General features: G+C 39.2%; 5 protein-coding genes across 5 annotated transcripts; 4 read left to right on the top strand and 1 right to left on the bottom strand.

Annotated features, from left to right (window-relative positions):
- The first annotated feature begins 26,694 nt into the window (after positions 1-26,694).
- On the top strand, positions 26,695-41,202 carry LOC118809429 (adhesion G protein-coupled receptor A1-like). The gene is made up of 3 exons (XM_036572759.1): positions 26,695-26,741; positions 38,395-38,522; positions 41,024-41,202. Exons 1-3 carry the CDS (start codon positions 26,739-26,741, stop codon positions 41,166-41,168), a joined length of 276 nt encoding a protein of 91 aa, XP_036428652.1. The 5' UTR covers positions 26,695-26,738; the 3' UTR covers positions 41,169-41,202.
- Positions 41,203-42,455: 1,253 nt separating this feature from the next.
- adgra1a (adhesion G protein-coupled receptor A1a) lies at positions 42,456-48,345 on the top strand. Its single transcript, XM_036572760.1, has 3 exons — positions 42,456-42,607; positions 45,426-45,521; positions 46,872-48,345. Exons 1-3 carry the CDS (start codon positions 42,492-42,494, stop codon positions 48,343-48,345), a joined length of 1,686 nt encoding a protein of 561 aa, XP_036428653.1. The 5' UTR covers positions 42,456-42,491.
- An 8,102-nt stretch (positions 48,346-56,447) lies between these two features.
- si:ch211-214e3.5 (zinc finger protein 518A) lies at positions 56,448-67,321 on the bottom strand. The gene is made up of 2 exons (XM_036572758.1): positions 67,068-67,321; positions 56,448-63,432 (listed from the first exon to the last, which is right to left on the bottom strand). The coding sequence occupies exon 2, from the start codon at positions 63,412-63,414 to the stop codon at positions 58,843-58,845; it is 4,572 nt and encodes a 1,523-aa protein (XP_036428651.1). The 5' UTR covers positions 63,415-63,432; positions 67,068-67,321; the 3' UTR covers positions 56,448-58,842.
- Positions 67,322-72,027: 4,706 nt separating this feature from the next.
- On the top strand, positions 72,028-73,402 carry mxtx2 (mix-type homeobox gene 2). Its single transcript, XM_036571834.1, has 3 exons — positions 72,028-72,049; positions 72,385-72,557; positions 72,674-73,402. The coding sequence occupies exons 1-3, from the start codon at positions 72,028-72,030 to the stop codon at positions 73,400-73,402; spliced, it is 924 nt and encodes a 307-aa protein (XP_036427727.1).
- Positions 73,403-74,554: 1,152 nt separating this feature from the next.
- bms1 (BMS1 ribosome biogenesis factor) lies at positions 74,555-98,956 on the top strand. Its single transcript, XM_036572757.1, has 23 exons — positions 74,555-74,701; positions 75,854-76,046; positions 78,633-78,823; positions 78,946-79,025; positions 79,131-79,319; positions 79,406-79,548; positions 80,682-80,803; positions 80,922-81,115; positions 82,234-82,373; positions 84,844-85,550; positions 85,710-85,811; positions 86,440-86,594; positions 86,724-86,805; positions 86,894-86,964; positions 87,096-87,290; positions 90,985-91,173; positions 91,389-91,569; positions 93,138-93,196; positions 93,358-93,480; positions 96,118-96,265; positions 96,994-97,169; positions 97,320-97,481; positions 98,375-98,956. The coding sequence occupies exons 2-23, from the start codon at positions 75,871-75,873 to the stop codon at positions 98,600-98,602; spliced, it is 3,813 nt and encodes a 1,270-aa protein (XP_036428650.1). The 5' UTR covers positions 74,555-74,701; positions 75,854-75,870; the 3' UTR covers positions 98,603-98,956.
- The last annotated feature ends 6,549 nt before the right edge of the window (positions 98,957-105,505 follow it).

The raw sequence follows: 105,505 nt of genomic DNA, 5'->3' as shown, positions 1-105,505 counted from the left end.
TTGCATTAGAGAAAACCCACTGTAAATGAATAATCAGTTACAAAAAAACACAACTTTCCAAAACTGGACTCCAAAAAATTGTTCAAAGATTTAGAGAAAATAGGACTCTGAACAACCATGCAAGATCAAGTAGACCACCAAACCTGTCTCCATCAGATACACAGTACTGTCTATCCTTCCACTGTGAAAAGACAACTCAACACTAGTCAGAAAAGATGTGTAGATGTTAAAATTTACTTACTTACTGAGGAATTATATGAAAAATAAGATAAATCAGACAGTGTTCAAAGTGTTCTCAGAACAATGGACTGGCTCCAGAGTCCAGACCTCAGCATCACTGGGTGTTTTCGATTACTTGAATTGTGAGCAGCAGAAAAAGCAACCAACTTCTGAGACTGAACTTTGGAGGTGTGAAAAAATATCCCTGCAGATTTCCTCAGAAAACTGAAAGCAAGGCTACTGAAAATGACTGAAAGCTGTAATAAAAGTGAAGAGGTGAAAACAATTGCTGTGGTTTCTGTGCAGTTTGTGTTAAATATGTATTTTCAGCTTTTCACCAGAATAATTTGTCCTTATTGGCTGTTTTGACTGGAAATCTCTGGTCTCTGATTTTGCACAGTCCTGTATCTTCAACCTGTTGGTTTTGTATTGATGACAATACTGATTCCAAACGTTTGAACGGTAGGGTATGGTGGGAAAGAGGTGTGTATATGTGTGTATGGTGGGTGAGTGCACTGTGTGAGCAGAGAGACAGAGGGGTAGTATGATTCATACAGTGTTGTGTCAAGAGCCATGACGCACAGATCGCTCGATGTTTCTTTTGCAAGGAGAGTTAAAGCTGCACTTCATTCCTCTCTGTTCAGACACCACACACACACACATACACACACGCACACACACACAAGGGCTGCAGAATTTAAACAAAAGCGCCTCGAGCACAACTCGTTTTGCATTCTCTTTTCATCCGTCTACTTACAGATGCACAGAGCTGTGTGCATTAGACGCACTTTCTCTGCACTAGTATGAGAAAGTTAAGTGGTTGTGTATGCAGGGATGTTTGCTTTGCATGTGCATGTGTGCACATATGCATGCATGGGAGCATCTGATATTTAGACAGTACAACAGAGATCTGAAATATTGATGTGGTCACTCTCTTTGCTGTGTTTATACATATAGAGTGATATATTATTGATTTTGCCGCAATGAACTTTCGCTTTAATAGTCGATGTCTGGGAGTGGATTGACGGGGAAGCAAACAGTCAGTTGCTCTTTTCACATTTAGTAGCTGTACGCATGTATGCCCTTCATCATAGGATGAAATCATTCAACTGCAAAGAGGGCAAACAGTTGCAATGAACTTCATCAACTTTGCTGGCTTACACAGCTTACTAACACAGTTATAAACAACTTTGTCCTGATTTCTTTTGCCCACACAGTGCAGGTCACAAATGAAAGGGCCCATTTCCTATGTTCTTCTTGTATTTTATTTTTTGACTGTGGTCCCTTTTATGGCAGTTGTGTGGTCCCAAGGACAATCATCATTCATTTTCAAACCTCTCTTTTTCTAGGCTGTTAAGTTGGCACAAAAAACCAAGACCGTTGTTTGACTTACAACCTGAAAATATGTGGACAATACATACATTTATTGTGTCGTCTCTAAGCAACTGGTTTATGTAAAATGGACATGGAACATTTATGAAAGCACATTTCAAACTCTGTTTGTTCCGACCGTGCTTAATTTGATTGGACAGAAATGTGTGGCACATTTGAAATATGTTCTTATAACCATTTATTTTTTGAGTATACTTCAAACACAAAGGACACTTAGAAGCAAAACAACATCTTTTTGGCCAATAAAATGCAGCGATTTAAGTTGTATGCTGGCTTCTAGACAGAACTTCTCATTTGTCATTTGTTCAGAGACCTCCCCCTGACTGTGACTGCGTTTTGCAAGCTCATGCGCAAAATCACTACTCAAACCAGTTCTGAAGGCAGCGCTACCCTTGAGGCAGAATGAACGTAATTGGTTCAGAACAACAAATTAAAATAACCAATAGGCGGGGCTTATCTTTAGAAACGTCTCTCTGTTGCTCAGTGCTGCTAATGTGGATGCAGTGCCTTAAAAGCTATGGAATTTAGCCTCTGGTGTTGTTTGTTTTTCAGGAAATTCTTTTTACATGTTGTTGGTTTCTCAGAAACCGGCCTGGAAAACTAGCGAGCGTCTAAAGCAGCAACTGCTTGCTTGTTAGCTAGCAAAGTAATGTCAGTAGACTAGTAAGAATGCTAGCTATTTAACATGAGTGACAGCAGCTTCTTTACTAACACTGCGTTTACATGTTGGAACTGAAGACGTACCTCTAGCAATGATGGCGGCATGCGGCCACCAAACCTTGCTGTGGTCAAGCTATCCGTGCCTACATCAAAACTGCTTAAATTTTAAGCATATTACGGAAGTACATGCACATTATGCGTTCGTGGCACCAGCTTATATCCAATGTTTTTGTGACAAACAAGTAATAGAAGTAATAGTAATAATATGCTTTCAGTGTGACATGAATTATGAACACATCAAAGTACACATGGGCCTCTATATTTGACAAACCCTATAGTATATCTCTCATTCCAACTTGCTCTGTTTAACCGATCACAGTCATCTCTGCCTGTTGGCTGGTAACCAATTACGTTCGTTCTACCTCAAAGGCAGCACTGCCTTCAGAACCGTTTTGAGTAGCGATTTCGCACATGAGCGTGTTGCAACACTATGGTTATCAGATTTGTATTCTTCTACTTCTTCTTCTTCTTCTTCTTCTTCTTCTTCTTCTTCTTCTTCCTCTTTTCCTTCTTCTACCCGCTCTTATTTTTCTGCTGGATTTTTGTCCACTAACTCATCCTGCAGTTTTAGAGATATCAATACCACTCCATCTCCAGAAAGTTTGGTATTTTCAGAAATGGAGTGCTTGTATGCAGCGATTTGATCATTCATTGTTAAATGATATTTTTCCCATGGGAATGAATAGGGGTGCAAAGTTTGTCTCAGCTTACATTGCAATGTTGGAAATCATTAGTAACACCCTATCAACCTTGTGGGGTACCATAGCAACCATCAGCAACCACCTAGTAACCCCCTAGCACCCACCTGGGATTCCATAGCAATCACCTAGCAACCCCATAGCAACCACCTAGGATACCATAGCAACCACCTAGCAAAACCCTAGCAACCACCTGGGATACCATAGCAACCACTTAGCAACACCCTAGCAACAATTTGGGATGCCATACGAACTGCATAGTAACATCTTAGTTAGCAATCACTCTGCATTTTCTTCAGCCACGGCACTTTTCTAGTTTATTCTGAGACCTTCTCCAATTTGTCCTAATCATGGTGACATTTGTTCAGAGACCTCACCTCCTACTTTGAACTCCTTCATAAGGTGCTGGATTGGTTTAGAAATTTCACATTTGGTTTGTTCCCACCATAATAAGTCTATATTCACATCAACATTTAGCCATAAATTGCTCATGGTTATCCCCAGACATTCTTGTAATGAGATCACATCTGGCCCCACAAGACAAGTCATGTGGTCGCCTGCATCACTGAGAGGAGTTGAGTGTTAGAAAGACATACACTAGTTCATTTTAAGTACACTTGCAACAATGTGTTAAAATGTAGTTTGACTTTGTTCAGTTCCTTCATCGTTTGAAGTATACTATCTGCTTTACTGTGCCTTTAAGATGATATATGTAAATCATCGCTGTTCTGATTGGCTGCCCTGTATTGTACCATATTCAAAAAGCAGTCCATATATAGATTGTATGAAATATGGACAGTACAGAAAGTTTTGAAACCTTGACGGTGTTTAGATACTAGATAATAAGAAAAAGGAAGCAAAATTTAGTTCCCATGATATGGGTCCTTTAACACAAGAATGGTTGAGATGCTGATTTGGACTAGTTCTCTTCCAATTTTACTAAATTGATGCATATTTAAGTCTGACATTGTTATCAGATAATATCTACCCATAACACTCAATATCACCTGATACTACTCAATATTACATATGGTATCATAATTTCATGCAGTGCTGGTGACATTTTAAAAAGGCAGTCTAATGGAGCCGGTATATTCAGATCAGCTGATGATTTGTATTGCTTCTCTGATGCTCAGGTGCAGATGTGGAAGAGTGGGCATGTGGGACGTGATTCCACATGTCAGTGTGTGTTCAGACTCTGCCGTGGCTAGCAGAGAGTTCATACGGGGTGTAGGACTGAGTCCCACCACATTTTTGTCTTTTTTTTTCGGCTTTTATTTTTAGTTTTCAGACACGCAGCAGTGAGGCAGAGATCCACCCCTAAGGGTCCTCATGAATATTCATCTCCTGCCTTTCATGGGACCAGATTCTCAAAAGCAAAAAAAAAGAATAGCTATTCTTCACATTCTCTCTGTGAGCCATACATCATGAAAGCCTTTATTTCTGAGTGCAGAATACAGCAACGGTAAATGTCTTACTACAGTGCTTTTAAACATAAAGCACATCATATAACCTTGCCATAGCTGCCTCAAATGCAGTGCATTCACATGACTGAAAAAGAGAGAGATGGTGGTGATGAAGGCAGTGAAGAGCGAGGGGGAAGGAGAGAGAGAGAGAGAGAGAGAGAGAGAGAGAGAGAGAGATGTGAGTGAGATGAAGGACGTGTAGAAGTTCTGAGGGAATGTATGGTTCAGAGCACACTGCTCACACACACTGGGAGTGGCGTTGTTTGGCACGCTATAAATCTAGGGCAACTCATCTCTATGCCCAGCTGTCCAAGCACATACACCCACACACACACACATAACACACACAGAGATACACACTTGTGTTTTTATACAATGTCAGGCATTATATGTATTATTCATGCATTATATGTATATATTGAGAAAACACAGAGAAAAGAATATAGCCAAAAAAAAGATGAAAATTTGCAGTAGAACTTCTAAACTGGACATCTGAGACGTGGAGTAAAGTTTTATGGACTGTTGACTCTAAATTTGTAATTGGAATTACTTGGAAAATATATATTTTGTGCTTTTTTTCCTGATATTGAAATTAATATCATGTACTTAATGACCATTTTGATGGAAATTAAACACATGAAGGGTGGTCTCTGACTTTTATACAGTACATATATATATATATAATATATATATATATATATGTGTACAACTTTAATGTCAACTAATCTTAACTACAGTAACTAAATTGAATAGTTTTGCCCTGTCAGGCTTAACAAAACAAAACATGGAGCTTTTGTAAAAAGCACTTTAAAACATTTTATTGGTGCTGATATCATTAATGCTCCTTTTCTTTGGTTTCCTGGCCTAGTCAAAACATTTGTGTCCTAAAAATATAAGAAAACAAGCATACACACACACACACACACACCCCACCCCCATAGCTCAGGCAGGAGGTCATACAGGAAGTGTATATGTGAAGGGCTCACGGCCTCAAACACTGAGTGTCTTTTCTCCACAAACCCATTTTACCCAACCTGAGTAACTCCACCCAGAGTGTATACAGGAATATCCCAAACACCAGCAGAGGGGGGGAGAGGGCCTGGGTGGGCCAGGCTGTTCATCAGCAGGACATCTAACACAGTGAGACACTCCACATGAGGCAAAGGATGAAGTCAGACTAACCAAAATAGCTTATTTCAGGGGTAGCAGCAGAGGAGAAGTAGAGGAGAACATACAGTAGACTCAGACCAAATAAAAATACTTAGATGTTTGTGTTGTCTTTCAAAATACAGCTCTATGTGTGTGTAAGGCAACAATAAACATTAAATAATGGCATAACCAATAAACTGGAGGACAAGACAAAAGGTGCAAAAAAGAAATACGTATAAGTAATGACATGTGACAGAGATGTGTAACAAAATGACTGTAAGCCACTGCTAAGTTTTATGTATATGTACTTGTGCATATGTGTATACATATTCATATGCATACACACACATATTAATTACATTTTCTCATTTTCTCTTTCTCAGTGTTGTTTCTGTCTATCTCTTCTCTCTATCTCTCCCTTTATTTCTTTCTGTATTCTCTCCTCTCTCTCAAACTCCCTTTATCTTTCTCTTTCTGTACAGTTTACTCAAAATGGGGCAATGAAGAAAAAACATCCAGTGAGTGGCAGTTCTGTGGATGGAAACACCTTGTTGATGAGAGAGGTCAACAAAGAATGGACAGACTGGGTCAAGCTGATAGAAAGGATATGGTAACTCAGATAACCACTCTGTACAACTGTGAGGAGCAGAAAAGCATATCAGAACCTAGAGGTGGATGGGCTACAACAGCAGAAGACCATTTCTGTCAGCCAAGAACAGAAAGCTGAGGCTGCAGTGGGCACAGGCTCACCAAAACTGGACAATTGAACATGGACCAGAAACTCGATGGAATGTTTCCAGCAGCTTGTGGAATCTATGTTACAAAAAACTGAGGCTGTTTTGAGAGCAAGAGGAGGACCTACCCAATATTAGTATAGTGGTAAGTGTACATTTCCATAGTGCAAATACAGCAGAGTGATAAAATAAAGAATGTGTAAAGATTTCAATCAGATCAGAGCTCAGAAACAGAGTAAAAATCTGTTCCGCTCTGATCAGAATTATTTTATTTTATTGTTTCCGTTCTTGCCTTCCAATTTTCGTAAAATGGTCAGAACAAAAGAAAAAAAGAAACATAAATAAAACATTCATTCCAATCCTTTTATATATGCTTTAAGCATAATATAATAAAACAGTATGTTTTGAAAGCTACTAGACCCAGTAGTTGAATTATACTGTATTGTTTTTTTTTCTCTTTTCTCCTCCCTGTATCTCTCACTCTTTTATCTTTCTGCTGTCTATGTTATTTACATGCAACATTTCACTAGTGCAAACAGTTGCAAATGGTGTAGTGGTTTGAAATATTTCAAAATTACAAATACAACAGACTGATGCTGATTTTACAGTAAACGTAAAAACATTTTTTACAGTGTTATTACAATCCAATCCTTTTATATATGCTTTAAGGCTAATCTAAAAAAACAGTAGGTTTGGAAAGCTATTAGATTCAGCAGTTTGTATTGTATCGTATTGTATTTTATTGTTTTGTTTGTATTGCATTGTATCGATAAAGACATATCCCCATTCACACAGCCATGTGAACATGTCCCCACACACATATAGCTATGAAAAAGTCCATAATAATTTATTGGAGGTTGTTATGATCAAAGGTAAGTTCAAATGTAATGTCACACGTTTTCACTGGAGCTAGCAAATAAACCATTTAAAAATGCAAAGATAAGTTAGCTGGCTAAATGGTTTCTCACACTATGACACACAATATAAACAAAATCATATAGTATACAAGGACATTTTGAACTATTGTCTATTTACAGATTGTGATTACCAAATGAGGCTGTAGCCAAGGCACAAAAATACCTCATACATACACTATATAGACAAAAATGGTGTAAAGCATGCCGCCACTGGACTTTGGAGCAATGGAAATGCATTCTGTGGAGTGATGCATCACGCTTCTCTATCTGGTAGTCTAATGGACGAGTCTGGGTTTGGCGAATGCTAGGAGAACATTACCTTCCTGACTGCATTGTGCCAACTATAATGTTTGGGTGGAGGAGGGATAATGCTATGGGATTGTTTTTCAGTGGTTGGCCTAGGCCGCTTAGTTCCAGTGAAGGGAAATCTTATGCTTTAACAAACAATAGACATTTTGGACAATTGTATGCTTCTAACTTTGTGGGAACAGTTTTGGGGAATGTTCCAGCATGACTGAGGCCCAGTGTACAAAGCAAGTTCCATACAGGCATGGCTGGGTGAGTTCGGTGTGGAAGAACATTACTGGCCCACACAGAGCCCTGACCTCAACCGCATCGAACACCTATGGGATGAACTGGAATGGAGATGGAGCCAGGCCCTCTCACCCATGGGCAAAAATTCCTACTGACATTCAAATCTTAAATGATACACTGAAATTAGTAAATTTGGTCTAAAAATATTTGAGAGTCTGGAGGTAAGACACTGATAATAAGCTTGTGGGTTAGCGTAAATACAGCACATATGAGACTCTCCATATGAGGATAGTAGTTAAAGGGCAGAGCAGTGGGCACCAGAAAAGCTGTAAAGATGGCAAAGGTAATTACCTCATTAGCATTCTGAACATTTCTGTTGAGGTGATGTGTTAATCACATTGATGTTTTGACCTCTTGCTACTGTTTCTGCCCTCTAAGAAATCGAGTTATTTTAGAGTCCAGACACCTTCAGTGTGCTGGGTTACACATATCCTCAGGGTTTAGATTTGCGGTGCCTAAAAATGTTTTCATGTGTATGGGAAGTGTCAGCAGGAATGCCTTTAAAGCGAGCTGAGTTAAAGTGAGCTGTGAACAGCGCTTATTGTGCCTCAGAGCAGCACCAACGGTCAACTCTGACCTCCGAGGAGAAGGACGATGAGGCTTTTTTTGGCTTAGTGAATGCAGCCCCCGTCCTTCTATTACTTGCTCTCTTTCTCTCCTCCATCTATCACTTTCTGCTCTTTTTCTCTCTCCTCTCTTTTTCTCCTTCACGCTCACTCTCTTCTTCTGTTCTTCTATCTCTCTCTATCTCGCTCTTCTCCTTCTGTCTCTCTTTCCTCTCTCTATCTCTCCATTTATTTTTGTTCTCTATTCCCTAACCTATCGTTCTTTCTCCCTGCCTGCTTCTGTCTTTCTATTCTCTCTTTTTGTATCATCTCTCTCTCTCTTCTATCTGTCCTATTATTTCTCTCACCCTCTCTCTTTCTCTCTCTCTCTGCTCTCCCCTTCTGTCCTTTATTTCTCTCTCTCCTCCCTTTATCTTTATTACCTCTCTATATGTCCCATTATTTTTCTCTGTTCCTCCCATTCTCTCTCTCTTTCTCACTCTCTCTCTCCCTCTCTCTCTCTCTCTCTCTCTCTCTCTCTCTCTCTCTCTCTCTCTCTCTCTCTCTCATTCTCGCTCTTTCTCTGACTTGATCTCTAATGTGCTCAAGCGAGTCAGATGTTCCCTCATGCATAGTAAAAAAATGCATACATGGTCACTGACAAACTGATGCTTATACGCTTATACAATCCAATGAAACAGCTATTGTTATTGTTTTTGGAGAAACACAGCTGGCATCTTGTTAATGTGCATGTTAATTTCTGCACGCTTGCAGTGCACAAATGGGGTGGAATTGTTTTTCAGCAGCATATTGATGCAGATAGGGTGAGTGGATGCAAATAGAGTGAGATGGCGGGACCTATGCAGCTGATCTCTTATGGCATGCATAATGATAGATGTTGACAGTGGGCTCCCTTTAACTGCATACTGATCTCACTGAGGTAACTCACGCAGACAGGTTTTCTTGCATAGCATAAACTAGGCTGGGCTTTCATGTTTGGTCGGCTGCATGCGGCTGACCATTGGAGTGTGCTTGCAGTGCGCAGCGGTTCAGCACTGCAGCTGGTACATGGACCCTTCACGAGTCACGCTGTATGTACGTACTCTAGATATGTAAATTGCATGATACCTTTTGCGCATTTGCACCTGATATAATCATATTTCACCTGATCTATATTGCTGTAGAGGAAAGTGGGGCACAAATATATACATCAAAATAAATATGCAGAAAAGACCAAATACGTTTGACAGGAAAAGAGTCTGTCAAACGGATTTTTAACCACAAAGTAGAACAGCATCTATTAGCATGATAAAACTAAAAGATATTTGATTTACATGACATCCATAGTATGCTGTTGATGAAGCTGACTTCCCCAAAAAATTACTGTTTTAAATTTATATGAAGAGCATGGATTTTGGGAGGCCTAGTTATAACACTGTTTTAAAACTAACCCTGCTTTGTGGAGTCTATACTTCAGCTTGACTAGCTCTCAATGTGAATTGTTTATGTGCTTTATGGTGCCATATTACAGTCACCAAGAGTGTGATTAAAATCACACATACACACACACACACCCACACATAAATAACAGAAAAAAATATATGTGATGAAAAAAGTTATCTTTAGGGTGAATCTCAAGAAATGTAAACGTTATGGCAGATGCTGTCATGAGTTTTGTTCAGTAATTTAACAGTGAAATGTCAGCATTACAGTAATTCTGATGACAGAAATCATAATGTTTAATGACATAACAGCTTATGACACATGCTTATTTTTCTGTGTACTCTAATTAGCAGTCATGACACTAAATGTCATGAAAATGACCTGGAACGGTAACATGACACTGTTATAATTCTGGGCATAATCTGTCCTGACAACTATGTTTATGGCATGGTTATGTTAATGTTATGAAGCAGGGTAAACCAGGGTACTGACATGTCTATCCAAAAGGGTTTCTGCCGAACAAACTGTCAAACAATGTTACGACAGAAGCAACATTAAGAAAATAGAAGGAAAAATACTACACTGCCTTGACATATCCTGATGTTTTTTTTAATATAGATTCATTGGTTTTTAAAAATATATATATGTGTAACTTAAATTGTAAAATGATACGAAATATACAAATTTGTATATAATATTCTTTGTACAAATGTAAATGTTTTTGATCTGTGTTACATTTTACATTGCATTAAGTTGTGACCAGCACTCACCTTATTGTACATTTTGTACTTTCACAGAAGGGCACTTAACTGTACTTTTCAGGTTACAAACACATGTGATTGTGATGACACTCTCAAAAATACATTGTCAGCATCTTTAGTTAGGAAACATTATTGTACCATATTCTGTTGCAGTCTGCATTGACTTCATGAAGAGACATGAATCTGCACTTTCCCACTGGGAAAGTATATGTAGTGCACCTTTGAAGCTAATTGACGGCACACAGTTGGACCCTAAGGACCACTGATGTACCTTTGGGGGTACATTTACACTGTACCTTTGGGGACCATCTGTACAGCAGTACCTTTTGCACAGTATATAATGTGTATATGTGTATTTTGTGCTACCATGTGTGGCTGTGTTTCAGGCTATATTTGTATTGTTTGATTACTTTCTGTATTCTGCACTGTCCATTTATGTATGCACCAGATAAACCTCTAGTGCATACAAGAGTATGTAGCCAATAAAGTGCTTCTGATTCTGATTCCAGTGCTGCATGTAATGTCACTAATTGGTCTATATGTGCTCCACTCATGAATGTTCATAGTGAGTGTTGTCAGGTTGGACAAGCTTTATAGAATGATGATAAAATCCCATTTAACCTAATGATAAATTGTGATTTTTCTTTAGAGCTGGAACATAACTTTGAGTTTCCTGTCTAAAATTTAATATCATTAGGCTATGTTGTTGCTGACTCAGTTACATGGCAAAGAAATGTAATTTAAGAAAAACACAAAACAAATATTACCTTAAATTAATTATGCATTCAAATATAGGCTACAAACTACAGTTTCTCATTAATGTGATTATGTAGCAACAATTGCTATGAAAGAACACATTTGTGAGTGGAGTATGGATAAGGGGAACCTAAGCAAAGCTGAATTTGCTTTGGTTCATAATGAACACTAAGCAAATTTTTCCTTGCTTCACTGTTTTACCTAATGACTGGCTTTCCAGCTCTAAAATCTGTGCATGCGGGCCTCATCTCTGGCATTGGAGATGGGCTACTCCCCAGCTGAAGAGGCCATTGAGTAGTATTTTGCCCCTTGTGGTGGAGCTAGTCCCTCCTACTGTCTGCCATGGAGCTGCGTTACAAATCATAACAGTCCTGCTTCACTTTCCCCCCCCTTTTCCAATTAAAAGCACTGAGAGGGAGGGGGAGGAAAGCATCAAGATATAATAACAAATGTTCCCTCTTTGCCTCTCTCCATGCTTTGAGGTTGAGACTAATTTAATTAACAGCGCTGAGCCGCAGGCTACCGGCACTGCCTCTGAACTGCAGGCACTGCCGTTTGGGTTATAATGATCACTTTTGACCGACAAGATCCCATCACAAGACAGACAGAAAATCTATCTGGGGTTCTATCTGGGGTGTGTGTGTGTACTTTGTGTTAACTTGTACAATTGTGTACAAGTGTAAATGCTCAAAAGCATGCTGTTATTGTGCAATGTCATTTCCAGGTCAGTCTAAACACTGCTATTTAACATGTCTATGAAAGTGTACACCATAAAACAGTGATGAACTGTGACTAACAGAGCTTTATTTTAGGTCATTACTGCCAGAACTTGGTCAAAAAAAACAAAACAAAAAAAAACATACACTTCTACAACAATGCTAAATCTCTTATGGATTTTTTAATAGAATGTTAATGGTAAGCTAACAATGGTGCACATCAACATTTTTGGCAGTTCTAGATTGAACAGTAGGTTTAAGCTTGTAAAAGATGTATATTTGTTGCTGTTTTACAGGGACTCTTTCAGTGAAAAAACCCCGGCATAGAGCTGCTGCTGATGTTTTCCAGTTCTAACAACTGACTGGAACCTGGTTAGTGTCACAGTCAGTTATGTATTTAGGACTAGAACATCTAGGCTGATGTTTCTTCTCATGAAATTGGTCCCATTGAAAAGCAAAACGTAATTAGTTGATTCCACTGTCACATCCTAATTATGCTGGTAGCTAATCTAATTTGTAAGGCCTTCTTTCCAACTCCTGAAGGCCTAACCAATGGGAGAGTTAACATGCCTACATAGATACCATGTGAGGAAAAAAAAAAACCCTGACTGGACATTTTTCTATTGATATCGATTTTAATCCAAGTCTTAACAATAAAATAAGAGTATCACTGTAATACTTGCAGAATCTAAATATAACAAGTAACATGATCCTATTTTGAAAAAAAAAAAAGAATGAAAACTACAGACATATATTGTTTTAGTTCCCAGAAATATCTAATCTTCTGTGAAGGCCTAGGAGTCCCGAGGGTTCTTCACTGCAATCCAGAAAAAGCAAAGCAATCAAACGTAGTGTTTCTGCTCATTATTTTAATAAATATATAGACGGATCAGTGTTAAACATTTTCATATATCTCTTGAACAGATAAAACTGCAATATTAATGTTGGTTTAGTGAATTCATCAATCATATGCTCCTTTATATCTGTTTGTAAGCAAACATAGATTAAAAATGCTTTTAAAGGTAAATTTACTACTTTGGTTACCAAATAGTCACCTAATGATCATATCCCTCTGCATTTTTATGAGTTTGCACTAGTGGATAATGAACTAGTAACAACAGATGCCGCTCTTTAATTACTCAGCCATTGCCAATCCAGCTGTAGCATTTTATTCAAAGAGAATACAAATAACTTTATTTGATAGGTAAATTAACTCATGGAGCAGCTCATAATATAAAGAAATTAAGAAAAACATGCTGTTGAGCTCTCATTCACACACATAAATAGACTCTTCACTCTTACAAACACATGTTGAGGCAGCGCTCATAAATATGCAAATACTGGGAATTTCCCCAGTATTTAGCTAATAATGAATTCAGTTCGAAAACTCATGCATTTTATTGGTTCATATCCATACATTTTCTCACTTTTATTTAGCAATATTTTAGGCTGGAGAGTGGTAAAGACAGCTCTGGGGCAGGAGAATCCCCATTGAAACTGGGGTTAATTGGTTAACAAGCAAATCAATAGATTGAATTTGACTCTGCTCTCGTCTGAGAAGTGCAGAGGGTGTTTAAAAAGAGGCTAATGGTACATGAAATGTTCGTCTCAGATGCACTTTATCTTCACCAAATAGAGGATTTTCTAACCTTCTCCCATCTGTAGTCCCATTCTGTTTAGCCTTCAGCTCTTCACTCAACCGTAACAATGACACTCAAACACCTTCAGCTTGATTTGACCATTGGTTAACACCAATGAATTGAAGTCAGTGATCACCGCTGCGAGGTTGGAAAGAGATCTCTAAAGAGGACATTTGAGATTAGTCAAGACATACTGCGCTCCTAAATGCCCAATTTAATCTGCAGACACATAAATGACTGTATTAGCTGCAGTATTTCTGCACTGCTCTTCATTCGTGTTCATTTATGATGCTCCTCCATGTTACCCTTTAGCTCTCTCTCCATCATGCTCATTACATCATTCAATTAAACTGTTTATGGCTATCTGTGCACTTAGCTGCCATCAGCACCAACACATACATGGAGATGTATGTCTTGTGCTCCACCTCCTCTCTCTCTCTCTCTCTCTCTCTCTCTCTCGCTCTCTCTCTCTCTCTCTCTCTCTCTCTCTTTCTCTCTCTCTCTCTCTCTCTCTCTCTCTCTCTCTCTCTCTCTCCCCCTCTCTCTATTAAAATGGGGAAAATTGAGAACCTTTATCTTGACCACTGTTAAAATGGAGGATATAAAACTATCTGCTTCTGAATAAATATTCCAGAAAATTCTCTCACACATTATGCTCAACAGTAAGATTAAACTTTCACAATGAAAACAGTGTGAACATTCTCCTGCTTAAAAATGCAGGGGTGTGGCTAAAATAAGGCTCCACCTAGGGACTAAAACTCTTTATTTGTGTTTGAAATAGCCTAATACATACTGCTTGTACATTGATTTTGCCCAAAGTAGCATAGCATGTTTATGAAGTTAAGCAGGTATCAGCAAACCATAGCTAGGCCTAGAGCGAATTGTTAGCCAAAATTCTCTCTTGTGAAAGGCATGGCTGTGGCCAAACTACAGCCTTTCATAACCCATGCATAAACTGGCTCTCTTCCTTAGTAGCATATCTACAGCAGTAAGTAGTATGCAGTATATGACCAACAAAATTTTTCCCAGTGTGCCAAAGGTACCCAGAGAAAGTACTATTCCTGCGAAATATTCCAGAATGCAGCCAGACCTTCCCTTGTGATATACTGCATTGTGTTCATTTCAAGAGGACATAACCTCTACCTAGTAACTACCTGGATATTTTTAATAGCCTCGGATTTGGTTTTTCAATATATTCATAACATCATCAGCTTTCTCTACTAGTCTTGAGAGACTTCATCTATTTAATTAGGTTAACTATAGATAACATGGTTAAAACAGTAACTTAATACAGTTAATCTCAGCCAAACAAGCTGCACAGCATCGGCTTTTCAGGTTCATGTGTGGACTAGCTCATGTTACCAACAACTGTAATTAAACTGTAATTCAAATGAATAGGGTCGGGATGTAACAGAGTACATGTATTGGAAATACATATTCAGAATACAAAAATTACCTATGTGCGTTCAGTCCAAGTTACATTTTGTAAAGGCAGTATTGAGAATAGTTTTTTTTTAATTTACAGTTAAAAGGTAGACTGAAAGAAACAAAGATTTTAATGCAAGTGAGTCAGAACAGAATTCCTTAAGTTAAAAAATGCATTCCATTGTAAAAAGAATCACTGAAATGGCATGCCTTTTGATTTATTTTGATGACTAATATCAAAAGCAGAGGCCATTACTTACATTTGTGAGGAAGAGATCGCTCTGAGCAAGACAGTAAGCCAAAATGAGATCTGGTTTAAAAGAAGAGGGAAAAGAGGAAAAGAAAGTGGGTTAGGTGTGTTTTTATTCCAACAAGACTGCCTCTGGCTTTGAACAGGTTTTAGTTGTTATTGTTGTCCTTGTTGTAGACAGGGGAACTTTAGTGAGCTGGCTGGGAATGAAATCATACAATAGAGTGAGCTTAGTCAGAAATGAGTCTTTTGTTTATATGTGTTTTTTTTTTGGGTTCGGAATGACCTTTAAGCTTAGATCATTTTCTAACCCTGCTGGTTTTGTTGAGCAAACTGCAATGCTTGGTCTTGTAAGCTTTATTTATATCTTAAAAGGTTAGAGAGGTTCCTTTTGTGTGCTGGTGGCAAGGGGTATGTTTATTTATGTACATTTGTAAGACAAATATGTCCTGAAAAAGGTCTTTTTTACAAAAGTATTTTTTTACAAAAGCTTCATGTTAGGTTTAGGCTTAGGCTTAGAAACATATTATCTCATCTATATAGAAGCTATGACATACTAATTTTGGGTAGGACTGTGAAAATGTGGGTAGGCCAGTTTGGTAGATGCTATGTCCCACAGTGTCAGAACATCAGGCTATGGCCTACTAAGAGCAATGCAGCAAACTTAAAACCTAAACCTAAGCATCCTAGGCTATAACTCGCTGCCACAGTAGGCATATAAAGTGTTTATAGATCATATATCTTACTTTTGTTGACTCAATGCTTTGAAGTAGATGAATATTTTCCCCAATGAGGGTAGGCCTGTGATTAATGTACAATGTGATCAAGACCTACCCTACTCGATAGACAAACACTGGCAGTAGAATATACTGATGATTTTAAATATGGCACTGTCATAGGATGCCACCTCTGCCAAGTTAGTTTGTGAAATTTCTGTCCTGCTAGATCTGCCCCTGTCTACCGTAAGTGAGATTATTATGAAATGGGAGAACCTAGGAACAACAGCAGCTTAGCCACGAAGAGGAAGACTGCGCAAACTCACAGAGCGGGCTGACTAGTGCTGAAGTGCACAGTGCCTATCCTCTGTTGAATCACTCACTAATGAGTTCAAAATTTCCTCTTGAAGCAACATCAGCAAAAGAATGGCACATTAGGCGCTTTATGAAATAGGTTTTCGTGGCCAAGCAGCTACACACAAGCCTATGATCAAAATGCACAATGCCAAGCGTAGCCGGGGTAGTGGTGCAAAGCACACTACCACTGGACTCATTGGAAACATATTCTGTGGAATGATGAATCACGCTTCTCTGGCAGCCTGATGGACGAGTCTGGCTTTGGTGAATGCCAGGAGAACGTTACCTGCCTGACTACATTGTGCCAACTGTAAAGTATGGCGGAGGAGGGATAACGCTAGGAAGCTGTTTTTCAGGGTTTGGCCTAGTCCCCTTAGTTCCAGTGAAGACAAATTTTAATGCTTCAGTAAACCAAGACATTTTAGACAATTGTATACTTCCAACTTTGTGGGAACAGTTTGGGGAAGACCCTTTTCTGTGCCAGCATGATATTGAACACCTTTGGGATGAACTATAACAGAGATTGCAATATATATATATATATATATATATATATATATATCCAGACATTCTATCATATGTGTTTTTACAGCAGATGTGCTTCTGTCAGCATGTCACTGCATCTCTCATACACATTTAATGACTGTCTAGAGCCTGGAGATGAAGCTTTATGTAGAGAGAAAACATTTCTCTGGTCCTTCTTTCTGGTTTCTAAGGGCATTTGAAACAGTTCCCTTTTATCTAGACATGATAAACCATGGCATTCAACATTCATGATGTTATCAAGGACACTTTGAAATACTGTCACTGTATTTTAGTCAAACCAGACATTTGTGGAAACAAAGCATAGCTCTGGTTTCACAAGGTTCCGCTACACTGTCACATTGTGACACCATGTCTTAGTTGGTGTTAATACAGCTATTTCAGTGTTTTAGTGGCAACTTCATTGCTCATGATAAAGACCACAGTGCCATCCTTTCATACTTGATATACTATCTCAACCAAGGGTCTACAACCCAGCCTGAGAGAAAAAAAGATCTAGTGGAAACCGAAGACATGATACTCATTAAGACCATAAAAAAAAAATCTGAAATGAATGAGGACTGCTGTTACACCAAGAGCCATAAGGGAAGTCTTTTCAAATACAGTAATCCCCTGAATGTGTAACCACCAGCACATAACTGCATTACTGCTATCTTATACATGCAGTGTTTGTTTTCTTAATACAATACGGTGATAATATCATAAACTGTCATTTAAGATTAGGTCATTATCATGATATTACATATTTATATCACTACACGTCTGCTTCTAACCGCAATACCTGCTGAAACTTGGATTGACCTGTAACCTTATTTGAACTAGTGCTTTTTTGTGTGGGCGAGGTGGTTGGTTTCCATGGTGACAGAGGCGTAGAGCTGGTCCACAGGGCCCGAGTGACACGACAACTCAGTAGAGAGAGCGTAATCAGAGCTGTGACTCACTCCCCTGAGTGACATCACCTGTCACTCATCCTGCTACTGCATGTGACATCACTGATTCACTCCGTTGCTTTGCTTCGCCACTGGGATACAGGACACACTCCCTGGCTGACGGGGATATGAATCTGCTGTGTGTGTGTGTGTGTGTGTGTGTGTGTGTGTGTGTTTCTATTTATTCTTATGTTTGAAAACATCTTTTGATCCTTACAAGCTTTAATCTGCATCACATCATCCTTAAAGGGCCCATTTAATAGAAAACTGAATTTTCCTTGCTTTCTTGCTTTTTGTAAAAGATTTTGCGGCTTATGTGAACATTACTAAAGTCAATATGTACCATTCACTCCCCAGTCCATACAGTCCAAATATGGCAATTAGGCTGCAAAACAACTATCTGTGTTTATAGTTTTTGTGATGTCATAAAAAGTAACACCTTTACATATGTCAACCTATTCATCCTACAGCAATATAACTCTGCCTATTCACACTGAAGTGTTTCAGCCCAGACTGCTTATTTGAATGAGGCGCACCACTGAGCAGCCAATCAGAGCAGAGGTCAATTACATATATTGCCTTATACTGTGTCTTAAAGGCACAGCACCAAAAAGAGCCTCTTTAATGTGAAGTGATTAAGCCTTGTAAAATGTATCTTGAATGTTTCTGATACATTAAAACAATTTGGGCCTTTTGAGCCTGAGAGCATTTCCTAAACACCACTGAACTAAATTTTCATTTACTTGGCCAATCCTGCAGTACATGCAATCCTACAGTGTTTGGGTGAGCAGTCAGTGGCATTAACGAGGCAACCTGTTATGCTGCTTCAGCGAACTTTTTGCCAATTATTCTTCCATTGTCCAATGGCCATGTGAGCCAGTCCTTCTGTCACTGGCTATTGACTGTGTTAGCAGTACTCTGGCCAGCCAAAACATGCATATGCTCAAAATGGACACACCACCATTCAAGGTGCTACTTTTGTATATTCCATGTATCAAGCCTACTAGATTAACGCTTTACATGGCCATGGGCCTGCCGATGTGCCCAGTTTTATGACACTTCTATAATCTAAGAATAGCTCAACGTGTTTGCATTGAAGCTCCTGTAGTTACTGAATAATAGGCCTTAGTATGTAATAAGCCTGGGATTTTAGAAGGTTAAATTTGTTTATTCTTTGGTAAATAGATTTATTATTTTATATAATAAGCCAACAATGTTCATAACACCAATTTGACTCATACAGCAATGCAATGATTATGAGATTAAATGCAAAAATATCAACTTTGATTCAAGGGTAATTCATGTATACTGAGTGAACAGAAATCCCCAGAATTAACTATTGCAACTAATACAATCTTTTTAAACAAAGTTCCTCCTCAATTTAGTGAGGTGGTTGGTTTCCATGGGGACCATAAGTAATTGGATAAATTAGCAAAATCATAAATATAGTCATCATGTTTGGTTCTTCTTTGCAAATCACTTGCAGGGGATGAACGCCTGAATCTCTCTATGACAGACGGACATCACCACACTCTGAGTACCTTTTTTGCTGATGCTCAGGCAGATCTCTAATGCATCCATTTTTAGTTCCTGCTTGTATCAGGGGCTTTTTTCCTCGTGTTGTCTTCAGTTAGTGAAATGCTCAGTGGGGTTCAAATTGAGTGATTGACTTAGCCAGTCAAGAACATTCCACTTTTTGGCCTTGAAAAACCTCATAGTTGCTTTAGCAGTATGTTTCGGGTCACTGCAAGGTGAAGCACCATCCACTGAATTTTCTGGTAAAAAGTTAGATCTGAGCAGGTAAGACATTTCTGTATACGTCAGAATCCATGCTGCTGCTGCTATTAGTCAAAAAAAAAGTGAGTCAGTTCCACTGACATTTATCCAGGCCAATTCCACCATGTTTCACAGATGTGGTGGTATCTGTTTGAACATGAGCAGTTTGTCATTTTTATGTGCTTGTTCATAATTTGTAACCTGACCTTCTCATTCTTTTTACCAGAGGTTTGCATCTTGTGGTAAAACATTTTTTGAGGTGGTGCTGGTTTATTTTATTTATCTTTTTTTTATATAGTATTCTTTGCTACATATGCCTACATCTTAGACAGTGCTTGTGATGTGTTCTTTGGTTACTACAATTACTTTTTTGAAAATGAGAAATTCTTGTCACTTTTTACTGCATTAATGCTTGTTGATATTTAGTCTAATCTTAAATGGTGTTTCACTGCCAAAAACAAACTTACTGCACAGATAAGTGGCTTTAAATAATTTATTTTTGTGCCTAAGACATTAAAACAGTACAAGGCATATATACTGATGTAATATATATATTATACATTGTACTAAATTTCATGATGAATGGAGCCATAGAAATGGCTTTATATGAAATGGTGCAGATATGAAATGGTGCAGATATAAATTGGTGCATTGTATAGAAACTTACTGAGTCAGATGTCTTTACAGTGGTGGTGATAGGCACCATGGGTTGCCATGTCTACAACACAAGTGCAGCCATTTTATTAACTATTTAAAATGACCACCTACATACGTCTTATGAGTTTTGTGTAATGTCGATAATGGAAAATAGTGATAAATCTAAAAAAAACCCCTTTTCTTTGGGGACTATCTTTCCTGACAACGCCCTGCATGTATCTCTCTACCATAAATAGATAAAAAAATACATTTATGGCCACACATCAGGCAGCACATTTCATAACTATTTCATGTAACAACCTTCTGTGAATGAGCTTTCAGGGGCATTAAACTCTTCAGACGTCTGGTTCCTGTCACCACCACTGAACAATTCTGACTCTGTAAGTTTCTCTATAATGAAGCATTTCATGTCAAACCACTCTGAGTGACTTAGTTTACATCTTAACAATGCAATTTAGAAGAAATTTTGGTGAAACTCTTCATCTTACATTTAAGTTATCGTTTCAGAGAGTATCTGCACTGACATTATTAATCTTCTCTCTCTCTCTCTCTCTCTCTCTCTCTCTCTCTCTCTCTCTATATATATATATATATATATATATATATATAAGTACGCAATTGTTGTTTGGCATAAGGAGCCATCTTCATCTCCAAAGGAGTTTTCACTGCTGTTATAAAGGAGGGCTTCATTTGTAGCCTATCCATGAACTGGCCAGTTGAAGTGTGATTTATTTCCTTTATGTGCAGAATGAGCCTTGGATCAGACTCTCCAGGGTGATGCTGGGAGACTGATGATGATCCGAGCCAGCGTCACTTCAGCCGCAATTTTGCCATATTGTAACTGGAGCACAATGCATTCTCCCTGACAACAGTGATTGGCTCACATATTCACTTCGATGGAGTGCTGACAAATATTTAACCAGCCTATAAATCCCATGTGACAGCTGACAGGCACTTCCTGTCTGAGACAACGCTGTCATTCAGTCAGAGCAAGATGGAGAAGCTGGTGAGTTCTGAACAATAACATGCACCAGGTTCTACTTTTTGAGCAGCACACTTTTAACCTCAACCTTTTGCCTCATAGCAGGTAAATGCTAGTGCTCTGCGGTGAGCATGTAGCTCTTGAGCATGCTGAGTGGGGGGAGGGGGTCAAATGTGACCCTTTTTGTGGCTCCAACATGACACATCCATTAGAGAATAGTTCCTGTATAGCAGCGAGGGACAAGCACAACTTTAGCCTGATCCAATTATTTTGATCTCGTTCACAGGCCTCTTTAAAGCTATTTAGTGTCATCAGCCTTTTTAGAGCTCACATACCACATTATGTGACATTATCAAATTGAGCCATAGAGCTGCTCTGCTTTGTCATTTCTGAATAATGATGGAGCCTCACTCTGTTTCATGTGCCATTAGAAGGGCATTTGCAAGCCCCAACCTCTTTCTGTTCCAGAAAGAAATGTACCTTTTATTTAGCTTAGATTGGATCGTGGGCTGGATACCTTTTGAGCTGCGCAACACAGCAATCATCAGATTCTTACTGTTTTCTGCTTTTCTAGGGTTCTGACAAAGACCACTTAGGATCCTTTTATGCCCTGTTAAGCCATTTACTGTAAGTTACTTACATAATAAATTTATTCATGAGGATATGTACACTGGCCAAGTATATTGTTCAAGACTGCAATCTAAAAGTGAATAATGTAGCTCATAGCCCGAGAGGCAATACCACTGTACAATTTTTCAACAAAGTTGTTATGCACAGTACAAGAAAATGTGAACTGGAATCTTTTTTAGCGCTAAATGTCTGCTATTTTCAATCATAATTCTGTCTCAGTGCCACATTTTGATGTTTATCCAGAGCTACTGCGTTCAAGTCATTATTGCGACATTTTGATAAATTAACTTCTTATTTGCTTTTTATTTGTGTCTGCACTGTCCCCAGACAGGTAACTATTTAAAGCCCTAATCTGGAAAAAGCTGAAACAGCACCATAGCCAGCCCAGGATTTGCTGTGTATGGTAAACGTATATATTGTATAAGCCTTTGTTGTTCGTCTGCAAGGAAATTTCTGCATTTGGAGTTGAAGTTTAAGGACTTCAACTTTAATTCAAGGGCATTTACATCTAGATGAATATATGTTATATCCTTAAAATGCCCTCATTGACCACAAGTTTGTTGACATCTGCTCATTAAAAGTTTCTTCTGAAATCAGTAGTGTTCATGGGGTGTTTATCCCCCTTGTTACAGCAATAGCTTTGCTGCAGCAATAGCCTCTACTCTTCTAGGAAGACTTTACACTAGATGTTGGAACATGGCTGTGAGGATTTGATTGCATTTAGCCAGAGGAGCATTTGTGAAGTCAGCTACTGATGATGGACGATTAGGATTACAAACACGACTCCAACACATTCCAAATAGCGATGGTGCTCCATCACTCCATAGAATATAGTTCCACTGCTCAATAGTCTGATGTTGCAGAGCTTTACACCCCTCTTGCTGACACTTGGCATTGGGCATGTATACCTACTCCAGGACACCCCTTTCTATTTGTCAATGCTTTTCCATTGAGATTACACAAGCTCTGTGTGCACTTCTGAACACTTCTGTTAGTAATGGGTGCACCTTAAAAAATTCTGAATTTAGTAATTAGAAGGACTGCCTAGATACTTCTATCCATCGATTAGCCACCTGCACAACCAAATTGGTCAACCGATCTCATTTCATGCCTTTGTTCACTTTCTTAGAAGGGTGTATTGACTGCCTAACTCTTTGCTCTGTGTTCTTGCCGTGGACTTTCACTCAAACATGTGCCTGAATTGTATTACTATTGCCTGGCATGCATCCAAAGAGTATGCTTTTTGCCACAAGTAAGCATTTTGCCCTGATGTGCCCCTAGAAACATGGTGGTCAGTTTATTTCATCTTTATCTAATGTAATGAAATCCACTTTCATTTAATTTTCCTGGGAGGAATCTTCTCATCTAAGCTCAAATTGAAACAGTCAAGGGGGGGAGGCAGGCCAGTTGGCATGGAAACCAAGTTGCAGGGTTTAATTACGCTTGACTAGTTATGCTTTTAACACAACGACGGCCGGATCAGGGACCTTTCAGCATTCTCCAGGGCAATCGCATTTTAAAATTTCAATTAGCATGCTAATATAACCATATTGAACAGCATTGTACTGTAACTGAATATAATGAGTCTGAAGGAAAGGAAAAAACACAATAGAAGGGCCCCTGAAAAAAAAGCAAATGTGTTGAATTAAATCTGCAGCTGTTCTACAGCTGATAAGACAGGTAAGTCATTAGGCGCCAGGGCTTTAATCACGCAACAAAAACTACAGCACAAAACTTTCCAGGACTCAAACCTCCCACAGAGGAGAGAGGGGCTAGGACCCAATAGATATGCTTTCATATGCAGAAGGGCAGATATGAAAGAGGTGGGAGGCTATTTGAAAAAGAATCCCTCATACATATCCCTAAACATGAATAATTTAGATACACTACATGTCCAAAAGTTTGTAGACACCTGTTTGTGTAAAATTTCCTCTAAAGTCAAGGGTATTAAAGGGGAATTCCACTGATTTTCCAAAATTTCAGCATAATTAATTCACTGAGATTTAAATAAAATCATGTTTGTAAACCTGATCTCAAAACTATCATAAATGAACGACAGGCATCAAAAGCACTTTTGTGAGGTACCTTTTAAACGCATTAAACTCTTCAGAAATTTGGTTCCTACACTCTTAAAAAGATGGTTCTTCAAGGATGCTTTAGTAAACACAATGGTTCTATACAGAACCATGAACACTCAAAAACCATCTGCATGCTCAAATGGTTCTTTGCATGATGAAAGTGTTCTTCAGACTGATGGAGAATGCGTTGTTTATGGTTTTTTATAGACCCGTTTTGAAAAGGGTTCTATGTAGCACCAAAAAGGGTTCTGCTACTGTTACAATGTCAAGCTTGTAACAATAGAAGAACACTTTTTGGTGCTGTACAGAATCATTTTCACACACAATACATTCTCCATCAATCTGAAGAACCACTTCATCATGCTAAGAACCCTTTAAACATGCAAATGGTTCTTTAAATGTTCATGGTTCTATATGGAATCATTGTCTTTACTAAGGAACCCTTGAAGAACCATCTTTTAAAAGAGGGTACCACCTCCGCTGTGAACAATTCTGACTCTGTGTCTCTTAAGCAAAGTATTTCACATCAGGCCACTCTGAATGACTTTGTTTTTACGTCTTAATGATTTAATTATGAAGAAATTTAGAAAAAGTAATTTGCTTTGCAGCAGTACCAGCTTCAACACTTCTGGTTAAGGGTTCACACTAGATGTTGGAATATTGCTGTAAGGATTTGATTGCACTCAGCCAAAGAGCATTAATAAGGTCAGATACTGTTGTTGGATGATTAGGATCACAAAAGTCACACCAACTCGTTTCAAAGATATTGAATGGAGCTCCATCACTTAAGAGAATGAAGCTCCACTACTTCACAGCCCAAATCTGTGGGGCTTTATAACACTCTAGGTGATGTTTGGCGTTATGTATGTTGATCTTAGGCTTATGTGTGGCCCAATTCCATTAGCAATGCTTTCCTATGGAGATTATACACGCTTACACACAGAACTGAACAACTGTGTTAGCATTTGGTGCACCTTAAAGTAGCTGCTCATGAATTATCTGGACACCTTTAGACATATAATGTGAGTTAATAGATCAGGAGGTGGGCAATAATGCATGCTATTTTCCAGGCCTGATGATTCAGTCTCCTTCATTCTATGGGGAGCAGCACGGCTTACTGAAGAAGTGGAGTAGCCTAATGGTTTTTAGCTAAATATTTAATCTCTACATTGGATAATTAAAGGATATCACCTACAGTGTGAGCATGGCTATAAGTAAAACCATGTGGGCTATGAATTCTGTCTCTGTGACTGGTATGGTAGCCTACAAATGATTTACAGCAGCATGTGGGATGTTTTTATGTGTTAATAGACATTTAACCCAGTATGTTAAGAATCCCTCTCTTTCTGTCTCTCTCTCTCTCTCTCTCTCCCCCACACCCACACACGCCCACTGAGCAGTGAATCACGGTATAAGGCTATGAAGGCGTACATTTCCGCCGTAGCTTTTCCACAGCAGCAGTAACGGGGAGAAACCCCTCTGTTCTGATGAGATTCCCTCGACTGAGCCGTATGTGAAGGCTAAAACCTGGTAGCTTGTCTCTTTAAATCAGTGCTGCAGCGATGATATGCCCTCCAGCGCTCGCGGTAAAAACCATTTCCACCTCTGTAGCAGGGACCCCTCAGCTCCACCCCCCCCCTCCATTTTTTGGTATCGCCCACGCTCAAGTGGAAACTTATCAATCGCGTTGTTGAGGGGGGGAACAGCACAACCCAGCAGGAATTCGGCGCTCAATTTTAGGAAGATTTTTAAAAAACTTGGTACTCGTTTAGTTTGTCTACCAAAAGGCCTGGTTCTCACACACAGCACTGAGCCTTCCACACGAGCCTCGCTGTTCGTCTTTCACAGGGATGGAGCGATTTTTCTCCCCCTCATTCCCGTCCAGTCTCTCAGATGATGGAACGTAGAGGCGCCTTTCCACACCAGTTGCTTTGGTTCAGTTAGGTAAGAGTGTTCAGAGGGAGCAGCTAGGCTACGTTTCGAGGCTCTGCTGGCATTTCGCTGCTAATATTCACCATGTGAAGAGGCTCTGCGTTAAAGAGTTAATTAAGAAGCACTTTGCAGCAGCAGCCTGTGCATGTGGTTGTGTAGACTGAGCTTTGGGGTGTTGGCTTGGATTACTCATACACGCCACTGTGACTAACCCCTGATAGTGGAAGAGGCTGCAAATTGGTTTCTAGTCTTTTTTCATTTTTCAACGCCGGTTCTTTCTTTTTTTAATCCAACGATTTTTAGCTTCTTGTCGTCATCAGGACGTCACCTCTGTCTTTTTTTTCTTTCCTTCCTTCCTCACGTACCTGCTCTCGGTTTAAATTGGCACTGGCGTTCCCCAAAATCTCAGACGCACGTCACGCCCAGCGCGTGACTCCGCAGCCTGTGAGCACACTGTTGGCGCGCTCCGTGTTTCTTCATTGATCATCCATTGGCTCGAGCGCTTCACCTGAACGGACTCTCTCTGCTCTCTCCTTCTGGTCGCGCGCGCGCGCGCAGATGGACGCGGCGGCGGGTGCAGCGCGCGCTGCCTCCTGTCGCCGCTCGCGAGCCGGACAGCTCTCCGACCACGTGCCGCGCGGCCTCCTGCTGACGGACTGCGAGAGAGCGCACACACCACTGCACTGAAGCTGGAGCGCGACTTCGCAGAGCTGATGGTGAGTGAACGGACGTCCGTTGGTCAGCTGGGCTGGAAGGAAAACTGTCAAAGCCAAATCCTCAGCGCTGATCAGTTAACGCATACAGGTGTATACAGTGTAGAGTTAACAGCGGAGCAGATTCAACATCTGTGGTAATGAATTAACAACTAACAGTGTGGAATGAACTTTTACTGTTGAATAAACAGCTAGAGTGTAGATTTAATACCTGCAGTGGTGCTGCGGTGCAGATTGAAGGCCTGCAGGGCTGAATTTGCGTCTGTAGTGTTGAATTAACCGTGTATGCTTAACACCTACAGAATACAATTAAAGCGGTGTACAAGTAACACCTACAGAGTAGAATTAATACAAACAGGGTAGAATTAAAACCTGCCGAATAGAAGAAACAGTGTAGAAGTGGCAACTAAAAAGTTGAATACAGTGTGGAGTCAACAATTGCAGAGCAGAATTAACACAAACACTGTAGAATTACCACCTACAGAGCAGACCAAACGTGGTGTAGACTTAGAATTTGTAGAGTAGAATTAACAGTGTAACATTAACACAGTGTAGACTGAACACCTATAGAGTAGAATTAACACAGTGTAGCATTAGCACAGTGTAGACTTAACACCTATAGAGTAGAATTAACACAGTGTAGCATTAGCACAGTGTAGACTTAACACCTATAGAGTAGAATTAACACAGTGTAGCATTAGCACAGTGTAGACTTAACACCTATAGAGTAGAATTAACACAAGCGTTTTAGATTTAACACCTACCAAGTAGAAGTAACAGTGCAAAATTAACACCTATAGTGAAGAATTGATACCTACAGAGTAGAATTAACATCTACCAAGTAAAAAATCAACATCTTCATTGATGATTTAACTGTTAGTTGTATAAATTATTGAACACATACAATGTTAAATGAAGACTTGCAGTGCTGCAGTAAGCCTTATTTTTGAAATAACACTTATGGTGTTGAATCTAGGTGTTGAAATAATGAACGCCTGACACTCAGAAAAACTCGTTATCAGTACCTTCGCGTTATCAATACCTTCAGTTAATGAGCATAATTGTACCATATTCTGTTGCAGTTTTTTTGCTGTTGCAGTTTGACTGTAGGGGTGGGTGTATTGGCAAAAATATATTTTGATAATTCAAGTCATTGTCACGATACGTGATGTGCATCAAAATATTTAGTTTTTCTGAGATGAAGTCGGAACAGACAAATAGAACCTGTAGTCCCAAATATGAAATGTACTGTCATAATCATAATAATAATAGATCTACAACTACAGTGATTTCACTGTTTTACAAAGTGCACTAAATCTAATTAAACAGGCTTAATTATGCTCACTTTGTAATGAAATGTAGTCAGTCTGTGTTCTTTAAGTACTGACGATATCAACGTTACACTCAAGAAAGTGTATTGTGATGTAATTTATCATGATAACAATAAAATATCATCATATTGCCCACCCCTAATTGACTCCATACACCATGCCCTGATTCCAAGCTCTGTATTTTACTTTATTTTTCTATTTAAAATTATTGTCATTAAAAAGTATATATATGTACCTTTGCCCTGCAAAGAAGAATGTAGTTTGGACCTTGAATTGAACCTTAAAGACCCTGTTGTACCTTTAAGTGTACATTAATATTGTTTGTACTTTTGGGAGCCAAAAATCTGCCTGTACAGTACTTTCTTTTTGCCTGGTGGCATTTGTTTGTTTAGTGTAGGTGGTCTTACATGTACGCATGTGTTCATTCAGTGCTGGGGCTTTTGTTGTGTAGTTAGGCCTGTAATAGTTTTAATAACAGTTTTTTTTTGTTTTATCATGGTATATATAGCTATAACCCTGCAGTAAGACACAGCATAAACAACAGTAAATTAATGCATGTTTGTTTTTTATTTAGAAGTTACAACTATGAACTACTACTAGGCTACTTTAATCAAGTATGAACTGTTGCATTTTTACAGCAGTCTTTTTATATTGAATCTTTGGCTCTAGCATGCTTCACCCCTTCCCTGCGGTGCAGGGCACTTGCCCGATAGTGTTGAAGTAATTCACCGCATGTGCGTAATAAGCAGGCGTTTTTCATGGACTCTCTGTCGAAGGCGGGTAGACCTGACACAGAAGCGTTTTGCTTGGAGGGCAAACCGTGCCGGTGAGTGTGGAAGCTAGAGGAGGCGTGTGTTGAATATCAATAGTGGCTGGCAGCTCCCGGTCGCAGGGGTGCTGTGGCGCGTGTGGCCGGACAAGCTCCTCCTTCTAGAGCTCGTGGGTCTAACGCTGGGGGGCAGAGGTGTATGGGAATTCAGAAGGAAGCCAAAAAAGGCATAGACCCTCACTAACCTTGTTATTCTGTTTGTCTAGTCTACTAGACAAAACATGAGTCATTTCAATAGCATGGTGTGGGTGGTGGGAGGTAGTATGCGGATAAAGCCCTACCACACCCCCCAGTGTTTTCACGAAGGTTTTCCTCCTTGGTCTCCAAAGTCTTTATTTGCTGGACTCGCCTGTCTTGACATGAGCAGCGTCGTTAATCACAAGCACTTAATCATGTCTATTTACTTGCTCTATGACGTAGTTTCTGCTTGTGCAGATCCCAGGTCGGTCGATATTCTGTCCAGCCGCTCGCACATGTTTGTCAGTCAGGTTCAGCTCATGATTAGGAAAGACTTGAGATTACAGCAATCACAAGAGAGGCCTGTCAGCACCATGGAGAAGGCCAGCAAGGCAATGCATACTTAAGCACCAAGGACAGAGTTGAGAAGGGAAACAAGTGAGGGACAGTGATTAAAAATAATAATAACAATAATAATAATAAAATAAATACAAGAAATGACTTTTATTCAAGAAATAACTGTCCATTAAAAAATGCTTAAGTAAAGGTCTTTTGTATTACGATTTTGGTTGCTGAGTGGCTAGTTTATTTTCTTCACTCACTGACTATAGTAAGTCTGCAATCAGGGCACTGCTATACTGATTCTACATGTTAAGAGGCCAAAAAGTAATAATACACAGGCACATGTTATAATTTGCATGCAGTATTCATGATTAGATGCATAATAAACTTGAAGTGATGTGCCTGGTTTGAAGAAGGTTTTAGTTTACCAACATGAAGAAGTCTAATAGGTGTAAAGTTAGTATTAGAATATAATAGTGGTTAAACTAGGGGTGGGAGATATTAAAAAATATTATCACGGTACTTGATAGACACAATGTAGCATGAAATTTAGACATTTCACATTTCAACATTTCACACTGTGGCTTTAAATCAAATTGAAGGTGGATAAGGCCCGGTCCCATTCCTTATTTTTACCTCTAACCCTTGTTTTTGAATGTTACATAGGGTAGAAATCTTCCCCTACGAAATTGAACAACTCTCAAATAAAAAGAGTATTACTTCATTAACAGGCTACTAGTGGTGCTCTACAGGCAACGCTGCCAGTCTGCAGTGATAGCAGAGTTGGTCTTTAGTTAAATTTAATGAGGGGTGGATGAGACAATTATTTATTATCGGCCACCCCTAACTCTTCGGTGATATGAAGCAGAAATCAGCTATTCGCCAGCTTATTCTTATGCGAATTTTCCTGTTCCACCTTAAATGGTTAATTAATTTATTTACTGCTGTTTAAAGTGGCACAGGAAATTTAATTTGCTAACTACCAAGACATCAGCATACTACTGGTGATTTTTTATGCTTGTGATGAAGAAAAGGAGCATAATGCATGAAAACTGCATTAAACTAAGACAATACAATGGTTATCATAATATCAAAAGAGAAATACTTACATTTATGGGTTTCTTTGGTCAGTTGCGCAGCCATCTTGCTGTTTTTTCTTTTTTCTCATAACTCTGTTTGGAGTATGCCTCTGAAAAACCTCCATTTGGAGGGCCATGTAGCCCTAACACTTTGTCCTACTTCACTATCTTAACAAAAACAAGTGTGAACACGCAAAACGGAGGGCTATGGGCTAAATGGTTGGGGCAAGGGGTGAAATGGGATTGGGCCTAATTCTGCTGTCTGGTCAGTGTTCTTTACATTCTGGCAATATCCATAATATGCTAAGGGTCGCATATTATTTATCACAGTAACAAAGTTGATCATGATGGCGATAAAATATAATCACATTGCCCCACCTCTAAGGTTACCAGTACAACATATCATACTGTATCATAGCATATTATATTGTATCATTGTATTTGTGCCTAATTCCAAATGCTATATATCCAGTTGTGACAATATTTGATATAGTGAGTTTTTGAAAAGAACAGCTGACATATAATGAAAGGTGCATCTTTAATTCTCTAATAAAGGTGTTATTAATCATAATGTGGCATAGATATTTCTTGTATGCATAAAGCCCAGTCTCAACAATGTATATCATAAAAAAGAAAATTCTTGGATGTGGTCTATAATGTGTTTTGGAATAAAACCCTTCTGTTGTACTTTTATAATGTTTTTCAGTGCTCTAATAAACTAAAAATGACTACATAAACATATGAATTTGAATTAATTTTGTGAATCATTACACTTCTAGAATATAGTGTATGATGTAGTTTTGGAATATAGTATAATATTTGTAAATCTTCTAGAAATCTTTCCTTTAAATCATATACCCTACTGTGTTATTCTGTGCTTCAGATTAACCAGCATGGGTCCAAGAATAAGTAGTGCAGCTTCTGATAAGGCTGAACAATATGACATATATGTTATTATTGTGATAAATTACGTCACAATACAGTATGCATTTCTAAACATACGTGGATATCATCAGTACTCGCAGAACACTGACCAACTGCATGTTTCATTATAACGAGAGCAGAATTAGTCCCATTTAACTGGATTTGGTGTAACAGTATGTGAAATATTAAAATAAAAATGCTTGTGTTCACAGTTTTTAGTAGTATTTTTTAAAATGTAGCACTAGTGGTTCTTTTTTTCTCTGATCCAACTGATCAGATGCCTGGAAAAAAATATCATGACATATTGTGTATCGTGAAAATTTCTTGAAGTATCGCAATATGTTTGCCGTATCGCCCACCTCTAGCTTCTGATCACAAAGGACATCAGGATCAGCGTCTTTTAGCTCTGAGAGAACATGCACGTTACAAAGCATATTAAAGGATATCACAAATCCCTTTCTGTGCTTGTAATTTGGCAAATGTGTTTGTGCACTGTAATCTACAGTTGCATGCCATATGGGCTGGATTCAGTGATTCATTAGCATTTTTTGCTGCAAGATGAGAATGCTGCAGTATTTGTGGTAAGAATCTGAGGTTGGTGCTTGAATGATGTTAACCTTATTGGTGTGTAAAAGTGTACGTCCGATCACAAGGTCAGAGTGTGAGAGAGTAAAAGAGAGTGTGAAACTGAATGTGTGTGTGCCAGTGTGCATCTATGTTGCCTGAAACAAATACATGCAGTCATCTTCTGTCAGAGAGAGGGGCTTGCTCACTGGAGCACAATGATCGACCAAGTTTTATCTCCGAGTTGGGCATGCTCACTGAGGCACACCGAAGGAGGGGCAAGAACGTTCTCTTTTCCTGAGATGTGTGAGAGTTAACTCTTTTATTACGCAAGGAAAATCATCAGTATCTAAGTGGATTTCAATACATTATTTGATGCAATCTTAAATGCTTATTACATGCTTATTATTCAGTAACTATGTAGAAAACAATGTAAACTGGCTCTGAGTTATTCTTAAATTGTATGAGTGAGAAATAAAATGTATTTTTTTGATGGTCTGTACCAAATGAGTGATATCATATGATATCACCCACCCCTTGGTTTAAAGACTGACAGTTTGATCACCAAATCATCAAATGATTGCTTGTCTGACTTGAAGAGCTTCATTGTGTGCGCTTTTTTTCTTGACATTGCTCTCTTGTTTTAAGTGTAAAGTATAAATGATTTTCTATTCTGAGGGTAGACATAGTTGGGCAGCAAATGATAAATTTACCTTGTAGGATCCATAAAGTACATAACATGACGTATAGAGATAAGACTTAACCTTAAGTCTTCTGTTGTTGAGCATATTTTTCCATAGACAAGATGACATCATACTATATAACAATTAAACATCCATCTTCTCATGTAATCTTTATATTTTATTGGTTTCAATTTCCAGTTTAATTCACACTAACTGGAGATCTTCTACATTCTTCTGTTTTTACATTAGCCTCAGCCTCTGTAATTGACCTAAACCCCAAAACATTTTATGTAACATTATTTACCTTCCTCTTATGAAGGTGCACCCTTGGCTGGTTGTTGCATTACCTAGAGCAGTAGGCTCCTCAAGCAGAAACAGGGTCAGTGCACAGAATGCTAACTGTCCTTACTGAGTAAGTGATGACCTTCTTTCTCTGTGTGTGTCCATTGGCGGAGCTCTGCGCAGCTTCGGCTGAGCCTTCACCCTTTGTGCACTGACCTTTTTTCTGCTCGCATGCTGATTGGCTGGAGCAGGCTAAGCAGCCAGTGGAGGATCCTGTTGTCTCTCCACTACTGCTGAAATGTCTTACAAGTCCAACTCTTCTCATACTAGAGGCAGCCAATACTTTGACCTGATTTTTCAGAAGGCATTTTCTATGCTGGTCTGTTTCATTTCTTTAATATTTGTCCTGCACAATAAGATTATATCAGTGTATTTGCACTGAGGTGATTTATATTAAGCCTCATACTGAAAGCTGTCAAATAACAATTTACATACAGCACTGGGCAAAAGTCAGAGACTACCATTCATTTATTTAATTTCCAGTCAAAATGGCCATTAAGTATAAATGATAAATTTTTCGGTGTCAGGAGAAAAAGCAAAACATTTAGCAGAAAACGTGTATTTGTCATTACACAAAAGTTTCAACAACTAAATATAACGTCATTTTTTTAGTATTTAGTGTGTCCTCCCTTTGCCACTTCACAGCTTCCATTTTTTACAGAAGACTTGCTTTCAGTTTTTGAAAGGAATTTGAAGGAATACTTTTTAACACCTCCAAAGTTCAGTCTTAGGCAGTTTTCACACCTAGTTTTTTTGCTGAAGTCTGTACTAGAGTTTGGGTTTTTGTGACATTGTACTTTTTCATGTGGTTCAACTGGGTTCACACTATAACGCCTGAAGTGCACCAAATTATACCTATGAATGCTTTTTTTATTGGTCGGAAATTTTGCAGGGTTAGGGTGTCTACACACTAGACAACACAAGGACGGTGTGGTAGATGCAGACGCATGCAGATCTTGTCCGTCTAGAAGGTGTGTACACGGCTGGAGCGGGGCAGAGTTTGTACAGTTTGAAATCCAGCGGGAACAAAACATTTGGACCAGGAACAAAGAAACATGGGCCACCGAAAGAAAATTATGGCGATGGCCATGTACAGAGCCAAGCAGACAACAGCCACGAAGGCAAAGAATTCATATAGAACAGGAAAAGAGTACATGGCATCACTACTGTCCTCCATCTTGGATTTTCATCCGTCTTCTGCCTGCATGTTTCTATTGGCTGTGCCTTCACGTCAGAATGCGTTGCAGCAGAAGTTGAAATGGTTTGAACTTTTTCGACGCTCAATGATGCGTCTTTCACTGCATACAGACACGTTTCTAGTCTGACAGCTGATGCAGCGTCCTAACTGAAATACATTGGAGGGCTGCGTTTCTGATGCTGCGTCAGCCTCTAGTGTGTAGGCACCCTTACTCTCACAGCTGCCACCATTTGAGCCAAAAAAACTCCAACTTTGTATGAACCTAGAGATGCTTAAAGTCTGTGTATCACAGTCAAAGCAATAATAATAAATCTTACTTCTTATCTGCTTCTTTATGATTTGTCTGTCAGTTTGAATGTAACCAATCAGGTGGCTGATGCAATACATTCCCGGTCCATGTGCCATAATTAAAAGCAATTACTTCTCTATTATGTTATTGCTTGTCTGTCATTATTAACAGCAATACATGATTCAAGAGTTTTATTGTCATATGCACAGCAGAAACAGGCAGTTACACTGTACAATGAAATTCTTACTTTGCTGTTCCTCCATTCACCAAATATAGTTTTAGAAAAAAATAGAAAATATAAAAAAATATTTATACGGAAAAAAATATTTATATGTATATATGCTACAAAAACAATATGATTGTCAAATGTCAGACATTAAAACAGGCAGATACAGCACTGACTGTTAGAAGAAGCAGAAAACCATGCTCTGACATGGAATTCCCTTGTTTGGTGCAGACCATCACAATAATACTTTTCCTTTTTCCTCCTTGACAGCTACCAACTTTCAAACCCATAGTGTTGAGTTGTCTTCTCACAGTGGAAGGATGGACACAAACACCGGTGGATTTTTTTAGATCTAAAGCAAGAGTGGAGCTTTTCTCTCAGAGATAAAAGCTTTAGGAGCTGTTTATCTGATGAGGACAGTTTTGTGGTCTACCAGGACTTGCATGATTGTTAGCAGTCCCAATTTCTCTATATTGTTGAATAATTTTTGAACTCCAGTTCAAACTCCGTTTTTTTCACTTGTTTAATTTTGACTTTCCCCTTCTTTAAATTAAATAAATGAAGGGTGGCCTCTAAATTTGCGCAGTACTGTATGTATTATTACAGCTGTAGTTGTGTGGTTTGTGTAGTTATGTCATTGATAAGTCAGTGTCCAGGTTGACTTTTTTAGCATCATACAATAATTAAAAATAAAGGTGCCACAAAGGAACCACTTTTGAGCCTTTCAATGAATGGTTAATTTTTGTAAACAAGCTGATCGATTGTGAAGGACCTCCACATAATGTATAGGTTCTATACAATTAAAGGTTTTTCCTAGAACTGTATGCCCGAGCCCGGAATCATTTAGGAACAACACGACATACATTTTGAAGAATTTAGTGTGGCCGGGGTTTGAGCCATGTCAGGACCTATATCACTGATGTTTATAGAATTTGTGATGCCTCTGAAAAAGGACAGAACAAACCTAGACGTCAGTGTCACTAGAATCCTGTCAAATCCTGTCAGATTTATCCAGGATTGTGAGGCAATCCTTAGGAATCCTTAGATGACAATATATCTTCCTTTTAGGAAACCAAATCAGTGATTGATTTAGTCCAAATTTTAAATTTTAAACATCAGATATATGATGTTAAACAATGTTTTAGAATTGCCTTGTTGTAAGTAGTTGAAAAAGGGTTTTCTTTTTCTACAATTCATCAGAGCTTTCATTTCCCAGCCCCCTTCTCTCTGCTCTGCAGAAAATTGCCCCACATCAAACACTCTCTCTTGGTCATGATGGCAAAGAAGCGCATAGATCATGCATAGTGTACAGTACTTGTCTCTGCAATAATGTAGATCAGGGACTTCAGCTTGACAAATTAAGCATGAGAAAGTAACCTAAGGCTAGTAGTTTTATTCTTTTACTATCCCTTTGCTCATGTGTATAGTTACTTTCCCCACTGCATTACAAATCAGGATTAAAACAGCGTTCACGATATGTAAATAAGCATATGAAAATAACAGCAGATAATGTGGAGAGGTTGTTAGCAAGTATTCAAGCTTTAGTGGGTGGTGGATGTCATGAGATAATGAGTAGTTGTGAGAGATCTCATCTGAGGTTTGAAGCATGTGATGGCTTCTGCTGTGAGCTCCAGCCCTGGGCTTTGGTGGAAGTTAACTTGATACTTGTTCTCAGCTTGTCTATCTTGGCAGTTCTTGCGCATTATTCATACTAGAATGTCAAAATTCATTCTAATACTTGAAAAGATTTATATGCCCACCATTGCACATTTCTGAGTTTTGGTGAACTGAGTGACCATAACAAATACTTTCAACAAAAACAGCCCCCCCCACCCCACTGCGGTACATATATGTGTAAGTAACCACTTACAGTAATATTCAAGTGTTTTTCAACCTAATTTTTATCTGCTGTGTCTGTGTTGTGTGGCTGATTACCATGAACAATAAATTTTACTGATTTGCCTAGACTGAAAAAGAACAGAAAACCTATTTATTAATTTCACCTCCAAATCCAAATTTCCCACTCTCTGCTGCGTAAATCTCAGATCTCAACAGTAAAAGTGAAAAACTGTATCAGAGTGTTTTTGCTTTATGCAGAGTATTTTTGGTCATGAGGAGGTTGTTACATTTTGATTAAATTACAGAAGTCAGTACATAATGATGACAGATGATATAATTTGTGCTTAATTTGACAGATGCTGCCCCTTCAGATGAGATAATACTAAAGCTGATGTGAGCTAACTGATCAGTGCAGCATTACATAGTATGGAGGGCTTGTCGTCTTTTACACAAAGTCTTTTAGGAAACCTCAATCATAGGGTTATATTCACAAGTGTGAAGTGTACAGTCCTGTTTAATCTGACTAATTTATCAAACTAACTGACTTAAAATAATGTTAAGAAAGGTGAACTTAGCTAGCTAACGACCTTTATGTTTCTTTAACTCCTTAACAAGCCGAAGTTTTATTACACACATCTATAACCTAATAGTAGCTCCATTAATTTACATTGAAGTCCCTGTAGTTACTGAATACTAAGCCTTAGTATGAAATAAACCTGGAATGTTAAGGGGTTAACGTAATTTATCATCTTTGCTAAAATAAGCCTTACTAAATATAGTAACCTAAATAAAGTTTAGCTTACATTAAAACTGTGAGTTGGATTCCCCTAAACTTCCAAAAATGTTCAGGAATCACCAGAAAGCACCAGAGCCACCAGATGATCAAGATAGTGTCAGAATTCCTCAGCACTATTTTTTTTTACTTCTGGCTAGTTTACTACCACCGTCATTTTTACTGCAGAGTTTTTACTCTGATTGACGGAGGTAGTACAGCTTAGAGATTGTTGCTAAGCAGTGATTGCTTGAGAGTTATGGCAGTCGTTATTTTGCAAATGGTCAATACGTGACTTTCAGCTCAGTAGTTGCGAATGGAGGTGACAGCAGGCAACCAATAAGCAGCGTGGTTTGATGGGGCAGGGGGTGGTGAGCACTTAAATACAGAATGACTTTATGTTTCCTGATGCTGCCCCTGGAAAGTTTCCACCCCTAGTGAGTTGCCTATGTTGCCTATGCCAAGAACAGCTACTGCTAATTACTGGATAATAGGTATCCGGCAACGAAAGTATATTTCTTTTGCACTTACTGAAATAAGCCGTTCCTGTCCAGTAGTCTTGCTTTCCTGTAGCTGTCTGTCACCTGGATGACTCACCATGCACACAGAATTCACAGTGCAAAGGGAAAGAGGTGTGGTCAGTAGGCTGGAGATATATCACTCTGATATTGCAGAAGAGACTGTCAGGATTTCACAGTGCTGTTTTTGTAATACTTAGAGGGTAACTTTGGTGTATTTAGATAGAGGAGGAGGGAGAGAAGGAAAAAAAAAGGAAAGAGAGAGAGAGATACTGAGTACCAGAGGGGATTGAGCCTCTCAGTTAGGCAACAAAGGAGAATCTTTAGGCTGGGTGATAAAATAGACACGCTGGGGGAGAATGATATGTATGTGTGTGGGTGTAGTCTTTTGCCTCACAGGGACAAAGCTTCCTCTCTCTATCAATTTCTTCCACTTTTTCTGTATGTCGTGTTGTTCTCTCAGCCTCTCTCTTTCTCCCTTTTGTAAGTATGTACTTTTTTATTTTTAACTGACTTTTTATGATTCCTTTTGTTGTTTTGCAGGATTTGAAGAGGGTGCTCTCCTTCCCTCCATATCCAGGGGACTACCTGCACCCAGTTGTGTATGCGTGCACAGCAGTTATGCTGCTCTGCCTGCTGATATCAATAATGACGTATATTATACACCACAGGTATGTGTTTAATGTTACTTTGTAGCATGTAGCCCATAACCCTCTGTGCTAATTGCAAGGTTAGCACCCTTAGAAAACCATAATTTTCTCATCAAGGTTAAAGTCTTGACAAAGTCATAGTTATTGCCAGCATTAACAAAATGTGGTATAATTAGGTACTAATTATTTCTCGCTTGTGGCTCACTGAATTGAGCTGAGAACATTTGTCCTATTGCATATTCTAAACTCTCTAAACTATGTTTGTCGACACCACATTTGTGGTCACAAAAGGAAGAGAATATATTTCATAATGATTTGAATTTGATACACATTATTGCTGTGCATGCAGTATTGTTATCCTATATGCCAGCATTTTTGAATTGTAAACATAATTCATTCTGTAACTGACTATGCAATTAAATATGTATTTAAATAGTATAACAAAATGAAAGAGATTACTCAACATTTAAGGATTAGACTAGTGCCATAAACTGCAACAAAGGGATAAATTATTCTGTGAAATAATTTGTAAAAAGTTGTAAGATGTAGTTTTAAGATTGAAGATCTGGAGGCCAGTGTAAAGGCCCATGCTGTTCAAAGGAAAATGCAACCAGTTTTTCCAAATTTCTGCATAATTCAGGTGCTGAGATGTAAACAAAGTCATCAGAGTGGTCTGATGGGAAATGGTTTATTGTAGAGAAACTTACAGATTTCTTTTTAGTGGTGGTGATACGAACCATACCATAATGGTAAAAAGGGGAATACCTGGAAAAACCTATTCCTTAGGGGATTTTTGCCTTGCAGCACCTTGGATGTACCCCTCTGCCATGAATGGATTGAAAAAACATTTTAGTCCAAAACGTTATCTCAAAACTAATGTGAAACATTGTCTCAGACATCAGGCAGCATATTTGTAATAATTTCATGTAGTAACTTCATGTGAGAGCTTTAAGAGGCATTAAACTCCTATGACATCTGGTTCCTATCACCACCACTGTGAACAGTTCTGGATCTGTAATTTTCTCTGGAACAGAGCATTTCACATTGTGTACATCTTAACCATTTCATAATGCATTTTAAAAATTGGTGGAATTTCCCTTTAAGAGGTTAACGATAGTTTTTCCCAGTTATTTTAATTGCAAATGAGCTTTTCTTTGCTGTATTATGCTTTTTGTTGCCAAATTGCTGGAGATTGTCTTTGCCGCTAAATGACTGCAGCATTTCAAACACAGTTGCTCGCAGAGGACAGCCTCAGTGGGGCGATTTTTTGGGTCAGACTGTCATGGTGCAATATTCTCCCTGAGTCACATTACTAATGTTTATAGTTTCATGGCCCTGGCTGTCACAGCTGAGCCCTGTGAGTAACATTTGCTGCAAGGAGAGGGGGCCTACTGCCACCCTGAAAGGGCCAATGCCAAGTTTGGTTTGCTAGAGCCCAACAGCCCTGTCTGAACTGCACTTTTACTCCAGGACAACAAACAGTCTTTAGTCGTGACATTGTGCTGAGAAGCCTACAGTTCCTCAGCAGCCCACAAACCCTAGACTTATTATGGAGTTATTAATCTGGAGACCATCAGTTATGAATGTAACACTGTGATTCAGGAACTGTATTTTGTTTATCTTTCAACACATGGCTGTGATAAGAAGGATTGACAGTACAGTTTGAATTATTCCATAACTACATCACAGAGTGTTAATCCTGTTCAACCTAATTAATTTAGTTTAGGGATTCACTACATAATGTTGTGTTTCCAGCTTAATGATGAAACTGTAAAAGCTATAAAGCTGAATTCCAGAGCTCAACCGCTAAAACAATGGATCGTTTTTTAAAATTTAAAGCACATAGATGAGTCTATGAAACTCCCGTCTCACAGACTGAAGTTTCACAAACAGGAGGTGCGATTAACACACACATTGCTTTGGTGATTGTCGTCTTAAGAGGAAAAAGCCATAGACCCCAGAGGTGATGTGTTTGCAGTTGCAACTTTTAAAAAATGAAGGGGTAAAAAAAGTTTCTTACCAAAAGATATTGAGTTACTCAATATTATTTGAGTTAATTATAAATAAATGATTTCATTAAATCAAATAATGCTAAAATAAAGCAGGTAAGCCATACAGAACGCATTATTAATCTGCTGCTGCCCAAACTGTTTAAACATGTCTGTCTGTGCCGACCAGCACAGAGGAGCGAAGGACACAAACAGTGCTTTTAATCGCTATTTCTCATTTTCATTGCCACTTAAATTATTTGTATATAGCGTATTTGTATGAAGTGGTTTTGAAACTTTATTGTAGGCCTATTTATCTTTTGCCACAAAATCTTATGTGGCTGAAATTTCAGTTCATGCCTAGTTGAATGGGATTTTTGCCTGTGTGTTCTTTAGAGCTTGTCTAACCTTGCATAACCTTGTTGTTATGAAAGAATGCATTTGTGGGCAGAGCACAAATAGGTCAAATGAAGTGTAGGACCACTTAAGGGGCCCTTAGGGATTAACTTCTTTCTTGTTCATTTGTGGGTGAAGCGTTATCCGAATCAGCAGGAAGGGATGGCACATGCTCCTGAACTTCCTCTTCCACACAGCCGTGACGTTCGGGGTGTTTGCAGGAGGCATCAACCAGATCAAGTACCCTGTCGTCTGCCAAGTGGTGAGGCTCCTCCTGCTCTAATCACCCCGGCTCCATGACTCAGTCATCCCACTGCATCATCCGTGCCCTGTGTCCCCAGCTTCAAGCACAGGGTCACTATCATATGGCCTCTTTGACTTTTCAGTTGGCTTTGCTACTGTTTACCAAGCCACTCTGTCCCCCCACTGCCTGAGCGGCTGAGCAGTGAGAGGATAATGCATTAAGGTTGGGGGGATTGTTTCCATAATGCAAGCTGTGTTCTTCAGTACGCACTGGTTGCAGTGCACATTACTGAATCAGACTAATTTGGTAGCATGTTTGCGTCAGTTGTGCAGTAATTGTATATGTTTGTGCAGCTAATGACAGCTGAGTTATTTTTAGCTTTTTGTTTTAAAAAAGATTTTAAACCAGGCCTTAGTGACTTTGTACATTGTTCTGTTTTGTATGTATGTGTTTAAAAACACTGTTCAAAAGTTTAGAATTAGTATTTTCAATAATGTGAAACCAGTTTTGCAGATAAATGTTTGAAATTACTAAATAATACTAGTGCTCTTTAACATATGTTTCAAATAATTAGTAGAGAAATTTGGATGTATCCAGATGAGTGAAGGTATAGATGAATGTTAAATAATTGAGAAAGCTGTATAACATTGAGAATGAAGTTATAATAGATGAAGAATGCATCGCATTTTATAAGTGGTGCACAAATCTCGAGGCAGACAACTTCATAAGAAATTACTAAAAATAAATTACTTCTTTTCCGCCCAATGACAGCTGGGATAGGCTCCAGCACCCCACCGCGACCCAGAAGGATAAGCGGTTTAGATGATGGATGGATGGATGAAATTACTTATTATTATAAAAATACCTTCTTATATGTAGGTTATGTGTTTCAATTTGCATTGCATTCATTAAGTTCTAAGCAAATAAAATAACAACAATTATTAATATGACAAGTAATTCCAAACTTTTGAACAGTAGTCTCTGCATGCGCACATTTTTTTGAGCATAGTTGTGTTTATTGTGTGCTGGCAGCCACCAGCATTCTTGTATGTGTGTAAGATTGGTGAACTTGCCGGCTTTAGTGCTGTGTTCGCAGAGGCGAGGAGGACACCTGCATGGCCCAGCTGTCTGAGGAGGATTACTTCAACCACTCCACACAGTGCACCTGGGTGCTCTCTTCCCCTTCAGCAAGCAGCACTCCGCACGTTCTCCTGCATTCAGAAGAGGCCATCCGCTCACCACTGAGCTGCACTGCGATTACACACTCACCTCAGTGCCCGGCCTGGCTGCGCTTGTGTTCACTGTCTTTGTGTGTTCTTCTCCCAGGTTGGCATCATCTTGCACTACTCCTCTCTCTCCACCATGCTTTGGCTGGTGTTCACTGCCAGGAATATTTGTAGAGAGGTCTCTAAGGCTCCGCCCCCACCTCAGGGCAGGGATCCACCCACACAGGCCCGCCCCAAAGCCACCTTGTTCAGGTAAACCAACAGAGAAACAGCCCATGCCATCTTGCATTCATTTCTGGCTGATTTCAGTCCAAAAAATAAAGCCACACAAGAGCCATATTGATCACTACTTGGCCCTGTCCTCTTCTGTCCTTTGATCCACAGACCGGTCAATCACATTATGGCTTCAAAGTAAACATTTATCTACAGAAAGTGATTAGATAAATCTGTGATTCAAAAGACTGCGCAGTAATATTTGAAGTTGAAGCTGCTCAATAATACAAAGCTCAGATTCACATATTACTACTACTACAGTAATGTTGCAACACAGTACAATAATTACAATGATTTAAATTATTTAAAATTAGTTTTATTATTAATTCATTTATTTATTTGTTTATAATGATCATTATTATAATACATGTTTAGCTAAGACTGTTTTCACACTCTGTTCTAGGGTATATTTTACACAAACAACTAATGACGGAGGAAGTCGTAACTAAATTCTTTTTAGTTTTATTATGTGGGGAAAGTGTACTGCTGTTCTGAATGATTGTGATGATTTATATTCCATTTAACATGTTCACAAAACATTGCTGGGCAGCTCCTACATACAATATGGGTATTTGCACCACACGCTTTAGATTTGCATCATTAAGGTGCGTGTATCATGTCATCCTGCTATCCACCGCGCAAGAACGATCAGGAAGTGACACAGCTGACCTCACCTGGTCCCCACTGGAAACAGCACGATGACTGGATCCAATATTTATACTCTCAGTGACGCAGCCCAGAAATCACACACTGTTTATCTACTATTAGTAGCATTGGGATTCACTTTAGCTATTTATTATAAAAAAGGGTTTAGTCTTTTGTTAATTTTTTTTCAGTCGGAAGCCTATTCCCACCAGGTAGTTTAGAAAAAAATAGTTTTGTGGTTTGTATGTTTTTTAACTTCTCTTTTTCAGGCAGCAGTATGTTAAAGTATTATCATAGTGTATCAAAATAGTTACTTATCTTTTTTTTTAAGTTGACCTGATATCTCAAAAAAATGGTTTATTTTTCTCAAAATATTAACTTCATATCTTGAAATAAAGACGTTTTCTTGAGATCGAGATACTATGTCAAAATAATGAGTTAAAGAAAGTTCAAGAAAGTAATTATTTCAGGATAATAGGTTATTATTATGAGACATTATTTGAACATGGTAAATTATTATTTCAACATAGTAAGTCAATATTTTGAGAAAAGTCATTATTTTGACATAGTGAGTCATTACAAGAGACTACACTCTCAGAAAAAAGGTACAAAACTGTCACTAAGGCAGTGCCCCTCTTATCACTGGGGTGGAACCTTTAAGGGTACATCTCAGGATCTTTAGTCAGGGAACATAATTGTACCATAATCCATTGACATTGTGTTTTCTAAGTTGTATTGACTCCACACACCCCATCTCGTCTCCAGGCTTTTTATTTTATTGCTCTGTTTTAAAACATTAGGTCATGAAAATGTACAAATACGTGTTTTTCACCTGGAAAAATGTATTTGAGGTACACAACTGGACCTTAAAACTACTGTAGTACCTTTGAGGGTACATTTACATTGTTTGATGAACAAAAGAATGTACCTGCACAGCACCTTCTAACAGTGTATTTTAACATAGAACATCAATATTTTGATAAAATAATACATTATTTTGAGATACTAAGTCAATATAGTGAGGAAATAGGCAAATATTTCAAGATACAAAGTCACTGTTTTGAGAAAATAAGTCATTACTAAGTGAATTTTGACATAATGCTGCCAGAAGCAGAAAAGGAAAAAATCATTGACGGATGCTTTTTTTCTTTGCCTGAAGGGAATGAGCTTCCATACCTCATTTATTTGTAAGCGGAACACTCAGTTATTACTGTATCTTTCAGTTGAACTTGCAAGACTTCTAAGGACCAACATGGTGTTCAGACTGAAAATGAAAAAATATAGTTTGTAAGCCTTTTGATTCCTTAGATAAACTCTGATACCAAGACTTTGTGCAGAGACTGTTGCATCACATAACATGAAATCTTGGCAAGTGAAATCTAGTTAATATGTTTCATTTTTTTTATTGTGAGATTGTTGTAAGGTTGTTATAAGATTATTCTATATATAAATGTATATATTCTATACATTTAACTTGTTTAAGAAATAACCGTTATCTAGATAATCTACATTAATTTTACTGCATAATAATTATTTAAAACAAGTAAAACTTTATGATATTTGTAGTACAATTTCATAAGAAGATAGATACATTGTCTAAAGTTAGGATGATTTCAGATTTCAAGAGGAGTGTGTATGTCTTCACGCACTTGAACTGGCACATACGAAGTGTTTCTAAAGTAATAATGTTATCACCTAAGTTAAATGAAAGGCTGTCATCCCACATTTCAAATAATGGCTGTGAAATATTTCCAGGTTTCATCTGCGCTGTGTAATTTCAAGACTGATTATAGCTTAGCCTGTGATAAAAGTGCACACCCTTATAAGTGAATAATAATAGAGAAAGGTAGCTTTAAACAGAATGTCGAGGAAAAATTCAAGAAACAAGACAGCAGCAGAGAAAGACAAAGCAGGGGTGACAGGCAGTTACCGGGGCAACGGCAGCAGGTGTCAGAGTGATGCAGAGTTCTGTGTGCTGTCACTCATTATAGCAGGCCGGTTTTCAGAGACAAATCAATTTTAGTGAGGATAAGAGGAAGCCCATTTTCTTGCTGTCTCCTTGCCTTCGTCCACCCATATCCAGAATATTTGTTATGTTATCTCATTTCGCCCACTGTCCTGTCACATTCTCTTCTTTTTGTCTGCTTTTCAGATTTTATGTGGTCAGTGGTGGGGTCCCCCTCATTATTGTGGGGGTCACAGCTGCTGTTAGCCTGGACAACTACGGGAGCAGAGACGATGCCCCTTAGTAAGTACACGGTTCACCAGCACTAGCAGGAGATCACGAGAGATCACATTGATTTTCTGCCTCCCTTGCTCTCCATTTAACATTTGTTCAAAGCATTTGTTGTTAAGCACTTTGTTCAAAATGATAATTATAACTGGGGCTCTGAAATGGTGGTCACTGGTGCATGTAGATAACAGCTAAAAACCTTCGTTGGATTTTAAGTCAGCACCCTTGTTCCTTTGGACCGTGTTTATCTGTTGTAATGTGTTTAAACGATGAGTTCAAAGTGAGGCAGTAAAAAAATCCTCGCAAGCATCACTGATTCTGAGAGACATATCTTAATTAGTAAGACAAATTTCCATGTGGCATGTGATTTAATAAAGGAGAGCTCTAATGACATTGTTGACTGCGTTGTTGATCTTTCTCTCTGTGTCTCTCTCTCTCTCTCTCTCTCTCTCTCTCTCTATTCTTCTCAAGTTCAACAGTGCTCTGTTGACATGAAAGTGTTAGATAAAAAGAAAGTAGATAAAAATAGAGAATAAATGTCACATACACACATGGTTCAGCACACAAGCACATAACCTCACACACAAAGAGTTAACTAAAGTAAATATTGATCTTAAAACTCCAGGAGCCAAATGTAAGAGACACAGATGAGGGTGAGAGCACCTTCAAGTGTCTCCCCCCACCTTGGACAAAGCAGTTGTACTTTAATGCAAGTGAATTGATGTAAAGTTAGACAAACTATGCAAAAAATTGCTGATTCGTCATTACATAGCCAAAACAATATAATTTTTTACCTAAACATTAACTAAACACAATGTCTTTGCCGTTCAGTCAACAAAGATAGTGTCCATCATGTGCATCTAATCTAATGACCTTGAAGATCCCCGAATAATCTCCACAATTCCACCTTTCACCCGGTTCTACTACCATAGGACATATCTGGTAGCATAGTTTTGGAGAGTTTGGCTTAAGCAAGTCCTTATCTCACACTATTATGTCCTCGAAGAAGTACCATACAAACATGCCACATCTCATAGAGACACAAAAGCTAATGTAATATATCTCTAAGCTTAAGAAATATATTCTAAATCTCTACCCCTTCAACTGTTATGAGTTACATTTTTGCCAAAGAAATCAACAGTAAACAAATAAAAAAGAATAATAGAAATAATACAATTGAAAGGAAGTTTTTTACATTAAACCTTTTTTTATAGTTAAGTGGTGTTTTGTTTCACTGGTTTTCCCTCAGGTTGTGACAAGATGCCACAAATCTTGCTGACTGCATGATCAGATTTTTCATCATTACCGGACTGTAGAAGCTTATATAGAATGTATTTGTAATTGAATCTCTCTCTGTGGTTTCAGTTGTTGGATGGCGTGGGAACCAAGTCTAGGAGGCTTTTATGGCCCCACTGCCTTCTTGGTCCTGGTGATGTGTGTGTACTTCCTGTGCACATTTGTGCAGCTGAAGCGACACCCTGAGCGCAAGTATGAGCTGAAGGCTATGACCGAAGAGCAGCAGCGGCTGGCCACTGCTGAGATGGGCCACTGCCACGCCGGAGAGCACGGAGAACATGGGGACCATTCAGGCTGCACAGCCATCACTGCTTCCATGCTGGCCAATGAGCACTCCTTTAAGGCCCAGTTGCGGGCCACCGCCTTCACGCTCTTCCTCTTCCTTGCCACGTGGGCCTTCGGGGCACTGGCTGTATCACAGGGCCACTTCCTGGACATGATCTTTAGCTGCTTGTATGGAGCATTTTCTGTCACGTTGGGGCTCTTCCTGCTGATCCAGCACTGTGCCAAACGGGATGATGTGTGGCATCGCTGGTGGGCCTGCTGTCCCTCCAAACCGAAAGTTGAGGTGAATGGAGAGGCAGCAGGCAATGCTGTTACTCAAATTCAAAGCCACACCCCTCCTTCCCACAGCCAGACTCAAATCCACTGTCCAGCAGATCCGCCTTGCCCTGCTAAACCTTTACTCTCCCCTCACCTCCACACTTCTTCACCCCACTGCAAGCTTGGCACCTTGCCCTCCAGTCAGAACCATGCTAGTACCTGCTGCGCTGCTCTGCACACCTCATCCCCCATGCTAGGCGGCTCCTCTCGCCCTCAGTCGCTTCCTGATGAACTGCCCCGGCCCACTCTCCCCCTTCAGAGTTGCCTGAAGGATAGAACTAAGTCACGCTCCTTCAACAGGCCACGCCCCTGCCTCAGGGACTACGCCTACCACATGGCTTCCACCAGCATGGACGGCAGTGTGCACAGCTCGCACCTGGACAGTCCCCACAGTGTCCACCTAGACAACCCGCTCACTTGCCATACTTCACACCTGGACAGCCAGCTGTCCTGCCACAGCCCTCATCCGGAGAACCAGCTGCGCTGTCCCAGCCCTAGCCCACACCTGGAGGGCCTGGCCTCGCACAGCCTGCACGACAGCATATCCTGCCATAGCGTGCACCTGGACCTGGACGGACACGATGGACACACCTGCCACAGGCACACCTGTTGTACCAAGGCTGACCCTTTCTCCAACTTCTGCTGCCCCAAAGCAGACCCCTTTGCCAGCACTTGCCAGCCGGAGGATGCTGACCCGAGTTCCCTAATGTACAGCAGCGCTAAAACGGCTGATAAAGAGGAGGACGTCGTGCTGCACTTGGATATCCCCCCTCCGCGGGCCGCCCTGTCCTGCTCTCAGGCAACTCTCAGCAGAAAGGGCACCCTCAGCCGCAGAGGGACGCTGAGCCGCAATGGCAGCCTGCATGAGGACTACGCCTTCAGCTCAGATGCCACAGGTAACATTAGGACAGGGCCGTGGAAAAACGAGACCACTGTGTAGCCCTGTAACTGATGGTTAACAGCCTGTTTCTTTCTCCCAAGCTAAACTACTGTGTAGTCCCAGCCCAGGGCTGTTCCCAACAAAAAAAGGCCCTCTGACCTCTGAACTAAACTACTGTGTAGTCCTTCCGCTGTGGCTGTCATCTGCACTCTCCCCAAAACCTCAAAACTGTCACTTTTACCACTAAATAGAACTTTGTGGCTTTGAAAAATCTCCTCTCGAATCCTAGATTTCACCATATTTTGCTTCTCACACTCTATTCATTTGTGTCCGTTCCTCAGTTTAGCCTGTTTAAAATGTTTTGTCCGCAAGATAATTTTTTTTTAATCATTCTGAAAGACAATTGATTTTTTTGTACATTTAACTGTTCTTGGGTAACGTTACATAATGTGCAATTACTTCAGTGTGAGTGAGTGTGTGTCTGAGTGCATGTGTTTGTGTGCATACGCTACATATGTGCATGTGGTAACATGCTTTCATGTTCATGTATTTACATACCTGTTGAGGGTTTAGCGCAAGGAGGGATTTATAATAATTCTAGATTTTTCGCCAACGGTGATCACACCAGCACTGTAAAATGATGTTTATTTTCACGAAAGGAAACAAGCTGTGAATTGTCACTGAGAAAATGTGGAGTTGATGCAAATTAAATCAAGTCACTATGAATTTCATGGATCAGGTCAAGATTTAGATTTGCCAAAAGTTTCTATAAAGAACCCCAGAACCAGTTGAAGTCTGATCCCTGACTATTCTTGACTATGGAGATATTGAAAGAGTGTTGTCTTTCACCATTAAGCCATGTTGAGTGTTTCTTTTTTTCATGTTTAGCCATAAAAACAGCTAAACAAATACTCTTTTGTCAGTTACCATGGTGACAGATCATGAAGAGAGGTACCCAACTAGCATGCATTCTGAACCGCACATGATATGCACATAGTGTTTTCCTGCGAGGTGCACATCTAAATCAATGGCCTTATTAAGTCTCAGTTATGCATTGATCTACAGTTTTATGTTGCACTGAATCATTCAAGCAGTTCTAGTATAACAGCATACATGAGGGGAGGGGTAGTTCTTAAACATCGTAAATAAAGTCATTGAGCATCAGCATTGAAGTCTCACATTTTAAAGGCACTCTTTACTGTAGGGCCGTCTTCATAAGGCTACATGACACCTATATGACAACTGACATAGACCTACATAATTGGGGTGTGCGTTGTTACCAGTTTTGATGTTTAAGTATTTAAAAGAGTTCATGAATGGATATCCAGCTAACTGCAGAGAAGGAAAAAAATTGCAAAAAGGGAAAAAACAGATTTCTCCTGAAATTCACAAAGAGCTGTGTACTTACCTCTTTAGGTGACAGCAGTGCTGCTGCACAAAAAATTAGCATCACGAAGAGGGATACGTTACAAACGTATTTTTATTGAAAAATAGCCAAGGAAAAAAAATCCTTTATTAGGACCACAATGGAAATAAGCCTACGGCTTATTTAAATGGTATATAAGTTCTGTATGAATGCACTCTTCTATGTATTTTATCTAAATGTCAAATCTATCTATCCATCCATCCGTCCATGATGAAATGCAATGAATGCCCAAAAAGAGATTTCAGTAGTTGAATACTTTCACCTTAAACAGTTAACAGAGTACTCAGGTCCCGTGCACAACTCTGCTACAGAATCATGTATAAACACTTATTCTAGTAGGTGTCATTTGTCATAATATCTGCCTGGTGACATTTAGGTTGTGTTGTGACACTTTCGGGGTGAAATGGCATAGACGTTTAAGTGACATAATGATAATACAATGACAGAGCTTGCCAAGTCAGGCTGGTTGAACAAAAGAGAGAATTTCTGTGGCTCTTAAGTAGAGTAAGTTTCATTTTACCAATTACAAGATTTAAACTAGGTCACATCATCAGCATCATGCCAAGCTGATGCACCCAGAGCTACAAAGTCAGATGTTTTGACCCAAAAACCATCATGACAGAACCCAATGTCAGAAAAAATCAACTTTGGATCAACTTGACAAAGCAAACCTTTACGACATATGATGCCTATTGCAAAAAGCCTCTATAAATGTTTATGTAGATTTATGTCAGTTGTCATGTCAAGATGTCATGCGCCTTATGGACACTGCCCTATAGTAAAATGATACTCTCCTAAATTCATCTCAGTTTTTAGTCACCACTCTTAATATGATGCCTGTTTGCAGCTACCCACTTCCCTTAAATTCATACTTTCTCACATTTTCTTCTGTAGTATTTGTCTGACCAGTGTCAGCTCCTCTTTGTCATCAGTATAAACTGACTGAAAAATGCCGAAGCTGTCAGGAACGAAAATGTTGCCTGAACTGAAAGCTTATCTTACTGTGAAATGTGCAGCAAAAAAAATATACACATATGATTAGTCACATGATCGTAGGGAATACGCCAGTAGCTACGTATTTCAGAGCTCGTATCTGGTGTAGAATTGCAGTCTGTCACACAAGAAACACCATGTTAATCCTGTGAGATAGCATCTGTCTTGACATTTGTTTTAAATAGATTGCGCCATGTAACTGATAGGGATGACAATGAAAACAACATGTCAGTGTTGGAGTCATGCTGAACATTTCAAATAGTCTATCCCTTGTTTTTTGTTTTGTTGTGTTTCTCTGTGAGCTCAGGGATCAAGTCGCATTTTTTTCACCAGTAAAGCCACGCAAATACTGTAAGTGCATGCGATTAACTGTCGACCCCTATGTACCACATGGTGTGTTACAAAAAAGGAAAGCAAGAAGAACTGCAGCGAGTCGTTTTTATACACTGCCCACACTGACTCTGTCTCTGCCCCTTTAAGTCTGCAGATGGACTTCACATGCCCCCTTTACTTTCATTTATGGGAAGGAAGTGAAATGTGTCTACCTGCATTTTGTTCCATGTATCGTGCCGTACATACACCCACCTCTTTTTGATAGGACATGAAAGCGCTGCATTGATCTTTGTACAGTACATGTGATTTGTGCTGTGACCTAACCCAAAGCCAGCCATTTTGTTTCTTTTATACATTTGCCACTGTTTCCAATAAATGTATTTTATCACCACGTTCTCGACTTTGCTGTCATTTTTACCTTCTACAATACAAAACATGATGAATTTACCTGATTTGGATGTGCACATATTTCCACATGAATAATATATATTATGTCAACACAATTATTGGCAAGTGTATAACTGCACTAATGGACTGGAGCCACCATTGCTTAGGGTTTATGTTTAGCAAGGGAATTTGACCCCAGAGTTCAAGGTATTTCTTTTTTTTTTAAAGCCACTTTCCTAACCAGATCAATTGCTCACTGAAGCTTTTCCACAGCAGGATCTGAAGGTCAGTGTGTTCAGCCTACTTCAGCCTGGAGTTCAGCACAAAGCTGAGACGCGGCCTTGGCCTGGCGTTGGGCGTGTGCTCATCATGGCTGTTTGTGTCTCGGCTCGTGCTGACAGCTTACAGGGCTGCAGGGCTCTGACGATTGTTTATTCATCAGTCTCCTCCACGCTGCAGCTGATCCCCTCTCATGCATTCTGTTGTCAAGGACTCTGCCATCAGCCCTGGCATACTAGGAATCAAGAGAGGATGAAGAATGGCCTGCCTCTTTACTGTACTGGCCTCTGAGTGAATTCTTAGCCAAGGGAGAAGTTCCTACAGTCTTGAAAGACAAGGTTCTTAAAGAGTTCTTCAGTAAAGGCAATGGTTATATATAGAAGCATGACAACTCAAAGAACTGTTTGAATACTTAAATGGTTCTTTGTAGTTCTGAAAATAGTGCTTTTTACATGTGCCATTCTAATAATGATACACTCATCTCCACAAGGTTTTGTTGACCAGTTATTTGGTTATTTTCATTTGTTATCATTATTATATTGTACTTGTACGTGGAACCATTTAAACATGTCAAAAAGGGTTCTGATATTCAGTCAAACAACATTCTCTTGGTACTTTTTTTTTTAGCTTAGATTGTAAGATTAGTAAAGATTCTCAAATCAGTGTTTAATACCATATTCTTGCTTTGACACTTACTGTAGGCAACCTGTTTTATTTTTTTTAGAACTCCCCTTTTGTTTAATTGAAGACGTTTAAGTAGCTTTTAGATAAGCATATAATGGGCATATTTGGTGCAAATCAAGGGGAAAATGGGGGAAAGCAGAGAAACACAGAGAGCTCTTCTGAAAGTGTGGCTCTGATACCAGAAACAGAGAAATCCACTCAAGCTACACGACTAATTCACATGCCTTTATAGGGAAAAAATGAGGGCTGAGCTAGCGTTGGGTGCTGTCGTTAAAATGTTCCATGGAGATGAGGGTTTTCACTTCGCATCGCATCAAAATTGCAAGGGCTGTTGCTTCCGCTCCCCACTGCCATCTGCTGGTGTTCTCACACTCTCTCTGACTGAGCACCACTCTGACAGGCCGCAGGTCAACAGCTTATTTTGGGAGATGGTGTCACAGGGTGCAGTGCTTGAAAGCTCACACCTCAACATACAAGGTCTGTCTCAATGTAAAACCAAATGTACACGGAAGTAGTGAAGCTTAATACTGAGCCATGAACTAAAATAAAGATGAACACAGTTTAAGCCTATTGTGCAGTTGCTAGCCTTTAAAAGCCATCTGCATAAGCTCACTACCTACAAGGCCTATCTCAATAGAAGACCACCCCCACAACCCTACTAGAAAAACCAGCATATGTTGTGTTTTGGATGCTGGTATGACCATGCTGGGTGGCCAGCTAAACCAGACCAACATAAACCTGCATAGACCAGCTTGGAATGCATCTTGGTCTGTGCTGTTTTTTTCAGCAGGGAAGCAACAAATAAGTTGTAGATGGTAAGCAACGGCTAAGCTAACAACACAGTTTTGTGTCGCCGGCTGTGGCAGTTACTAGTCTTTAAAAGCCACTACACCTCTAAAAGGCCTGCACAAGTAATAAATGAACAGCTTAGAGAGCCACATGCTAAGCTGACAATGAACAGTAAGTGTAGCTTACTGCAGCAGTTGCTGTTTAAAAGCTACTACAACTCTACCTACAAGAAATTTCAGTAACCTCACCAAATTGACTTATTATTAATTCAAAGTTTCAAAGTGTGACCTATTTCTTTAATGCGTTGCACTGGCACAGACAATTACTAGATTGTACCCTAGCACTGCTAATGCTGTATGCAGAGCTGTACGGGACAGAATATTCATTGGGAGGAGTGATTAGAAAGGAGGAAGGATATAGCAAAGTGCTGAGAGTAAAGAAAAAAAAAACATGGGTATATGATGTCATCAATACAGTCACCACTACTACTTGAATTGTATTTTTGACATTTTATCATTATCAGTGTCAAAACATGCAAAGGACAGAGACCTTATATTTCTACTAATGATGTCTTAAATCCAAGCAAGGCCCCGTTTCTCAAAAGCATGTAGGCTCAAAAACTTTTATTAAGATCAAGAGCTTATAAGATGTAGAGATTAATTTCAAGATATGATTTTTTTTAAGCTTTTTTAGTTTTGATGCTTCAGAGAAACCAAACTAGAGAAAGCATGACTTTGAACACTAACAGTAGAGATCTTAACATTACGACAGCAAAGATGATCTTAACACTATGACGCTTTTGGGAAGATGGGGCCTGGTCTATAAAAACCTAGCATTAATTAATTATAAACTCACACAGCGCAGGCTCAGATAAAATGATAATATATTTTATAAATATAGCAATTAGCATTAATATAAATACCAAACATAAATTATCTAAGTATTAATAAGCATTTATAAAAGATTAGTACATTCATATTGATAATGCACATGGGGAAGGGAGCAGAATTCAGTGCAGTTAATGCTACTTTCTTTTGCACCAATTCACAAAGCGAGACATAAAAAGGCATGCACTTCACATGCAATAACAGTGGATGGAAAAAAGAAAAAGAAAAGAAGAACAGTTTTGCTCAATCAACAAATCCAAAAGTCACCTCTTTATCATGGCCTGGCTTCTGCCACTTCATACGCACTGAATACCATCAGCAATTTCTTTTATCACTACAATTAACTGTGCAACAGTGGAGTGACTATAAGAACGGTCTAATCAGAAATTTTCTCCGTCTCTTTCTGCTGCCTTGTTCTTCTTCTCTTTTCTCATCTTGGTGTGTTAACGCTTCATTTCTCATGGAATAACCCACCACCACCACCCCCCTCCCTCCAGGCCACTCTATGGCCTGAACCACTTCTGTGGCATGTAGTCAGAAGCAGTCCACAGACAGCTCTGCTACAAGCCTGACCTATTTAAATCCTGCAAAAGCCTGCAGAACTGTCTTCCCCTCTATCTGGTCGGCATGCATTGGCTCTCAGTGGGTCGTCACTGAATGACAGTGCATAAAATCAATCATATCCCAAATCAAACAATTCATCCATCAGCTGTAACTTAGTAATCATATTAATTACTGATGTTTTGGAAACTAGAAGTATATAAATGAGTGTTAAAAACGTGTATTAACTGGTATAACTATACATGAATGTGTCTATGATACATGGTGGCAACATAAGTCTCAATAATTAATGTAAATAAGCAATCAGTACATGTAATCTCATGTGACCAACACAATATCAGCTGTTACAAAATAATGACAACTGTCTTTTCAAATAGCAGAGGCCAGATTGCACATTATATTATGATAATACAGTGGAGTTTTTTACAATGACAAAATGCAGATTATGAGATTGCGACTATCCTCCCCATCTATGATTTAATAAGGATGCAAAAACTTCCCTCTGCACGGTAGGAATGTGCATAAGACCATAAGGTGGGAAAATCAACAATCAAAATCATTTGACAATGGGTACCCAAACTTTTGCATACAACTCTCCATTTTGTTTATTTTTTCAAGTTTTATTTTCCTGCATGTATTGAACACAGACACTGCTCTTTACATTATGTGAAAACGTTATTATGAATGGATCAGCAGAAGTGGTCCAAATTACTTTGAATAAATTCTCTTCACATTAACTTACAAGTTAAGAACATTTTTACCTTCATCAGTAGAGTTGCCATATTGGAGATACATGTTTGTTGTTGTTTTGTTTTTGGGCATCAACAATATGTGTAAACATGTATTTTAAAACCTATATTCTCCATCTAAACTGTTTCGGAATGGAAACTGACAATATTATGAACTACATGACAATTCAAAGAGGCTGCATATGAACATGCACAAGATAATCCTCCATTGTCCTCAATGCAAATGCTGAGCATACATGACAGATAATGTTTTTCAGTTTATTCTAGAATGGACAGTTAACATTGTAGGCCTGAGCTGTTCTGTGTATAAATGAACTGCTCTGAGGTCCCATTCACCTCCACATTCAGCTTGTCCTCTCTTTAACAGTTATTGTTCACTATAAAGCCCACTGTGACCAAAACAGTTGGAGCATAAGGAAAAAAACAGTGGGAGTTTTGGGCTATACCAGTTCTTTATAATGTATTGCCCCCTACAGTGCAAACAGCACAACTGCAATGCTCAGTAAGAACAGTTATATGCAAAAGTTTGGGCACCCCTGGTCAAATAACATTTTATTTATTTTCTAAGTAAAAATAACTTTACACATCCTCTACAGAGAACACACTTCTGCACATTATAAAGCACAATTACTGTTCATTTGCTGAATTGAGCATAATGGGGAAAAATAAAACATGAAATGTGGCTTGCGGAAAAGTGATGGCACATTTTACAATGTATGTTTTATTTTTGTTCCAATATGTTAAACTCAGCAAACTCAGAAATTGTGCACTACACGTTGCATATTTATGTTGTTCCCTGCAGAGAATGTGTTAACTTATTCACACTTAGCAAATCAAAACATGTCATTTGATTGGGGTGTTCAAATCTTTGCACACAACCGCAAATGTGTCACACTTTAAAGCAGGAGTGGAGAACTCTGGTCCACAGTTTGTAGACTTTCCCACTCAAATACACCTGACTCAGCCCCGACTTTACAGGAAACCCCTCTTCATAAATCTTAAACTGATTTCAGCAAAAACAATTCAAACATAACCACCAATACATGAAATACATACAAACACAAAGACTTCTTTCAAAGTATTTACATTTATTCAAGGAGGAACTGCAAGGAGGCAAATACAGTACAATATAGTGTCAACCTGGTGCATCACATTTTAGGCACTTATCATAAAAAAATAAATTTGTTTCTCACATCCTAATAAACCCCAACAACCTGTATGACATGAGCATTAAACACCAAAGAGCTGTTTTTTGCCTCAATAATTCATAAAAATTATTTGGTTGCTGTCCTGTTGGTATGTGACAAAGTGAGGGTCATGCTTTTTGCTTGCTGATGGCATAGTGTAGTGGTAGTGTTAGGCAGGGTCACTTGAGCAGAGTAAAGGTCAGAGGTCAGTGACTGGAGAACATTAAACAGAGGCTTTAATTACGTATAAACACCTAGAATTCAACTAAACGTGGAGAAATCAGGATCTAAACGCAGCGGTAAACTGACTTAATTCAACTGTTTTCAGCAGTAATAGTGATTGTCATCTCAAAAGTGAAGAGTAGGAACATTCCAAAAGGATGTCTGATGAGTCACAATAAAAATACACCTAACTCAAATTATCACAACCTGTCTTAACATGTTTCCTAGTTAAAGTGATGCACAAACAATGCACAAAACATAGCAAAGGTTATGAGATTCTTTGTAAAAAATAAGAAATACCACATTTTTTTATGAACTTCAAATATTACCCTCATTATCAAGCACGTTTTAAATAACAAATGTGGATTTGTAAAACTGCTCAAACTGCTGGCTTTTAATGCACATGATATTGTGAATGCTGGCAGCAACAGTGAGGTAAAGTAGAACCTATCTTTCATAAATTGACCATCTTACTGTGAATGGCTGGCAGGAAGATTTGCATAAGTTATTAAAACTTATTAAAAGTTATTAAAAGCACAAAGACAGATCAGCAGGGCAGGGTGTAGATACACTCTAGTGGCGCTACTAAGTTTTAGGGTCAGGTTCCCGGACAGAGATTAAGCCTAATACATAGCATTCTGAATGGAGATTCTCCATTGAAAGTGAAATATAGTCCAGGACTAGGCCTAATCCCTGTCTGGGAAATTGGACACTTGTTCAACCAAATTGCAAGTTGGGCCAAATAGTGTCTTGTTATATGTTATTACAATACACTGCACTGTTGACAGTCTACCCATATGCCAATAAACCGTTTCAGTTTTGAAGACTTAAAAACTATATTAAAATTTTTGGGATGAAGTAACCGCCACTTAACCTCTAAACCCTTCAAGCACAGAGACACGTCACAACCCAATATGTTTAGCAGAGAACAAGAACAACCGCTTGGTAAAAACTTTGAGGCAGATTGAGGCACTCGAGTATCAGAGAAAACGAGAACAAAACGCAGTTAGTGTTTGGTTGGCCATTTGAGGTTTGGTGGCTTGCATCTCAAGATGTTCCATTTTCCCCTTCTTTATTGAAGTGTAGCCATGCTCTGCAGGCTTCCAACTTCATTCAGACAGAGGAAAATAGTGGAAGAAAAAAATGCTCAAACCAGACAAAATATTGAGTCTGGCCTGCACAATTTCTGTGCTGTTTAAAACTGTGGTGAAATTGATTATTGCTACTAAAATGACACTGGGTCAGTTTTGATGTGTTAAAAGGAGATGCAATGGCACCAACAATCAGGACTCAAGATTAGAACAGAAAAATGAAAAATACAGTGTACAGATGATAACGTTTTGAAGCTTCAACAGCTTCCCCAGAAACCTAAAAGTTTCTAGATCAATTTGAACAATATCTAAGACTTACAGGTATGCCTGCACAAAGTTTGAACGTTTGCCACACATTCTGAACATTGACATGATTCAATACTAAAAAGGGACAAATTTTAAGGTGTAATCAAAACAAATGCAGGGTAAAATAATCTCAGTGACCTCTAGCAAGGGTGATGTATGCAGCCAACCTAAACAAATTAAACTTTAAATGACACATCTTTGAACATAGTAGCTGAGCTAATATAAAGGATCTCTTTATAAACTGGACTGTTCATTTCAAGATTATGAAATTACCTGAGTAATTTGTTATCTGACTGCATTGAAAGAGGTCTATCACAGACAGCACCTTCTTTTTATACCAGTGATCTTTTTGCTTGCACCATAGACATACAGTGTGTCCAGTTTTCACAGTTCCATTCTGTACATACACAAGGGTTTTAGATTTAAATATACATGGGTTAAAACTATTTACATATAAATTGGTTTCAGGTACCAAACTCTTTCTATTACACTATACCCATTAAAAACTTCTGGAGGGATATCTATAGAAAATAATATTGACAGCTTAAGTGTATCTAACTGTTCTAGATTTTTAAAAAAGAAACAGAAATCAGAATCGTGTATCAGTCTCATTTCTACATCAGAGGACGGCTTCTGACCCAATCCAGGCGTTTTGTGGTTACTTTAGAACAGCTTATTCCAGTCTCTTGTAGCTTCCATGAGATGCCGCTGTCCATGGCCAATCCACTCTTCCTGATTGTTGAACACTCGACCACAAAACCAACAACTAAACTTAGGCATCTGCTCTGACCCTGTGGCGGAAGACAGCCTTACTACCTCATATTTGCTTCTGCTCTTCTTTTTCAGCTTCAGTTTTAAGATAAAACGCTCTCTGACACTGCTCCCTAATGGCTGGACTCGTGCACCTGGCTTTAACAGCGCACCCTCTGCACCAAGGAGGCTCCACTCAGAGAGGGCTTTGACTGTGCTCTGGGACAACGCCACCTTGACAACTTCACTTTTGTACCTGTTAACCGACTTCATAATGTTTGCCACTTCAGGAATGTCAGCATCGGGGTGGTTCAGCACCACCACTGGCTGATTTCGACGGGGGCATTTGATTTCCTGAAGTGGGCTGAAAGGAGAGAGCCTGAGTGTTCTCTCGACATCTTTTGCTGCAGGCTCCCAGAGAGAGGAAACCTCAGATGACTTGCTTGAGATTCTCCTCATTTTCGGAAACGTCTCAAACGGCTCCTCAAACAGACCCCTTCTCCTCCTCTTTCGTTGGCTTCGTGAACGAGTGTGCAACGGGCTCAGTGGTGACTTCTGAATCGTGATGCTATCCTCAGCCCTGTTTTTAATATCAATGCTTGACTGGGGTAAAATGCTTGTAAGTTTTCCTGGGATGAGTTCATGAGCATTCGAGGTTTTCAGCCCTGCTGACAAACTAGTGAAAGAGTTATTTGAAGACATAAGAAAGTAAGGTGACTGTAGAGAACTTGTGGCCACGTAAATAGGTTTTTTGGCTGAAGTGCAGGGAGCAGTAGAGAGGAACCTCGTGCCATTAGGACTTCTGACAATTTTGAGGAAAACCCTGCTTTTACCTCCTTCATTTGCATGGCTGCCCTGGCTTGACCCCTTCCCATCTGAGCTATTTAGCAGTATCCCTGACTTAGCTGGAGAGATATATCTGACCAAGTAAGCTTGCCGTCCAGTTTGCAAGGGAGCCGCTTTATCAGCTGAGTTCACAGGCATGGCCAACAGTGGGCGGGTGGTCAGCACAGTCTTAGAGGTCGAACCAGTTGACTCATTACTTACTGGCACAACAGGAAGTGGTCTTTGAACTAAATAACACGTTGGTTGTGTGTTTGTTGTTTGCTCTCCCGATGGTGGCTTCACAGCACCTGATAAGAGAAGAGGCCCTTTCAGGGCAGAAGCATTGACAAAGTAGCGGCCTCCACTGCTGCTTACTGCTTGCAGGAGAGATGCATGACCTTCGCCCTCTCCACTTGAACCTTGAGCTGACATTCCGATCCTGCCTCCATTTAGTGTAAGAGACAACCCTGTACCTTTGCTAGGCCTTTCAATTCCTGGCTTCACATATGACACGTTAAGTTTGGAAGCACAGGACTTTGTAATAAGCTTGAACCCAGGACTACTTTTAAGTTGGACTGGCACAGCATATGGAGTCTCTGTGGTCTGAAGGAACATCTGTTGTTTTCCCTCAGGCGTCTGCAGGATCCTAAGCGTTGTTTTGGTAGGTCTAATAGGATCCGGCACTGCAGCTGAAGATACCATCCTTTCTTTCTCAAGCTGCTGACTGATGATAGCATCTGAGTGCTTTTCAAGTATCTTTCCCAAAACAGCTGCATTGCTCAAAGTTGTGGTTCCCTTCTCAAGCGCAGGAGAAACACTTTCCTCTTCTTTTTTTCCTGACTCAGATAGAGATGCTGTCCCTTGCTCAGCCTCTGGCAGCACTGGAATGGGTAAATCATCATCAACAGTAGCTATGCACTCATCAACCTCAATATCGCTATCAGCCACTCTTTCTAGTGCTTTCTTCTCACTTGCAGAAACTGGATCATTACCTGCACTACCTTCTCCACCACTTCCTACATGTTCTTCTTCTGACAGTTCAGTCCCAAGGGGCGGGGATGCAGGTAGTGTTAAGCTCCAGTCCGAAGCTAGCTTGAGTTCATCAAAATCTTCACACTCAACGTCTTCCAAGTCCTCTGGAGAATTTTCATCAGCTTCCAGTGAATCAGGTGAACTGCTAAAAGAATCTTTAGAGTAATTGTGAAAACTAAAGACCTCCTGACTTGGGGAATTTTGCAATAGAGTTTCAGCCCCTCTGTTACAGTCTTTGGCATCAGGGGACTCACCTGCCCTTGTTTTATTCTGTGGGCTTACATCTGAGAGAGTGGTTCCGTTTGGAGTTACACTTGAGGACTGATTATCAACAGCTGTATTATCTGGGGCTAGTCCCTTGCTTGGAGAGGAGTCAGTAGGCAGGCTAAAATCAGATAGTGAATCCATCTGAGAGATCTTTCCATTTGCTAAATTAGAGAAGGAGACTGTAGTTGCAGTGCTCTCTGATAATGAAGTCTCACTTTCATCAGCAACAGGAGATTGTTTCTCTTCATCTTCTGAAATGAAACGTGGGCTCCTTTTCACAGGAGCTCTGGGTGAACTCTGCTCTATAATTCTTTCAGATGCACAAGACTGTTCGGTTGATACATCACTACAACTTTTATTATCCACTAAATGACCCATCTGGCCAGGGGACTTGCCTGAGTCAGCACCGGGTGTGGCATCCTCTGCAATGCAATTAGAAGGCAGTGCAGATGGTGGGGAATCACTTGGCGATATCAGAATTAAGTCTGATTTCGCATCAGAAATTACCTCAAGTGGTGCGGACTCATCTGCAATTGATTCTGATTGTGACATTTCATCCATACCTGAATCTACTGAAGTGTTCGGTTGAGCTTCTTTCACCTTCAGCATATCTGTGGGTGTGATTTCTGCTGCAAGAGAGACTCCAGCTGTCATTTTTTTTGACTGGGACTTCTCAACAGATAGATCAGTGACAGAAAGCTCGTGATCATGTTGTGATGACTTCATCCTATCTGAATGACTGACTCGGTTCATGCAAAATAAAGCCTCTTTGGTCATAGTGGAAACTAAGTCTATACAAGGTGAGTCTGATGGAGGGGTTAGCAACTGGCTAGATGTTTGTAAAGTTTCACAACCAACCTGGTTTGCAGCTATACTAGTTCTGTCCAAATTTGCTTCATGCTCATCTAATAAAGGTGACTGGCCCCCAGTGTCTTTTTCAATGTCTTGTGCCTCTACTCTTAATGAAGCAGTGAAATCTTTCTTTTTCTCAGAGTCTAGTCTGAAAAGAGACTTGGATCTTGGGGATAACGAGGAGCATGGTGGGCTAGCTGACTTTTTATCATCCTCAGGAACATCAGCAGGTGACATCTCATTTTTCATAGAGGGTTCCTGTTTTGTTGGTATGACTTTTAAAACCAGATGCTTTTTGCCATCTACCATTTTAAAGCCCATTACTTTTGTGGTGCAGTTAGGAGGGATGGAAATTTTGTTTTTGACCATGAGAACAGTCAGTCCATTACTGTTGCTTGAATTCAAAATTCCAGATCCAGAACTGAGTTCATTCTCTTGTATCTTTGGCTGTGGAGTAGTTGGTGTGACCGGGTAAGAACACTGCGGCTCACTCTTGAGTGGACTTTTACTCCACTTGCTACTCTCTTTTTTCACACCAACAGCCCTTTCAAGAAATTGCTGTGTTTCCTCTAGTGTCTTCTCTGGATTAAATAACCTGCCATTGTGGTCAAGCAGCCCTACTCCAGGAAGAGAATTCAGCTTTGACATCCACTGTGGCTCCCTAGATCCTCCAGCAGGACTCTTTTTAAGCAGCAGCTTCAGTCCAGAATTATTAACTCCAGAGTCCTCCGTTGCCTTCCATCTGTTTGTTCTATCCATTTCATCTCCATGAGCCACAGTCAGATGCTTATTTAGATACTCCCTCCGTGCAGCACCATAGCCACAAAACTGACAGGTGAAAGGAAAAGTCCCAGAGTGGACTTTCCCTTGTGTGGGACTCATGGGTGGACACCTTACACATTTGTGGCTGCCCTCGTTGTGATGATGAATGTGCTGAACAAAAGTGCCTGCATCTCTGGTGGAAAAGTCACATTTTTTACATCGAAACAGTCCATTACAGCTGTGGCACATAATGAAATGCCTAGTGAGTAAAAGTAGAGAGTACTGTACTCCATCATTGCAGATCTCACAAGTGACCAAAGTGTCACGATGTCCAATGCGATGTCGCTGGAGAGAAGAGAACTCATTGGTGACAAAGGTGCAAAGGTCACAAGGATATGTTGGAAGTGTTCCCTTGTGAGCTCCTTGAAAATGTTTCAGCAAGTCATTGGGGCTGTAAGTGGTATCACCTTTGCATTCAGAGCAGCAGAAACTCAGTATTTTCCCAGAGAAAATAGCACCTTGTTGCATTTTACATGGTGATTTCTCAGAGGCCTTGCTCTCTGTTTGAGAATTATCAGATTCCCCACACTGGGTTTCTTCTTGGTCACCATGGTCATTATATGCTGCATCCGATGTCTGATTTGCAAGCTCTGTTGAAGGAGGCCATGTATGGACGATGGAGACATCGTTATCAACATCCCTACTCTGGTCATGGCTTTCTGGAGGGTCATCTGGAGTGGCCTCCATGTTTCACAATAAAACTTCCTGCAAAAGAGAAAAAAATGAATCAGATCATGAACTTATTTCTTCTTATAGGCATAGGAAAATATATTTGAACTAAACTGTAGTTAATGGATATTCTGAGTCTCCTCCACTTAAAACTTATTTAGGCTAATATTAAGCTTAATTATAAATAGCATCACTGTCAACCGACCAACAGTTGTCATGAAGTCAAATACAGTTAAAGCACTTTAAGGCCAAAACAATACTATACTACAAATACAATACTACTGAATTTAACAAGTTAGACCACAGAGTAGTACTTAGGTCTTAAAGGGGAATTCTATCAATTTCTCAAAATTTTTTGCATTATCCAATTGTTGTGATGTAAATAAAGTCATTCAGATGGGTTTGATGTGAAATGGTCAATTGTAGAGAAACTACCCAACTCTGGTTTCTTTGCAATGCTGGTGATATGAACCAGGGGTCACAATGTCTACAATGCAAATACAGCCATTTTATTTACTATCCAAAACAACCAGTGAATCCAAACATGTCTTCTAAGCTTATATATGCAATTTTGATAATGGCAAAATATCAGTAAATTTGGAAGAAAAAGTTTTCTTTGGGTACTATTTTGCTTCACAACACCCCGCATGTACCTCCCTGCCAAGAATGGGTTTTTAAATACATACAAATATATTTAACTCCGCGTTTATTTTAAGCTCTCAACAGCTAGGCTGCTCTGAGGCTACTTAAAATGCTGTTTAGCTCAAAAGAATTAGATCCTTTTCAAAATTCGGTCAAAAAAAGCAGAGCATACAAAACAGCAAATATAAATACAGAATATGCACAGCATGGGTTAACGCAATGGAAGAACTTGTAGACAATCTTGTGGATTATGAGCAACATAGGCCAAAGAACTAGGCAGAACATACACACACCTAAATGTCTCATAATGCCGATTAAGCCTAACTGAGAACCTTTGGTTTAGAGACAATAAACATGACTATGCTGGTCTTGTGGAGTTTCTTCTTGAAGTTCAAAAGTGCAACAAAACTAATGTAAAAGAGTAAGTGTAAACAAACCTTTGAGAATTTTTATTGCAAACAGGATAACAATAATACCTTGTGATGGTAGAAACAAGCGAGACAATCTCAAATGTTTAATTATTTTGAAACCCTCATATTCGAAACAAACGTTTTAAAATCAGCTTGAAACATGTTCTTTGTCATATTAGATAGTGTTCGCCCCAATCACAATTACTTGCAGCCCTTATGTTTCTTGGTACAATAATATTAATTACATGTTCCTTAATCCAGTATGTACTTCCATGACTTCTTACGTGTAATTAAGTTTGCCTTGTTCAACTTTTTTAGGACTTTTTCTCAGTAGAATGTCATGAATAATTAAGCTTAGTAGAATCATGTTTTTTTAAGTCTGTATCATCAAAACATATGTAACGTAGGACAAAACCACAGAACAGAACATATAAGTAGGCCTAGATAACATCAACAGTGTCATCAAGTCATACTGCACATTTAAACATTCTCAATAACTTTAGAGATGTGACATCAGGTCACATGCAAAGCCTGGGTTTCGAACCTTAGAATCAGATGGGAGCAACTGATTTATTTTGGTTGAACGTTTCAAATGATTAGGAACGAGCATGACTAAAATAAATAATCAGAAAGCAGTGTCTCTGAAGTCTAAAAATAAAATTGGAAATTAAACTTTTCACTACTGCTAAAACACTAATATTATTATATGATTGTGAGCAGGTGATTTTTTCCAATACTCCCTAAGCCACATTCAACTGCTTTGCCGTATACTAGGGCTGGGCGATTAATCAAATTTTATTTTCAAGTACAATTTTGGCTTCCAGTGAGTATGAAAACAAGATAAACAAAACAAAATGAATGATGTGCTGCATTCTGTTTCACAATGATGCTCTAGTTTTCTGTTATAAATGCAGGGCACCCCTTTCCTTTACAGAGGTGCGCTTTTGCCCCTCCCTAAAAGCCCAAACTCACTCTCAGCCAGGCTGTGGCATGTTTAGTTCAGCTCAAGCCAAGATTTAAGAAAGAGAGACTTTGGTCAGCAAGAAAGGTAAAATTAATTTAGCTGTCTGGAAACACTTTGGTTTCAAGGAGTCCGACGAGGAAGAACAACAAATACTGTGCGTGTATTGTGGTGTCTGTAATACAAGGCAATATGACCAATAGTTTAAGTATCTGAAATTCAATCTGTTAATGATTTCAATACTGACTAAAATAATCATGATTACGTTTTATGATTGACTTTTTAAAGTAATGTGAATCTGAAATCATAACTTGCTTTTATAATGTACCCTGTGGTTCTCTAAACTAACTCAGCACTTTCACTCAATAACAGGTGGGGTGGTTGTAAGGGCAATTACCCCACGATATTACTAGTTATAATTATTTTCCCACCCACTGGTGCATGATGATGTAATAATAATAATAATGAAAAAATCATTAGACATTTTTGAGGCAGGCAAAAGTCATTACATTTAGATTAAAGATTACAAGAATACAAGAATTCTGTCTTTTAAATGGTATGGTAAGATGCATTGTGCTTAATGTGACCAGAAACATAAAGTAACAAGCTAAAACTAATTTCAGGCTGCCTTTAAGTGATGCACACATGCATAGTGCTAAGGCTGGGACAAACTGCCTTGCTTGACAGGAATAAGCAGGAATTAATTATTAGGCTCCTGTATATTTGCTACAGTACAACAACTGACAAGTCCCACAACTTGCAAAAGTGATGTTTGTGAGATCTGACATCGCCAAATATGAGCCTAAATGCATTTTAACACCCATCAAAATAAATGTCATGTCCTAAGTGTCAAATCTCGGTATGAGACACTACACACAGACCTAGAAAGAAAGTGGACTTGGTGCTGATGCAAGTTCAGTCGATGGAACTTGACACGAATCCAAAAAGAGTATCAATACTCCAGAGGCACATCCTTGAATATTAATGGAGAAACTTTAAACACGCATGTTTCTGCATGCTTCCAGTTTGAAGTTCGGCTGTGTTTATAGCTTATATGAGCCTATGTAGGCCAATGTGAAATACATAATCCAATGTTAGCTCATACATTTCCCTGCATATCAAGTTTGGGTGATTCTTCGTCCATAGTTGGCGTGATGCGCTTTACCATCACTCGCTTTTAGTGAAAGCAGCATACACAACGTGTTCAGCGTGTTCATGAGAATTACTTCGGTCTGGAAAAGCTCACAGTTCAGCCATAAACTACCAGCTAGGCTTTCATTTGGCATAACTAACAGTAACTTTGAGCAACGCGGACCTGCACAATGCACAGAAAAACCGAGGAAGTGCCATGACGATAGTGCAAAGCGAACGGCTTAGCCTCGCATTCACGCATGCACGGCCGGTATCGGGCGCTGGACAGAGTTGGGACATTTTCAGAGGTCACTTAAAGTGATTCTTCGATAACCCCGTCATTGAGCCACATCTATAGAAAATAAAGCGAGTCGCCCCCACCCACGCAGACATCAACCGATTAGAACCACACAGAGGTCGTTAAAAGAGTTGATATTTTAAACAAGTGTTCTATACAACTATGGGAAACCGTGAAGCCAGTAACTACTCGTAAATGTCCCATAAAAGCTTGTTTTGGATTAATTTACCTTTCTTTTCTCTTTAGACTGGCAGATCAGTGACGGCGGCCATGACAGTTCCATCCGGGTAACACAGGGCTCGCGCTGAGCGGGAGTAGTGAAGCAGGAACTCAAAGCGGATGAATATGGAGCACTACCTGAACGGCTCATCAGCTTCTCCCCTCACAGCTCTTTATTTCTCCTTCATGGCCCAGGAACACACTCAGAATGCTGTTTTGTTTATTAGTGGATATAACTGGCGCTGTAAGGAGCATTTTAGTTTAAAACGCGCTCATGTGTTTTTTAGCGCCTGCGTTTATAACACCACTATAAGCCACAGCCCACAGATGTAAATGTTGAAGAACAGCTCCGTTTAGACTTCACAGACGCCATGTCTGCTACCAGAGCAGAGCGCGCCATTTTATATGGCTGTCGACCATATAACGGTGTTTTGTTTTAGCCAGCCAACATTTCTGTAACAACATTTAATCTCAGTTAAGATGTGGCTAGTCGATAAGCGCAAAGGTACATGACCCGTGCTGTATGCATTAACCCATCATGGAGGCGGTGGTTGATTTAATCCACCTTCCACATTGTCAGGCGTTACTGTTACATGATTCGTGTTATATGAGTAGGCTAGATAGTGTTGTATTTGGTTTGTTAACGCATCAACGTGCTTCCACAGACAAAATGATTTGTGACTAGCCCATGTTTTTCACATGGACTGCAGTTTATACTATAGCAAATGGTTAAATGACAATTCCAGCAATTCAATTTCTCAAAATGTGTGAGTAATTCAGTCACTGAGATGTAAAAAAAGAATTTAGAATGGTTTGATGCGAAATGGTTAATTGTAGAGACTTATAGAGATTTATTTAGAGTGGTGGTGATAGGAACCAGGGTTGTGATGTCTACAACACAAATAGCCATTTATTTGCTAATAAAAAAAAAGTGAACCTACACGTGTCTCCTAGGTGTTTATAAGTTATGTTGATAAATAGTGGTATATCTAGATGCAGAATAGTGGTAAATCTAGTAACAAAAAAAGTTTTATTTAGGACTACATTGTTGTATCTCTCCACTATTAATTGATTTTAATGTTAGCCCAAAAGTTTATCTCAAAATTAAAACAATGTCTTGGACATTAGGTGTCATATTCATAACCGTTTCATATAATAACATCTTGTGATGTAGCCTAGCTTTTAGAGGCATTAAGCTTTTCTGCCATCTGGTTCCTATCACTACTGTGATCTATTCTGACTTGGTAAGTTTCTTTAGAACACAGTATTTCACATCATACCACTCTGAACAACTTTGTTTACATCTTAGCAATTGACTTATGGTAAAATTTTGAAAAATCAGTGGAATTCTCCTTTAAATACATTGTTTATATATTTTAAGCTCGTTTGCCCAAATGTTTATAAATTTAATAGTAGGGAACATGCTACAGGAAGTGTTTTCTCTTCCTGCTTTGTCATGTATATAGTCGTCCTAACCTATAGGTGATTTTCAAGTAACCAGGTGATATATAGGTACTTAATGTTACTGTTTTTTCAGCAAGCCACAATTTCGGCTGTGTGTCTATGCTTTTAATTCTCAGAATAAGCCAGGCTGTGGTGCATATAGGATGAATGGTTTCCCTAAATCCCTTCGCAGGTAAAGCACTGTGGAATCAGTGCAGTTAGCATAGGAAGTGCTGTGAGACACCCCGCTAATCAGTCACTGATCTTTTTCTAGGTTGCTATTGTCATCAGGGCAGCAAACTGTAGTTTTGCTTTCTTTTAGGGAGACACAGGCCTAGACTTGCATGATCACAACATTGTGGAGACCGAATAGTGTCTAAATAAACTAATTAAACATGAAATAGGAATAAAGAAATAAATAAAATACAATTTTACTGTGATGCTGATGAAGCTGTCTCAAAGTACCAAAACAGAAGTTACAAAGATGTTCACGTGTTGGCCAGTTTATGCTGTAAATACAGACAAAAAATATTGTATTGGAACAACTTTAGACTTCTATGTTTTTACATCATATCTTTCAAACTTTGCTGTTTTATGACTTATGTATTAATCTTATTGTAGTGAATTTGGAGCTACATCTCCAAAACTTATTGCTCTTGGCTGGTAAAGGGCTACCACAAAATAATAAGAACATATTAATAAGAACATATTATACCTAATATCAAGTATCCTGAGCTGAATTATATTTTATAAAGGGCCCATAAGACCTCTACACAAATGTAAAATGCAAATATGCTATATTATTGTATGCTATATTAGATAATTTGTGTTTTATGTGAATAACACATTAGTCTCCATTCTAGCATTTTGTAATCACCAGTTATGCTATTTAACAAATTACAACATCAGAAATATTGTGTAATTGAGTTTCCTTTTGAGATTTATTTTTCCACAAATGTATAAGTTTATACTGTCTGCCAGTTGATGTAAGTGAAGCATCCATGATCATGATATGATCAGGGGAACCAAACAGATGTTTTTTCCTAGAGATCTCTCCAAGACCAACTGTATGTCTTAGGGGCACCACAACAGTGCATAAATGGTACTTGCCCATCTTATTCCTCCTGATGTTGCATTTCCCCTGCTGATGTTGCAGGACAGATAAACAAGTTATCTAATGTAGGTTAGTAATTTTATAGTAGCCTATGTATTGTGCATGTATATATATATATATATATATATATATATATATATATATATATATATATATATATATATTGGCTCAAGACACCAACTTCATATTTGGTGTGTATGTTAACTGAAATGTGGTCTTTATTTTATGGTAGGCTTAGTTAGACATGACCTATGTGCTTTTGAACATCAGGCCTGTTGTGATTTTTTAATTTTTAATGGTTTATACATTGGGCCATTATTACTTTAACATTCCAAATTAGCTGACAAAACTACACAGTGATAGAGTGTTAATAACCAAAGTCTGAAAGATCTTTGTATCTTGACCATAAATACTTTAAGGAATAATCCCGGAAATGTTAATACATCGAACATCAATAATTTAAAAGTAATTGTGTTTAAACATCTTTACATTGTTTTTTCCCATTGCACTCATTTTAAGGCAGATATGAAGACTTGTACCCACTATGCCTCCGAAATGTATGAAAATACAAGCCTAAAATTTACAACAGTAGGTCAGCTAAACAAGGTGTGACCACCCCTGTCATAAGACTAGTGTTTGATATGGATCTAGGATTATCAGGCCTATCATATTTAATGTTTTGATTAAGTATGACCATTAACAGCCCTTGTATTGATTTAAGACAGCCTATCAATCATCCTTCTACAGAGTCTAGGTTAATCATGGCTATTGTTATGCTAATCATTCCAACAATAGCCTGTGGATAAATTAATCAATACTTTGCCCATAAACATAAAAACAATATTCCACAGACATGCTTAAATAATGTTGTAATGTCAAATAAGAAATCATGTTTGAGTATGTATTTATACAAATAAACATATATTAGTCCATTACTGTTGATATCTGAAATGTCCCATGTTCTCTTAGCTGGTCTCAGCAAAATCTGAAGAGAATGTCGGAACTGATCAAACCATGTGACTATAAAGTGTGTTCTTATTAGTATTCATATTAAATCTATTTTTTGATGGAACTCAACTATTTTTTTACCCAAAAAAAGAAAATATAAATGTAATTGTGAATTAAGGTTACAACAAAATGGGTACTAGATGTTAATTCAAGATATAACTAAACAAATTTATAAATTTAAACCAAGCAGAATTCATTCTGTTCATATAAATGCAGTTGCTGGGCATAAACGGCTTCTTTAACTGAATTTCAGAATATCAAACCAAGTACATAATTTGATTTTATTATTACTATGCAACAAAGTTATTTTATTTATTGTGGTGAAATAATGTTTATTCCTATGTTTAATGATTTGACTTATTTGCCATTTATAAATAGTGGTCTGTTTGAATAATATTGAGTCAGGTCATATACATAATATGGACTTTATATACAGCACAGTTTCAAAATGTTTGCATTGACACTATTTTTTTCTCTCTTAAACTCAGCTTTTTCCTATACACAGTACTGTGCAAAAGCTTTATATTGAGAAAATGATATAAGAAAGCTATTTATGTGGACAGTAAGTGTTTATTTACTCAAAACAAATGAATAAAATAAATGCATTAACATAAGTGCATTGAGTGCTTATTTCACATGTGTATCAATGTGTTTGCTTAACCATTTCCAAACCTCTCTTTGAGAAAGCCCAGTATTATTTTTAGTTATCATCCAGTACATGGTTTAGTTAATAAGTCCTTCATTAAGATAAATCAGGTGAGCTTTAATAAATCTATATGATATCTAGGGGCATTGATGTCTGGAACCAAACCTTTGTTCTTCTCACTAGCTCAAGTCTATCTAAAGTGCTTTTTTGAAAACAAGGAATTCTTGTCACTAATGTATTTGTGTTTGCATTTATTCTAAAGTTGTGTAATGCTTCAACACTTACTGTTGAGATAAACAATTTGCTTCGACTTTTGTACAGTACTGTATGTGGGTTTTTTCATATATGTATCAGGACAGAGAAATGTCATAACATGCCTTATTGTGAAAAGTTATCATTTTCCAGATTGTTTTGGTAATTGCCTTCACATGAGTCCTCAGCTGATATCCTGAGAATGGAGTGTGTGTTTGAAGTAAACAACAAAAGAGTTTATTGAAGTTCTGTATGAATATTAATGAGGTGTGAATTGGGCGTGGCTGGTGAAAATGGCTGGTGTGCATTAGTTGAGATCAGAGAGCTCCAAGTTTGAGTGCTTCACAGCTCCACCCTCCTCTGGACTGAGGGGTTCTGAGATAAATACTGCCAGCTCTCAGTCCTGAGGCAGAATCAGAAGGAGTAGCAAGTACATCTTCCCTCTAAGCTCATCTGGAGTATAGCTGTTAAGAAATCTTCAAGTCACTTCAAGAACAACCTACAGCAATGTGGACTGACAGCAGTGCTGGTAAGGCTTACTTAACAAATCATCTTTATTTTTCATGTTGTATGCCACTGTCAGTGCATTTATATTTGTAATCTACAGTACAGTTTATATGTGTATGTGTGTCTGTCTTATGTGGATGTGGCTAGCAGAAAAGGACACCTCCTTATCTGTAGATGCCCTCTTCTTCTGTCTTCTTTCTTGGTCCCTGATGTCTCCTACCCAAAACCTCTGAAGGTATCTATGTATGTTTATTTGTCTTGACTGCAAACAGGCTTGGGAGAATACATCTACATTCATTTTAATACATACAGATTCATGTTGCTCATCAAACTAACATGTATATGTTTTTTCCACAGCTCAAGATGGAGCATCTCAAGCCAATAAGATTGCAGGCAGGAGGAAGAGAACCAGTTTCACCAAAGAGCACTTGGAGCTGCTCCGCATGGCTTTCAGTGTGGATCCGTATCCTGGCATCAGTGTCAGAGAGAGTCTTTCTCAAGCCACCGGCCTTCCAGAGTCACGCATTCAGGTAGGTGTCCAAAACATCTGTCAAAATATTGGTTGTGGTCTTCTATTGTCTTGAGATTTTGTGGTTAATTGTACAACATAATCTAACTTTTGATTCTTTTCTTTGGTGTCAAACAGGTGTGGTTCCAGAACAAGAGAGCAAGAACCTTGAAGAACAGGGCCACTAGGACCTCACCTCAATTAGAAGCTGCTTCTCCTCTGCCCAGCCCCTTCCTGCCGCCTCACATGGTTCAGCCAAGAAGCATGACAGAAGCATCCTTTAACATCACTCAGTCTCAGCTGAAAGAAGATGGTGAACAGGACTGCTTTTTTACTGACTTGTCTTCACAAAGTTTTGGCTTCCCATTGAGTGGCACCTACTGCAGTACTCCAGCCACCAGGCCCCGACAAGACAGGCTGATGGGCACTAGCGTGAGTCCTTCTCCTCTTCCTTCTGATTTGGAGGTTACTCCAGTCGGCTGGGGCTCCCTGAAAGCGCAGTCTTCACCAGGTTCTCTATGGAGCCCAGCACTTCAAGGCATTGGAAGCAGTGTCATGGATGAGAGTCAAGTCTTTCTCTACCCACCACCTCCTTATCCTCATGGCAGTGCCATGGCTGGATGTTCTGGAGGTCTGAAGTCGTTCTCCGCCTCCCCTGGTTCTCCTGATTCTGCATTTTGGGATATGGGACTGGATAACTCCTCTCCATCTGTACCTTACTCTCAGGGAGGTACTGTGTGGAATGAGCCTGCTCCGGAGCAGCCTTTGGCCCCACTGCCTAATCTGTCTTCCCAGTGTCTGGAGGAAGTCCTCGGAGAGATTGAGCCAGGTTGGTGGAAGATCAACGGACAAATGGAGCTTCAGTAGATCCATGACTGAAAGCATATATGCATTATTTATTTATTTTTTTCAAGAAAGCAAATGACTGATTTAATGTGCGAGGAAACATTTTGAGCAACGTTGTATATTTATTTTGCTTTAAATGATGATCAGATTATAATCCACACACATTATGATATTGTGGTAATGCAGGTCAAACAACAATATCAAACTGCAATTTAATTTTTTTTTTTACATATTTATATATTTAATGTTCCAATATATTTATATATTTAATCTTCCAAACAGTAGGTCACCAACTGACCTCATGCTGCAAGAGTACATCAGTATTTAAGACCTTTGGTCCTTCATACATAATTTTATTGCTTATTTATTTCACTTTAATGACGGGGTGCAGAATGAAAATGTAAATATTCACCTATTTTGTAACATAATTTATTTCATGAATAAAGTGTTCATTGAATGGATATGTCTTATACTAGTATTTGTCTATTATTCTTATTCTTATTACAAAACTGGGTGGAAAATATTTTGTTACTGTACTATATATATATATATATATATATATATATATATATATATATATATATATATATATATATATATACATATATATATATATATTCTTTCATGCCAATCAGTGAAAGTCCTGCATATTTTAATTATCATTTTTAATATTTAATATTTTTAAGTGTGATGTTGATAATGGTAAAATGGTGGTAAATCTGAAAAAAAAATCTGATTTATTTTATTAATTTATTTTAACATAAAAGGATTAAAATACATTTTAGGCTAAAGTATTGTCACAAAATCAGAAAACAGTGTGTCAGATATCAGTCAGCGTACTCATGACTATTTCAGTGTTATGTGAGGAGCTTTCAGAGGCTTTAAACTCTCAGACGTCTGGTTCCCATCACCACCACTGAGAACTACTCTAATTGGGTAAGTTTGTCTAGAGCAGAGCGTTTCACATCAAACCAGTCTAAACGACTGTGTTTATAACCCAATCATTTAATTAACTAAACAGGCGGAGCGGAGTTTTAAGTGTAGTTTCTCTGTAACTGTTCCAGCTCTGATTAAGAGAGTTCCGAGAGTTCGGAACTATTCATAGCCGGAACCTTCGGTTCAGATTCGCATGTTTAACACGGAAAAACATTAGCAATGCGTGCGGTAGCCGGAAGTGGTACACACGTGAAAACAGTGCTGGAGCTGTGGCTGAGCGAGCGAGTGAGAGAGTGGAGTGAGAGAGAGAGACAATACCAACACGGAGTGGATTTAAGATCCATCTGCCTTTCTGAAGCGGCTGATTTATAAAGCTCGAGGCCTGTAAGTTGGACATTTGTGCGGTGTCTGTGCTGATTTAACACTTCTGATAGCTGAGCGTCCTCAGGTGTCTGAGTGAGGCTGGTCTGAGCTGAGCTGATATGAGGAGAGGAGGATCTGCTGGTTGGGGTGAAGAACACGTAAAGAAGCAGCTCAAATACAGCGTGTTGTAACACTGGCTGTCTTAATTGGTTGCTAATGCTTGTTAGCTTCCTAACTTTGACAGCATGGCAGAAGCAGCAGCTGCTCTGAGTCTCTAATATCTGCACTGCAGCTCAGCAGAGTAGAGTGTACACTTATGAGCAAAATCTATAGTAATACTGAAGGAGTTTCTACAGGATTCCTTGAAAATGCTGTAGTAAACTCATACAGTTACTGTAGTTCTAGTTTTGAAAGTCTAGTTATGCTGTTACTCTTGTCTGCAGACACATTAGTGCAGTTTGATAAAGTAAACTCACTCAGTATCATAGCAAAAAGTGGCTTTATTGACTTAAATATGTTACCTTTTCCAAATACATTTATGAGACATTGACAAACACAAGCAGCATTTTTGTAAGACTGTAGCCTTAATAACTCCAATTTCTTTATTTCTGCATACTTAAAGGGTTACAGTGTAAACTGAGTCATTCAGAGTGGTTTGATGTGAAATGCTCTGTACCCAAGAAAGCTACAGAATAAGAATTATTCACAGTGGCAGTGATGGGAGCTTTTGAGTTTCATAGCTCAAAAGATAGCAGGTTATGAATATGTTGTCTAATGTCTTAGAGATGTTTTTTACTAAATTTTTGAGATAAGGCTTTGACATAAAACTTTTTTAAGCCATTTCAGAGAGGTACATGCAAGGTGTTGTAAGGCAAAATAGTAAAATGAAATTTACCACTGGAATTGTTACATATAAAAACTCAGAAGATACATGTACGTTCTCCATTCGTTTTGGCTAGTAAATTAAATGACTGTATTTGTGTTTTACATCACATCCTGTCACCACCACTGTAAAGAAATCTCAGGTGGTACATTACAGTGATTTTCGCATCAAATCACTCTGAATTACTTTTTTACGTCTCAGCTTGTAAACAATGTCCAAATTTTGAAAAAATTGCTGTAATTTCCCTATAAAGTCTCTTAGGATGATCTAATGTTCTGTGTTGTGAAAAGACCTCCAGAGTGTGAGGATGGAGGGAAAGGAGCAGAAGCGACACCAGCAGAAACACAGCGGTCCCAAAGCTGAGAAGAAGAAAAAGAGAAAGCAGAGGGAACAGGGGGCAGAGCAGGAGCAAGATGAACGCAAGAGGAATCCACGAGCGTTCGCTGTGCGTTCAGCAGTGCGCATGGCCAGGAACTTCCACAGGTCAGAACTTCTATGCCCTGTGTGTCTCCAGTGCTTGGGGAGACATGTAACGATGTGTGCACTGTACATTTCCGTCTGTAGATCTGTAAATCTTTGAAAGTGACACAAATTTGATGTTTTCCAGCTCACCAGATTTAAAGTGAAACAATAACTGTGAACAGAGATGGAACTATCAATCAGCTATGTATCGCTATCGTCCGATTTCAGCCCAAATATGCGATCGACTGATATTTTTCTAATTAGCCAATCCTAAGAGCTGATCATATGAGAGCTAAAACATATAAGCCATATTTAAGGATTGCTGCCACCCTATGAGAGGCTCCTTGGTCACAGGACCCTTGCAGTTCCTCATTCAAATGACAGATGGAAATACAGACTTTTTGTCTTTTGACTACAGGAGAAAAGGATGATTTACGCAGAACCTGATTTTTACGAACGAAAAAAATGCATGTCAAGTTCTGAAAATGAACACATGTATATTAATGCCGTCTTTCACACTGAGTCAGAAACTGAAGTTGCGTAAATTTTTAATTGAAGCCTGCTCTGTTTTCTGTGTTGTACGGGTGCGTTAAAATCCATTGTCGTGGTTGCAGCCCATACAAATGTGCATCAGGATGGCAGCAGAACTCTTGTAGCAGAGCACAAAAACTTGTAGTACAAGCAAACGCTGACTGAAAAAAAAAAGTGGAGATTAAAGACAATATATGGCAGACCAGAACTAAATAGCTGTGAATGACTGTGTGTATGTTACAATGACAGTATTTATTAGCTTCTTTTTAAATAGAGGAGCAACAAGCAGAAACAGAGACTAAAATCCCCCAACTGAGGAAATACCTGCAGAATTGCTTTTTAAGCAGCTGCCCGGTGGGCCTCCTTGTGTTGTTGTCTTGTTTGTGGAATAGGATGAATTCAGTGTATGCACCGTTTAGTTGCAGTGCTTAAAAGAAAAAATGTTTTCGGAGTGTTTAGACAGAAAAACGCTTCAGACTTGGTGTGAAGGTCCCACTATGTTAAAATTGCATCTGGTCCAAAAAAATTACACTGAGAATAGGCCTTAACACTTCAGCCCTGCGCTCTTCTAGTATCGGCTATTATCCAATCATGCTGATCGATATCGGCTAATCAGTTCATCTCTTACTGTGAATTAAAGTTCAAAATGTTAGTTTTAAATTGACGTGTAGTGCTTGGGTGCAAATCCATTGTAGCTGGTGACTGCCCAAAGTCTGGCACACAGACATCATCAGATGCTCAGTATCATTCTTGCTGATGCTCTGCTAGGGCTGACATGTGGCCATTTTCAGTTCCTGCCTCTTCCAGGTGGGAAAGGCAGGCCCAGTGAAGTTCAGATCGGACCAGTCAAGAACATTCCACTTTATGGCCTTCAAAAAGCTGCTTTACCAGTTTCAATACTTTGCTCTGCTGTAAGGAAGCAGCACTCACTGTGTTTCAAGGCACTTGGCTGGAATGTGAACAATTAACATGCCTCTGTACACGCAGTCACATAATCAATAATGACAAATGAACCAGTTCCACTAGCAGCCATACATGCCCATGGCACCATGTTTAAACTAATGAGGTTGTGTGCTTAGGATCATGAGCATTTCCCTTTTTCTTGACACTTTCTTTTTTTTTTTCTATCACACTGGAAGAAATGAATCTTTGTCTCATCTGTTCATAAGAACTGTATAAGTTTTTGTATATACTTTTAGTAATTGTAACCAGGGCCTTTTGTTCATAAAGGGGAATTCCACTGATCTTTCAAAATATGTGTGTAATCAAATGGTTATGATATAAACATTCAGAGTGGTTTGATGTGAAATGGTCAGTTCTGGAGAAACATGCAGAGTGACAATTGTCCACAGCAGTGATGGTGAAGAGTTTAATGCTGCTAAGAACTACAAGAAAACAATGTTTTTACACTAACTAGATCTGAATATGTTAGTTGACTCTGGAAGGCCTTGTTTTATGATGGCTTTGAGAAGACTTTGGCTGAAAGATCATTTTTGAAATTACTTAATAGTGAAGAAATACAAGAAAGGATGCTGAGGCAATATAGGGTCAGAAAAAAATGCATTTTTTCAGGTTTACTACTGTTTACTTGTTCTCAACATTAGATATAAAAACTCAGAAGACACCTGTGGATTCCTGTCAGCACCACTGCAATAAAAATGATCTTGAAGTTTCTTTACAATTGACTATTTCCTTCGAGCTGCTCAGAATGACTTTCTTTACATTTCAACCATTGGATTATTCTGAAAAAAAATCTTTAGAGTTTTCCTTTAAAGGTTCATAGTGGTTTACGTCTTGGAGTAAAGCCTCCAAGATCATACTGGTGTACTCTTATCACAGTGATTCCTACAGATGTCATCCAATATGTATATTTCTACTGATTGAAGCTATTTTTTTTTCCACTTCAAATCAAATGTGCAACAACAAAAATGGCCCAATTACTGTGCACAATACCCTAAAAACACTAATAACTAAGTTATTATTTATTAATAACGTGAAGTTATTCATGTTTGTATTAGATGAGATAAGCATGCTCTTTTTATACCTAATAATACTCTGTTTATGTTGTCTTCTCAGAACTCAAGATTTAAAAACTAAGAAACATCATATCCCTTTGGTTGACCGGACACCTCTTGAGCCCCCACCTATTGTAGTGGTCGTAATGGGACCTCCAAAAGTGGGCAAGAGCACCCTTATTCGCTGCCTGATCAAAAACTACACACGCCAGAAGCTTGCCGACATCTGCGGACCTGTAACTATAGTGTCTGGTGAGTTACTGTGTCATCTTCACTTCATTCATATAGACCATTTATTGTTTTTGTTGCATAAATAATATGTTACATTATTTTGTCATTCATAAGTTAAAAGTCTCACTTTTCCATGCCTGTAGGGAAGAAACGGCGTCTGACCTTCATTGAATGTAACAATGACATCAATACAATGATAGATTTGGCGAAAGTTGCTGATCTGGTGAGTGTGTCCTGTGAAACCTTTCATATGGTAAAGCTTAACTGTCTGTAGCTTTAATGTTGTCAGCTCCTTTATACAACTTGTGAAGCATCTTTCTTTCCGTAGGTTCTGATGTTGATAGATGCTAGTTTTGGCTTTGAGATGGAGACTTTTGAGTTCCTCAACATTTGCCAGGTCCATGGCTTCCCTCGTGTCATGGGAGTGCTCACACATTTGGACTCCTTCAAAAACAGCAAGTCACTTAATAAAACCAAGAAACGCCTCAAACATCGCTTCTGGACTGAAGTCTACCAGGTAAAGCTGCAGCCCCATCAAAACATTAGCTTACAGCCTCCATAGGGCTTTCTTTATAGTTCATGTTGACTTTTCTGATTTAAAAGGGAGCCAAGCTGTTCTACCTATCAGGGATGGTTTATGGGGAGTACCAGACGCGGGAAGTGAAGAATCTTGGACGTTTCATTTCAGTCATGAAGTTCAGGCCCCTGGTGTGGCAGACCTCCCACCCTTATGTGGTGGCTGATCGGTAAGCATGTGAAAAACATTGCAATTGACTTGTCTACACAACACCAAGAGATGTGTTTATTCTTAGTGACTGTTGCTAGTATGCACAAGCTTCATAGAGCTTTGTCAAAATTCCAGTTTAACCTAAAGTGAAAAATAGAACAAAACATGCAAATTATTTAAATTGTACCGCCACAGGACTTTAGCGTTTCCACAAACGTTTCCTGTTTAAAGTGCTACATTACCCAGCTGGGCTATGTTATTGTAAACAAAACTTGGCAGGGTAAAAACTGCAGCATCAAAGTTTGTAGAATTTGCTAACATTAGCTTAATTACGTGACAAATAAAACTACACCTAAATTGCTCAAAATGATTGATTATGCAAATAGTCGTGGAAGTTTAATAATCAGTGGTAATTGGATTCAGTATTATACAGTCACACATTTAAAAACCATTTACATTTTGGTCGGAGGTTCTAATCTGTTTAGTCCACACGTAGACACATTGACAGACTACTGCAGCCGGCCAAAGGTTACCACATATTGGAGGAGTGCTGTACAGAAGCAGATAGTACAAAACACGAACAAAACCAGTGATAAACAAGAAAAAGTCATTTTACACTCTATCCATATAGATGTAATGACGGTTGAAAGATTAATCATTTTATATCGAAACTGCAATTTGAAAGACACAACCACAACCAACTAGCAGTGTGGCATACTAGATTCAAGCCTCAAGCCAAAAAAAGTAGAGAGTCTGGTCTTCTTGGCCAAAAAACAGGCCTGAACTTGGCCCTTCTTCATTATAAATTTAAAGTCACGTCACCTGCTATAGATTTGTTCTCTGGGCCTAACTTTAGTAATAGCACTGTTATAGTAAAATACAGAGTGGCCTCTGGTGTGCAGTAGCTTGTAGCTTTATGAGTCCCATGTAGAACTTTTTGTGTGGAACCGAATAATGCCTTACAAATTGGAATATGAAGTTTGATTGAAATATCTTCCTATTCCTATACCTAATCTGTCCTATTCAATGGACGTTAAATTATCAAATTAAATTGGCATGTTTTGTCAGCGGAGCAAGGATGTCCCAATTCGTGAACCATAAATGATTAATTCTAATTGATGTCGGCTGATGACAGTCTCATCTGTCTTTCAGAATGGAAGACCTGACAGATCCAGAGGCTATTAGATTAAATCCTAAATGTGATAGAACTGTATCTCTCTATGGCTACCTACGAGGGACATTCCTGAAGAACAAATGCCAGGTTCATATTCCAGGTAAGCTCGAGGGATAGGTGGATATGTGACCTACAAGTTGTTGTTCGTTGTGCAAATGATAGTTTCTCAATACTGTATGTATCTGTGATATGTAATATATGGAGTGTACTCTCTATAGGTGTGGGAGACTTCTCTGTAGCGGACGTCAGCTTCCTTCCCGACCCCTGTCCACTGCCAGAGATGCAGAAGAAGAGAGCTTTGAATGAAAGAGAGAGACTGCTGTATGCTCCCATGGCTGGGGTTGGTGGGCTGGTGTATGATAAGGATGCTGTGTACATAGACATGCCTGGAAGCCATGTCGGTCAGCAACAGGTGAGTTCCAGGGCCCATTTCTGTTTATTGGACAGTACTAGACTTGTGCAAATAAAGGAGTCTTTATTCAGGTCACCATGTGCAAAATGTCCGGCATAAATGGTTAAACAGGCTTTGTTGTGATCGGTGAGAATGTCTAGTGCAGGTCTGCTGAACGGTTCTGCAGGGCAAATGCTGTGTATGAATGGCTGTCGTGTTTAAGCTGTAGAAGTCACACTTCTGCATTACTCATGTCACACAGAGCTGGTCCATTTCAGTGGGTAGGAGAAGGACTGACTTGGTTGATTTCAGAGTGAAAAATAACACAGACACTCTCGCTTTCTGAAAAGGGCAAAATCACTCTGCACCCCCTATTCCCACTCCGTGCAGTTCAGTAAAGTGTAGTATACTGTCAGCTTTAATTTGGTCACAAAACTAATTTATCTTGTAAGAGAACAGAATTGTAAAAGTCACACAAACTTCTGAGAGTTTGTGATCAATTTTCTTAGCCTTTTTGCCTTCTGCTTTGAAGCTATTTCTCCAGAGGCAGTTTAAAAACGACCCACATCTTCTGACAAGCAGGAGCTGAGACAGGTTTTTACTGTCGTGTTTTTCCCAGAGACGGAAGTCATTTTTAGTCTGAAACCTGATGCGGTGGAGTGAGGATGTCCTGAAATGTACACTGAACTATAGAGGCGACTTTTTGTACTGGCTATCTGCTGCACAGCATGTTTTATCAGCGCAGCTGTGTTTTCTGGAGCAATCTCATCTATGTTGGGCACAATAAATGTGGTATTAATTAAGGATATCACATCACCTGGTGTTTAAAAGTTTTAAAAGTACATGTGGGAATACTGCTGTTTGCAGTAAATCAATAAATAAACTTTTTTTTAAACTGACAGTTAATTAATTTTTACTGCCACTGGGGGGCTGTTACCATGGTAACTCAATTAACCATCCCCAGGCACAGGCTGAGAAAGCAGCTACGATATTTTGATTTAATATTCACAGAATAGTGTTTAATGATATGATATCAGAGCGGTACACTCAGTCACTGTCATAGTTTAAGATTCACGGGAGGCGTAGACATGCTTTGTATATCAATTCTGAATCCATGGATCTGATTTTCTTTGTGACAGGAGGAGGTGCGACCCACCACTGAGCTGGTGCAGTCTCTCATGGGCACACACACCACCTTAGATGCAAAGATGGCTGCCAGCAAAGTTTCTCTGTTCACAGGAACTGCTGCACTGACCCCAGAGGAAGTGGAGGACAACAGGTGAGGTTCCAGAACTAACAGAATGATCTGTTATTAGATGTGACCAAATTTATTGAAGTGACAAATTATTTTGTTTTGGAATAGTTGTGTACAAGTATGTGGCATTCTGATGCGTGCAGCTTATTCTTGTTATAAACATGGAATATTTTCAAAATTAAAAGGGTACTCTTTTTACTATAACTTAAAATCAAAGTCAGCTTTGTCATTTCTTCTGCAGACACATTAAATACAATTAAATACAGACATGCAATGCAAACACTACATTAAACTCTTCTGTATAATATACAATAATTGTGCAACCATTGGGCACAGACAGTAGAGAAAATAGACCAGCTGTTTGTCCACAGCTGCCATAATAATCATGCATGTGTTTTTGTCAGTGCATTGATAATTAACAATTTTAAGTAACACAGCCCCAAACTACAGTTTAGAGATTAAAGTGGCTGTACATAGGAAGTAAAGTGGCTGAGTGCAGAAAGTAAAGTGCAACAGATGAAAGTAGTGTGGTTGAGGTAGCAGTTGAATGAGAATGCGTAAAGGTCCGTCAGGGAGATCCACTCAGCAGTCTGACTGCCTGCGGGAAGAAACTGTTCATGAGTCTAGGTGACTTGGCCTGGATTCTCCGTAATCTTTAACATCAGATGGGAATAGTGCAAACAGTTTGTGTGAAGATTGAGAGGGATCGTTCCTGATACTGCATGCTTTCCTTTGCACTTTTCAGTGTAAATGTCCTTAATGGCAGGCAAGTCTGACCCAGTGGTGTACCGTGCAGTCTTCACTCCCTGCTACAGGGCTTTCTTGTCTGAGATGGAGCAGGTTCCATACCAGAGAGTGATGTTACAAATCAGAATGCTCTCTGAACTGGTTCTCTTCTGCAGAAACAATTGAGGATGAGTGTGCACAGGCCAGCCCTCTTCAATCTCCTTAGGATGTAGAGGTGCTGTTGTGCCTTCTGCACTAAGTTGGAGGTATCCAGGGGCCAAGATAGAGATTGTCAGTGATGTGTACTCTCGGGAATCTGATGTGCAAAAAGATGTGAGACATCTGTGTCCTTCTGAAGTCTACAATCATCTCTTTTGTTTTGGTGATATTGAGAGAGATTGTTGTCCTTGCACCAGAGCTCTAGCTACTTCTTCTCTGTAGACTGTCTTATCTTTGTTATAGCCCAGTGACAGTTTTCTCATCAGCCAACTTGATGTATAAATATTCAGTTTATACATTACAAGAAAGTGTGTAAATCACAACACATTTATTTTAATAATGTGTACTCATACTTGTATTTGGAAGGGTCTCTGAGCTACCTGAGCATTTTTGGTAGATAGTAGGTGGGGGTGGTGCATAGTGATGTAATCAAAAATCAGAAGCTGCTCTAGAGATGGGTTAGTCATTACATTTTGAAGGAAAGGCTTGAGCTGACTGATGATTGTATGAGTAATCACTGATAGATTTTGGCTATCATGTTGGCCATTAGCTTGGACAGTTAAATGTCAGATAATGTGTCATGTGCACAAAAGAAATGTGTGTTAGTGTTGCAATCTGTATTTTCTTTTAACCTATGGTATACGTCCTATCAGTCCTTGTATGTTGACTGGTTTCATAACATTCTATAGCAGCACAAGTGAAACATGAATGAGACTGACATGGTTCTGTCAAAGTTGTTAAAAACTAGTAGACAATTTGACACAGCTTAGCCTAATAACATTTGTAGGCTACAGTAACAGTAGCTTGTAGGCTAACATCACATGGTACACTTGAGCCATTTTAACAATAAGCTTTATAGGCTTCTGTAGCTTTTACCAAATCATGGTAAACAAAGTTAAATTAGCAAGTTAGCAATTTTTTTCACCAGAAACATGGCGTGTTTATTTTTTCCGGTTTAAGCCGGCATCTCAGGGGGTTGTTTGAGAATGGTGGCGTGAATCTCAACTAAAAGGCTCCTCAGTCTATTGGTTAACAGCAGCCTTCCAAGCAATATTTTTGCACCTTTCTCCTAAGTACATTATTTGTTGGAAAGTGCCCCCCCACTATGCTATTATCAGTTATGGGGCTTGACTGGTCAATGGAGTATTGCACATGATCTCACAAGCCTATTTTACATTATCACTTTTTTTTTTGATCAAAGATATCAACAATTTAGGCTCACAAAAATGGTATATTCAATGATTGTCAGAACATGTTTGCTAAATACTCATGGCAAACCACTATAAATGTTTAAAATTCAATGATGGGTAAACTAATAGATGATCTATTAATGACAATAACAATTAATGATTAAAAGCCCTTTCCCCACCAACTGAAGTTGAAGTTGTGCACATCGTTGTAGTTGTAGTAGTAATAGAAATAATAATAATAATATTAGTAAAAGGATTGTATGGGACACTTTTCTAGAATGTTATGTTTTGAACACTGTCATAGTGAAAAAGTTTGGGTTTTTTCGTGTGTTGCATGTTTTTCTTTTGTGTTTGTTTAGCAATGGGAAGCAAGGCCCCGTGGAGAGTCGCGTGTGGGACGCTGAGACTCAGAGAGAGAGGAGGAAGGCTATTTTCGCTGAGGAAGAAGAGGAAGATGATGATGAAGGAAGTGATGAGGAGGAGTCGGAAGAAGAGGATAATGAAGAGCTGGAGAGTGAAGAAGAAGAAGAAGAAGAAGAAGAGGAGATGGAGGAAGAGACTGAACAGGAGAAGAAGGAGGTGAGAGAGGAGAAGAAAGCCGTGAAAGAGGACGCTCCCCCTATAAAAAGACAAAAACTGGAGGAGAAGGCACAGGGGAGCGGGGCAGTGGTGGAGATGCCGGTGTTTGCAGACAGTGAGGATGAGTTGGAGAAGAGTGAGGGAGAGGAAGAGGCTGAAGAAGAAAAGTCAGACGAGGATGACGAGGAAGACGAAGAAGAGGAGGAGATAGAGGAAGAGGAGAAGAAGAAAGATAGGAAAGGCTCAGCACCTCCAGACTCTGGACACTGCTCTGAGGAGGATACTGATAGCGATGATGAAGAAGAGGATGATGACAGTGAAGTGGAAGATGACGAAGAGGAAGAGGAAGACGGCTCAGAGGTGGAAGAACAAGGAAATGTTAAAGCACCTGGAAAAGAGGCCGCAAAGTCAAAGATGGTCCCTGCTGATGAAGAGGTAAAGATGGATGTTGAAGAAGAGGAAACAGAGCCAGAATCGGAAACTGCAGGTATTTTTTTCAGTACAGCTGGGGGCTCAAACAGAAGCAGATACTTTGATACATTTCTCAGAGATTCATGTTATTGACTATTTTGGTCTGGTCCTATTGTCTGTGTGCACTTCTGTGCTGTTTTTAATTTGAATTCTCGTGGTAATGCCTGCTTATTAGGAGCATTACGGTGGAAAGAAGATTTGGCCCAGAAAGCCACAGAAGCATATTTGAGACGACAGCGTGCTGCTCCTAACCTGCGCAAGCTGGTTTATGGAACAGGTGAGTGAGCAAATCACTAGTTGACATTGATTATGATGGTATAACATTACGGTACACAACTGTTCAGTAGATTGAAATCCCTTCACATTAATGTCTATATTAACTTACTCAAGATCTGTGTAAAACCTATAAACTACAGTTCATTTTACATGTGTTATTGCAGTCATTTCATGTTTCAGGTTATCTATCTCAACATTTGATTGTCACATTTGATATGCAAGGAATTCTGGATAATAGTGGTATTTTAAAAACTTAATTATATTAGAAACTACTTAGTTTCAAGCTGTTAAGTTGTACAGGACCAGCATACATGAATACATTTTGTGAAATACAGTGAAATATTATCCCTGGTGATCCAGGATGCTTGTCAGAAGTAGCTATAGTAACTACACCCAAAAAAAAAGGCCATAATGATTTTGTTGTTGAAAAGGGGGATTCAAAATGTTTGATGTGTACTATGTATATGGGCGTGTTTTTTCAGTCTGCTGATTCATTTGAAAACAAAGAAATACAGCTTTTAGACAACAGTTTAATGAATGAGGCCCATTGCGTGTGCCATGATAAACACAAAACCCCGGCTCTTTTGACTAGAAGACAGATTGTATCTCTAATTTGTTTGTTTTCTCAGTGGTGGAGGAGGAAGAGGATGGTGACAATGAGGAAGAGGAGCTGGGAGGTCTTTTCCGAGTTAGTCGGCCTGAGAAAAGTAAAAAAGTTAGAGCAGACGCCGTAGACTGCTCACGTTTCCAGCCGGATGCTGGACATGACTGGGACCAGGAAGAGGTAAGAAACATGACCAACGTACAGTCCTCATCAAGCTCACATTGTTACAGCTGTTTAAGTGAATAAGAGATATTCTATATCTTTGTCCTATAAGTCCTATATGTACAGTAATGAGGGTCATGTTTTCAGATGCTGGCCTCCATAAGGGACTGCTTTGTCACTGGCAAATGGGAGGGAGACAAAGACGCTTCTACTCTACTTAAAGAAGATGGTAAGGAAATTTTTAGCCCAATTGTTAAACCAGCTTGACTGGCTATTTCTTTGTTACTGTTTTTTTTAATCTACTTCTTGCATTTAAGATGAGCTGTACGGAGACTTTGAAGACTTGGAAACTGGAGAGGTTCACAAAGCAAAGGGAGACAAAACTGAGGTGAGGTTTGAAAATAAAACTAATTTTCTCATATAGAATCATATTGGTTTTATCTTTAGGTTTGTTTGACCTTCATGTTGGTCTGCATCTCTTGTGTATGTTTTAATGAATATGTATTTTATTATGTGCAGGAGGAAAATGATGACGATGATGAAGAAAATGAGGAAGAGGAGGCTCCGTTAGTTAAGGTTGATGATGCTGAAGCTCAGAAGAACAAGCGTCTGGAGAAGAAGAAGAGACTGAAGGAGAGGTTTGATACAGAATATGATGATGGAGATGCCACATATTTCGATGACCTCAAGGAGGAGAAGCAGAAACAGGCTGAGGTCAGACATTTTGCCATCTACCATCTGCATTCTTGTATGCTTTTCTCTTAGGTGTCTCGTTCACTTTGGGATGCGCCACATATTTGTCTTTTCATGATATGTTGTCATCATACGCTTTTCTAAACATATCAACGATATTGTCAGTGCTAAAGGAAGAACGACCACGTTTCATCACAAATAGAGCATGATTAGTACTGGTTAATGGGATTTAGTGGAAAGCAATATGTGAAAAGTTGGGTGTGGCTCCTTTGTTTGTATTTTTTTTTTTTAATGTCTCTTTCAGCTAGAAATGGAAGGATCGATAGGCTGTTTATCGGTATCGGCCAATTTTCAGCCCAGAAGTGCAATATGCTGATATTCTTCTAACTTAGCTGATCCTGCATAAAACATATGAGCCATATTTTGCCTCAGCCACCACAGTGTAACTGCTGCATCATTTAAGGTGGAACGGGAAATTGGCTAATAGAAAGCCAAATTCAGCCTTGTCTATTTCTCAGATGAAAAACAAAGTGTATTAAATATTTGTCTTCCATTTTACTGTAAACTTGCTGTGTGAATGTGCAAAGCTGTAATTAATGCGGTTGTCAAGGCTGTGAGGATTCGTTTTTGTTAACACATTAGCATTCGAGTGCTAATCTTAGATTAGCTTACCCTGCATTTCATGACCTACAGCTTTGGCAGGGACTGATAGAAGAAATAAGATGCAGAACTACTAAATCAATTGTGTATCAGCCCTTTTAGCCTTTTCAGTATATTTAAAAACCCATCTGTGAAGCAGGAGGACGATTTTGTCCTGTTAGCTGCCCCTGTTATGTAGACTCCGGTTATTTCAGTGGTTACTGCTGCACCATTGCACCATTTAAGGTGCATTAAAGAACCATTAAAGAACAAGAAGCTGGTGAAAAAGAAGCTGACTTCAGCTTCGAGAGTTGAAAAGCATGAAAAGGGACGAAAATATTCTGTTTCTGCTTGACAGGCGCATAACTTTAACTTAGTTTTGCTGTTTCACAGAATCACTAGGTCAGTATTTTATTGTCCTATTTATTAATGTTTGTCTTTGGCTTTGCGGTAGCTACTGTAGTAACAGTTTGCTAACCCACAACCTAGCTAACGTTAGTTATTTACACTACTTGCTGTGCTCTAACGTTATATCATGGCATTTGTCCGTGTCAGGATTGCAAAAGGTTTTATGGCCACGAAGATTTAAAAAATTGTTGTTTGCCTTGGCAGTGTGCATCCATGAATTTTGGGGGGCTGAGCTTCTGAAAGAGCACTGAAAGGAGGAGCAATCATCACTCTTTATTCATAATTTGTATTGTTACATTCCACATTTATCTGGTTGAATTAACTTATTCTATTGGCAGATTATTTAGTTTCAAGCATTTTCATAATTTTATAATCTTTCTCATTATTTTATAATATTCTAACAACAGCATCATAATGAGAATTATTAGGTATATTAACTGTTTATAAGATTAATTCACTTGGCCGTATATTAGTTTTTTGCACTTCCTCCCCTAATTATATAAATAATTCTTGCACACTTGGAGGTTTGAAATTATTTGAAATAAGCGTAATTGTGAACATACAACAGCATGCTAACATTTTGTTTTATTTTTGTCCATTTATGGTCATTTTTATGTGTGTATATATACACAAGCACAATCCCATTTCCAGAAAAGTTGGGACGCTGTGCAAAATGTAAATAAAAATAGAATGCAATGATATGCAAATCATGTAAACCATATTTTTAAAGGAAAACACTACAAAGACCATATATAAAATGTTGAAACTGAGAAATTTGATTGTTTTTTGAAAAATATATGCCCATTTTGAATTTGATGTCAGTGTTTCATCACCTCTGTCAGACCACAGGACACTTCTCCACTTCACCTCAGTCCATTTTAAATGAGCTCGGGCCCAGAGAGGGTGGCATCATTTCTGTATCCTGTTTGTGTACTGTTTCTTCTTTGTGTTTGAGTTTTAATTCGCATTTGTGGATGCAGAGATGAACTGTTTTCACAGACAGTGGTTTTCAGAAGTGTTCTTGAGCCCATGCAGTGATTTCCATTACAGAATCATGTCTGCTTTTAATGCAGTGCCGTCTGAGGGCCCAAAGATCTTGGCCTGCAAATACTGGTTTTTGGCCTTGTCCCTTGCATACAGAGATTTCTTGATATTCTCTGAATCTTTTAATGTTATGTACCGTAGATGATGATAAGCAAAAGTTCTTTGCTATTTTATGTTGAAAAATGTTATTCTTGAGTTGTTGCACTATTTGATCATGTAGTCTTTCACAGAGTGGTGAACCCCTCCTCAGCTTTATTCTGAAAGATTCAGCCTCTTTGAGGTGTGTGTTTTAAGCATTACACAACTTTACCAGTCTTTTGTTGCCACCGTACCAGCTTTTTTGGAACGTGTTGTTGGCATCAAATTCAAAATGGGCAAATATTTTTCAGAAAACAATAACATTTCTCAGTTCAACATTTGATATGTTGTCTTTGTACTATTTTCAATGAAATATAGGGTTTAAATGATTTGCACATCATTGCATTTTGTTTTTATCTACATTTTGCAAAGCATCTTTGCAAAAAAAACTTTTTTAGAAATGAGGTTGTAAGCATAAATGTGAACATACAACAGCATGCTATTATTTTGTATTATATTTGTCTATTTATGGTATTTAGTGATGTTATTTACCCTTGAGTTTTTGGTCACTATTTGTAAAATGTGAAGCATTCTGGATCATATTTTTTTGTGTCAGTTTAATTTTAGTAACTTGATGCTAAACAGATTTCTCAGTCATTTTAGAGAAATATGAATGTGTGTATAATTTACAAGGGTGATGCTCTGCTAATAGAGAATCCCTCCTCTTCCCAAGATAATGTTATACGAAACTGAAGAGAGATCCATATTTTGAGTGGTGACATTGGTGTCATTTTTGCATATTCAGATTTCTTTCACTGGTAGCCAGCAGTGGGCTAAATAGGTTAATGTGTAAATGATCACAGTTAGTAATGAAGATAACGAGCATCCGTTTAGTGTGAGTCTGAAATTGATGGACAACATGTTTTCTGTGGACTGATATGAGTGCTAAGAGAGATAAATGACCATCTACAAATCACATCACAAAAGGTGGTCAGGGTCCAAGTGCTACATGCCTTATGGAACCACTAGAACACAAATGATCTACAAAGTTTTTAGAATTGATGTGGGGTCGAAAAAGAAGATCTCTGCCGAATACACACTCATACACACATACCTTTTGAACTTAAGCAATAGATTTTTTATAAATAAGTCAAAATACCTCAAAAACAGTACAGTATTTCGAGTAGTAGTTGAACTCGGTGAACTAATGATTCCATAGCAGTTGCACTGGTATTGTAGTGTCGTAGTGCACCAGAATGTAATGTTAAATTCTCTAAGTTCCTTCTAGAAATGATGCTTCCAAACCCTTTTTCACTGCCCAGTTGTTTTCATGTGTGAACACACAATTCTCCTTTTTATTTATTTATTTATTTATTTATTTTCTAAATAACTTCTGTAGTTTTTAGCTTGTTTCTACTTATGTGAAAGTTGTGAAGTTGCGGGACTAGCATTTTAGCATCATTTTATACTTTTTCTGCACCCAAACTTATTCCAAATCCAAAACAGTGATGTGTATATGGAGACTGTCTTCTCTGTCTGTCTGCAGCTGAACAGAGCTGAGTTTGAGGACATGGATGATGAAACTCGAGTTCAATACGAGGGATTCAGGCCAGGCATGTATGTGCGTCTGGAGATTCCTGCTCTGCCATGTGAGTTTGTCACCAACTTCGACCCCCACTATCCCATCATCCTTGGAGGTTTGGGAGCCAGTGAAGGCAACATAGGCTACCTGCAGGTAAGCTTCAGAACTTGACTACCAGAGATGCTCTTTTTACCCAGCCTTTAAGGAAGTTTATGCCATTTTGGATGATTTTTTAAGCTGGTGAACATCAGATATTAACAGTTAAAATGGAAAATAGGTAGAAATCAATTCTGCTGCTGAAACAAAGCATAGCACATTCTGTTTTTGCTCATTTCTTTGCCTTTCCCTCTTCTTCTGTTGGGAAACAGATGCGTTTGAAGAAACATCGCTGGTATAACCGCATCCTAAAGACCCGGGACCCGCTCATCCTGTCCCTGGGCTGGAGGCGTTTCCAGACCATCCCCCTGTACCACATTGAGGACCACAACGGCCGCCACCGCCTGCTCAAATATACTCCTGAACACATGCACTGTGGTGCCTCCATCTGGGGTAAGAGTCACAATGCAGACACAGAGCAGGCTACCATGAGGACGAAATATTTCTTATGTGAAACTCTTGACTTTTGTGGATTTTTTTTTTTTTTTTTTCCCTCACTTAACTGGAATTATTTCCAGGGAAAAATAGTGCAGTTTTAAATGCATTTATAAAGTGACAGGATTTTCTATGTATAACCTCTCCTGCAACCAACCAAGAAAAATAATGATAGCAAAGTGGTGTATATACAGTCAACTCCATAATTATTGGCATCCTTGGTAAAAATAGGTTAAAAATAGGCTTGAAAAATGTCTTTGTGGTTAATTAGTCTCACTCCGACAGTATGAGAGAAACCTAACCTTTTAATTAAGGGAAATTTGGTCTACGTGTGACAGTTGTTGAAATTCTTATGAACAAAAATGTAACTGAAGTCTGATCCCACATGAGTGTTCAGCTCAAGCCAAGTGGTCATCCATGACTTCCTGTTTTACTGTGGTATATCAACGTGGGCAAGATCAGGTTCAGGTGTTTCAGCCACACTCACAATCTCCATAGACAAACACTGTCCGTAGAATTGCTCTTACTGAAGAGCTCAGTGACTTTGGCGCTGTCATAGGATGCCAGCTTTTATTTTGCAAAATTTCTGTCCTGCTAGATCTGCCCCAGTCTACTGTAAGTGTAATTATTGTGAAATGGAAGCATCTAGGAGCAGCAAGAGCTCAGCCACAAGGCGGTAGACCGTTGAGAAAATGTGTAACATGTAAAAAGCTATGTTGCTTCACTCACTGCAGAGTTCCTGCGTCTGATAACAATATTAGTGCAAGAACTGTGCATCTGGACCTTCATGAAATGGGTTTCCCTGCCTGAGCAGCTGCACACAAGCGTAAGATCACTGTGCGCAATGCCAAGTGTCAGCTGAAGGGGTGTAAAGCATGCCACCATTAGACTCTGAAACAGTGGAGACATGTTCTCTGGAGTAATGACGCATGCTTTTGTCTCTGACGGTCTGATGGCCTAATCTGAGTCTTCTCATCCAACATCAGTGTCTGACATCACAAATGCTCTTTTGACTGAATGGGCACAAATTCCTACAGACACTTTCCAGAAGAGGGGAGGCTGTTACAGCTGCATATTGGCTTCATACTAATGCCTGTGGTTTTGGAATGGGATATCCAACTGGCTCACATAGGTGTGATGCTCAGATGTCTGTATACTTTTGGCCATATAGTGTGCATTAACATATAAAGCACTTTTCTGTGCGATAAAACTTGTTCAGCAGGAAATAATATCAGTTCTTGTACATTTGGCGTATACTGATTGTGAATCTGATTACGTACAGAATTTTCATGGCTGTATGTCAGTTTGATAGAAACGAGCTGCCAGCAGCAAAATTTTATTTATTTATTTATTTTACATTTTATCATCTGCAATGGAAACCCAGCTAGAATGAACTCTTCACAGATAACAGCCCAATAACTGATATTTCTCTGAACTCCTCTAACTGATCAGCATTTCTCTCCTCCTTCTCACACTCTTTCTCTCTCTTCCCCTCCCAACTCCCCCCTCTGTATCCCCTCTCTCAGGGCCCATCACACCTCAGGGGACAGGCTTCCTGGCTGTTCAGAGTGTTGCAGGGACTCAGGTAAGAGCTTTAATACTGAGATGGGTAAAGTACAAAAAGTAGCAGAGCAGTACCAGTCATAAGTTCAATCCAGGATTCTAGTTTGATAGCTGCTGTGGTTTCCTTTCTTTTTTTTTTTTCTCTGAATTTTCTCTGAATCCATTTCTCTTCGCTTCCCTCAGGCAAATTTCCGCATCGCAGCCACTGGAGTCGTCCTGGACTTGGACAAATCTGTGACCGTTGTGAAGAAACTGAAGCTAATCGGATACCCTTATAAGATTTTTAAGAACACATGCTTTATCCAGGTAGGTGGTGCTGCAGAGTCAGGCAGTTCTCTATAGCTGTGGTAGCACAGCTCAAAAAGGGAGCTGCAAAAACCTGCTCCTGAAATGTCAGCAGCTTTCTGGCTTTGGAGGAGTGCAGTTTTCCCAGTACTTGGGCCATCCTCTCAGACTGCACCTGCTGAAAGCTCTGCATAGCAGTGTAATAGCAGGTCCTACAGCTGGGATTTGGATTTGAGTTGAAACTATGTTGTATGCCATCTGTGGGCACCCGCCGTTGGAGGATGTAATTAAGCGTGTTCTTGTTGTGTCGCTGGGTCTAGCAGTGCAACAGCCTGTTGGGGGGCCAGCACTTGACCTTTTCATTCCATTTGGCTGAAAGTTGATGCAGAGGCAGGTTTTTTATGCATCAGTGGAGGCGTATGCTAGTCTTTGGCCTACCAGATTGGAAGTACTGTCATGCAGAAGGTGAGAAACAGGAAATACTGAGGCTAAATTGAGAGATAAAAAGGAGAAGAAAAAAACTGCTTAAAAAGTTGGTTAAAACTGTCTGTTTTGTTGTTTCTTCCTGTCATTCAGGGAATGTTCAACACACTACCATTTTGTAGTGATGTGTATACAGTACCATTTCAAGTGGCAACTAAAATAAAAAGTAGCTTGCTCCTCTCTATTTGCTTTGAATGCGCTGTTAACACAAATGCCACTTTTATAGCAGAAGTGATGTAGCACACTATTCCATAATGCTTTTGTTTTAGGCTGTAACAACTAATGATTTCCATAATTAATGATTCAGTTTATTATTGCTTCGTTTAATCGGCAAAAGAAAAAGTGCAACCAGTAGTCTGCACATGACTAAATATTTCATGTCAGTGTTTCCTTCATCAAATTAAAAATACAGGGACTATTCCTACATTTGCACAGTGCTCTTTAAAACATTAACCGCTTACCTTACCTTCCAAACCATGCTCTACTAAATCATACCTGCCTATAGATACCTTCTGCACTGTGCAAAAATGTTTTTGTACTCAGTGTGAAAGGTGCAGAAACAGTAAAGTAACAACGCATAAACAAATCTTAGAAGGCAGTCCAAGCATCATTAGTAGTTTGGAAGTAGTTTGATTCTGCAAGAACTCTGCATTGCCGTTTAAATTATTTCTCCTGTAATGATAAATCAAACATAAATGAATTAGTGTGGTTGTAACATCATGTAATCAAACCTGATATTACTGAGCACGCGGAAACAGCTTGGTAATCTGCCATGTCAGATACGCAGGGCCATAAAGCATCTTCACCACCACGTCTTTGTTTTCCTGCAGGCTGGAGGCCATAATGGGGAGCAAGAAAGTACGCTTTCAACAAAATCTATATCTGTGACGAGTAGGTCTCTGTGCATTAGCGCACTAGCAGCGAATAAATAGAATTTAACTGTGCAGTTCAGACGAAAATGCAGCTCCTTCCTTCCATTAATAGTGTTTGTTTTATTAAACCAAAACAGAGCACACTGAAAAGCCGACAACAGCACACTGTTTTTAACACGTTTTTTTGTTATTGACATTACATTGATAATAATGCTTAAAACTGTAATTGTGATAATGCTAAAAAAACTGGAAATATCTGGCTCCTTCAGGGCACATTTAGACTGTGATGTTATGGAAACAGTTGTCTACTTTAGAACCTGCAGTCCCTCATGTTAGTGTCGTCCACACCAAACAAAGTCGGTGTGAAAGCGTCCTTAGAAACTTCTCCATCTCCGGCTAGCTAACCGCCTGCAACGGAGTGCCTGCGGCTGTGTTGTCTCAAACTGATGACTTTAATTAGCCTCCCCCTGTGATGTTTTTATTTGTATGTCTCTATTAATATTTATATTGTGTATAATTTAACAAAGGATTGATCTTACTTATTGTTGATCATTTTTTCATGTTATTATGACTTAAAGTCCTGTTACTGGCTCAGTACGAACTACTGCCCTGTCAGTACAGGCCCACAGACCGCTAGAGGTTTCTTCATGGCTCAGCGGTTGAGAAACCTTGTACTAGCCTTAGCCCTACCAAACTGAAGGTACTGCCATGCAGAAAGTGAGAAACAGGAAATAGTGGACATGGAATGTGGCTAAATTGGGAGGTAAAAAGAGAGAGAAAGTTGAATAACCAGTGCTGAAAAAACTTGGACAGAAGTGTCTGTTTTTTGTTTTTTTTTCAGGGAACAATGTTTTTAACAAAGTACCATTTTGTAGTGTTGTAAGTTTATTACCATTTCAAATAGCTCTAACGTGCAAAGAAGCTTGCTCCTTTCTCTTTGCTTTGAATGTGCTATGACCACAAATGCCGCTTTTAAACTAGAAGATGTGTGACGCAGCACACTATTCTATAATTATTTTGTTTTCTTGCTGCTCGTGACTGAAAATCGTGATGGAACTCTAGGCAGGCACAAAGTGTGATAACCATGTCCTCATATTTTACATGCAGCTATTTTAATCATGTACTACCAGATTGGAGGTGCTGTCATTCAGAAGCTAAGAAACGGGAAATGCCGACCACTAGATGTGATTAAATTGGGAGTAAAAAATGGCCAAAGTTGAATACTCAGTGCTTTAAAAATAGCTGTTATCTTGTGTCAAAACAATCTCTCTTTCTGTCTTTTCTTTCTCCCTCTCTCTCTCAGGGAATGTTTAACACAGTGCTTGAGGTTGCCAAGTTTGAGGGCGCCTCCATCCGGACAGTCAGTGGGCTCAAAGGTCAGATAAAAAAGGCTCTGCGCACTCCGTCTGGGGCCTTCCGCGCCACGTTTGAGGACAGGGTCCTCATGAGTGGTGAGTACTATCTGCTTGGCAATGAATAGCTCTGTGCTACTCTGTGATGAGTTTGGCGTTGGTGTGCTTTGTCTTGCCTTGGATGTTTTTCACTGCAGGGACACTTTTTTTTATTTGGATCTGCATATAACTGTGTCATGAAAGTCTCAGGGTGTGCCGTAGGGACTGGTATTTGTCTTCCAAAGTCACCAGGAAAGCTTGTGGAAGTAATGGCTCCCAAAAGGCCCATTCAGCACAAAATGGAAATTATTACCACTTGTGATGCCACCCTTTGTAGAGAAGAGCACATAGAAAACTGTGCATCAGCACACTTCTAAAGCCTTTCTGTGTTTACTATATGCTGCACTGTAGGGATGGGATGGGATGAACATTTCTCATAATGTTTGTGACCGGTGTTTTTATTTAAAAAATGTTTAAAAGAGCATTAATAGACATTGAAATCATTCACCATGATTACTACATTGAGGTGACATTCTACTGTTATGAAATATGACATTGCCAACACTATTAGTGTTTGTTGTTGAGATTATATGTATGTAAATATGCGTTGTGTGCTTTCTAGCAGTAGGCCAGTCACATCCAGCATGACTTCTAATGATGATGTAATTGCATGTCGGAATTAATACAGTTTGAAATGGTGTGATTATCATTGAGCTTAATGATGCTATCTATTACAACTGGTGACCATCCTATTAAAACTACATTAATATTTGTGTGTGTGTGTGTAGATATTGTATTCCTACGGTCCTGGTACCCTGTGTCGGTCCCACAGCTGTATAACCCAGTGACATCTCTGCTGATGCCAGTTGGTCAGAAAGACGCATGGACAGGTATGAGGACAGTTGGACAGCTCAAGCATGACTTGGGGATAAAAAACAAGCCCAACAACGACTCTCTCTACAAGGTAAGGCTAAATCCCTGCTGGAAAATCGGTAAAACAACACAGCAACAACAACAATTTTTTAAGTTCTAATTTACTGTAAATGTACTATTTGATTCAGAATTGCGATCATGAATGGCAGGAATAAATATATTCTCTCCTTGTTTCCTCTAGCCGGTGGTGAGGCAAAAGCGCCACTTCAACCCACTGCACATTCCCAAAGCGCTGCAGAAGGCCCTGCCCTTCAAGAGCAAGCCTAAAAACCAGGAAGCCAAGGGCAAAACACCCCGAGACCTCCATAGACCTGCTGTAATCCGGGAGCCCCACGAGAGGAAGGTAAGGAGCAGAGGCTGACCCGCTATCCTGCCCTGAACACGGGCTTTATGCATCACTAACTGAATTTAATACTATTTTCCTGTCGTTTCAAACGTGTTCTAATACCTATCATTAGACTAAAGTTAATCCACCGAGGATGCCTCCAGAGCACTGGCTTTCTAAATATCACATTTCTTTAATCCTTGTCCCTGGCAAATACCACAGACAGCTTGCTGGCCAATTTCTGAACCAATCCCCATGAAATCTCTTAAACAATCCCTGCTCTTAAACAGGACAGATGATGTAGTATTTTCAGCTGGTAGATACATTTTTTTTCCTTACTTGCTCCGTCATGTTTATGCCATTTTAAATGGTGGGATGCCAACAAATTATTCAGTGATTTTCTATATTTTGACCTTACACACTCATTAAATCATTTTTTCTTGTAGCAGCACAGATGCTCTCTTAAAATCCGGGAGGAATTCTTCTTATTGTTGTTTAAATCTCAGCATACGTGGAGGGTTTTAGCCACATTTGCACCAAAGTTTGCAGTTCCATTTTAGAAGGGAAACAAATAAACAGGTGTGGCATTTCATAGGCATTCTCATCATCCAGAATGACAGTAAAACTTGCATGAGAAACCATAATGAATTAAGTGGACATAGCGATTAATTTATTAGTTTAAAAATTGATACATGCTTTTACATTAGTTTATGTTTTGAAGAGAATAATTTAGAGCACACCTTATGCTTTGAGTTTATCAAAGTACCCTTTAATACATTTTAATTAAAGGAAAAGGCTCCTCTGCAGAATGCCACTGAGTGCTGTTTTTATTTTTTATTCTGTTTGTTTTGGAGAGTTAAGTTCTTGGAAGTAGCCTTATGGTCTTGTATAACAATTCTTCTGTCCACTAGGTGGCAGCATTGCTCACTGCTCTGGGTACAGTTTATAATCACAAGAACAAGAAGGCCCAGGCGGAGCAGCACACGAAGCACAAAGACTTCCTGAAGCAGAAGGAGAAGGAGGAGGAGGCGAAGCAGAGGAGGCTGAAGGAAGAGCGAAAGAAGATCTACCGTGCCATGGGACAGAAGGAGAAGAAGAAGCTCAAGTCCAGCCTGAAGGGAGCTTCTAAGGATGACTGAGCATGTGCAGAGCTCATACTGTACCTAGCCTGCTTCACTTTCATTTGGGCTGTTTTAATATGAGTCAGTGACTCATTCCTGATGCCAGCTGGTCTGTGTGGTGAGGATCCAGTGTTTGGATTTGCATAGTCATGTGAAAGGCTGGCATTCTGTGTCTTTAAAAAAATACTGCCTCCACATGAGCCGGAACTGCCTGCAGCTACTGCCTGCATGAGACTGAAAGTACTGTGGGACAATCTCTGAATCGTGGAAGAGTGTATAGACTTCTTATTGACATCCATCATATCAGTTTAATACCATACAAGTGGTTCATAATGTTCATTTAATAAAAAAAAATCAGTATTTTTCTGACAACACTGTTTTTTGAAGGTCCTTAAAAGGCTGCCTAAAAGTAAAAGTGAGCCCATTTCATCTGACAATAGCTCTTTGTAGAGTTTTGACATCACTAACCATCACTAATCACTAGGACAAATAACGTTTAAAAATTGCAGCTGCTAGCTGTTGACTCAGATCTGTAGGAGTAGCGGCAGCAGTCAGTGGATTATCTCTGGTCTTCCAGGACATCGTCTTCACAAACATGTCTGGAAGCAATTGTGCTGTGTATTGTAAATGCCAGCAAGGCAGGCCATCATGAGGCTGAAAAATCAGTATAAATCAAGACCTACAAAAAGCACTAGGTGTCGGTTTCATGGCCAGGGATTAAGCCTAGTCCCAGATCACTTTTTCAGTTCAGTGGAAAACCTCCATCCAGAATACTGTGTAGTCCAGGTGTAGACTTAATCCCTGTCTGAGTAACTGTGTGTGAAAATTAAATGTTTGGTACCTTGTTAAGAAGCAAGAGTGCCCTAGTAAGCTTCGCAACAGCAGACCATGGAAAACCACAGTAGTCACTGAATTGTGAAGAAAATACTGTTAACCAAAAACACTGTTCAGTTTCTAGACAGTTTGGGGTGAAACTTTATTTGAACACTGCTATATAATATTGGCATAACCATGCCGTAAACATGTCATGGCAGATTGTGTCCAGTAATATAACAGTGTCTTGTTAATTGTGATGACCTGTGTCATAGTGTTTGATGTCATGACGGCTGACTAGAGTACATCTAGCAAAAATTAGCATGTGACATAAGATGGACCCCAATTTAGAAAAATAAATAAATAATAATAGTCATAATTTATATTGCAGTCACAAAATTGATCAGAAAAATTGCAGTTAGATATTTTTCAAGTTGTTCATCCCTAAGGGTAAGCATAAAAAGGTCACAGACTGTTAAAACGTTCACGAAGCCTGTACAGTAGTGATGCGTGATCGGCCAAGATCAGAATGGGCATGTTTTTGCTCCCATCATGCAATCAGCTATTGACGAATTTATTATTTTGATTTCGGTTGGTAAATGGTGCAATTTTATGATTTGAATGCTGCTGCTACGCAGAAGTGCTGTGGTATTATTATATAAATGACTCATTGTGCTAACAGCCAGTTTTCTCGTACATTATTATTTGATTCGTGTTATTTAAATAGGCAACAGTCTTAGTGACAAATGAAATGAAGGTCCAGGACGGCTGCTTGGATGAAAGTTTAGAGAAACTGTTCATGATCCAAATCACGCCATCTCGTCTGTGAAACATGGTGGCATGGATGTGTATGGCTGCTGGAGAAATTGAATGTTTACTGATGATGTTACTGCTGATGGCAGCATCAGGATGAATTCTGACATTCTGACAGAAATACCTGCTCAGATCCTGTATCAGGTGCCTCAAAACTCAGTGAATGATGCCTGACCTTGCAGCAGGACAATGACCTGAAATATAGTACTAAGCCATCTTTTAGGGGGGTTTCAGGGACAAAAAGTGAAACGTTCTTTCGTTCAGTCAGTCACCCCACCTGAACGCTATTAAGTATGCATTTGACTGAAGATGGGAAAAGCTCCTGAAACAGGCAGGAATTGAAGTGGCTACATTAGAAATCTGGCAGAGCATCAACAGAGACGGTACTCAGTGTCTGTTGATGTCTATCCGTGACAGGGTACAGTTGTCAACTGTGAAGAGTTTGCAACCAAATACTAAAATGTTTTGCTTAAGGTTGTGTCCATTCATCCAGTTTGTTATGGACTGTGTATTAAAAGAGCTGTGATTCTGATGTGGATTACCCAATACATATGTAAATGTTTTTTAAAATGCAAACATTTACAAATATGCTGAAGCATAAACTGAGTGGGCCCCATATTAAGTACGCCTCTCTGTTCCATGAAAGACTGTGTGTGTAGGTAGGCTTGTGCCTAAGGCTTGAGAATATGAGCAATTCAACAGGAGAAAATTGGTATATTTATTTGACATTGAAAGAGTTTCATTACTTTATAACATTTGACAACTGATCATATTTTGAGGTCACATATTGTTTTCCATAATTTTATGAATATGCAGTTGCTGCATTAGCCAGTACATTCAAAATAATAGTTGGAACGACTTGTGTTTTTGATAAAATGTTTATATCCAGTGATTTAGTATCAAGCAAATAGCTTGATTGATCTAAGATATGAATGTTTCTTTAAATTTCATGTTTCCCAGCTTCTAAAGGCTTGTGAAAGTACTGCATAGTTTCCAGCTGTACTGTAAGTTTCAGCCTCTTAGGTATTTCTTTGCCCCCTCCTCCACACGAAACTGTTTCAACTATTTGAGAGCTCAGATGTACAGTACAGCCTGCTGAAAGTCCTCTACGCAGCATCTGAGTCGGGTTCTTCTGTCTGAGCTTTGTCTTGCCCTGTCAGAAACTTCATTTCTTCTTTTTGAGCTGTTCTGTAGTAGTTTTGTTTAAGCGTTATCAGATTTTGACAGATTGCCTTCTTCTGAAGTTAAGACATTCTTCTGAAGTATTCTCTGGTACACTGTGGAATTTGTTTGGCGCGGTAATAACAAAACTGCCAAGGCATGGAAGTACCATGGAAATTGAACCCTAATGTTTCTAGCAGTGTTTTACATTTAGCATGACTTTCTTTTTGTTCAAATCTTAGTTTGCAGCAAACATCGCACTGTGCTTTGCGACTAAAACCCCAGTGCACTCCAAGAATGCATCTTGAGCCAGACACTGGGAGCAAGACTCTGAGGACACGCTGCTTCTAATTCAGCACATCTGTCAAGAGCAAGCTGTTCCACAAGCCTTGTTCTACACCCAGGTGGTTTATCTAACAACATTTAGTCCTGCATTGGTGGTGTTCTTTGAGAACAGAACATCTTCATTTTGATGTCCCATACTAACTGGGTTTATGACGCTTTCTGACAGCTGACTCATGTATCATTATGCTGATTGTGGCAGGAGATACCTGTAGATCAGGGATGCACAACTCTGGTCCTGGAAGGCTGGTGTACAGCACAGTTTGGAGGTTTTCCTACCCAGACACACCCACTTAACCTGGCAATTAACAGATGAGTGTAATCAGGTGTGATTGAGCAGCTAAATCTCCAAACTGTGCGGGACAACAGCCCAGAGTTGTGCACCCCTGCTGTAGACCTTTTAATGTTAAGAGGGAATTCTGCATAATTCAGTTGTTCAGATGTAAACAGTCATTCAGAGTCGTTTGATGTGAAATTCTAGAGAGTCTTCCCAAATCTCTTTACATTGGTGGTGATAGGAACCATAGGTCAATGTCTACATCACCAATTCAGCCGTTTTATTTACTGTCCAAAATCACCAGTGAACCTACACGTCTTCTGAGACCTGTAAGGTAATGCGGATGATGGTAAAATAGTAGTAAAAAATCTGAAAAGATAAGTCTTTGAGGACTATTTTGCTGTACAATGCTCTACATGTACCTCTCCACCATAAGTATTTAAAAAAATAATACATTTCTTTCCAAAACTTCTAACAAATCTATGGTAAAACAATGTCTCAGGCATCAGGCAGCATATTAGTTATCAATTCATGTGATAACTTTTTGTGATGTAGCTTTTAGGCATTAAACCTCTTTAATGCCTAAAAGCTTCCTTCGCAAAAAGTTAATTCCACCATTTTTTCTGAATTTCTTAATTCAAATGTTGAGGTGTAATCAATGTAATTCAGAAATGGTTAATTCTGAAATGGTTAATTCTAGAAAAAGATACAGACTCTGATTTGTTTACAGTGGTGCTGACAGGAACCAGGAGTAATGATGTCTGCAATGCAAATGTAGCCAGTTTATTTACAAAACCACCAGTGAACTTGGGTCTTCTAACTATTTATATGTCATTTTAATCATGGTAAACAAATTAAATCTGAAAAAATACACTTTCTTTGGGGACTATTTTGACTTACAGTGCCCTATATGTACCCCTCCACCATTAATAGATTTCAAAATACGTTTTAGGCCAAAACCCTATTTCAAGAAGGCATTATAAAATAATATTTCAGGCATCTGGCAGCATGTTTGTAATTCATGTGACATTGCTTTTAGAAGCATTAAACAGCTTGAATGTGTTGATCCTATCACTACCACTGGGAACTATTCGAAGTTCCTCTAGAACAGAACATTTCACATCAGACCACTCTGAATGACTGTGTTTGCTTTTTAAAGATTCAATGATGCAAAAATTGTGAAAAAAAAATCTGTGGATTTTCCCTTCAAACACACTAGACATCTGGTTCCTGTCACCACCACTGTGAACAGTTCGGACTCAGTGAGTTTCTCTAGAACGCTGCATTTCACATCAAACCACTCTGAATGACTTTTCCTCTTAACTACTGAATTATGTAGAAATTTTGAAAAACTCAGCAGACTTCCCCTTCAACCTGGAGGCTTCTCTGAGCTTTTTTCTTTATGTTGATTTTGTTTAGATTAGATTTACATACTAATAGCTCTGAAACGAGAATCAAAACTTCCAAAGCTTGCAAATGTTAGAGACAAAAGTCTAAGTAAGTCAGTAAGGTAGGCAGGATGGCAGTACTTAATTAGTTCTTCTAACCTGTCTGCCAATTAGGAGCAAACCACATGACATTTGTATTCATTACAGGATATTGGGTTATTGTGTGAGTGGCTACACTGTAGGTTATCTGTCAGATTGAGTATAATTAATGCTTGTAATTAAGCTTCTGCAGTGCTTGGTCTTCTCTTTCTAGGATGAAGGTGTGTAGGTCATGGAGTATATTCTGTCTGACCTAGAGTGGGTACCTCTCTGAAGACTGATGCCTGCAGGCCCGGGCCCAAACTCTGATCTCAGGTCAGTGGAAATAACTGTTTATCTCTGTTTCGTCCTTCACCTCAGTGCACTCTATGAATGCATCTTCATCCTGGCACAGAGAGCGGGGCTCTGAGGACGAGCTGCTTCTAATTAAGTGCAATATTGTGAGCAGGATCTTTACAAACATCAGTGCTTGCTGTTGCAGTTCAGCTCTATTAATTTCCTTGGATGAAAGAATTCCCTTGTTGAAACAGAATGGAAAGTTGATGAGTAATATCAAGAAGATCTTTTCTCGCTTTCCGAGATGAATTGTTTGTAGATGGTAATGTGTTGCAATTTGTCATCGTATGTGGTTCGTTTGGTGCCTGTGAGCTGTGTAAAGGCCATTTTATGCAGTGTTTGGTTACCTTGCCCGGTGTTTTGCCTCTTGGAAGGAAAGCTTTGCCCTCTGGATGATTGCTTTGTGACAACAGGCTGAATGTCAATGACTGCCTTGTGTACAGCGTGCGCTGATATGCATCTACTTTTCCGTTCCAGTTCCACCATCTCCCACCCTCCCACCTCCCCCCGCTCGCACACACTGGCCTTATCAATAACTGATAGCCATCTGAAACGTTCCTGCTATCTTGACTGGAAATATGGAGGTAAAGTGAGACCGCTCTTCCCCTTTTTTTCCTCCCCCTTTTCATTGTGCTTTCTCCAACCCCCCAGTGAGCCGTGTTTGTTGAGGCTTTGTCTGCACCACTGGCTGAAATAGCTGCTTCCCCTTGAACAATACGCAGCTTAGCAAGGTCAGCCATGCACTTCACAGAAACCTGAGCCCCCATTTACGCCTCTGTGTGTGTGGGTGGGTGGGTATAGAGAGCAGTGAGGCAGGAGGAAGCGGGTGGACTGCGATGTGAATGGCCAGGCAGACGGAACTGGTCTGAATGGAGGAGGGAGGCCTTTGTGGAGCTGCAACTTCGGGCTCAGTGGAGTGTGAGTGTTTGAGGCGCAGACTAGCACAAACCGCTTTCCTCTAATCCTGCTCAGCCTAATTAACACATGTGCACCACTCCCTCTATTTCCAGTGAAGTGAAGTGACCAAATACATTACAAAAACAGTTTATTTTATTTGGTTGAGGCATACTTTAGAAGAGCGTGAAGTGTGGTGGTGGACCACAAGGCTGTGAGTGAGAAAAGTGAGCTGAGTGAAGCAGTGCTTAAAGCTGTACTACGTACGTTTTTTTCTTTGTTCTTGTAAAATTGAAAGAAGTAGCATGATTAAATCAGAAGAAAAAAAACATGCTAAAATATGGTGTGTATGCGTGTAAAGCCTGAAATAATCATTTAAAAGTCAGAGGCATTGAGTTGGATTTGGCTGGAGTTTTTTAGACCACGTCATACGTCTTTATATATTACTGTCACACACACAGACTCTGACTCAATGTTTTGGTCTCAAATGCAAAATCAACATTATACTGATTAAGATATGATGACAATAGTAGATAATTCACTCCCTTCCCATGAAGACATAACTTACACCAAGTTTTGATAAAGGTCTCTTTGAAAACTTCTTAAATCATCATAGTCATCTGTTCAGGGCCGAAACACAACCCAACATTCTTATACATGTTGCGTGCAATTACACTTTCCACCAGAGAGGTCTCCAAATCCTCAAAACTTTCATAGTGTAGCTTTAAATTGACAGATTGGCCAAAATACAAAATTCTAGAATTTTCTTTTTATCCCAACTGTAATCAATCAGCATAG

Source organism: Colossoma macropomum, unplaced genomic scaffold, assembly GCF_904425465.1.
Source record: "Colossoma macropomum unplaced genomic scaffold, Colossoma_macropomum, whole genome shotgun sequence".
In the NCBI taxonomy this organism is placed as follows: Eukaryota; Metazoa; Chordata; class Actinopteri; order Characiformes; family Serrasalmidae; genus Colossoma; species Colossoma macropomum.
This window is presented reverse-complemented; position numbering and strand designations above follow the sequence as displayed.

What these genes read in the sequence shown, in the direction of transcription:
- mxtx2 (XM_036571834.1), top strand. Translation starts at nt 72,028, where the DNA reads ATGTGGACTGACAGCAGTGCTG. An exon ending in GTGGACTGACAGCAGTGCTG is followed by an intron (nt 72,050 to 72,384) that starts GTAAGGCTTACT and finishes TTTTTTCCACAG; the next exon opens with CTCAAGATGGAGCATCTCAA. An exon ending in TTCCAGAGTCACGCATTCAG is followed by an intron (nt 72,558 to 72,673) that starts GTAGGTGTCCAA and finishes GGTGTCAAACAG; the next exon opens with GTGTGGTTCCAGAACAAGAG.
- bms1 (XM_036572757.1), top strand. Translation starts at nt 75,871, where the DNA reads ATGGAGGGAAAGGAGCAGAAGCGACACCAGCAGAAACACAGCGGTCCC. An exon ending in ACAACGACTCTCTCTACAAG is followed by an intron (nt 97,170 to 97,319) that starts GTAAGGCTAAAT and finishes TGTTTCCTCTAG; the next exon opens with CCGGTGGTGAGGCAAAAGCG. An exon ending in GGGAGCCCCACGAGAGGAAG is followed by an intron (nt 97,482 to 98,374) that starts GTAAGGAGCAGA and finishes TCTGTCCACTAG; the next exon opens with GTGGCAGCATTGCTCACTGC.
- si:ch211-214e3.5 (XM_036572758.1), bottom strand. Translation starts at nt 63,414, where the DNA reads ATGGAGGCCACTCCAGATGACCCTCCAGAAAGCCATGACCAGAGTAGG.
- LOC118809429 (XM_036572759.1), top strand. An exon ending in ACGTATATTATACACCACAG is followed by an intron (nt 38,523 to 41,023) that starts GTATGTGTTTAA and finishes TTGTGGGTGAAG; the next exon opens with CGTTATCCGAATCAGCAGGA.
- adgra1a (XM_036572760.1), top strand. Translation starts at nt 42,492, where the DNA reads ATGCTTTGGCTGGTGTTCACTGCCAGGAATATTTGTAGAGAGGTCTCT. An exon ending in CCCAAAGCCACCTTGTTCAG is followed by an intron (nt 42,608 to 45,425) that starts GTAAACCAACAG and finishes TCTGCTTTTCAG; the next exon opens with ATTTTATGTGGTCAGTGGTG. An exon ending in AGCAGAGACGATGCCCCTTA is followed by an intron (nt 45,522 to 46,871) that starts GTAAGTACACGG and finishes CTGTGGTTTCAG; the next exon opens with TTGTTGGATGGCGTGGGAAC.